The following is a 144,179-nucleotide window of genomic DNA, read 5'->3' on the forward strand; positions in this document are numbered from 1 at the left end:
GAGCCACCCAGGTGCCCCTCAACATACTTTTAAGTGTACAATACATTATGGGTGACTATAAGTACAACATTATACAGCAGAGTTCCAGAACTTATTCATCTTGCTTAACTCCAACTTTATGCTTATTAATTAGTAACTTCTCATTTTCCCCTCCCTTTAGCACCTGACAACCATCATTCCACTCTTTGATTCTATGGATTGAACTATTGTCAATACCTCATATAATTGGGATCATATAGTATGTGTCTTTCTATGGTTGGCTTATTCCACCTAACATAATGTCTTCAAGGTCCCTCCATGTTGCCTCTTACTGTAAAATTTCCTTCCTTCTAAGGCTGAAAAACATTCCATAATGTGCATGTACTAGCTATTCTTTACTCTTGCATTCATTGATGGGCATTTAGGTTGTTTCTACCTCTTAGCTATTTTGAATAGTGCTTCAATGAACATGGGGGTACAGATATCTCTATGAAATATTGATTTCGTTTCCTTGGATGTATATCCAGAGGTGGGATTTCAGGGTCATATGTACTTTTATTTTTAATTTTTAAAAGAACCTCCATACTGTTTCCATAATGGCTGTACCAATTACATTCCCATCAGCATGTGGAAGGGTTTCAATTTCTCTACATCCTCACCAACACTTAACTTTTGCCCTTAGCCATTCTGAAGTATGTGAGTTGATATCTCACTATGGTATGGATTTGTATTTGCCTGATCATTAGTGATGTTGAGGACCTTTTCATAGACCTGATGAATGTCTTCTTCTGAGAAATGGCTCCTTCTTGGTCTCTTGGAGGATGGGGCTGGTTGTACGACCATGGTCAAGTTGGACTGGAGCTGAGTCTAGAGGGGAATATGGATGCTTTGGGCCTGTAACTGGAATTACATGCAGCAAGCTTGCTACCAGGGTGTGGGCCTACCCTCTCAAAGCAGTTCTCCTTAATCTTGGACTTTGTTGGGATTTCAAACCTCCCACCTAGATCCCAATGTTCCCATAAAGGCACTTTTGTTTATGGATGACTATCAGATTGTTGTTTGGGTTGTGGATGTGAGCTGGGGACCTTTTATTTCATCACCTTTGCTGTTTTCACCCTCCCCCAGTGGCATTTTTTTACAGAGATAGGAAAAATAATTCTGCATTCATATGGATAACAAAAAAGACTACACATACCTAAATCAACCCTGTGTCTTAGTTTTAATAATGTCAACAAGATACCTAAAAGAAAAAAAGATGAAGACAGCAATAAACTAGAAGAATACATCTGCCATATCTAGGTCCACAAAGGAGATATGTATACACACATATATCCTACTAATCAATATAAAAATACTTACATATTTATTTATATATGTATATCAGTATGTATCTTACTAGTCAATAGAAAAAATTAAACATATCAGGGGTGCCTGGGTGAGGTGGCTCAGTCAGCTAAGCATCTGACTTTGACTCAGGTCATGATCTCATAGCTTGTGAGTTTGAGCCCCACATCGGGCTCTGTGCTGACAGCACAGAGCCTGGAGCCTGCTTCAGATTCTGTGTCTCCCTCTCACTCTACCTCTCCCCTGCTCATGTTCTGTCTCTCTCTCTTTCCCTCAAAAAAAATTAAAAAAAATTTTTTTAATTAACAAAAAAATTAAATATATCAATAGAAAAATGGAGGGAAAAGCAGAAACAGCCATGAATAGAGAAAAAAAAAAGACATATGGCTAATCAGTGTACTAAACCACATAAATGCTTTCAAGAAGAAAATCAAGCTGTAAAGATAAGCAGATCAAGACCACACAAGATACAATTTGATTCCATTTAATGGGTAAAGATAAAAAAGCTAAGCAATTCCAGAATAGATTAACAGGCTTCCTTAAACAGAGCTCATGCTTCAAACACCTTAGCATTATCTATTAGGATTGCATAGCTAATAAAGTTGCTACCCAAGTGCAACTCTTGCTCATGTGTTTAAGAGTCAGATTTTAGGGGTACCTGGGTGGCTCAGTTGCTTAAGTGTCCAACTGTGGCTCAGGTCACGATCTCATGGCATGGCTCCTGGATTGGAGTCTAGCCTTGGGTTCGGAGCCTAGAGCCTGCTTAGGATTCTGTGTTACATTCTGTCTCTGCCCCTCCCTACTCATGCTCTGTCTCTCTGTCTGTGTCTCTGTCGCTCTCTGTCAAAAAATAAAGAAACATTAAAAAAAAGTTTTTAAAAAAACACAGATTTCAAGGGAGTTATAGACATGAAATTTGGGAGAGGATAACCTTTGGGGAAAAGGAAGGATGATGAGACAGAAAAGGATCATATAAATAGATGCAAGTTATTGGTAAGGCTTTTGTTCTTGGAAAGTATACTAGGTTATAAGGTGCTCTTTACATTATTAAAAATAAAACAAAATAAATGAGGTCCTTGTACAAAAAAATGATACTGTGTTTCATAAACCAAGTATCATGACTCATTCAATTATAAGCATATAAGGTCAATAAAAATAAAGAAAAATAATCTTCAGGCTTTTGCAAATCAAAAGCTCTGGTTTCTGAAACAGATAAGATTTATTTTTAATAATAATATTATTATTATTAATGTTGTTGTTATTATTTACCACTCTTACCAGCTTTACTCCCCTAAGGCATTAGATGGATTCCATGGAGTAAAGTCATTACAGGGAGCAAAACAAATATTTGGTTAGTATATGAAAACAGTATGTCATTATTAATAAGATGGTTAGATTTACACTGTCAAGGGCTTTTGATTTAGGCAGAATTACAGAGTTTTTGTGAACCATCTTAAATATTAATACATTAACATATTCTATGTTTTTCAGAAAGTCTGAAACAAATCAACTTTGATTAGCTACTTTCTAGTCATTTATCTTGAGACAAAGCAATTATTCCCATCCATTTGTGGGACACAAATATGCACCAACTACTTAACTACCTAGTGGACATCCAAAGAGTAAGGGAATTTTCATTCTTTCAAAGAAAGCTGATGCGCTGTGAAAATAATAGTGAAAGAAAAACCTGATATAGCTAAACAACCTAAAAAACATACTTTAGAATAAAGGCTCTCCATAACACAGTACCTGGGTTAAAAAAAGTTTCCCATACTGAAGCATCATTAGGGGGTCCCATTGCAGTTCTTGTCCAACAACATGAAACACATCTTTAAAATATAAGTTAGTACTGGGATGCCTGTGTGGCTCAGTTGGTTAAGCAGCCAACTTCAGCTCAGTTCATGATCTCGTGGTCTGTGACTTAGAGCCCCACATAGGGTTCTGTGCTGACAGCTCAGAGCCTGGAGCCTGATTTGGATTCTGTTTTTCCCTAACTTTCTGCACCTCCCTTGCTTGCTCTCTCTCTCTCTCTCTCTCTCTCTCTCTCTCTCTCTTTCTCAAGAATAATAAACATTAGAAAAAAAAATTTTTTTTTAATTTTTTTTTCAACGTTTATTTATTTTTGGGACAGAGAGAGACAGAGCATGAACAGGGGAGGGGCAGAGAGAGAGAGAGGGAGACACAGAATCGGAAACAGGCTCCAGGCTCTGAGCCATCAGCCCAGAGCCCGACGCGGGGCTCGAACTCACGGACCGCGAGATCGTGACCTGGCTGAAGTCAGACGCTCAACCGACTGCACCACCCAGGCGCCCCGAAAAAAATTTTTTAAATAAGTTAGTACTTATAAAAAAGAATATTTTCTCTTTACATGTTTTTGAAGCATGAAAGCAATTTAATATTAGTTCTTCAATGTGGAAAATATATGAATTATAGAAAAAGAAATAGAGGAAATAGAACTAAAGGGAAAATTCTGACATCATAGTCCATTATCAACCATAATGAACATGGTTTTGAGATATACAAATAAACAATCATCCTTGGGGAGGAACCAAGGTGGCAGAACAGCATGGAATTTTTTTTGTGTCACATCCATGAAATAAAGCCAGATAAATGCTAAACCATCCTGCACACCTAGAAATCTGATTTGAGGATTAACACAACAATCTCCACAACCTGAAACACAGAACTCAGCAGGTACTCAGCATGGAGAGGTGAACTGAGGGAGACGCCATGTAGGGCAGGGGGCTATTTTTGTGTCCAGAGAAAGGACAGAGACTGAGGGGGTGATGGTAGGGAGAGTTTGGGAAAGCACCCCCCCCCAAAAAAAAAGCAGCTAGAAAGAAAGTGGAAAAGTGGAAACAGCCACAGGTACTGAACTAAAAAGGGAGAAAGGAGAAAGGAGAGGGTTTAAATTACATTAAGACTCTATAAACAGGGGGAGCACAGAGTCTGAAACTCCACAGCTCGATACCTGGCAGTACTCTAATGAGAAGGGTGAATCCCCAGGAACAAAGTGAAGTCCATGGGTCTTTGGGCCACATGGGGAGAGGTGGTTCCCCTGCTGGGAGGACATCTGGTAGAGACTGTGTGGCTCCCCCACAGGCAAAGGCCCCAGTGGACCCAGGAGAACAACCACATTCACTGGTGCTGGAACAAGGTCATTGGGGTAAAGCCTGGTACCAGAGGAATGTTGTGATTTGCCATAATCCCTGAAACGGTGCTGCTACACAATTGTGTGAACATTTTCTGGGGCAAACTGACACCCAGCCACAGTCTCTGGGCATCAGCAGCAGCACAGTACCACAAACATTCCTGGATGCAGCCGGCACCTGGCCATTGCTTGGTGAGACACTCCCACGGGGGCAGAAGGAGTCAAAGCCACAGTCCCTCAGAAGTAAGGCGTTGGGAAACACAGCTGCATCTTAGATAAAATTCAGCAGGACGGTGCTGCCTGGGGCTTGGTCACGGACAGTGTAAAAGCAGGGAGTGGACAGAAGGCAAACACAAAGGATGGGTGCATAATTACTGATCAGGGAGAACAGAGTTCTGATACTAGAGACTGGGTAGCTGGGTGACACCATTTTCACTGCTCCCTTGCGTAGGCATACACACCTACAAGCACCACAACAATCCACCCCAGTAAGCTAGGCAGCGCCATCTAATGGAGAAGGGAGCCATTATAAAGTCCCACCCAACTTGGCCAACTTTGATATTCAGGAACACAAGTCTCTCTGCCTGCTTAGTTTATGGACTCTAAAGTGCTTCATATTTTGACTTCAGGGGAAAACGAAGTAATTTGAATCGTATTTCAGACTGTTCACTGGTCCATATATACAATTTTCTTTTTTTTCCGTTTCTCTTTTTCATTTCTTTTCTTTTTCTTGAAGAAAGAGAAAAAAATATTTTTATTTTCAATTTTTATTACAAATATTTTATTCAATTTTTTCTACTATATGTTTTACTTTTTGTCAAATTTTCAAATTCTATTTTACTTTCATCATTTAATTTTATTCTACTTCAGTGTATTCATTGTTTCAATTTTCAAATGATTTCCTTTTATTTTTCTATCTTTCCCTTTTGCTCTAATCTCTCAAGCCCATTTCAACACTCAGGCAAAACACACCTAGGATATGGAATCATTTATTTGATTTTTTGTGTGTGTTCGTTGTTTTTAATTTTTTATTTAATTTTTTTATTTTAATTGTTTTTTTTACCTCATTAATTCCCTTTATCCCTTCAAAATTACAAAACAAAGGAATTTACCCCAAAAGAAAGAGCAGGCAAAAATGACAGCCAGGGATTTAACCAACACAGATACAAGCAAGATTTCTGAACCAGAATTTACAATCCAGATAATAAGAATACTAGCTGGAGTCAAAAACAGATTAGAATCCCTTTCTATGTAGATAAAAGAAGTAACATCTAGTCAGAACGGAATAAAAAAATTCTATAACTGAGCTGCAATCTTAAATGGAAGCCATGGTGGCAAGGATGGATGAGGAAGAGCAGAGGTTCAGCAATATAGAGGACAAACTTATGGAGAATAATGAAGCAGAAAAAAAAAAGAGGCAGACTAAGGCAAATGATCATGATTTAAGAATTAGAGAAATCAGTGACTCATTAAAAAGGAACAACATAAGAATCATAGGGGTCCCAGAAGATGAAGAGAGAGAAAAAGGGGTAGAGGGTTATGTGAGCAAATCATAGTGGAAAACTTTCCTAACCTGGGGAAAGACACAGACATCAAAATCCAGGAAGCACAAAGGACTCCCATTAGATTCAACAAAAACTTACAATCAACAAGGCATATCATAGTCAAATGCACAAAATACCCAGGCAAGGAGAGAATCATGAGAGCAGCAAGGGGAAAAAAAGTCCTTAACCTACAAGGGAAGACACATCAGGTTTGCAGCACACCTATCCACAGAAACTTGGCAGGCCAGAAAGGAGTGGCAGGATATATTCAATGTGCTGAATCAGAAAAATATGGATCCAACAATTCTTTATCCAGCAAGGCTGTCATTCAAAATAGAAGGAGAGATCAAAAGTTTCCCAGACACACAAAAATTAAAGAAGTCCGTGACCACTAAACCAGCCCTGCAAGAAATTTTAAGAGGGACTTTCTGAGGGGAGAAAAGAAAGACGAAATCATACATACATACATACCAAAAGCAACAAAGACTAGAAAGGACCAGAGAACACCACCAGAAACTCCAATTCTGCAAGCATCATAATGGCAATAAATTAATATTTTTTAGTACTCACTCTAAATGTCAATGGACTAAATTCTCCAATCAAAGGACATAGGGTAACAGAATGGATAAGAAAACAAGATCCATCTATATGCTGTTCACAAGAGACCCACTTTAGATTTAAAGACACCTTCATATGGAAAGTGAGATGATGGAGAACCATCTATCATGCTAATGGTCAACAAAAGAAAGCAAGAGTAGCCATACTTATATCAGAAAATCTAGAATTTAAAATAAAGACTGTAACAAGAGATAAAGAAGGGTATTATATCATAATTAAGGGGTCTATACACCAAGAAGACCTAATAATTGTAAAAATTTATGTGCCAAATGTATGAGCACCCAGATATATAAATCAATTAATCACAAACATAAAGAAACTCATTGATAGCAATAGCATAATAGTAGGAGACTTCAACACCCTGCTCACAGCAATGGACAGATCATCTAACCAAAAATCAACAAGGAAACAATGGCTTTGAATGACACACTGGACCAGATGGACTTAACAGATATATTCAGAACATTTCACCCTAACACAGTGAAATATACATTCTTCTCCAGTGGACATGGAATGATCTCCAGAATAGACCACACACTGGAACACAAATCAGCCTGCAACAAGTACAAAAAAAACAAGATCATATCATGAATATTTTCAGACCACAATGCTATGAAACTCGAAATCAACCACAGGAAAAATTTGGGTAGGTAACAAATACATGGAGACTAAAGAACATCCTATTAAAGGATGAATGGGCTAACTAAGAAGTTAAAGAGGAAAATAAAAAGTTCATGGAAGCCAATGAAAATAACACCACAACACAAAACCTCTGGGACACAGAAAAGGTGGTCATAAGAGGAAAGTATATAGCAAACCAGGCCTTCCTAAAGAAGGAAGAAAGATCTCAGATACACAATCTAAATTCATACCTTAAAGAGCTGGAAAAGGAACAGCAAATAAAACCCAAAACCAGCAAAAAACAAGAAATAATAAAGATTAGAGCAGAAATTAATGCTATCAAAACCAAAAAAAAAAACCACAACAAAAAAACAACAACAACAAAAAAACAGCAGAACAGATCAATGAAACAAGAAGCTTGTTCTTTGAAGGAATTAGCAAAATTGATAAACCACTAGCCAGTTTGATCAAAAAAAAGGAAAGGACCCAAATAAGTAATATCAAGAATGAAAGAGGAGAGATCACAACCAACACAACAGAAATAAAAACAATAATAAGAGAATATTATGAGCAATTATATGCCAATAAAATGGGCAATCTGGAAGAAATGGACAAATTCCTAGACACATATACACTACCAAAACTGAAACAGGAAGAAACAGAAAATTTGAACAAACTCATAACCAGTAAGGAAATCGAATTAGTAATCAAAAATCTGCCAAAAAACAAGACTCCAGGGCCAGATGGCTTTCTAGGGGAATTCTACCAAACATTTAACGAAGAGTTAACATTCTCTTGAAACTGTTCCAAAAAATGTAAATGGAAGGAAAACGTCCAGACTCTTTCTATGAAGCCAGCATTACCTTGATTCCAAAACCAGACAGAGACCCCACTAAAAAGGAGAACTATAGACCAATTTCCCTGATGAACATGGATGCAAAAATACTCAACAAGATATTAGTCAACCGGATCCAGCAATATGTTAAAAAAATTATTCACCACAACCAAGTGGGATTTAAACCTGGGATGCAGGGCTGGTTCAATAACCACAAACCAATCAATGTGATGTGATTGATCACATCAATAAAAGAAAGGACAAAAACCATATGATCCTCTCAATAGATGCAGAGAAACCATTTGACAAAATATAACATCCTTTCTTGATAAAAACCCTCAAGAAATTAGGGATAGAAGGATAATCATAAAAGCCATATAGGAGCAACCCAATGTTAATATCATCCTCAATGGGGAAAAACTGAGAGCGTTCCCCCTAAGGTCAGGAACAAGACAGGGATGTCCACTCTCGCCACTGTAATTCAACGTAGTATTGGATGTCAGCCTCAGACAACACAAAGAAATAAAAGGCATCCAAATCAGTCAGGAGGAGGTCAAAGTTTCACTCTTTGCAGAGGACATGATACTCTATATGGAAAACCCAAAAGATTCCACCAAAAAACTGCTAGAACTGATCCATGAATTCAGCAACGTGGCAGGATATAAAATCAATGCACAGAAATAAGTTGCATTCCTATATACCAACAATGAAGCAACAGAAAGAGAAATCAAAGAATAGATACCATTTACAATTGCACCAAAAACCATAAAATACCTAGGAATAAATCTAACCAAAGAGGTGAAAAATCTATACACTGAAAACTATAGAAAGCTTATGAAAGAAATTGAGGAAGACAAAAAAAAAAAAAAAAAAAAAAAAAAAAAGGAAAAAGATTCCATGCTCCTGGATAGGAAAAACAAATATTGTTAAAATGTCGATACTACCCAAAGCAATCTACATATTCAATGTAATCACTTTCAAAATAACACCAGCATTCTTCACAGAGATAGAACAAATAATCCTAAAATTTGTATGGAACCAGAAAAGACCCCAAAGAGCCAGAGCAATCTTGAAAAAGAAAACCAAAGCAGGAGGCATCACAATCCTGGACTTCAGGCTGTATTACAAAGCTGTAATAATCAAGCCAGTATGGTACTGGCACAAGACACTCAGATCAATGGAACAGAATAGAGAACCCAGAAATGGACCCACAAGCGTATGGCCAACTAATCTTTGCAAAGCAGGAAAGAATATTCAGAGGAATAAAGACAGTCTCTTCAGTAAGTGGTGCTGGGAAAACTGGACAGCGACATGCAGAAAAATTAACTTGTATCACTTTCTTACACCATACATAAAAAGAAACTCGAAATGGATGAGATACCGAAATGTAAGACAGGAAGCCATCAGAATCCTCGAGGATAAAGCAGTCAAAAACCTCTTTGACTTTGGCCACAGCAACTTCTTACTCAACACATATCCAGAGGCAAGGGAAATCAAAGCAAAAATGAAATATTGGGACCTCATCAAAATAAAAGGCTTCTGCACTGAAGGAAACAATCAGCAAAACTAAAAGGCAACAGACAGAATGGGAGAAGATATTTACAAATGACGTATCAGATACAGGGTTAGTATCCAAAATCTATAAAGAACTTATCAAACTCAACACCCAGAAAACAATGAATCCAGTTAAGAAATGGGCAAAAGACATGAATAGACACTTCTCCAAAGAAGACATCCAGATGGACAACTGACACATGAAAAAATGCTCAACATCACTCATCATCAGGGAAATACAAATCAAAACAACAATGAGATACCACCTTACACCCATCAGAATGGCTAACATTAACAACTCAGGCAGCAACAGATGTTGGCGAGGATGCAGAGAAAGAGAATCTCTTTTGTACTGCTGGTGGGAATGCAAACTGGTGCAGCCACTCTGGAAAACAGTATGGAGGTTCCTCAAAAAATTAAAAATAGAACTACCCTACAACCCAGCAATTGCACTATTAGGTATTTATCCAAGGGATACAGGTATGCCGTTTTGAAGAAGCACATGCCCCCCAATGTTTATAGCAGTGCTATCAACAATAGCCGAAGTATGGAAAGAGACTAAATACCCATCAATGGCTGAATAAAGATATATATATATATATATATATATATATATATATATACACACACACACACACACACACACACACACACACACACATACATACAATGGAGTATTACTCGGCAATCAAAAAGAATGAAACTTTGCCATTTGCAACTATATGCATGGAACTAGAGGGTATTATGCTAAGCGAAATTAGTCAGAAAAGACAAATATGACTTCAGTCATATGAGGACTTTAAGCCACAGAACAGATGAACACAAGTGAAAGGAAGCAAAAATAATATAAAAACAAGGAGAGGGACAAAACATAAGAGACTCTTAAATATGGAGAACAAATGGGGGCCGGGTTGTGGGAGGGGTGATGGGCTAAATGGGAATGGGGCATTAAGGAATCTACCCCTGAAATCATTGTTGCACTATATGCTAACTAACTTGGATGTAAATTTAAAAAATAAATTAAAAAAAAATCAACCTCAGTGATAAAGGCCTGATGATATTTATTTAAATTATAAAAGCTGATTATAGGTAACCTACCCTAATTAAAGTTAATAGACAAAAAGAAGCAATATAAATTCCTAAGTAAGTTAGGATTATTTTTAGATTTTATTTATTCATTTTAATGTTTACTTATTTATTTTGAGAGAGAGAGAGAGATTGAGAGAGAGAGAGCACAAGCAGGGGAGTGGCAGAGAAATGGAGAGACAGAGAGAATCCCAAGCAGGCTCCTCACTGTCAGCACAGAACCCTATGCAGGGTCTAACTCATGAACTGTGAGATACGACCTGAACTGAAATCAAGGGTCAGATGTGGGCACCTGGGTGGCCCAGTTGGTTGAGTATCTGACTCCAGCTCACGTCATGATCCTGTGATCTGTGAGTTTGAGCCCCAGGTCAGGCGCTATGCTGACAGCTCAGAGCCTGGAGCCTGTTTCAGATTCTGTGTCTTCCTCTCTCTCTTCCCCTCCCCCACTCACACTCTGTCTCTCTCTCAAAAATGAATAAACGTTAAAAGAAAAAAAAGAGTCAGATGTGTAACTGACTGAGCCACCTGTGTACCCCAAGATTTTATTTTTAAGTAATCTCTACCCCCAGTGTGGGGCTCGAACTCACAACTCTGAGATCAAGAGTTGTGTGTTCCACTTACTGAGCAAGCCAGGTGCCCCCTAAATAAGTTTTTAAAAGCAAATGGTTATTTGAGTAATAAAAACATATTATACTTAATATGCTTTAAATAAAGGCCCAGTTTGTGCTTTGTGGGATTTGACCTTTTTTTTAAATACCTATATTTATAATTTTCTAAGTAAGTTCTTTATATGAAAAGAAATTGCCTGTAGTTATGAGTAGCTTGCTTAAAAAATTAAGCATCCAATTGTTTGTATCATTATTTATAATATTAAATAAAATGAAAAACATATTCAACAACAGAGAATTATTTAACTTATGTTACACCATTAAAACAATGCAATTAAAATAATGACTTGCCTTAGCAGTACTTGTTTAAATCATTTTAAAGACATTAAAATTCACGTGTATAACAATTTATCTATATGAGAAAAAGCTTTTGACATGATATTAAGTTTAAAAACATATAAAACAATAAACAATTGATGACAATCAGGTACAGCTATGATTAGTGAAACAAAGATTGGAAGGCAAGTGCATCATGTTTCATTATTGCCGTGTTTTCATGTTGAAATAGCAGGTGGTACTACCAACATTTTTAATAAAAATTACAATGATTACCATAATAAACATTCTCGTGGGAAAATTTTTGTTCCTATCATTTGTAATTGCCTTACAACAAATCCCATAAATAGACATATTAGATCAAAGAATGTTTCCAAAACTTCTTATCTAGTGCCAATTGCTACTCAGAAATTTTTATACAAATGTACAGTCCATCAGGCAGTAAATAGGATGCCCCCTTGTAACTTTCATTTTTATTTAATTAATTTATTTCTGATTTATTTTTATTTACTTATTTTTTTTTTATTTTTAATGTTTACTTTTGGGAGAGAGAGAGAGGCAGAGGCAGAGAGAGAAAGAATCCCAAGCAAGCTCCGCACTGTCAGCTCAGAGCCTGACATGGGACTTGATCCTATGAACTGTGGGATCATGACCTGAGCTGAAATCAAGTGTCGGATGATTAACTGACTGAGCCACCCAGGTGACCCCCATTGTAATTTTTAAAAAGAAAAGAAAAATGAAGTAAACTATCAACATTTGAGCCTTTTTTTCCCAAATGGGGTTCTAAGATCCATTGTGTTTTATGATTACTATAGAAAATATGCAAAGAAGTTGAGAAGACATCATTGTCATGTACTGCTGCTTTTCAGCATAGTAACAAGTGTGTTTGGAAATTGCCTGTTTTCTCTGATTAGGAAGCTTTGTAGAGATCCACAGGAAATATATTTCCAGTAGTTTCTGTAGTCAAGGGGAAGGGAGCCATGACTGCTCTGAGTGAGACCATTCTGTAATTATCGCCCCTTGAAGACCACTTCCAATCTCTGTAAGCTAGGTAAAGTAATTTATGTCTGAATATTTCTCATTTTTAAGAACAGTTCTTACTTTCACTGAGTTCTGTTTGTCTGGTTTTCCCATGCTAATGTTTAAATACTTTATAGAATTTTGGCCAAGTCCTTATTTATATCTTTTAATATAACTGTAGGATTTTTAAAAATGTAATCACAATATAATCACTTTGCATTTAGTCCTTCAGTAAATCCTAGGAAAATGACAGAATACCTGTTCAAAATGAGATGTACAGCTTTAACTTTTTTGTTTGTTTGTTTCACCACAAATTGCCACACTTATCTTTGCTTTGGACACCGCTGCCTGAAATTTTCTGTAACTGAAACACAACGATAAAATGTAGAGTTTAAGGAGACATAATAACGTCTGGAACCAGGATACTTATATTTGACTTTTTCTCTTTATGAAGTTCCAGTTCCTTCATCTAACATGAGGATAATAATAGTAAGTGCCTCTAGGGATTTTATGACTTTCAACAAGATAATGTAAAACATACATTTCTACATATCACTAAGTGGGTGCCAGGTCTTGCTTCATTTATCATCATTATGATCACCACCATAACCAAACCTGTGGTGGATAAGCTTCTTAATCAGTAGGTCTCAGATACTGAAAAGTGGGTTTTGTTTTTGTATTTGTTTTGTTTGTTTGTTTTTTGAGAGAGAGAGTGCAAGTGAGCAATGGACAGAGAGCGAATCCCATGAGGGGCAGATAAAGAGAGAGAGAGAGAGAGAGAGAGAGAGAGAGAGAGAGAGAGAGAGAGAGAGAAGGAGAGAGAGAGAAGTGAGGCTCACTCAATGCAGGGCTCAAGCTCACCTGATGTGGAACTTCAACTCACGAACCATGAAATCATGACCTGAGTCTAAGTCAGATGCTTAATGAATGAGCTGCCCAGGTGCCCTGGAGAGGGGTTTCAAATGAAGATTCTTGGACCTCATGTCCAAAGATTCTGATTCAGCTTGTGGGGCTGGGCCCAGATAATTCTGATGTAAAAAGGTTCCACTGACTACATTTTGAAGTTCTGACTTACAGCTGGTCTAAGAATTAAAATGACATGAGACAGATTAACAGGAGGAAACAAAGTTTAATTTTGTAAATATGATGAATTCACACAGACATGAGGTTCCAAAGACAGGCAAAATGAAGGACATATGCCATCCTCATCCAAGAAGGGGATGGGGTATGGGACTTCAAAGAAAAGGAAAGCAATTCATGGGAAGATGAAAAAAGAGTAAATGTTTGACAAACAAATGTTCACTGACCCATACGGAAACAAGGGGACGAAGAAAGGAATTTTAACAAACAGACTTTGCTAAATTCCTCCCTGTCTACCTAATTCATATTTTACTGTAGTTATCTATGGTGATAGCTCCCTTCCTGGAACAGGTCCTTTATCTAAATTCTTTCAGGCAGTTAGGGGAAGGTCACAATTTCTTCCTGGGTCATTTGGACCTTGATTGTTTTCTGTGTGAAATATAATCTGCATGCCAAAGTGGCACACTGTGGAGCAACTTGCCCTCGGTCCCTACAAGGGTTAAGGTAAGGAGCTTAGCTCTCCTTTTTTTTTTTTTTTTTAAGTTCAATCACATGGAAGTAGAAAAAAACAGAAAAACTGTTTCAACAAGGCAACCTGTTTCCAAACTGATTATCCCATGTTAAATGTGAATAACTATTGATGATCTACCAAATAGTACACATGTTGGGAATAGAGAGCCCTCTTGCTTTCTTCCTGTTGCTTTCCTTCTGGGGAATTTTATTGTTCTGTGGGTGGTGGATCAGAACAGACAAAGGAGTGGACCCATAGCAGGATACCATCAGGAAGCACCCAAACAGTGGTCAAGATTGGAATACAGATGCTGCATGGCCTAGGTACATTCTTAAATCCCCTGTGGCTTAATCACTTAAATCCACTGTGCCCACTTTCTCATCTGTAAAATAGGGAACTAATACTATCTACCTTATAGCATTTTTGTAACAATTAAATGATGGGATTTTGAAATAGGATGACTAAAGTTGAAGTGCATTTTAATTAATCATCTTTGTTCAGCTGTCTTCCTCCCTAAAGGTTGGCAGTCATTGATCAAATAATGTATCCTATCTCTTCCTCTCCCCAGCCAAAGACGGTGCCTATGATACTGAATACAAATTATAAAAGGAAACATGGAACACTGGTCAAGCAAAATGTATTGCTCTGCCTGCAATTTCCCCTTCTCTACTCCAGATATTAAAAACTAATTCTCTCAGTTATTCATTGCTGGCAGAGATGATTAATTTAATCTTTATAGATAAAGTAAAATGTTTGGACAAAAGGAGCAAATACTCTGCTGAGGCTAATTGTAAGGCACATTCGGGTGAATAATTCATTGTGTGCAGTATAATGATATCATAGATGGTTAGCCAAGAACAAACATCAATTCTATAAAGAGAATTAAACTAAAACCAAGTCCATTTGGCAGCAGAAGATGAATATAGTCCTTACAGCCAATATGGATCTCGTTTTGGTAGATCCTACCAGGGCCCAGAAGGATTCAACTGTTAGCAATTTATGATAGTCTTCTATCATGATTGCCTTTATTTCTCAGTGCTGACTTTTCATATTCAGCAAAATATTTTGAGTATCACCTGGTGTTTAGAATTGTGCTAGTGTAAGAGGGACACTGGAAAGATCCCATACTGCTGCTATGCGTGGTGGCTGTGTATGTGACTTAATCTCGATGAGCTTTCAGTTTCTCACCAGAAAAATGGAGAAAGCAAACATAGGATTGCTATGAGGATAATATGAGATTTATTTAAACATCACTTAATATAGTGCTGAGACTGTAGCAAGTACTTGGTCAGGGAGAAAGATGGAGACATGTAATATGTGTACATGGGTATATCTATAAAAATATACATGCATATTATAAATAACATTTCTGTCTATCCTACCATCCAGCTATCTTCCCTTTTACCACCCAGCCTTATTCATTTTTCAAGGTATTTTCCTTTCTTCCACACATTTTATAATCCTCATCAACAAATACAAGAAGAAAACAGATGGAAAGATTCTTTTCCTCATTAGTAGTTAAAAATGCAAATTATAGCACCCTGGAAATGAGGATTTAAAAAAAAAAGATAACATGAGCTGATGTGGCTAAGATAAACTAGTTCCTTACTAACAATACTTTACAATCTTTTTGTAAAGCAATATTTCAAAAGTAAGAGCCGTAAATGTGCTCTTAGTCAGCATCCCTTCTCAAAAAGTGTATCCAAATGTGCCAGAAGCAAAAATTTAGTGACACAATTAATATCTTCATGGGTAAACCTAAGATGGAAAAAGTTTTAAAAAACAAACACCACAAATGGAAGACTATGTAATTTATGGCACAACCAAACAATGGAATGTAACAGAACAATTAAAAATGGTAATAACATATAAAACATGTAAAAACATGAAAAATATTTATGACAATGTAAATAAAAATGCTTAATAAGTTCTATATCAAGATTATGACTAGACTACGCATATGTGAAAGTTATAGCGAAAAAAAATATATGAGCTTTTAATGAGGTAAAATTAGCAATTTTTGTGATGACAATTTTTTGGAATTTTTAAAAATCTTGGCATTTTTCTTTATTGAAAAGTGAAGATCAAAGTCTTACCTACTGTGTGACAGCTTCTCACTGAACTGAAATTATATGTACTTTCTTCCCTTTTTAAAAATAATACAATGCCATTTAGTTGTACTTCTTATTCTGGACTTTCCATATATTATTTTTTATTACTTCCACTGACTTCCTGCTTGTTTATTTCTTCCCAGAAAGCCTTTAAATCCTTTAAGGGCAGAGGTTGGGTAATTTCCATTTTACAAATAGCTCACAATATCTTGCCCTGACCCGAAATTCAGTAAAGATAAGATAAACTGAAGAGAATTGGCAACAAATATGAATGAATCACAAAAGTATTACCAATAAATTTAGATAAAACTGATTTATCAATTTGGGAGCTGGTTAACCAAACCAAAATGCTTATTAGGCACCTTCATGCAGGATAAGGATAAGGAAAGGCACTTGGGGCTTTGTTCTCTTGATCCCTTCAAGGTTCACCTTAAGTCTGGTGTCACTAATGTACTGCCTCCTGCTGCTGTTCTTTCCATCCTGGATTCTTACAGATGTGTTTATTTCCTTGATTTTCCCCCAAACACCATTCAGATAAGCCATTTGCATCTATGTCAGACTCACTAAAGATTTGGCAAAATAGATACGCACACTCACACAATGGGAACTTTTGAAAATGGAAGGTTAGATACTCTTTGTATCAGTCACATTCTAGTCAGGAAAGCAGAAAGCACACTAAACATTTAAACAGAGAGGACTTAACAGGAAATTATCTGAACAGGCATCTGAGGTGAGCAACTGGGTATACAAATGAACAATGGCCTGGTATGTATTACAAAAGAACTCTGACCCTTGAGCTCTGTAGAAGTCAGCCCAGCACAGTCAAGACTTGACCAATGAACACTAGTTTCCCTATTTTCTTTATCCACTATCCACCCTTCCCCCAACTTTGGGGAGTATGTCCCAAACCAAATATGCTCTCCAAATCAATCCCATGATACCCTGCTTCTAACTAGCCTGCCTCCAAGATTCCTCATTCCAACAAGCCCCAGTCAGAGCACACCTGAAACCTTCCCCTTCTTTCACCATAAAGATTCTCTACTCTCAGTCTGCCTTGGAGTTGCTGCCAAGTGCACGTGATGGTGGTTGACTCCTTTGCTATGGAAAGCGTTGGATAAATAGCCTGTTTGTTCTCATTTTGGAGTTCTTTGTTTTTTGCCACAGTTTGGAATTTAAAAATGAGGTTACACTGAGGTAATACAAAGTTAATAAGCACTGCAAGTCACCACCACCCTTAGTGTTGGAGGAGAAAAAAGGAGATATTAGAGCCTAGAAGCTCAGACCCCACACAGTTGAGGAAGGGGTTACCATCTGGCTGATGATAGCAAATCAGGATCTTGGAGAGGGATCTTGGCTTATGGCTGGGTCTGAGCCCTCTGAGACAAGGATGCTGCCCCTCTTATCTGGTACATCTAAGAGGGTACAATGAGGCTGGTCCTGGAAATGCCAGAAGATAGACGCTGAAGCTGACTGATGCTATTTGAATGAAGTTCTTTGTCAGGTGGATGGTTATAGAAATAGCAAATGGCTCCAGTGACAAGAATAGCAAACAAAGGGGAAGGAGCAAGTTCCCAGCAAGTCCCCAGACTCATTGTGGCAAAAACTAACAAAGGCAGCTGACAAAAGAAAATGCTTAGATATATAGCATCTAAGCAACACCATAGCAAAGTAGAGTATAGAAAGGCAACAGAGGAGAAAGACAACCTCTTAATAATTAACACCCTCTGTCCTTAAAAGAAGTTTAGCCACCCACACTGCCCAAAGCCATTATTAGTTAGCTTTTTCTTCCTTTGTTTTCTTCTCATTCCTTTCTGAATCATCTTTATTTTCTCCAAACTCCCAAGAAACATGACTCTTTCTTTTTTTACATTGCATTCTTCTAAACTATGCCCTGGGAGACTCACTGTTTGTACCCTAAATCTGCCAAATGGAGGCATTTTGCTTTACAAAAACCTGTTGCTCTAGAGGAAAAAAAAAAAAAAATTATACTACTCCCTTGGGAGACAGAAGCAGCTGCCGCCAATTTGGACTTCTAAAAGCCTTTTTGTCCTTGTTTACTTTGTTATGCATGTTTCCATGATATCTGTGCATATGTGCTGGCAGATGCTAGGGTGACTGCAAACGTGAGGTTTCTAGGAAGTGGCATCTCACTGTGGGAAAATGCATGTTCACAAAGGTAAGGGCAAGAAGATTCAGTGGTGGGGGAGGGTAAAGGAATGCAGATATAGGGAATGAGGTCAAAGTTGGGAAGCTCTCAGAGTCCATACCTGCAGAAGAATGTTTTCTTCTGTTAACTTTTCAAAGTAATATAATTTGAAAAGATGATCCATGTTCATTGTAAACAACAAAACAGCATTGTTGGTATGTAAAGATGTGAAAATCCTCCCTCATCCTCCATTATTTCCACTTCCCAGGTATATCCACTTTTTATTGCTTGGTATGTATTCTTTTTTTCAATAGGTAGTCCCCTCCCACACTGCCTTGGGTTTAGCCACATGACTTGCTTTAGCCAATGAGATGATAGCAAATCTTATACAAGTAGGAGCTTGAAAAACGCTCCTGCATTAAGGTTTGCCCTGTCCTGCTGTTGGCAACCTTTCTACCTCATGTGAACAAGCCTAGGCTGGCTTCCTGAAGGGTGAGAGACCACATGGAGGAAGGCCTCAGTCACCCTAACCATCCCTGACTTTCCAGCAGAGGCCTGGGCATGTGAGTGAGGCCATTCTCGACCATCCATCCATCCTCAGCTAAGTGAGAACAACTTCCAAACCCATTCATTGACTCATGAGAATAGATGTTTTAAGTAACTGAGTTTTGAAATGGTTTGTTGCACATTGTAAGTTAGTTCATAAAGATGAAAAGATATAAATAGGTTTTTATTTCTGTGTATAAATATTACAGGTTTAAAAATATTTTTTATTTATAGCCACGTGAGTAACATATGGTTACATTCTTTAAAAATCGTAAGCATCCAGGGGTCCCTGGGTGGCTCAGTCGTTTAAGCATCTGACTCTTGATTTTGGCTCAGGTCATTATCTCACAGTTTGTGGGGCTCCTCTCTGACAATGCAGAGCATGTTTGGGATTCTCTCTTTCTCTCTCTTTTTTTTCTCTCTCTCTCTACCCTCCCCCCCCCGCCCTTCCCCTGCTCTCTCTCAAAATAAATAAACTTAAAAAAAGAAACAGAAAACATTCTCTCTCTCCCTTTGCCTCTCTCCCCTTCTCATGTGCATGCTCTCTCTCTTAAATAAAAAAAAATTAATTTAAAAAATCACAAGCCTACACATAAGGTGAAAGAATCCCTTTAATCAGTAGCCACCATCCAAGTCATCAGTGGGTATGTGTTCTTCTGGATCTATACCTGCTTTGTGAATTAGAAAACAGATTTTACTTTCTTCACTTTTTACTTTATTCACTCAACAGTATGGCTTGGAAATATCTCCATCTCAATGAACTTAAGTCTATTCCTACATGCATGCACACATGTACCTTACTGCTTTACTACCTAAATCTTTATAATATGAAATCTGTTAAATCAAGTTACTCTCAATTTATTCTTTTACAAAGCTGCCTTTACCTTCTTTCACATTTATTCTTTCACTTGAATTTAATATTCATCTAGTCAAGATAGATGAAATATCTTGTAGGGAATTCTGGGGGATTACACTGAATTTATTAAGTTTGAAAGACTTAAGTTTATCGTATTGCACCTCCCATTCACATATTATATTTCTCTTTTACTTAGGTCTTGTCATCACCTTCAGCAAAATTCTATAACTTTCTATATATTATTATACATTTATTTCTAGACTCCTTTATCGTTGGTTTATATATTGTGTTTCCATCAGAAGAAGGATCTTTATTTTGTTTAATGCTTATTTATGATTATTTTGACAGAGAGAGAGCAGGGGAGGGAGGGAGGGAGGGAGGGAGGGAGAGAGAGAGAGAGAGAGAGAGAGAGAAAATCCCAAGCAGGCTTCATGCTTAGCACAAGGCCTGATGTGGGGCTTGACCCTGTGAGATCATGACCTGAGCCAAATCAAGAGTCAGACACTTAACCAACTGAGCCACCAGGCACCCCAGAAGGATCTTTAAGTCTATTATGTTCCACTGGTACATAGGAGAGCCCTAGATTTTTTTGTTTTTTGCGTTATCTTTTATCAGGCCACAATACTGAACTTTCTTATTCATTCTAATAGGAAAACTAAGACAATCAACTGACAAACTCTAGAGGTAATCTTATTACTTGTAAATAATGATTAATTCTTCCTTTCACTATGTATATCTCATATAATTTTTTTTTATTTTATTAGATTAGAACTCTGGTGTAGAGTATTAAAGGTGTTAGTAGGCATCTTTAGCTTCTGACTTTGATGGGAATATTTCTAGTGATTCACTATTGATCATGATATTTGCTATGGGTTGCTGGTAGAAATTTTATATCAAATTAGAGTTGTTTCTTAGTTCTCATTTTCTTGGAGTGTTTTTTTTAAAATAAAGAATGGGTGCTGAATATCATCAGATGCTTTTTCACTATCTATTGAGATAGTGCTTTCCTTCTTATTTATGAGCTGAATTATCATAATAAATTCTATTATTAAACTACTCTTGCATTTCTGAAATAAATACTAGTTTTGTTGTATTATTTTCTAAAACACTACAATGCCTTTTTAGTAGTATTTTACTTTAGTAAAATACTGTTCACAAATGAACTTTTTCAATTTATTTTCAACTTATTTTTCAACTTATTTTCTTATTGTCTCCTTATCTACATTTAATAATAGATTATAGTTGACAAGAGGAACAAGAGGATTCTAACTGGAAGAGTCCATTTATATGTGGATTTTTTTTTGATACAGTGCTGTAAATGTATTTTCTCTTATTATCTTTTTTTAATGTTTATTTTAGTTTTGAGAGAGAGAGAAAGAGAGAGTGTGCACTCACAAGCAAGCCAGGGGAGAGGCAGAGAGAGGGACAGAGGATCCGAAGCAGGCTCTGCGCTGACAGCAGAGAGTGTGATGTGGGCTCAAACCCATGAACCATGAGATCATGACCCAAGCCAAAGTTGGGTGCTTAACCGACTGAGCTACCCAGGTTCCCCTCTTTCTTATTATCTTCTTAATAACATTTTATTTTCTCTAGCTTACTCTATTGTAAGAATACAGTATATAGCATAACAAAATATGTGTTAATTGACTATGTTATCTGTAAGGCTTCCTTCTGGTCAACAGTAGACTGTTCATGGTTAAAGTTTTGGACTTTCAGGGTGCCTGGGTGGCTCAGTCTGTTAAGCGCCCGACTTTGGCTCAGGTCATGATCTCGCCATTCATGAGTTTGAGCCCCCGGGTCGGGCTCTGTGCTGACAGCTTCAGATGCTGCTTCAGATGCTGTCTCCCTCTCTCTCTGCCCATCCCCCGCTCATGCTCTGTCTATGTCTCTCAAAAATAAATTTTCAGCTGCATGTGGGGTCGGCACCTGTAACCCTCATGTTGTTCAAGGGTCAGATGTAATTCAACTCCTTTATCCTTGATGGTGTAAGAGTGGCTTATAGTTATCTCTAGGTATAAGGTACTGTGTTTGTATGTCTGTTTGTATGTGTGTGTTTTGTTCTGCCAGTGACATATCTACATTAAATTCATGCAAATTCTTCTCTCCTCATCTATCTCTCTATCCACCATCTTTCTCACTCTCCCTGTCTCTATAAATCTATCAAGTATTCATCTATATATAAACTATTGCCTCCTCTGAGTAATTTTGATTTTCATCTTCTAAAATAGCTGCTGAAATTTTTATTTGTATCTTCAGTGCCTCCCTTTTTTCTTGTGTTTTTCTCAGATTTTTGAGATAGCATTTGAAAATGGTAGTGAATACTCACATAGCTCTTTATAGACAGGCACTGTTCTCAGTGTTTTTCATGTATTGACTCAATTCAATCTTCATAGCCACCTACTTCTGGTTGAACATGATAAACTGTATTAGTTGGGATTGATTTGGGAAAACAAAACACCCCAGATATTTCAGCAAAGAGTACTTAGGGGATTGGTTAAACAAGTTTGGAACACTGAAAAATCAACATGAGAACAGTGAAGTAACCTAGAGCCATATGGAAGTAATAGTGGCAAAAAGTGGCTGCCACCTATAAGTGTAGGGAAATTTATGAAAGAGTTTCAGAACCTAGAAACTCCATAGAATTGGAGGGCAGAATTCTGAGCAGGAGATGCCAGTGTAGGTCAGGTAGGCAGAGGAGGGGTCTCTTAGAGATGAGGCAGTGCCCACTGTATGGATATTGATGAGGGAGAGTGAAGAAGCTTGTTCTGGGATGCCAAAAGAAGGTAGAAGACTAGAACCAACTGCTATTTCCAGGATTACCTCCTATTGTTAGGACCCTGGTAACATTAACTACAAACAAACCAGAAAATTCCTACCCCTGCCTCTTAGTTGTGCTTTTTGTGCTCTCTGTGGGCATAACTTTATAGTTCATAAAATGACAAAGAGAAATAAGTTTACAAATTCATAGCTCCAGCTTCATAGAGAAAAATATTGTAGGATATACTTAGAGTTTAAAGAAAAAAGCTTAATAATGAGCACCAAAAATTTAAATAATTTTTCTAATGTCACACAGCCAGTAAGTATAGAGCTAGTATTCAAACCTAGACAGTCTGTTTCCAGCATCTGTGCTCTTAACCACCACACAATATTACCTCTACAACTGTTTAAATTCCAGAAAATTACTTAATACTATCTCACTAGTTTCTCTCGAACTATGGTCTTTCTTCTGTTCTGCCCAACTACTGGGTATTATTTCAATGATGAGAGTTTTGTTTATTTTTAAATTTTTAAAATTTTATAATGGTAAGAACACTTAACATGATGTTTATGCTCTTAAATTTCGAAGTGTACAATACAGTGTTGTTAACTATAGGCCTAATGTTTACAGTAGATCTCTAGAAGTTGTTCATTTTCTATTATTGAAACTTTATACTCACAGAATAGCAACTCCTCATTCCCCCCACCAGGCCCTGGCAACCACTATTCTACTCTCTTCTTCTCTGACTTAAACTATTCTAGGTAGCTTATATAAGTGGAATCATGAAGTGTTTGTCCTTCTGTGGCTGGATTATTCTACTAAGTATAATGTCCTCAAGGTCCATCCATGTAGTCACATATTCTTTTTTTAAGGCTAAATAATATTCCATTTTTTTTCTGTATAACACCCTTTCTTTACCCATTCATCCATCAATGGGCATTTAAGTTGTTTCCACATCTGGGCTATGTGTGAATAGTGCTGCAGTAAATATGGAAGTACTAATATCTCTCGATTCTTTTTGGATAAATACACAGAAATGGGATTGCTGGATCATATGCTAATTTTATTTAATTAATTATTTGTTTATTTGTTTAGTTACTTATCCTCAAGCTAGCTAACATATAGTGTAGTCTTGGCTTCAGGAGTAGAACCCAGTGATTCATCTCTTACGTATGACACCCCATGCTCTTCCTGAAGAGTACCCTCCTTAATGCCCGTCACCCATTTAACCCATCCCCATCAACCCTCAGGTTTTATGGTTTGCCTTTCTCTCTGTTTTCATCTTATTTTTTCCTTCCCTTCCCCTATGTTCATCTATTAAGTTTCTCCACATGTGAATGAAATCAGATGATATCTGTCTTTCTCTGACTTATTTCGCTTAGCATAATAGCCTCCAGTTCCATCCACATTGTTGAAAAGGCCAAGATTTCGTTGTTTTTTGTAAGAACTTCCATAATATTTTTCATAACAGCTACACTCTTATATTCTTATCAACAGTATTCAGAGGTTCCATTTTTCCCCATATTCTTGCCAATAATGATGACAGCTTTTCTTTATATATTAGGTTAATTTTATTATGGGTCAAATATCTTCTTACATTTCTGAGAATATAAATTATAGTTACCCTAAACTTCTTGTTATGATTATTCTTCTAAGTCTCTGTCCTCATGATTAAGTTACTCTTTTATTGAGGAACAACAAACTACTAGCTTTCCTCAAGTGGTCGATGACTTTTTTTAAGTAAGTCACTTTAATGTTTTTTGTTTTTTGTGTGTGTGGTTTTTTTCTACAGTAGAATAAATAGTTCTCTTGGTAATTGCAGACATATGAGGCTCTTGGGTAGTATTAAGAAACATCTCAGTAATGCTGGTTTTCCAGATTGGCGTGTAGTCTTCAATAATTGTCAGGAGTTACTTACCTGAAATTGATACCAAAATATAGGGCCACATTTATGCATCCATTATTTTCAAGATTGCTGGTAACCTGTGGGTATAATTTCCCCCAATACTTTGCCTTCTTGTGTCCCAAGGTCCAACCTGCTCATGTTCACCTCAATGACACTCCTTTGGTAATGATACCCAAAGTTGCATATAGTGGGGATAGGACATTCTTATTTATACCAAGTATTGATAGGCAAAAGGTGCTGTTCAGTTCAGGATGAGTTACGTGCACTTTTGAAACATAAATCCATTGGCTTAATGAGTCTTTCATATTTAGGTGGTTTTTGAGTAAAGCCATTTCCAACAAAGCAGACTTTAGTAAATATCCTCTTCCACATCTTCTCCTTTCTCCTTTCTGTTCAAATAACTTAATACTTCTGTTTCTTTCCAGACAGGAATTTGGGCAGAACTTTCCTCCTGTCATTTTTTGTTTTTGTTTAATCATATTAGAAAGTATTTTAGCTCAGGACTGTTCCCCTCTGTCCAGTGGATTTGCAGGTACTGCTCCTTGTGGAGTCTTTTTTTAATCATTAGTTTGTTTGGTGCTTCTCTTTTCTTGCATCTTGGTAGTTTTCATTTGTATTTTGTCAGCATGGCTCTATTTATGGTAGAGCTTAGCATTCAAACCAATCATCATTTTTGCCTTTGAACATTTATGAGCCTCTTGACCTTCCTTCTTTCTCCTTTTCTCATGCTAATCCAAATTCAATATGTTCCTTTTGTGGCATGGTGATAACTGCCAAGCAATCAGGTGCAAAGAAGCTCTCAATTTTGGGGTCTCAGAGATGTATGAGCTGACTCCACACCAGCCACCACAGGAAGGGGACAGTTATAAAATGACCAGTTCCAGAAAAAGCATGATGTAATTGGTAACTATTGGTGTGCTTTCATGTCTATAGCCAAAATACCTTGCTGGATTGACTGTCCACTATGGGGAGAGGTGAGATGAATTGCTGTGGCCTGGATTGAGCAGGTTTCTTTCAGAGTAGAGAGGCTTGGGTGCAATATGGCAGCCTTCAGCATTATCCCATTTCCTTGACCCCAAATTCTTACAGCCTAATACCCTCCTACCTCCATCTCACCTGAGTCTGAAACCTCTGTGGCTGTTCTCTGGACTAAGAAAGTGGGTTATGCAGAATCTGTCCTGCTTGGTTCTCTCTTCCGATAACCGTTTGGTTACTCTTAGTACCTCTCTTGAACCCAGAGTCCACTACACTTGGTTATGAAGCTCCTTTGGGACTGCTCCTAACTTTTCTAGAGGCAAAATATGTTCTATGTCTTGGGAACTTAAATTTTTTCTCACTTCATTCTTCTCATTTCCCGTTTTTCAAGAATTTTTCATGTGTTATGGTCCATTAAGAGTTTTCATTCTTGATTGACATGCCAGATGTGAATTTTAAAAAGACAATACATAATCATTTGTAGAGATATTTTATGACATGGAGTAGCTAAAGTAGTGCTAAGTCTGCCATCCAGAATGAAATTTTACATCTTTTTTTTAAATGGGTTTTTTACTCTTCATAATATTTTGGAACATTTTTAGTGAATCAATTAAACACACTTCCATGAAAGTAGGTACATGTTATTTTAAGGTTGCAATAGTGTTGTAGATATGACTATACCACATAGACATTCCCATTGATGACCATTTTCATTTCTTTCCAATTTTTACTGTTATAAACAATACTGAAATAGTGCATCACATACTTTTGAAGTTGTCTCTATAGAATCGATTTTTCAGTGCAGATTTATAAAGTCAAAAAGATATATTCATGGGATGTGGTTTTCAGAGAAAGAGATCATTCTTTCTTCTCCATGTTTTTGTTAACCCCATTTGCATTAGATCAAGGTGCTTATTGTTCTGGCTATTTCAGTCCAGGGAGTTGAGTGATGGCCCGTCATCTATAAGTATCCTCATTTAATCAGAGTAGTAGAACCAGGACAGAGATGGGTATTCAAACACACAGAGAAGCATGACGCAAAAAAAAAGCATCACCCATGGATTCCCAGAACATTAAAATGGGGCTACAATATCTGTTGATAAATAAATGACAGTGTTTTTCATTAAAATGTTTACTTAGAAATATGCAGAAAAATAACATGTCCTGGAGTCAAACAACTAATTTCTAAAAATTATCAGAAGCTTTACACACACCAAGAAACATTTAATCCTTTTCAGCAAAGAGATCTTTTCTTCACATCCTAAATCCTTTTTCTCAATAGACTCAAATCCCAACATCTGTTTTCATTCCTCTTTTAAACATCTTCTTACCCATTCTGGACTTCTTTCCAACAATTAACACTTTCAAGTTCTGTTCCTTTCTCTTATCCTCATGTATAAGCTCCAAAATGTCTGTGTCAGAACAAACATCTGATAAACCTACCAGAATAACCCTGGGTACAAAAGTTATTAATCTGAGATTAACTAATTCATAACAGACGACCAAAATATCACTAGAATTTGCTAGAAATGTGCTGTGTGTGACTTGTTATTTTTTCTAGAAACTATAAGAAAGCACAGGCAGGACATACAAACACACACACATACACACAGGAAAGAAGGAAAAAAAAAAAAACAATTGCTTTGGCAGATGGTGTTTCAAAAGCCATGTTTCCAGTTCTACAATTGCAGAACCTTGCCATTTCTCCCATCAGAAGGTAGAGTCTAATGTTCACTCCTTGAATGTAGGTCAACATTTGTGACTGCCCAATAAACAGAATGCAAAGGAAGAGATACTGTGTGACTTTTGAGGCTAGGACACAAAAGGTGATACAGCTTCCATCTGGCTCTTTCTCTGGGACACTCACTTTTGGACCTTAGCCACCAAATTTTGAGGAGTCCAAGGCTCCATGAAGAAGCCACCTGTAGGTGATCTGGTTGACAGTCCTAAATCAAGTCCCAGATGAAAGCTATTATCAATTGCCAGGCATGCAAGTGAATAGCCTCCAGATGATTCCAGTCCCTAGTCTTCCTTGGTAGTATCTTCCAGATGAGGCTTCATCAATATGGATCAGAGACAAGCCATCTTTCCTGTGCCCTATTCAAGTTCCTGACACATAGACAATCTGTAACAAATGGATGTTTTTGCCTTATTTGGGGAAATCATGGAAAAACAACTTTCACCCTTATAAAAATGGAATACTCACCTTGAGTTACTGAAATTAATAAATATTGAAGCATATATGTTTAAAACATCAGGTTTGAACAAGGCTGGACACATTCACACCCTTCCATCACCAATGCTGGTTCTAGTGTAGAATTAATTATTTTACTAGAGATATGAATCAATATCAATGGATCTCAGATGTTTCAGGTGGGCACTTCTTCCTGTCCTTTGGTATTTTCTCTCCTGTGTAGCTGAAAATGTTTAAAATTGCAATAGATTCTCCTAATGTTTAATTGAAAATTTCCCTTCCTATGTTTTAAGGCATTGTCTCTAAGGTTCCTATCTAATGTCAGCCTTGACCCTCCTATTGCATGCTGTATACTCTACTGAGATTCATTTCTCTTTCTTGGCACCTGCATTCTCTGTTAGGTTGGTAGAGTTGAATAAGAATTAATAATTTATTCATTTGGAAGAAATTGATAAGTTTATTATTTAGCAAGTATATTTCAGAATGCCTTAGGCTTATCTATTAAGGATTCCTATACTCCTTTAGATCATAAAAAAAAAAAAGCAGTAAGGTTTTACCCAAGACACCTATTAGGTCAGCCCTGCAAAAAAAAAAATCAAATTCGGTAAGACCTTGTTTTGTTTTAGTTTTAGTGAGCAAGACTCTTTGCTTGGACTCAAAGCTTGATGCAACAGTTAATGGGAAATTTTATCTCTTTCTGATGATGTGCAAATAGTCACACAGTTGAGTGTGAGTCTTATATTCAATCAAAGATTAAAGCCTACGTTCATTTATGGTGTCTCAGGTTCTGTTTTGGTAATGAAATTCAGTGTTTTAAAAAAATTCACTCTGCAGCTTGTTCTAACACAATTGCTATCTGACTACATTTATAACCTACACCATACCATTTATGGATAAAATAATGAAATTTCACAGAGAATTAATTCAATGTTCTCAGAGGAATTTTCCATATCTGTTTTTTTCTTTACTTACCAAAAATGGCTGTGTGAATAAGGGAGGGCAAAGACATGGGAAACTAGATTCTATTCCATTGCTGCGGTTTGATCTAAAGCAACTAAGAGACATTCTTTTTTCAGGTTCCTCAGATGGAAAATTTTCCACTCATGTTTGTCCTTTATCTTCCTAGGTGAGGTATAGATAATGAATGGGATACTGTTGCTGATTTGAAGATGAATATGTTAGAGAGGTGTTAGGATTAAATAATAATTTGCAATTTGTGGTATTAAATAGTCTAGTGTTACTTTTAAATCACTACCTCATAAATTAGAGTTGCCAAAAGTGATCTAAAATGGGAAATATGTAGGGGCATCTAGGTGGCTCAGTCGGTTAAGTGTCAGACCCTTGATTTCAGCTCAGGTCATGATCTCACAGTTTGTGAGATGAAGCCCCATGTCAGGCTCCATGCTGACTGCACAGAGCCTGCTTAGGATTCTCTCCCTCTCTCTCTCTGAAAGTAAATAAATAAACTCTAAATAAAATGAGAATATGTAGCATTAATACTCTATTCCTTGTGTCTTGAAAACCAGACATGTTTGCTGCTACAGCTACTTTATGATTCTTGGTGTACATGTATATATACATGTGTATGTTTACAAAATGAAACAAAGACCAGAGAAGTATATCCTTTGAGAGAAAGTGCATACAAATAGGAAAAGGTTTTTACCCTGAGGTTATTGATAACTTTCTCTCCAGTTCCTTTCAGGATTTTTCCTTCAGATAATCATGGAGCTGAGAGAGTAGAACAGAACTCACCCATACTGGATGTTACACTTGATGGATGTTTTCTACTCCTTTAGTGTAGCTTCTCATCTCAAGCAGGCTTCCTTTTTGGCAGTTCCCAATCATGACAGAACTATGTATGTAAGAGAACTCAGAACATAGACATAGCTAGAACATCTTCATTTGTTATGAGCTAAAATATAAGTGTGCTTATATGAAATGTGTCCTTGTGTTTGTTTTGGTTTAAAATAGGTTTCTCTGATTCTGGGTTGAGCTTCATATTCTAGCCCATGAAAATAATCTTCCAGATGGATTTATTAGGCAGTTAATTTAGTACTTTCTAGTCATGGCAATAGAATTTTGAAGTGGCCCTATTTTTTTCCCTCTTTTTGGACTACTGCAAAATATCCTCCACTCAGTCAACACGTAACTGTGAACTATGGTGTGTGACCAACTCTATTGGTGAAACTATCTATTCTTGCAAGAAATAAGGGCATGCGGATTTGGGAGGTTAGTTTGTGCTCCACAGTCACAATTCTTTTTCTTTTAATGAACTTAGGACATTATTCTCAAAGCATTCAGGGGGCAGGTCTTTCTGGCATTTTTTCTTATAATAGCCATAATCACCATTAGTACTACTGTCACTGCATTCTGTTTTGTGGATACCTACCAGATGTCAGACATTGCTCTCCATGTTCAATATGTTATCTTCTTAAACTTTGTGAAATAGATATAACCCCTTGTTTTACAAATGAGTAAGTCATAGTCACCAAAGCATAGTGGATATAGTAAAATTATTGGTGTCACAGAGACTTGAACTCAGTCTCTGCCACTTCAGAGATGTAATATTATTGCTTAAGGCATTGGATTTTTTTTTAATCTCAACGTCATAAAAGATTTAAAAAAATGTTTGGTTTGAGGGAACCATGAAGCAAAAAACAAATGAAAGAAAAACAAACAGCAAAAAAACAAAACAAGCAAACAAAACAGATAACCAGACTTTAAAGATTCTTTCCCCACCCCACCCCCCTTCAGGTGTCTAAACTGTTGTAAAAATGACCAACACCCATGTTGATCAGGTGAACTTGAACTTCTGATTAATTTCCCTTGAAGTTTAATAAATCAGTCATTCTTACTGATAAGCTGAAGTGTTTAAGTAACCAAGGAATTCATTTTATGTGTTTTTATATATGTATTTAATTTCTAAACTGCCTAAAAATATTATTTTTGTCCTAATTTTAAGCTACCATGAAGTTATGACTGAATCTCTGGTTAATCAAGAGTTTTTATCATTTCAGTTTAAATCATTCTCTTATAGAAGAAAACAAGTATTATTTTAAGTATTAACCAAAGTTGATTTTAAGTTATCATGTCTCTTGGCACCCTTTCTCTTCAAATGAAGTTCCGTTAGCTTTTTCACTTACACTTTAAACCAAGACATTTAAAATTTTTTTTAATGTTTATTCATTTTTGAAACAGAGAGAGACAGAGCATGAATGGGGGAAGGTCATAGAGAGAGGGAGACACAGAATCTGAAACAGGCTGCAGGCTCTGAACTGTCAGCACAGAGCCCGATGCAGGGCTCGAACTCACAGACCGCGAGATCATGACCTGAGCCAAAGTCGGACGCCCAACCGACTGAGCCACCCAGGTGCCCCTAAACCAAGACATTTAAACTGACAATAGCCAGAAAAATAAAGAGAGAGACACTATGGGGTTTTTTAAATCTCAGCTCTGGAAAACCAATATGCGTGTTCATTCTTCCAGGATTCATACTTAGTCTAGAAGACACAGTCCAGATGTGCAATGCTCTTTGGTGAGATTTAAAGTCTTCATCTGGCCCAGGGTATGTGGAATCTTTGAAGCTTCCTCTGAACAGAGGTATATGCAGTAAAATATCACCTCTGGTTGCCCACAAGAGGAGCTTCCTCACCTTCTAATTTGGCCAGATTTCTGTGATAGCCTTTGTTCAGAAAGGATGAGTTGTGTATTAATGGGTACTAAATACCTTATACTACCAAAGAGTGTTCCTTTTCATCTTCTGGTACCAGATGATCACAGTAATCTAGGGAGAACATTATTTTGTGCTGAGGTGACTTTTTCTTCTGAATACTTCAAAGTGAAACTATCATTAAACCTGAGTGGCAGTCATTATTTGCCTCTAAAACCCAAAGGAACAGATGAGTGGGGACTGTCTAAATGGCAAAGGGCATGACAACTGAGAGAATTCTAAACCTGATACTCAACCTATCCCTTGTCATGAGGACAATGATATGGAGATAGATTTTATACTATGGAGGGTCCACATAAGAGAGATATTCTCCAATTGTGGTCTGTCAATTAAAAAACACTCAACAAGAATTTGTTTAATGCCTACCATGTGCAGTGTTGTCCCTGAGCCACATCACTCTCTGGGAACTGTTCTTCAGAGCAAACAATAAGCCACACTCATGAGCAACTTCTTAACAGCTATGACCTTAAAGGATAGAAGTGTGGTTTCACATTAAAGTTTTCCAACTGGAATTAAATGCTGGAAAAGGCATGGGAGTCAGAGACACAGCTAATCCCACATCCTATAGACAGATACAGAAGACTTACTTAGAAAAGACTTTGCTAGAAACATGATTCACCCCAGTTTGAAATGTCTTAAAGGGAAATGTTCACAATTTTCCATGGAAGCTCAAATTCATGGTCTGTTAGAAGCTGGTATCCCCCTATTTCCTTGAATTTAAAGGAGAATATTTTTCTTTCTCTTTTTGAATTTTTCACCTCCTGTTATTTCCTTACAGTGTAATGCTTACCCTATTCCATTATCATTTCCGTGTAACTGTGGTTTGGAAGTTGATACCTAAGGATTTCTAAAGAGTTGGCCAAATATCCTTGGAAGGTACCTTGATGATTATCTCAGATCCACTAAGATATCTGCATTTTATATCGCATACAAATTAAAAATAAGTGCATTTTTGCTATAAAAAAGACTGAAAAATCCTATTTAAATAACCCTGTGTGGAACTCTTTTATAATCAATTCTTTAAATTATTCCCTTACTAAAATTTGAGGTAAATGAATGTAGCAAGGTTCTCTGGCACTTGGATCATTAAGTATCTGCCTTCCTTTACCATATCATAAAAGATAGTCTTTTGCCTTGGTTTTCCTTCCTTTGTCTATTTAAAGAATGCTTTGCCTGCATGCCTTTGACACATTGCATTTCATACCCTGCTTAGCCTTTGCTGGTCAAGAGAGCTTGGGTTTTCTTTTTTAGAAGGTCCATTTGCTTAGAGACAAATTATATGAAATGATATCAGTAAAGGTGGCCTTGGGTGATGAACATGTGCTCATATCATTCATGTGCATGCCCTTCAACCCAGTACAAATTAACTTTTAATATGTTAATTAAATCATTGGCTCCTTAAGAACAGAGAGCACATCTCTATCCTCCCTTCTCTCTCAGTCTTTCTGTCTTCTATCGTGCCTAGTAGGGTGTTGTATACTTTGTGATTGCACTGAGGAAAGGGTGCTGGCACACTTTGAAGACATAGTAATATAATAATAATAAAACCTTCTATTTTCTTTTCTAGTTTCCTAATCTAAACTCTGTATCTTTCTATCAATCACTCTTATGGTTCCCCTCAGCTTCCTTCATTTCAATTGTATTCTTCCCATAAGAAAATGAACAAACCAATGTCAATTTTCAGGTGGCAATCTCATGCATTTCCATGGCTTTATTTACTATGTATGCAGGTGACAGCCTGCTCATTCCATCAATCACAGAGGTAAATTCCCATGAGTCCCCGAGATGCCTCGATTTATTATCCCTGGACTATTCCCTTTGAGAGATTTATCAAAGAAAGGGTGTTTCAGAGAAACCTAACAATCTTTGCATTGAGGTTCACTCAATCATTCAGACAGTCTAAGGAATCACATTTGTGAAGCCTCTTGATGCATAAAATAATGCAAAGAGAGGAATAAAACTTACCCTGAACTTGCACTAGTGGGAAAGCCATGAATTGTAGTGATTAAAAACACAGACTTTGGATTCAGCCAGTCTGGATGCAAATCACAGCACACCAATTACTGGCTGTGTGATGAGGGCCAGTTCCTGAATCTCAGTTTCCTCATATGCGAAAAGAAGTAAGAATATCTACCTCATAGGACTGCTGAGAAAATTGAATGAGATAATGGTTGTAAATATGAAACCTAGTAAGATGTGCATTTTCCTACAACTGTAACTATAGTTATTCTTAAAGGCTGCAAAATGGCCAATCTCATTATGAGAAGGTTTCTTATTTCAGTTTCACAGATTCCTTTAGTTAAATCTCATTTTTCAAAATATCTCTATTGAACATGGTAGGGAGCACATATTATCAGACACCACCAGTCCTGTTTTGCCATCTGCAGCATTATCAAGGGGCAGGGGAGCCATCTCATCACATTACGAATTTGGCAGAAGGATTAAAGATGTATATAGTTTTGAATCATAGGCTATGTGTTAATTAGTATAAAAGCCAAAGGAGTACTTGATTTTAAGTTCAACTTGAAATTTTTAATTTATTTCTCAGTTCAGTGGGAGAGTAATATTAATAGCTAGCATTAATGGAGTGATTACTCTGTGCCAGGCACTAGATTCCCTAGCACAAATATTTCTCAATTTAGGGGAACATTCTGTAGGTCTCTGGGACAACAATCCTTGGGTAGGGAATAATTATTGTGCCTTCTCCTCAAGTGAATCAAAATTCAAATTCAGTTCTCCTTTGACTTTAGATATGCCAACATCTGGCATCTACTTTGACATCTATGTCTCACCAGGCCATTTATAACTCTCTGATTTTGTCTTCATTCTGAAGGCTGCTTTTTAATGAATTCCTCACCAATGTACAAAGGCCTTAAAATTCAGTGCATTTTCACAGTCAGAGGCATATTTTTAGGGATCAGCTGTGTTATCATGTTGGGTCATTTGCGACATCACTAGGATAGTCCTTATTGCCCAATTTTTATTTATTCAATGAAAAAGCAGAGGACAGTTAACACTAAATGACAAATCTGAAAAACTTATAAATGGGGTAACTAAGGGGCTACACTAGGCTGAAAGCAGTAATTTCATGGCAGGAAGAATGCCTAAAGGGCTTATTTCAAATTCTGATGATGCAGCAGATCTAGATGCTAGCATTTTATAGTAATGCCTGAACTGACAAACATTAACCAGAGATCATTGCCCATGATACAGGTGGCAATCTATCATGGTAAATGTCAGTCTGGGGAAGACTTTAAAAGCCAAAAAACAAAGAAGATCAGACACAAAGCTCATCCAATTGGACTTTGCTCCCTAGAGGACTTGTAAATTCAGATTATAATTGGGTGACCTCTGCTCTTTATAAGTTCTCAAAAAGTCCTCTCGCTCTGGGTGGTATTGTTTATTGCCCTACATGATTACATATCAGGAGAAGAGAGGCAATCTTTGCATGACACAAAGATTTCCAGGTTCTACATGACGGCCCATGTATTCCAAGCTACATTCAAGTCAATAAAATTTCAAAGTAGCACGAGTGATGGAGTTGGATCCATCCATGTGAATCAGTATTAATAAAATTTAACTCTCAAATTTATTTTTTTTTCAAATCAGAAAGCTAATCCAAAGATCCTAAGCAGAATATATCAGCTTCCCCTTTTAGATCTAATATCCTTATTTCAATCAATAGTATGGTAGAAATCTCCTATTAATATGTTTTTAAAACATAAAACTGAAATACAACACTCAACTGATGAAAAAATTCTAGGACTCTTGTTACAGAAATAAAGCCTAAATCACTAGCAGAATACAAAATCTTTCAAAATGACCTCAACTTAACTTTCCAATCTTTTTCCTACATTTCTACTCATCTCCAAAATTTATACCTAAACTATAGCTACATGGATCTGTTGCAGTTTCTCTAAAATGTCATGGACTTTTACCTGTTTCTTGCACTTAAATGACCCACTTCCCTTCTCTGTATGAACAATTCCAAATCAGTCTTCAAACTCCAGCTCAACTACAACTCACAGAGCTGGTTGCCTCCTCCACTATCTGTGCAGAGTCGATCTATCAGAGCCTCTGCCACATTGTGCTGGCCTCTGACCACATCACAGAGAGTGAAGAACTCTATTTTGCCTTTGTATTTGCAGTACTCAGAATTTCATTTAAGAGTCAGTGGACAATAAATAATATATATATTTTTTTCTGAATGAATCATTCCCAGGGATGTTGTGTATATCTGTGCAGGTTATGCATAACATAACTCTGAGAGCCCCAATTCAGAGAGATTATGATGTGAACAGGAGGCCTGCAGTTGTGAGGTGCACACCAGGAGCAACAACATGTGGCAGACTCAGTTATTCAAGATGAAAGTTCTATATTCCCTCATGCTGAATGTTAGTATTTTATGCTACTCAAGCCCTCTTCCATTGGTTGCCAAATCCTGATAAATCAGGATTAGCTAGGTTTTGCTGTAGTAACAAACAGTTCCAAAATCTCATTATTTAACCCAAGAAAAGTGACTCACTCGTCACACATGTACAATACAATTCTTCTCCAGATTGTCTTTCAGAGAACCAGACTGACATAGGTTACAGCTTGACATATGGTCATGATCCTTGAGATGTTAAAATCAGAATGTGGCAGATGATGTACTGGCTTTTTGAGCTTCTGTTTAGATGTGGCACATATCACTTCCAGTAACATCTCAGTGACCAAAGAAAAACATGTAGCCATGATACAAAGGTCAAAGAAAATGAAATTCTACCACATATTCTAAAGAAGGGGAAAATATTCATAAATAGGAGTATCTCCTATTTATATTCCATTTATCTGGTTTAATTCCTTCTTACTTTATCCTTGGACTATTACAATCACCTACATAGCCTCTCTGCCTCCCTTTTCTTTCTTCTATCTTGCCCTCATAACTTCTTTCCATCAATGGCAGACTCATCTTCTTAAAACACAACTCTTTCTTCTTTCAAAGAAGACATTTTTAATTAAACACCTTTAGTGATTATTCCACTGATTACCAAATTAAGCCTCAATTTGTTCATCAAATCCCTCCTTTCATTCATTCTACAATTTTTGTGTTCTTAATGGGAATCAGGCATTTAAGAAACAAAGAAAAGAGTTCCTGGATTTAACATAGCTTATAGCCAGGCATAAAGAGAAAATGAGGGCATTTCAGAGTGATGCTATAGTGGCATACTTCAGTGGTAAGATCAAGAAGTGAATAACTTTGATTGGAAGTCAGTAAAGGCATCTCCGAGGAGGTGATGCTTAAGGTGGTTCTTGGATTTTTAATATATGCTTTCTAGGCAAATATAGTTGAAAATGGGCAAACTAGGGAGGAGTGAAGGAAGAGGGAAGAGAGTAGATAAAGATAGATGGAGGCATGAAAATTGGTGTGGTGTAAGAAATGTAAATGGTGAGGAGTAGCCAAGATAGTGGAACAGCATGGATGTTTTTTGTGTGTTTCGTGTCCATGAAATACAGCAGACCAACACTAAACCATCCTACACATCTAGAAAACTGATTGGAGGATTAACACATCAATCTGCACAACCTGAACCACAGAATTCAGCACGTATGCAGTACAGAGAAGTGAATTTGGGGAGCAGGAAGCCGCAGAGGGTAGGGAGCCACTTTTGTGGGCAGAGAGAGGACAGAGACTGGGGAGGGGAGGAGCATATGGGAAAAGCACCCCTCCCCAAAAGCAGCTGAAGAGAAAGTGGAAAATTGGAAATAGCCGCAGGGAGTAAACTAAAAACGGAGAAAGGAGAGAGGAGAGGGTTTAAATTCCATTAAGACTGTAAACAAGGGGAGCGCAAAGGCTGCAACTCCACAGCTCCATAACTGGTGGTGCTCTGGTGGGAAGGGCAAATCCCCAGGAACAGAGTGGGGTCCGGGAGGTTCTTGGGCCACACAGGGAAAAGCGGTCCCACTGCTGGAAGGACACTTGGTAGAGACTGTTGAAGCCACCTGGTCCCAGCAGACCCTGGAAAACGGCCACATTCGCTGGTGTTGAAACAGGTTCGTAAGGGTGAAGCCTGGTGCCAGATGTGTGTTGTGATTTTCCATAATCCCTGAAACACCGCTGCTACACTATCTCATGAACTTTTTCTAGGGCAGGTTGGCACCTGGCCATAGTCTCAGGGACCAGCAGCAGCAGGGTCCAGCAAGTGTTCCTGGGTGCAGCCGATTGCTCAGTGAGACCCTCCCACAGAGGGGCGGAATGGGTCAAAGCCGCAGTCCTTCAGAAGGAAGGGGCCAGGGAAAACAGCCACATTTGAGACAAAACTCGGGGGAGATTTACTGCCTGGGGCCTGGTCATGGAGAGTGAAGAAGCGGGGAGTGGATGAAAGCTGTAGACAGAGGACTGGTGCGCAATTGGTGATCCCATAGAACAGACTGGGTAACTGAGTGGCACCATCTTCACCGCTCCCACGTATGTGCATACGCACCTACGAGCTTTGCAACAATTCACCCCAGTAGGCTAGCAGCACCATCTAGTGGAGAGCGGAGCTGTTACACTGAGCCCTGCCAAACTGGGCTGGCTTCGCTCTTCAAGAACACAAGTCTTACCGTGTGCTTAGTTTATGGACTATAAAGCGCTACATAAACAGACTTCTAAGGGAAAAGGAAGTAATTTCTGTCCTACTTCAATCTGTTAGCAGGTCCATCTATTCAATTTTCTCTCTTTTCTTTTTTTTTCAAGTTTAGACTTCTTTTCCTTTTCTTGAATACAGAAAGAGAAAAAATTCATTTCTATTTTCATTTTTTAAAAATATTTTTAATTTTTATTACTAAGTTTTTAACTTTTGTGTAATTTTTTCAAATTCTATTTTACTTCCATCATTTTATTTTAGTCTACTTCAGTGTATTCAATTTTTCAAAATCTCAAACGATTTCTTTTTTTCTCTCCCTCCCATTTTTTTCTCTAATCTGTCAAACCATTTTGAATACCCAGACCATAAGACACCTAGGATCTAGCATCATTTATTCAATTTGTTTGTGTGTGTGTGTGTGTGCTTAATTGTTTAAGTTTAATATTTTTTTAATTTATTTTTTTAATTTCAATTTTTCTACCTCATTAATTCCTTTTCTCCCTTCAAAATGACAAAATGAAGGAATTCATTCCAAAAGAAAGATCACGAAGAAACGACAGCCAGGATTTAACCAACACAGGTATAAGAAAGATGTCTGAATCAGAATTTAGAACCACGATAATAAGAATAATAGCTGGAGTTAAAAACAGATTAGAATCCCTTTCTGCAGAGATAAAAGAAATAAAAAATAGCCAGAATGAAATTAAAAATTCTATAAATGAGCTGTAATCACAGATGGATGCAGCGACAGCCAGGAAGGGTGAGACAGAACAGAGAATCAGCGATATAGAGGACACATTTATAGAGACTAATGAAGCAAAAAAAAAGAGGGAGATTGAGGCAAAAGAGCACGATTTAAGAATTAGAGAAATCAGTGACTCATTAAAAAGGAACATCAGAATCATAGGGGTCCAAGAAGAGGAAGAGAGAGAAAAGGGGGTATGTGAGCAAATCATAGTGGAAAACGTTCTAACCTGTGGAAAGACACAGACATCAATATCCAGGAAGCACAGAGGACCCCCATTATATTCAACAAAAACCAACCATCAACAAGGAATAGCATAGTCAAATTCAGAAAATACTCAGGCAAGGAGAGAATCATGAGAGCAGCAAAGGAAAAAAATTCCTTAACCTACAATGGAAGACAGATCAGGATTGCAGCAGACCTATCCACAGAAACTTGGCAGGCCAGAAAGGAGTGGCAGGATATACTCAGTGTGCTGAATCAGAAAAATATGTATCCAAGAATTCTTTAACCAGCAAGGCTGTCATTCAAAATAGAAGGAGAGATAAAAAGTTTCCCAGACAAAGAAAAATTAAAGGAGTCTGTGACCACTAAACCAGCTCTGCAAGAAATTTTAAGGGGGAACTCTCTGAGGGGAGAAAAGATGAAAAAAATATATATATACATATATGTGTAAATATATACATATATGTATATAAATATACGTATATATATGTTTATATATTTATATATATATTAAATATACGTAAATATATATACATATATGTATATATGTGTATAAATATATATATATTTACATATATAAATATAAACATATATGTATATATGTGTATAAATATATACATATATGTATATATGTGTATAAATATATATATTTACATATAAAAATATATACATATATTTATATATGTAAATATATATATAATGTGTATAACATATATATATTTATATATGTTATACACATTATAAATATATATATTTATATAAATATAAATACACACAAATATTTATATTTATATATAAATATTTATATATTTTTTATTTATATATAAAATATTTATATATATAAATATATATATAATATAAAATATTATAAATCTATAAATATAAATATATAAAATAAATATAATGAATATACAAATATATAAAAATATATAAATATTATAAATATATATAAATATATATAAATATATATTTTATTTATATATAAAATATTTATATATTTTTTTATTTATATATAAAATATATATATATATATAAATAAATGTATACACATACATGTATATATGTGTATAAATATATATATATTTACATATACAAATATATACATATATATATAAATATACATATATATATACATACATATATATAAATATACATATAAATATATATATAATGTGTATAACATATATATATTTATGTATTTATATACATAAATATATATATGTTATACAAATTATAAATATATATATTTATATAAATGTAAATATACACAAATATTTACATTTATATATATATAAATAAAAGCCAAAAGCAACAAAAGATTAGAAAGGACCAGAGAACACCACCAGAAACTCCAACTCTACAAACACCATAATGGCAATAAATTCATATCTTTCAGTACTCACTCTAAGCGTCAATGGACTCAATGCTCTGATCAAAAGACACAGGATAACAGAATGGATAAGAAAAAAAGATCCATCTATATGCTGTTTACAAGAGACCCACTTTAGACCTAAAGACACCTTCATATTGAAAATAAGGGGATGGGGGCGCCTGGGTGGCGCAGTCGGTTAAGCGTCCGACTTCAGCCAGGTCACGATCTCGCGGTCTGTGAGTTCGAGCCCCGCGTCGGGCTCTGGGCTGATGGCTCAGAGCCTGGAACCTGTTTCCGATTCTGTGTCTCCCTCTCTCTCTGCCCCTCCCCCATTCATGCTCTGTCTCTCTCTGTCCCAAAAATAAATAAACGTTGGGAAAAAAAAAAAAAAAAGAAAATAAGGGGATGGAGAACCATCTATCTTGCTAATGGTCAACAAAAGAAAGCCGGAGTAGCCACACTTATATCAGACAATCTAGACATTAAAATAAAGACTGTATTGGGGCACCTGGGTGGCTCAGTCAGTTGAGCGTCCGGCTTCGGCTCAGGTCATGATCTCATGGTTTGTGAGTTTAAGCCCTGCATCAGGCTCTGTGCTGACAGCTCAGAGCCTGGAGCCTGTTTCTGATTCTGTGTCTCCCTCTCTCTCTGCTCCTCCCCTGCTCATGCTCTTTCTCTTTCTCTCTCAAAAATAAATAAATAAACATTAAAAAAATACAAAAAATAAAATAAAGACTGTATCAAGAGATGAAGAAGGGCATTATATCATAACGAAGGGGTGTATCCACCAAGAAGACCTAAAAATTGTAAATATTTATGTGCCAGATGTGTGAGAACCCAAATATATAAATCAATTAATCACAAACATGAAGAAACTCATCGATAGTAATACCATAACTGTAGGAGACTTCAACACCCCACTCACAGCACTGGACAGATCATCTAATCAAAAAATCAACAAGGAAACAATGGCTTTGAATGGCATGCTGTACCAGATGGACTTAGATATGTTCAGGACATTTCATCCTAAAGCAGCAGAATATACATTCTTCTCCAGTGGACATGGAATGTTCTCCAGAACAGACCATATACTGGGACACAAACCAGCCCTAAGTAAATACAAAAGATCGAGATCATACCGTACATATTTTCAGACCACAATGCTATGAAACTCGAAATCAACCACATGAAAAAATTTGGAAAGGTAACAAATACTTGGAGACTGAAGAACATCCTACTGAAGAATGAATGGGCTAACCAAGAAGTTAAAGAGGAAATTAAAAAGTATATGGTGGTCAATGAAAATGATAACACTACAACCCAAAACCTCTGGGACACAGCAAAGGCGGTCCTAAGAGGAAAGTATATAGCAATCCAGGCATTCCTAGAGAAGGAAGAAAGGTCTCAGAAACACAACCTAACCTTACGCCTTAAGGAGCTGGAAAAAGAACAGCAAATAAAACCCCAAACCAGCAGAAGACAGGAAATAAAGATTAGAGCAGAAATTAATGCTATTGAAACCAAAAAAACCCCAGAAAAACAAAACAAAACAAAACAAAAAAAAAAACAGTAGAACAGATCAATGAAAGCAGAAGTTGGTTCTTTGAAAGAATTAACAAAATTGATAAACCACTAGTCAGTTTGATCAAGATGAAAAAGGAAAAGACCCAAATAAGTAATATCAAGAATGAAAGAGGAGAGATCACAACCAACACAACAGAAATAAAAACAATAATAAGAGAATATTTTGAGCAATTATATGCCAATAAAATGGGCAATCTGGAAGAAATGGACAAATTCCTAGACACATATACACTACCAAAACTGAAACAGGAAGAAACAGAAAATTTGAACAGACCCATAACCAGTAAGGAAATCGAATTAGTAATCAAAAATCTGCCAAAAAACAAGACTCCAGGGCCAGATGGCTTTCCAGGGGAATTCTACCAAACATTTAAAGAAGAGTTAACACCTATTCTCTTGAAACTGTTCCAAAAAATGTAAATGGAAGGACAACTTCCAAAGTCTTTCTATGAGGCCAGCTTTACTCTGATTCCAAAACCAGACAGAGACCCCACTAAAAAGGAGAACTATAGACCAATTTCCCTGATGAACATGGATGCAAAAATCCTCAACAAGATATTAGCCAACCGGCTCCACCAATACATTAAAAACACTATTCAACACGACCAAGTGGGATTTATACCTGGGATGCAGGGCTGTTTCAATATCCACAAAACAATTAACATGATTCATCACATCAATAAAAGAAAGGACAAAAACCATATGATCCTCTCAATAGATGCAGAGAAACCATTTGACAAAATACAACATCCTTTCTTGATAAAAACCCTCAAGAAAGTAGGGATAGAAGGACAATACCTCCAGATCATAAAAGCCATATATGAAAGACCCAACGCTAAATCATCCTCAATGTGGAAAAACTGACAGCTTTCCCCCTAAAGTCAGGAACAAGACAGGGATGTCCACTCTTGCCACTGTTATTCAACATAGTATCGGGAGTCTTAGCCTCTGCAGTCAGACAACACAAAGAAATAAAAGTCATCCAAGTCACACAGAAGGAGGCCAAACTTTCACTCTTCACAGATGACATGATACTCTATATGGAAAACCCAAAAGATTCCACTAAAAAACTTCTAGAACTGATCCATGAATTCAGTAAAGTAGCAGTATATAAAATCAACCCACAGAAAACAGTTTGAATCCTATACACCAATAATGAAGCATCAGAATGAGAAATCAAGGAATCCATCCCATTTATAATTGCACCCAAACCAGTAAAATAACTAGGAAGAAAACCTAACTGAAGGGATGAAAAATCTATACGCTGAAAACTATAGAAAGCTTATGAAAGAAATTGAAGAAGACACAAAGAAATGGAAAAACATTCCATGCTCATGAGAGAAAATATTGTTAAAATGTCTATAACTATCCAAAGCAATCTACCTATTCAATGCAATCCATAGCATTCTTCACAGAGCTAGAACAAATAATCCTAAAATTTGTATGGAACCAGAAAAGACCCTGAAGAGCCAGAGCAATCTTGAAAAAGAAAACCAAAACAGGAAGAATCACAATCCCGGACTTCGAGCTATACCACAAAGCTGTGGTCATCAAGATAGTATGGTATTGGCATAAGAACAGACACTCAGATCGATGGAACAGAATAGAGAACCCAGAAATGGACCCACAAACATATGGCCAACTAATCTTTGACAAAGCAGGAAAGAGTATTCAATGGAATAAAGACAATCTCTTCAGCAAGTGGTGCTGGGAAAACTGGACAGCGACATGCAGAGGAATGAACCTGGACCACTTTCTGACACCACAGACAAAAATAAACTCAAAATGGATGAAAGACCTCAATGTAAGACAGGAAGCCATCAAAATCCTCAAGGAGAAAGCAGGCAAAAACCTCTCTGATCTTGGCCGCAGCAACTTCTTACTCAACACGTCTCCGGAGGCAAGGGAAACAAAAGCAAAAATGAACTACTGGGACCTCATCAAAATAAAAAGCTTCTGCACAGAGAAGGAAACAATCAGCAAAACTAAAAGGCAACAGAGAGAATGGGAGAAGATATTTGCAAATGACATATCAGATAATATCAGACATATCCAAAATCTACAAAGAACTTATCAAACTCAACACCCAAAAAACAAAGAATCCAGTGAAGAAATGGGCAAAAGACATGAACAGACACTTCTCCAAAGAAGACATCTAGATGGCCAACCGACACATGAAAAAATGCTCAACATCACTCATCATCAGGGAAGTACAAATCAAAACCACAGTGAGATACCACCTTACACCTTCAGAATGGCTAACATTAACAACTCAGGCAACAACAGATGTTGGGGAGGATGCGGAGAAAGAGGATCTCTTTTGCGTTGTTGGTGGGAATGCAAGCTGGTGCAGCCACTCTGGAAAACAGTATGGAGGTTTCTCAAAAAACTAAAAATAGAACTACCCTATGACCCAGCAATTGCACCACTAGGCATTTATCCCAGGGATACAGGTGTGCTGTTTCGAAGGGACACATGCACCCCCATGTTTATAGCGGCACTCTCAACAATAGCCAAAGTATGGAAAGAGCCCAAATGTCCATTGATGTATGAATGATAAAGAAAATGTGGTATATATATATATATATATATATATATAATGGAGTATTACTTGGCAATCAAAAAGAATGAAATGTTGCCATTTGCAACTACATGGATGGAACTGGAGGGTATTATGCTAAGTGAAATTAGAGAAAAACAAAATCATATGACTTCACTCATATGAGGACTTTAAGAGACAAAACAGATGAACATAAGGGAAGGGAAACAAAAATAATATAAAACGAGGGAGGGGGACAACAGAGAAGAGACTCATAAATATGGAGAATAAACTGAGTGTTACTGGAGGAGTTGTGGGAGGGAGGATAGGCTAAATGGGTAAGGGGCACTAAGGAATCTACTCCTGAAATCATTGTTGCACTATATGCTAACTTGGATGTAAATTTTAAAAAATTTTAAAAAAATTAAAAAAAAGAAATGTAAATGGTTCTGTAGGCTGGAAGAGAAGGAGTTCATGTGGTAGATTGGATCAGTTCTGAGGAGTAGAAAGTACACTTGGAAATAGAGATTGAAGTCAGGTGAGAAATGGAGGAGGCTTACAGGTGGTTAAGGAGTTTGGCCTTTGTCCTTTGGGAAATGTAGAATAATTCAATAGTTTTAAGCAGGATATGATGTAATCTGATTTGCACTTAAGGTTTACCCTGGTGTTAGTATGAATGCTGAAGTGAAAGGCAGGGAAAATCTATTTTGGGGTGACTTTTACTGAGTGTGGTGGTGAATTTTATGTGTCAGGGCCATAGCGTGCCCATATATTTGGTCAAACATTGTTCTGGGTGTTTCTGTGAAGGTGTTTTGGATGAAAGTAATATTTAAATGGGTAGACTTTGAGTAAAGCAGATTGCTGTACCTAATGTGGCTGAGCTTCATCGGGTCAGTTGAAGATCTAAGTAGAATAAAAAGACTGTTCTCCCCTGAGGAAGAGAGAATTCTTCAGCAAACTGCCTTCAGACTTTATCTGCAACATCACTTTTTCCTGGTTCTAGAGCAGAGTACTCCTAGACTCAACTGGAACATTGGCTCTTCTGTGTCTCTAGCCCATGAGCCCACTCTGCAGATTTTTGACTTGTCAGCCTCCATATCAGTGTAAACCAAGACTTTATAATAAATCTCGCTCCCTCCCTTTCTCACCCCCTCCTCCTTTCTCTCTCCCTTCTCTCTGTCTCTCTTTTCTCTGTATCTCTCTTTTCTCTCTCTCTCTGTTGATTCTGTTTCTCTGGAGTATCCTGACTAGTATAAATTTTGGTACTGGGAGTGGTTCTGGAAGAACAGAATCTTAGGGATTAATTTTCTGAGTTCACAACAATGTGAATGTACTAACATTACTGAATTACACACTTACAAGTGGTGAAGATGATGAATTTTATTTTATGTGTTTTCATCACAGCTAAAAATAAAAAGTATTTTTTATTAGTAAAAAAAAAAAAAGAGAAGAAAGAATCTGGGTGGCCACATATATAATACTTTTGGATGTTTTTGTCAAAGTAACAATCTTAAATGGTTTAGCATTTGACAAGTCAGGAAATAGTCTAAGAAAACTTAATTGACTTGCCCAAGGCACCAAAGCTTAAAGTGGAGGAGGTATGTCTTGAACTTACATTTGCTGATGTAGTTTCCTATATTTTCACCCATTACTCCAAAACTGAAGGAAAACCTTGATTTCAGTCCAAGGACTTTACATTTGAATTACAATTTGCAGTTCTCTGGAAATAGCTCAGTACTTTCCAGGATGGCCACAATGTAGATGCTGACTAAGGATTTATTAACAATGGAGGTGGGCATGATCTGATGGGATTAATCAGGTATGGGTCACGCTGCCCCAGAAGTAATTTCCATAAACTACACAGAGAACCTAATTATGTAAATCACTTTAGAGATCCCCAACTGACCTTCCTGACAAGACCTAACCAGCAGTAATGAGTGGAAAAAGAAAATATTGAAAACTGGATCATTTCCTCAGACAAATCCAGAGTTGACTACAATGCTTCTTGAATTTGAGTGCTGTAGGTAGTTGCATACTGGGGACTACAATTGCTAATTCAAACTCCCTGAATGTGACATATAGATTCACTAGGAAGTAAACTAAAAGAAGAGCTGTTTTCTGTTTCTGAATGACCTAGCTTTATTAAAACTTGAAATGTTTCTCAAAGTGATGGTAAACAAACTTCTTGAACTGGCAAGGAAAAAAAAGTCACTCTGTATTTTCTAATCAAGGAGGATTAAAAGGCTGTGAAACTATATCCAATGCACAAATGTTGTAATTACGATAAATATTTGTCCTTTCTGTTTTCACTACAAACTCAAAAATCCTAGAGTCTGTGTTTGGCACATGCAGGAGATTACAGCCATCTGCTGAGAGACAAAGCTGTCAATTATAAAACAATCTGGCTTTCCATTTCATTCCATTTCCAGGTTAAATCTGGCCCAGCTGAGGTAGAATCATACTATTACTACTATTAAAATTGAGAAATTTGTGGTGCCCTCTGCCCTGTAAACCTATTCTCAGGATCCCAAGAAATTTGCAAATCTCTGAACTTGGACTTTCAAACTCAAGGTCAGCATGTCTTGTACAGGCCATTAAATAAGGGAAGACTATGAGCTTTATATCTAACTTGAATACAAAATGATGTTTTTATTCATTTAAAATGTACTTTAGGCTAAGGGGAGAAATTATGGCAAACAGAAACAACTAAATGGAGATAGGGTTGTTCTCTCTCAGCAGGACTGGTGAACATTTAAAACAGAGGCTTTGAGGTTAAAAAAGAATAATAAAACAATGAAACACAGGGGGCTCCTGGTTGTCTCAATTGGAAGAGATTGTGACTCTTGATCTTGGGATTGTGAATTTGAGCCCCACATTGGGTGGTAGAGATTACTAAATATACAAACAAACAAACAAACAAATAAATAATAAATAAACTTAAAAAAACCAATGACACATGAAAAGCAGAATGGTCAATTTAGTAACTTAGGATTGGCAACATTGAGGAGGGACAATTCAAAACCATAGCAGAGACATTTTAATGGAAGAGGCAGTAGTCCTAAAATTGTGGCCATTAAAGACGAAATGGAAGTGAGTTTGCCTTTGTTACAGCCAGATTCCATATTAGAAAATTCACTCTGCTTTCTGAATTTTTCCTGTAGTTTTACTGGAAACAGTTATCTTGTGTTTTGCCTTAGACAGTTAAATTACCTTTTAAAAGACTGCTCAGAAACTCTTCCATTCCTCAGCAGCAGTGGAGGAAGAATTGGCTTTTAGACAGACACCTCACAGTAGAGAATAAACATTTTCCCACCTACATCTGGGTGTGGGTCAGGCCTGAGGACACTTCCAAGTGGCCATTGAGAGACTAGATTAAGACTGTCTTTACATAATGCTAATCATAGTGTTTTCTGGAAGAGTTCTTCCTCAAGGCCATTAGTGACCAGACAGAAATGAAAGAGTTTGAATTTTCTCAAGTGCATGATTCCTCCCCTTAACTCAATTTAACAACCATACTTTGCATTTCATACCAATCTTGGGTCAATAATTTCACCTACTGACTCTTGAAATCAAAGCAAAAAAAAAAACCCACTCTATTTTTTTATAATTGAAAGGCCCACTGAAACATAATTCATAAAGTTGCTAATGCTTCTCAGTTAGCTATATAAATGCTTATCTAACAGGATTCAGTATAAAGCAAATTGGGTAACAATTAAGGCATCTGGCTCTAGCCTGCAGAAGCAAATTTGGCCTCCTGGTTCAGGGAGAAGGTTAAGTTGGATTTCAAAGTTACCTTCTACTTTCCAGCTGGCTCTGTCCTCCCATATGGTGACTGCTTATCCTAGCAGCATCCTCACTGTTACTATTTCATTTTCTCTTCTCTCTGTTTCGTACTCAACCATCAACACTGTGTGTACTGGATCTTATTCCATCCACCAGATTAAATGTTAACCCTATGATAAAAAACAGTTGACTAACCTTATTGTTTAGTGCAGCTGTTCTCAGCTTTCAGTGTCAATATATTCCCGGACCACAATCAACTGTGAAGTTTATTTATTTACTTTTTAAAAGTTTCATTATTTTTGACACAGAGTGCTAGTTGGAGAGGGGCAGAGAGAGAGAGAGAGAGAGAGGATCCAAAGTAGACTCTGAACTGACAGCAGAGAGCCCAATACAGGGCTTGAACTCATGACTTGCAAGATCATGACCTGAGTCAAAGTCGGATGCTTAACCAACTGAGCCATCCAGGCACCCCAATAAACTGTGAAGTTTACTATAATTCATTTGACACCTATACAGAGACTCCTCTACTTAAAGACTTTCAACTTCAGACTCTTTTAGACAAAAAATTTTCACTATAGAATCGTCAACTTTTCTTTCCTCAACAAATGATAATATATGGGGGATCCTGCAGATAGGTATTGAAGGATCAGATATACCACCTAAAAATATACCATCTTGACATAAGGATTACTTTGAGTTGAAGGCAAGTGAGAACTAACAGATGCAGAAAGTGTTCTCTGCCCTCCCCTTATCTGCCTAAAAGCAGAACATAAATTTCCCTTTGTGAAGGTGACCTCATTTTATCAGGAAGAGAAGAGTCACTGTCACCTGAGACAGAGAGCCAAGGTGAGTTTGCACAAACTTTACTAAAAAGCCCTTATCTCCCATCCATTGCCCCATATATTTCCTAGTCCCTTCCCCATAATTTATTGCCCTCTGAAGCTCAAACTTCCTTTCCTTTGTTAAAATGGTATACAAACCCCTGAGTCTAACCACTTTTTTGAGTGTCATTTTTCTATGAACTCTTATGTATGTAACTCTTAATAAAAATTCTGTGCCTTTTCCCCTCTTAATCTATCTTTTGCTAACTTCACAGACCACCCCTTCAAGACTGAATGTGAGAATTATGATATGGAAGAGTTTCAACACTGTGTGCCTAAGGTTGATACAGGAGAAGGACAGGAGTATGTTTGAGACTTAATTCCTACAGGTAGCAAAGTTACTGCTGACGGAAATTTTTCTGGGGACCATGATGTTGGTTCACACTCAAGACAATTTGCATCTGCACATCATTAAGGTTAACGGTAAGACAGAAAATAAACTTGTGAAGTTTATTAATGACATGTGGCTTCCACTACTTGTTAACCTACAATATCTGTTTTCCTATTTTTAATTCATAACTTGAATTTCTTATTCATAATGAATTTTTTTATTTATAACCCTTACTTCCTTATCAGCTCTGATTTCATTCCAAGTAGCAGTGATTCACTGTTTAGGCCAAAGAAAAGAACTTACCACCTTAGGCCTCCTTGAAACTAGAGGATTATATGGCCCAGTTGTGGCTAATGAGGGGAGGTCTCCAAGTGGAGATTTTGAGAATAATATTGTTTTCCTGTCAAAAGAGACAGACTCATTTGACATGAATCATATGAACCGTTTGCTGTTTATTTTTCTCTTTTCCTCTTGCTGGAATACAGATGCAATGTCTGAAGCACGGCCATCTTGCAATCATGAAGTTAAAACAAACAAGCTAAGACCAAGAGGAAGAAGGAGCCTTGCTTTTGATGACTTCCTAAAACAACTGTCCCAGTTTTGGACTGCCTGTCTCTGGAATTCTGGTCGTGTGAGAAAAGTCTCTGTTTGAGCCACACTTGAGGTTTCTGTGATATGAAGCCATTTGTAGTTCTGAGTGATACAAACTGCTCCAACAGATTTTAATATTGATAAAAAGTGGGCTATTTGGGGGGAAAATGCTTGGAAGGTCTTTTTTTAAGACTCTGAGGACTAGCTCAGACTTCTATGCAGGAAAGGGTACTGGTTCAGCAAGTTCAGTTTCTCTCTGAAACTACAGACTTACATAAAGGGAAGAAGAAAAACACAAACAAATTTTGGCTATTCTCTTTCTTTGCCAAGGGACTGGCATTAGTAAGTTATTTCTCTTTATGCAAATTAAAATGCATTGAATATTTTTCCCACAATAATGCCTCTTTCCCTCACTTGTCCATTGAAGTTCCCTACTAGTGATAGAAGGGAGGAACTTTAAGTAGCACTCCTGGAATCAAACACACCCTGGGAGTTTGTCCTCCAAGGGAATCTCCTATGCTATACTTGTCACAGGAACTATTTAAAAACTGCTGGAATAATACATGTAGCTATGATTAGTTTTCTAAATTCACATGCTGATTTTAATGATCCTTTCTTTAAACGCAAAGTCTTAACCCAACAGAATTCTGTAGAAGAATGAGAAGGTGGGTGTTTGGGGAACTGGTCCTTTCAGTATTCAAAATTGGTTCGCCTCCATGGGTAATCCTCTTTTAGAATATGAATGCTAGATGGAGGTAAGTTGGTGGAAAAGCGAAAGGGAGAGGAAAGAAGTGGCCTCCATCATAATACTTTGCATATGGCTCCCAAGCTTTCTCAGTAGGTTTATTTGCACAGTGATCATTCCTTAGGGCTCCCTGCACCAGGTAAAGATTCCATCATTAGGTTTGTGATTTGTAAAACTCCCTTGCTGCCTCACTCTCACTGGAAGGGACCAAATGAATCAATCCGCATCACTTTCCCAAGGCTCTGTTTGCAACCAAAAGGGCCAAAGGTTTTCTTGTTTATGATTAGCAAAACATCCTGCTAGAACGAGCTCCACAAGAAGGTTTGCCAGCATCACACATCCTCATCCCTACATCCAACTCATAAAGAATATACACTCTTTGTGGTGTATAGAATGGTGCTTAGCAGCTGTTTAACAGCACAGCAACTGTACACAGGACTAAAAAGCAAAGGAAAATACCAGATTTGATTGAACCTGCCGGGAAAATTTCAGGTGGCATAATGTAATTACCTGAGTTAGGATATTGAGGTTAAATAACACCTATGCTCTCTTACCTAAAAGTATCTAGGATCTATACCAGCCATAAATGACTTGGATCTTAGTTTTATAACCTGGTAGTGGAAAGGGAGGCAGTTCTCCAGCAGCACAGCAGTCTCTTGTTGGAAACCCTGTTTCTCATCCGGCACCACCTGTGTGTCCCCTTGGCTGCCCCCCAGCACAAGGCACTGATGCAGCCAAACCCACTGAGCCTGTGAGAGTGGCCAGAAACACAGCAGAAGGTGTTGGCTTCCTGGCCTCTCATTGAGGCCATCTGGACCCTCTAGCACACCTGTTTGGGAGGGTTTCCGTAGCTTCGTTTACAAATGTAAGTGCAGCTCAAAATGTTCCAGTCCAGTGCTGATCATTCGCCCTTACTTTTTGGGATGTTAATTATGCAACAAGATCATTTCTGTGCCCATTTTTCTCCTCCGTTATAAACTTTAGATGACAAAAATGTGCTTCTCAGTATGGTTTTTTTTTTTAGTAGAATGAACAGATGTAAAAGTGTTTTCAATTCCTTAATAAAGGTGACATTAGGCCAGATTTGATATTACACTAAGTCCCACATAACATTTAAAAATGGGTTTTTTCAACCATAAAATTACTAATTGATCTGTCTTGTAAAAAGATAAAGGAAATGAATGCCTATTTGAGTTTCATTTCTGTCAGGCTTCCGATTCCTTATTTTATGTAGTGCAAAATGAATTTTAATGAACCAGCCTCCAAATTTCAAAATACGCCATTACCCTTCCAAAGTAATTGGCATATTTGACTGCCTTTTCCTTTCTTAGAGTCTGTCTGACTTTCTAATCTTAAAGTCAATGTTCCATTCAACATGTTCTTCTGCATGCCATCTGAAAGAAGTAAATTAAAACAAGAGGAGAGACTATACCAGGAAGAATTCATTCATTGAGCCACTCAACAAATATTTATGGAATTCCTGCTGTAGGTCAGGCACTGTTCCAGGTGCTGCAGAATAAGGGGGACACATAAGTGAAAAATCCCTGTTTTCATGGAGTTTCCATGTCAGTGCAGTAAGTCAGTATAATAGACACACAAATATATAATATTCAGGTGATCAGAGCTACAGAGAAAAATAATGAATGTTGATGTATAGAAAGGCACAAGATGGAGAGTCTCAAGCAGAGACTCTCCAACTAAAGCAAAAGTGTGAGCTATTGGGGGGTTAGAATCAGCAGATAGAGTAGCCTTTCTTCTTCCTCCCATTTAAAAAACAATTGTTTAATGTTTTGTTTTGTTTTGTTTTTTTTTTGAGAGAGAGAGAGACAGAGACAGAGGGTGAGTGGGGGAGGGGGAGAGAGACAGACAGACAGACAGACAGACAGACAGAATCCAAGGCAGGCTCCAGGCTCTGAGCTGTCAGCACAGAGCCCAATGCAGGGCTTGAACTCATGAACTGTGAGATCATGACCTGAGCTGAAGTTGGACACTTAACCAACTGAGCCACCCAGGTGCCCCTCTGATCTCAGCTTTTTTGCCTACTTATACACATACAAAACATTTCTGGCTGCATTGTCTAATCTGGGAGGGAAGCTACAGAGGGCATGAGGAGAAAGGCAACTTTGATTGAGTACCTACTTGTGCCACAATATGTATATTTCCATTTTGTGAATCTGTGGGGCAACACTCTGGTCTGTTGATCTGATCCTTATTTTACAGCTGGGGAAGCAAAAGCTCAGGGACATCAGGTAGTTCGGTGGACAAATGTTCCGGTTATTTATTGTTGCCTTACAAACTCCTGAATTTTGTGGCTTAAAATAACAATTATTATTTATGTTGCTCATAAATATGCCATTTGGGCAAGACTCAAAAGGGAAGGCTTATGTCTGTCCCCTGTGGCATCATTTGGGGAGCACAATTTAGGGCTAAGGATCCATATCCAAGATGACTCATTCCCATGGCTGGCAAGTTAGTGTTATTTATACAATTTATCCAATGACTGTCGGAGGGCCTGTGGGCCTCCTTTTCTCTACATGCAGACTGGGCTTCCTCACAGCATAGTGACTGGGTTTCTAAAACAATGTTCTAAGAGAAGCATAAGATAGAAAAACATGGCATTATGATGGCGTAGTCTTGGAAGCCCATTATGCCCAGCTCTGCCTCTCACTAGTATTGGGTCCTTAGCAAACTGACATCACCCCAGAGGGAGGGCATTTTCCCAAATAACAGGTTTCTCTGCAACCATTTGTTTAGTCAACAAGCATTTCTGAGTGCCTCTAGCACAACAGAACTCTGCTCTGGAATCCAATTGCTTGACTTTGCATCCTAGCTCTCCCACTTGCTTGCTGACAAATTAGGAAGATTTACTCAATCTCTCTTTGCCTCAGTTTTATTAAATGTAAAGCATCAGGATTTAAGGAAAGTCCAGAGAACTTCTCATGTACCTAATAAGAGCACTAATTTCTACCCCTGCAATACCATCAGCTCAGCCCCAATGCCTTAAAAAATCAATCCTAAGAAGGAAGGTAAAATTAGAATTAATGGCCTACCTTCTCCAAAATTGCCATACATTTTATCTCCACAAGAATTCCAAGACTTATATGATATCTTTTACAAGAATTCCTATTCCCTTATGTTTTTATATAACCCTGAATCTAATGCAAGCTCTCGTCTACCATTACCACCATCACCCTTGCCCCAGCAGAGCACCAAACTCTTCCACTCGTCCTTTTGGAATTCATGGGCATTATAAGGGCAAAAACAAAAACAAGCAAAAACTTCTTTTCTAAGCAATCTCCTCACCTTCTTTAAGGGGAAATGGTTTCCTAAAGCTCTTCTCTGCAGTAGCTGTTTCTTCGTTTCTCTTGTTTCTGTTTGTTTGTTTGTTTTATTTTGTTTTGTTTTGTTTTGTTTTTTACCACATCACCCCATGTGGTGAAGGGCTTTGTGGTAGGATAATCATCTTTCTTGATTTTTCTTACTGTGTCTAAATAATTTCTTTTCTCACATCCCCAAATCCAATGTTCTTCAAAGCAAATGCCATAAGACTATATTGCCTGCCATCACTACACAACACAATCATCCATGGATACCATGCTTTTTCCTTACCATTCACTTGGGACTTTAGCACCTGCCTCAGTCAATAAGTTTTTCTCTGCTACTGCATCAGTCACTATGTTATCTGGTTTTACCACATGTATAGATAATCCACCCATTATCCTGGCCTCTAACAATAAATTGTCCTTCCCTCTTCTAAAAGTCTTGTCTTTTATCCCATCTCTACCATGCACTTTTACAGCCATATTTTGGATCCTATCTTTTCAGCTTAGCACTGGTTCCAATAATTCTTTAGTTCATCAAGAATTTTAATCCACTTTTTTTCAACATTCCTCTCTTCCTTCTTCTTCCTCCTTACCTTGCTATGTAGGTAGGATTCTACAGTCTACTACTAATGACCAATCCTTTTCATAGTCCATCAATGACTTGACCTTTATTTCCTATGCAAACACAGTGGTTTGAAACACCACTCATTTGTTTATTTCACAGTTCTATAGGTCAATGTCTTGTGGGTTCTTACCTGGAGACTCTGAGGAATTATCCACTTCTAAGCTCATTCAGATGTTGGCCAAACAATTCCATACAATTGTAGGACTGAGGTCCCATTTCTTTGCAGGCTGTTGGCTGGGAGCCACCCTTAGTCCCTAGAGGCCACTGTCTGGCCCTTGCATGTAGACCACATCACATTTCAAAGCCAACAAGTTCCATTGAATCTTTCTCATACTTAGAATATCTCTAATCTCTTCTTCTGCCTCTCTGCTTTTAATGTTTCATGTGTCTACATTGGGCCCACCTGGATTATGCAAGATAATCTCCTTATCTTAAATTCAGCTGATTAATAACCTTACATCTTCAAAGTTCCTTTATAGCAGGAGCTAGATTAATGCCTGATGGAATAACCAGGGGATAGGATCCTGGAGAGTCATCTTTAAAATTTTGCCTACCACCATCCATGTAACTTTTACATGACAAACTCTAGCTCTGTTTAAACCTGGTTCTTGACCACTTTGCAGCTACTCCATAGCATCTCAGTATGGCTGAAGAAAAACATTCAATATTCTTACAGGGACATTTGTGATGGCAAACCTCAAGCAGGACTCAGCACAGTCCAACATCATTCTGTGCTTCCCTAGGGACACCAGCATATAGAAGATGTTTAAGACATTGGGACTAATGAGCTCAACAATAGAGAGAATGTTGATAGAGAACAGAAGAGAGCTGATGATTGAGCTCCGAGGAGGTCCAATATTTAGAAGTCAGGAAGAAGGAGAATCAAACAAAAGGAACTGAAGGAAAAAAAGCAGCCACAAGTACAAGGAGAGTACAGTGATCTAGACAATAAATAAAGAAGGTGTCTTAGGAACTGGGGATTCATCAACTGTGTCAGATGTTGCCAAGAATTGGGAATTGTTCATTGGGTTTGGCATAATGTAGGTCCACAGTGACCCTGAGAAGTGGAATATTAGTAAATGGTAGGGGCAAAGTCTGACTGGAATGAGTTGAAGAGAAAATAGCTATTAGGGAAGTAAAGAGAGCAAGAGTGGACAACTTTCTAAGGAGTTTTGCTATAAAAATGAGCACAGAAATGGGGGCAGTGCTGTAGGGTTTTACGGGATTTAAGAGCAAAGAAAGATTGGTGTGAAAGCAGAGGGGGGTGTTTGTATTGACTACTAGTTGGTGTGAAAACCCAAAAGAATCCACTTAGAAAATTTTAATTTCAGCTTTTCACTGTTAATATTTTCAAATTACTGAACATTGAATGTGTGGATACTTGCTTAGATCTTTATGCATTACTGGACAAGTTCTAGCACAGTGTAGAATAAGAAGGCCATAACACATTACACTGTACCCAGGAGCCATATATCTTTTCCATGACAAAGTCCAGGGAGGATTTTTTTTTTTAATGGGAGAAATTTCTGTATTTTGTATTGTGAGGTTAGCAATGCAGCAAAGAGAGAAAAAGGATGCAGAACAGAAAGTACAATTGTAATTGGAAAGTCATAGAATAGGCAAGAGGGGATGAGATTGAGTGCATCCTGGGAGGTTGATATTAAATTAAAGCAAGGAGTTAAATAGGAGCAGGGAAGATGAATATTTGCATAAAAATGCAACATATGACAAGATTTGATAATGGGAAAATACTATAGATTTCGTCTGATTGCTTTGACTCTTCCTCCCAGTGAAATAGAAGTTGAAGCCATCATCTGGATATATAATATGAATAGAGTATTGAAGATTAGAAAAACATGTGAAATGCCATGTGGGGCAGTGGAAGCATCCCATCTCAATCAGGCTTTGCCCCTACCATTTACTGATATTCCACTTCTCAGGGTCACTGTGGACCTCCACAATGCCAAACCCAATGAACAATTCCCAATTCTTGGCAGCATCTGACACAGTTGATGAATCGCCTGTTCTTAAGACACCTTCTTTATTTATCTTCTAGATCACTATAATCTCCTGGGTTTTCTTGTACTTGTACTCTTGGCTGTTCTTTTTTAGTTCCTTATGCTTGGTTCTCCTTCTTCCTGACCTCTAAATATTGGACTTCCTCGGGGCTTAGTCGTCAGCTCTCTTCCATTCTCTATCAACATTCTCTCTATAGATGAGCTCATTAGTTCCAGTGTTTTAAACATCTTCTATATGCTGATGGCTCCCAGTTTTAGATTTCTAGTTCTGACATATCCTCTGAGCATTAAACTCATTTCCCAATTGCTTACGCAACATCTCCACATGGTTGTCTAATAAGGTTCTCAAAATTAGCATGTCTAATATAACACTCATGCTCCTCTCCATTTGCTCTCTCCCCTCCCCACCACAAGTCAGTTCTCTGCCTGTTTCATCTTCATCAATGTTACAATTCACCTATCTGCTCAGATCAAAACTGTGTTAGTCAGGGTTCTCCATAAGGCAGAACCAATTAGATGTGTAAACATGTAGAAAGAGAGATGTCTTTTAAAGAATTATTAGCTCAGGCAATTGTTGAGGGATAGCTAGCCTGAAATCTGTAGGGAAGGCCAATAGGCTAGAAACTTGGGGAGGAGTTGAGGTTGCAGCGTAAGTCCAAACACAGTCAGGAAGCAGAATTCCTTCTTCCTTGGGGAACCATAGTCTTTGCACTTAAGGCCTTCAACGATTAAAGGGTACTGCCTCACATTATGAAGGGTAATCTACTTTACTCAGTAGTTAATGTTAATCACATTAATCATGTTAATATTTATCTAAATGAAACTTAAATTTAAATGTTAATTTAAAAAGTATCTTCACATCAGCATCTAGCCAAGCTGACATAAAATTAACCATCACCGTCCACCCCTTATCAACTTGACGTCCATATGCACCTTCTTAAATCATATTTAATCTCCAAACAAAGGCCATAAGGTCATACTTCTGCTTAACATGATAGAGATATCCTATGTACAACCAAAACACACTCACAGTTTTCCTAGAAAAGGATGCAAAGTCCTTAGGTGACATTCACTTTTCTTCTTTATATATTGTACTTAAATACTGTAATGTAAAATCTGTACATCTTATCTTATGTGATATGATAAAGAGAGAAAAGGGAAAAAACAAATATATTATATATATTATTTATGTTTATTATATATATTAATATATATTTATTAAATATTATGTATATGTAATATTTTTGGTGTCAATGCAGAGCTTGTGTCCAATAATCTTAAACGGTCGCTATTTTTAGTTCTCCCTTGTAGGAGGCCCATAGGCAGAACTATAGCACCCATTCAGAATGACATGATCCTGAAGCGTGACTTCCACAAGGACAGGCCAGGGCACTTGGCCATGTGGTTCAACCAGCTGGTGCAGAGGATCCACAAATACAAGACCTGAGAAGCCAAGGCATGCCACAATGCCCCATGCCCTGCATGTGGGCCCATCCAGCCCACTGTGAGGTGCCCTATGGTGAGGTATCACACCAAAGTGCAAGCTGGCAGGGGCTTCAGCTTGGAAGAGTTAAATGGTGGAAGGGTGGCTGGCATTCACAAGAAAGTGGCACATGCCATTGGGATCAGTAGATCCAAGAAGGTGGAACAAGTCCACTAAACCTCTGCAGGCCAATGTGCAGCAGCTGAAGGAATACCACTCCAAGCTCATCCTCTCCCCCTAGGAAGCCCTCAGCCTCCAAGAAAGAAGACAACTCTTCTGAAGAACTCAGATTGGCTACCCAGCTGACAAGACTGGTCATGCCTATAGGGAATGCCTATAAGAAGGAGAAAGCCAGAGTCATTATAAAGGAGAAGAACTTCAAGACCTTTGCCAGTGTTAGCATGACCCATGCCAATGCCAGGCTCTTTGGCTTCCAGGCAAAAAAGACCAAGGAAGCTACAGAACAGGATGTTGAAAAGAAAAAGTGCCACTGACAAGTTGTGGAAAAAAAGGGCATTATTTTATTTTCCTCAGTACATAGTCACCTTGATAAAAGGCCATATATCCCTTTGGAATACACTGAGAGAAATATTAACAGTATACATTTTTGACAGTGTGGTGAGGTCCTTCCACAAGGGGAACTGTCCTCTCTTTCCTTCAATTCAAGGGGTTCTTAGTCTCTATAAACTGGCTCGAGTTTAGGAATTATGGGTCTGTGATTCTGCTTTTATAATTCAAATTTGTCTCTTGTTCCTGTGACCTAGATCTCTCTGCTTATACAAATCAAGTAAGAATTTAGTAGACTTACCATGTGTTTTACTCCTAGAAATACCATGATCAACTAGCCAATACTGTAGGTCTCTGAAAGTCATAATATTCTGAATGCTGCTTTGATTCTGCTGTCCATTATAGTAACCATGCCCACCTTGCCTTTGGTGATTAAATAGCACCACTTGGCCTCTGACATCTTGGGATTCAATTACTTCCATTGCATTTAGGTTTTCCAATTCAGTGACAGATGTTCCCACTATAATTTCTAACTTAGAAAATCAGGGGCACCTGGGTGGCTCAGTAAGTTAGGCATCTGATTTCAGCTCAGGTCATGGTCTCACAGTTCTTAAGTTTGAGCCGCACGTCAGGCTCTGTGCTGACAGCTTGGAGCCTGCTTCAAATTCTGCCTCTCTCTCTCTTTCTCTCTCTCTCTGCCTCTACCACTCACACACACTCTCTCTCTCTCTCTCAAAAATAAATATTAGGAAAAAAAAAAAGAAAATCACAGAGCTCCTCAAGAATGTTGGGGCTCCCCTCACAAACTTGTTGTTCATAGTCATAGTGAAAATTATGTCCTTTGTACCCTCCTAGGGTAGATGAGCATATCTTAAATGATAAACCCACTCTAACATTCCAGTCTCTCTAAGCTTTTCAATCTCCTCCTTTCTAGTTTATCAAGGCAGTTCTGGCATTTCAGTTCATTTAGTGTCAGTCACCTGTTGGTTTGTGTTTCAGGTAGCCAACCAACCAACCAGTTAGAGCTTTTTCCAACCCTCTAAGTTGCAGCATTAAATCCAGATCTCTGCTTAGTGGGCCTAAATAAATTCTGCCTGATCCAATTTTATGGTCTTTCTACCACTATGCCGCACCTTTAATATTTACTCCTACCCACATTTCTTGGATTTCTCTTTATATAAATTGGAAAAATCAAGTAGTTCTTGTGGAGTGTACTCCACCTATTTATGGGTTACACTTTGTACCTCACCATTAGGGGCCTACAGGAACTTGAGTCCAGTGATAAATCTAGAAGCAAAGAGGAGTGGTGGGGGTAGGTTCTGAGGAGAATCAGCAGTGTCTTGTAAGGCAACTACCTTAGGGGAGGCCATTACAATTTGTTCAGGCAGAGGAGGGTTAAACTCCTCAGATAAGGATGGAGTGGTTGCTTCTACTGGCAAAGAAGACTCATGGGAGTTTAAGGGTTCAATGTCCCCAGCTTTATCAGGATCTTCCCATATGTCCCCAATCAAATTTTCAGGATCTCATTCCTTCCCAATCTATGCCCTCACTTTAATAGCAGACACCCTGTGAGGTTGAAAATTCAATTTGCATTGTAATTCAACCACTTGCAGGATGAGACTCTGAGTTTAGTTTTCAGCAATCTCAGCTCTTTGGCTACAGGTGATAAGGGTTTCTTTCAGGACAGACAGAGATACTTTTAGGTCATTTATGCAGCACATGATCTGGGAATTTTTTATCCTTTTATTTCATTTCCTCATCCTTTTATTTCCTCACTTTGTCCAGTGCAATTAGGAGCAACTAGCCAATCTCATACTCATTATTTTGATAAAAATGTTCTAAAATATTTAAAAAATGGTCACTCAGAAACTTGTCTAAGAGTTTGATTAGGAGTATCCAATGGCGATACTTCATGAACCTCTATTGTCACATCACACCACAGACTATCCATGCTCTGTTTACTAATTGAGTAGTCATCAGTGCCTTCGATTTAGTAATATTAGAGAACCAATTCCAAAAGCTGGGCACCATGCTCCAGCTAACTTGACGTATAAAATTAAGCATTATAAAAACCTACAATCCTTAACGTTTTTCATTCTTACCACATTTGATCCATCAACTCCACTTTCAGAGTATACCCTGCCTCTCATCATTTATCACATTCAACATTGTTGCCATCCTCATCCAAACCATCATCATCTCTCACCTACACTCTTAAAATAGTCTTTTTGCTTTCTTCTTTCACTCTGCCTTCTATCCCACTGGTCCTACATACACTCTGAGTCTGTAATTTATGCAACAACCAAAATCGTTTATTTAAGATCTAAATTTAATCATTTCACTCATCAGCTCCAAAACTCCAGTGGCCCTATCAAATGCAAAAGTAAAACTCAAACTTCTTATTGTTTACAACTCTCTGCAGTCTGACCCTGCCTCTTTCTCTGATTTTACTTCCATATTCACCAACATTTTTATTAACTTCCTAATTTCCAACTATAGGTGTTTTTTTTTTTTAATGTTTCTTAATGTTTATTTGTTTTTGAGAGAGGGAGACACAGAATCTGAACCAGTGAGCAGAGCCCGATGCGGGGCTAGGACTCACAGACCACGTGATTATGACCTAAGCTGAAGCCAGATGCTTAACTGACTGAGTCACTCAGGCACCCATCAAATGAAGGTGTTTTTGTTCCTTTTGCTTGGAAACCTCCTCTCCCAGATGTTTATATGGCTCCATTCAGATCCTTGCTCAGAAGTCACCTCTTCAAAGTCCTTTCAGGGTCACTCCATTAAAATTAAACATTATACACTATTCTCCTACCCTGATTAACATTTCTTCACTACCCTTATCACTGTTTAGCATATTATATGTGTATTTGTTTGATGTCTCCCTTACCAACTAGAATAAAACCTCCAAGGGGACAAGGGCTTGCATGCTTTGTGTCCTGCCAAATCCCAAAGCCCTAGAACTATATCTAATGTACAGTAATGCACAATCATATTCATCAAATAAATGAATGGTAGTAATAACAGTACCCTAAGGTTAGTACTTATAAGGTTGGGTTAAATTTGATAATACACATATGCCAAAGACTGCTAATTATCTTCTAATGTCAATTCTTCTTTCCTTCTTTCCTAATAGAATCCCCAATTTTTATTTAGTCATATGGTTTCAGTCACTCTGAACTAGTCCCATGCCTGGAATCAGACTGCAACCACTGTTGCACCCACCACCTCATGTTGCCTCTGGACCATGGACCCCACAGTGAACAAGCTTCGGGCCTTGGTGAAAATGTGCAGGCAGGATCTGAGTATTCTGCACACTGAGGAAATGCACTTCCTGCATGAGTGGGTAGAGAGCATGGGGGTAAAATACCACCTGCTATTTATAAAACTAAATCAGAAGACAATATCAAAGAAGAAAAAACAGTAAGAAGGAGGAGGAAAACAAAGACAGACGAATCATAAAGTGAGGAAAGTGGTCTAAAAGTTTACAGTGAAGTGTGATTGAACCAGATACTTATGCCCCTCAAGAAATGGGAGATGAAAATGTAGAGGTGACTGAGGAAATGATGGATATGGCAAATGATAAAAACGTAGCTTCCAATGATGCCCTAAGTGATGGTGAACTACAGAAAGCCATTGACTTGTTCACAGATGCTATTAAGCTGAATGCTTGCTTGGGCACTCTGTATGCCAAGAGAGACAGTGTCTTCATCAAATTACAGAAGCCAAATAAATACTGCCACCCAAGACTGTGACAGAGCTATAGAAATAAATCCTGATTCAGCTCAACCTTACAAGCAACAAGGGAAAGCATACAGACTTCTAGGCCATTGGGAAGAAGCAGCACATGATCTTGCCCTTGCTTGTAAACTGGATTATAATGAAGATGCTAGTGTAATGAGGAGAGAAATTCAACCGAGGATCCAGAAAACTGCTGGACATCAGAGAAAGTAGGAGAGAAAATATGAAAAGTGAGAGATCAAAGAAAAAGTAGAAAGGGTTAAGAAGTCTTGGAAAGAACATGAGAGAGCCTAGAAGAAAGAAGAAGCCAGAGGACTATCAGGAGCTCAGGATGGCTCTTTCCCAGGTGGCTTTCCTGGGGGGGATGCCTGAAATGACAGGAGGCAAGCCTGGAATGTCAGGAATGCCTGGGCTCAGTGAAATTCTTAGTGATCCAGAGGTTCTTGCAGGAATGCAGGATCCAGAAGTTATCATGGCCTTCCAGCATGTGGCCCAGAACCCAGCAAATATATAAAAATATCAGAGCAACCCAAAGTTTATGAATCTCATCAGTAAATTGTCAGCCAAATTTGGAGGTCAAGAATAATGCCCTTCTGACAAATAAAGCTCTTGCTGAAGGATAAGCAACTTAGATCACCTAATGGACATCACAATAACACAAACCAGCGTACCTCTGGCCTTCTCATGGAGAAAGCTGGGGTGCTGTGAAGATAATCCCTACCCCTCTGCCCAATATGCAACTGAGACATTTTACAGTGGTTTCCCATTGGGGTATTCATTCAGATAATATTTTCCTACTAGGAATGACAAACTTTAAACACTTCTTAAGTCTTAAAAATATTTGAAAACCATTTAAGAGGGTGTGTTAATCCCTACATTTTTCCTTACTAATCATTTCAGTTTTTTTTTTTTTCCTCTTTGGCTTAATTGGGCAAGGAAGATATTTCAGTATGGGAGATGTATTGCTTAGTCTGAGTTAAATAAAGGTTTCTTAGCAGGGGGCAAATCTCACATTTAAACACATAAAGTTTAAGTTGGTTACTGAGGCATTTTGACTTCTTTTTAAATGCTTTATTTTTAAAACATGATTTATTTGATAAAATCACTGGGACCACCAGTATTGCAGTAGGACCTGGGTAAGGTCCAGAAGTACTTGACAAGGCAGCAGAAACCTTACTCCTTTTATAGAGCATGCATCCTTGTGCAGATGCATTGAAATATTGCACTGTGGTTAAGGGATGGTTTTTATGGTGCTGCAGTAGAGTTGGATTACTTAGCTGTGTTCTTGTCTGATATAGAAAATGAACATTTCACATCATTTGCACACAAAAAAGACTCCATTTCCCACCATACCTTTCAGTTAGGAATGCTCATGTGACTAGTTTCAGCCAATATGGCATAAGCAAAGTTCCACATGAAACTTCTGAGAAGAGATCTTAAAAGAAGTAGGTGAAGAGGAGGAGTTTGTCCCCCTTCTCTTTCTTGGCTGACAGCAATTAGGCATGATGGCCGGATCTCCAGAAGCTCTAACATCCATCTTGAAGCATAAGATGACCTTCAGAATAGAATTCTACCATGGAGGATCATAAGATACAAAGAGCCTGGGGTTTTGCTACCACAGAGTGACATATTATGTCTAGCCTCTGAACTTCTTGACTGTGAGGAAAAAAGTAGACTTCTTTCATTCTTAATTCATTATTTTGAGATTTTCTGTTTCTTTCAAACAAGAAACAATTTTAACATGTAAGTGACCAAGACAAACTTTGGACTATAAAACCTTAGTAAGTATTGTCTTTTAGTTGGTATTACTGTCATTATTTAAAAAAAATTTTTTTAATGTTTATTTACTTTTGAGAGAGAGACAGAGAGTGAGTGGGTAGGGGGAGAGAGAGAGGGAGACACAGGATCTGAAGCAGACTCCAGGCTCCGAGCTGCCAGCACAGAGCCCGATGTGGGGCTCGAACTCACGTACCATGAGATCATGACCTGAATCAAAGTCAGACGCTTAACCGACTGAACCACCCAGGCACCCCTACTGTCATTATTTTTTTTTCTGTTTCTGTATCTCCTTGTTAGCATTGTTGTTATTTTTATATGCTGTATACTGTACCAAATTTTAGGAATATGGGCAAGAATAAAATAGAGCTTTGATTTAAAGGACATTGTGTTTTGGGAAGGGTGGAGATAAAATGACAGTACAATGTGAAATGTGCTTTAATGCTTTAATAAAAACATGCTATGGGAACACATAGGAAGGAAAGCATAAGTCTTCCGGGAGGAGTAGAGGCAGATTCATTGCAGAAGACATAAATCTTGAAACAAGATGTAAATATGTATAGCAAACTATCATGAGGACAGAAGGTTGGGGAGGGCAGAAAGAAAAGCAAAAGAAATGACTGCATATGGGCTTCCCTATCTGGTGAGCAGGAGTAATTTGGACCTTACCAAAAAAAGTAAAGCTGAGACTCTAAGCTTTATTGACTCTAAGAAAGCTGAGACTCTTATCTTACCCAATATTTCATTGCAAATGTGAAGTCACTGTATTAAACAAACAAACAAACATTAGCATCAGTTTGCTTGATTACAAGATGGGTTGGTATCTTAGAAAGCAAAGAGGTGATTTCCAGATGGAATGTATATAATCAGGTCTATTAAAAGAAATGACATATCTTTGTTGGGCTTTTTGGGGGATAGAGGTGGAGGAAAGAGGTGGGGAGGTAGCAGGAGAGAATATATAAATGTATAAAATTAGAAAGTTCTTCCAAGGGAAGGATAGCCACTTAAGGTTCTTAAGGCAACAATTTTTAAAGTAGTTTCTAAAAATTAAACTGTAAGTACTCCCTAGTCTGTTCTTTATATTGACAAGCAATAAGGAGATTAGGATAGTATTCATTTGACTTTATTTTTCAAGGCAATTTTTTAAATAAATTTAAAAATCCTCATCCTAACCTCCACTGTATGTTTTTGTAGTGCAAGTCAGAGGGTAAAGGAAGGAGAACTAAGACAGGAAAACAAGGATAAACAGTTGGGGATTTCTTCCTTAAGACATCTTTACTGCTGCAACCTCAGTGCTTCTGCTGATTCCTAATTTGGACCCTAAGGATTCTTGACATTGTCTGTTTAACCTCCTGAAACTAAGCTGACCTTAAATTTTCTCCTGGAATTTCCTTTTACCTCTAACACTAGATTTAGCATTTATTCACAGCTTCTCTAATACCCACTCTTGATTTTTTATCTTGATACCCTGTCCCACTAGCAAATTATTTTAAAAGTAATTTTTAATATGTCTCAGAGCCAAGTGTACTCTGAAAATGCAATGGAAATCTCTTGAAAACTATTAGTTGATCTATAAAAGTCTGATTTACAGATACTAAATTTTAAGAATGACTGTATAATAAAAACAAAACAAAGTAAACAAAACAAACAAAAATACTCCATAAGGCAACTGTTAAAGGAATTGATTTCTGGGACTGAAGGGAAGGGAAAATAACATTTGCTTAATATTAACCTATTATAATGTATTCTTCACCTCAGCTTCTCTTTGCCACATTTTAAAGCCGCAACCCTTTTTACTGACCATATAATTCAAATCTTTCTTTGGAGAAATATGCAATAGTTGGTAATTGCATGCATTCTAAAGCATCTCATTTTATGCCCCCCAAATGCATGATTTACTCTGAATGATAAAAATGGCTATGAAATGGAGTGTTTCCGCCATTCACAGATCAAATGTAACTAGGGAGAAATAACTCAGATGCATCCTGATGTTTTATATTTTCATGCACTAATATTTGCTTCACACCATATGTCACAGTAACACAAGAATGTGATAAAGTAGAACAGCCCAGTGGTTCTCTCTTCCAACATCTGGTCTTCTGAGGAAGTCTAGCACTTTAGAGATTCATGTTTAAATCCCCAGATAGGTGGGATAATCAAATGCCTTGGTGAGAGGAAGCAAAGGGAGTACTGGAAAATCTTCTTCCTATTATCAAATTAGCATCAGTGAATACTGTAGTAATCTCAATCGAATTAAAGAAACAGACCTAGTAGTCCAGTGGACGCTCCCTGAAAAGCCACACACAATGTCCATTCCCAGAGCAGTAAAGGAAACCAGATGTTAGCTTTTAAAATAGTGGCCATTTGTCAAGCCTTCTGACTCTGTTTTGTTCAAAGCAGCCGACTCTGGAGGGACCACAGCTACCTAAGGAACAATGGCAAAATCATCTTCTTAATGCTGGCATGGCCAGTCTCCACAGAAAAATATCAAGATCACATCAGCAAAATTGATAGGATTTGCAACACATACTTATCTCTCCAATCCTTTATAAAAAAGGGGGGGGATATGCTTTCATATTTCCTACTCCCTTTCAGGAGTAAATTAACTATATTTGTTCTCTTCATTTCCTCATATGCTCCTTGTTCTTCATGTGGGCACAATATGGCTACCATCCCTACCATTTCATAGAAGCTACCCACTGAGTTCCCAAATGGCGACCATATAAGTGAAATTTCACATACCCTTTCATTCTTTATTTTCTATCACTACAACATTTAATATTGTTGGCTGCTCTCTCCTTCTTGGAATATTGTTTACTTCATGAAATGCCAACTCTCTGCTTTTGTAATCACTCTCTTTAAGTCTTTTTATTATTATTATTATTATTTACTTTTTCTAGATACACACATTTTGGTGTTTGGCAAACCTTGATCTTAGGCCTGTTTGTCTGCATCTCGTCCTGGATGATCTATTTCTCTCCCGAAATTCCAGGCCCTAATCATTTGTGTGCTGCGTGTGCTGGTATCCTCATTTGCTCCTCCAGGTCTATTGTCCACTCTTCTCTACCCTGTTCTATGCTGTGGGAAACTGACCTCTTACGATGTGCATCATCAGTTCTTTGGTTGGTGGTTTACTTTTGTCAAGGAAAATACCAGTAGGAAAGTAGATAGTAGGAGGGGAGAGGTAAGATATTAACATTTTTCTGGCTCCTTCCCTGCCAGGCTCTGGGTTACCAGTGGTTGCATGGCTGTACCAGAGACCATTCCTGTTAGGCAACTTTCTCCTACAGCTATAGCTCTTGTAGTTTCCAGTAGCTTCTCCTTTCTCTTTCCCCTCAAGCCTAGAGGTGGTAGCAGCTTTCAGTTGTTGCTCATTCCAGAGTACCTCCTCACTCTTGCTGTGTTCCTGAACCCAGCCAATAACTTTGTAGAAAGTTCATTAAGGGCTTTTCTAGTGACCTCTTTCCAATACACCATCTATTTGGCTGTCAAAACTCTGACCCACCCTATGAAATTACCTTACTCTCTATCTCAAGTTCATCTTTCTTGCCTGAGATCAAGATCCATAACACTGACTACCATGACTACTAACAAGCCCATCTGAATTTTACGGAATATTTAAATACTAACATGAACAGCAATGAACACATCAGCTTCTCCTGCTCTTTGTATATTTCCCTACTCAGCAAATGACATTGCTATTTTCAAAGCTCAGTTTTTCAAGCCAGAACATGGAAGTCACCTTTAACCCCCTCTCTTTCCTTCACTTCTATTTTTCCAGTGAAATACTAAGTTTTACTGAGTCTGCTCTAAATATTTCTTGAACCCAGTCATTTCCCTCATTCTCATTGCTTTTTTGCTAAACTGGACTACCTTCAACTTTTGTCTGCTTGTCCCTACGATACATTTTCCACAGGGAAGCAAGATCTTTCCAAAAGTCAACTTTCATTATGTCGAAATTCTATTTAAAAAGTCCTTAAAATGGACTTTTCCTTTGGATAAAATCTGGGCTCCTTACCACGGTTATGTGCTCACCCACTACCTGATCTATGCAGTGGTATACCATTTATTATACTTTATTGTAATTTATTTAAATGTCACCTGCCTCCATTTAGAGTGAAAGTCCATAGGTTAGGTATTAGGATTGAATTGTATTCCTCTAAAATTTGTATGTTGAACTTCTAATTCCCAGTACCTCAGAATGTGACTTTATTTGGAAATAGGGTCATTGAATATATAATTAGTTAAAATGAGGTCATACTGGAGTAGGGTAGGTTTCTAATCCAATATGACTGGTTTCCTTAGAAAAAGAGGAATTTGGGGGATCCTGGGTGGCTCAGCTGGTTAATCTGACTCTTGATTTGGCTCAGGTCATGATCTCACAGTTAGTGAGTTCAAGCCCCACATCAGTCTCTGCCCTTACAGTGTGAAGCTTCCTTGGGATTCTCTCTCTCCCTCTCTCTCTCTCTGCCCCTCCCCATTCATGTACACACTCTCTCACTCTCTCTCTCAAAATAAATAAATGAACTTTAAAAAACAAAAGGCAAATTTGGACACAAACATAGACACATGTACAGGGAAGTTGATATAAAGAGACAGGGGGAGATGTCCATCTACAAGCCCAGAAAGGAAGCCTGGAACAGATCCTTCCCTCACAACCATTAGAAGGAATTAATGTGTCAACACCTTTATTTTAGACTTCTAGCCTCCAAAAGTATGAGTCTATAAATTTCTTTTGTTTAAGCCACCTAGTTGTGATACTTCTCTAGCAAACTGATATAGCCAGGAACATGTCTGTCTTGATTATTGTGGTACCCTAGTCTCTGACAGTGTCTCAAACATGCACAGTAGGTATTCTATAAATATTTATTGAATAATTTAATGAATTCCTGTAATTACTGTAAAGTAAAATTATATATTGGGCAGGTAGAATAGACCAATTTGATGGAGCTTAATTATTGAAGTATCAAGAATATCTCATTAAAACCTGAACCCAAATTAAAAATTTAAGGACAATGCTTTAGTCAAACCTCATCACATTCAATATTAATTAATCAAGCAGGAAAATACAGTAAATTTTCCATCAGAAAAAATGATAAGGACCATTACTCAGCTAGAATAATAATTTATTTTTAAAATACCATATCAAAAAATAAAACAATAAAATACCATATCAGCTTTCCCTTATTCCATTCATAAGCTGTTTAGATTTTACTTAACTAAATAATAGAATCATTATTGTCATTTAGGGACTTACACATAGAGGGTGGAAGACTTTGAATGGGTCCTTTGTCATTTTTACTTATATCTGAGGCACCAGGCTAGAAGGGTTATTTAGTTGCTACTTTTTGAGTTTATCTTTTCCTAAGTCAAAGCTGAGAGTTTCAACACCCCCAACAGAGTATTTATGGGCTGCATTTCGGAAACCCTGTTAAAATTTCATGAATCTGAATCGAATATATTGGTTCATTCAGCTTTCCTTACTGCTCCTAAGGTTCAGATGGTTCAGCTGAGACATGGCCTGTGGATTTCTTAATGAATAGTGAATACTGTAAGTTTGTGTATACTCCCCCAAAATCACATCGCTTAACACAATATCACATGTTAAACTTAGCTAATATCTTGAAAATCAGAGCCTCCGTGCCCTTTGGAGTACCACAGGTCAACATGTCACAAATGAAATAATCCTCTTTACTTAAATAAAGACTAGTCATGGTGATAAGTGGTCAATATAATTTGAATTAAATTATATCCTAAATAGTTAAGTCTAGAAAAATCAGCAGCCTAATAAAACTCATTAGTATTGACTTTGTACTTGATGACATCAATGATCTTTCAATTTTTATTCTTCAGGTGTAAAATCACATACATGACATTCATGTATGTCTTATGAAATGTCATCAAGCTTTTTCCTTCAAAGAATGGAGAGTACTTAAATTTAGCCTCTTAATTTTTTTTATCTTTATTTTTGAGAGAGAGAGAGAGAGAGAGAGAGAGAGAGAGCGAGCACATGAGCAGGGACAAGGGAGAGAAAGAGAGAATCCCAAGCAGCGTGGAGCCCAATTAGGGTCTTGATCCCACAACCGGATCATGACCTGAGCCAAAATCAAGAGTTGGAAGCTCAACTGACTAAGCCACTCAGACACCCTGAATTTAGACACTTTAAATAGCATTTCTTTCTTATTAACTACTATTTTATATATCCACAGCACAAGTCAAGCCGTTAAGTGCATTTGATATTTACCATGTCATACTAAGATAATTCTATAACCCTAGTCAAGTCTTCCATGAAGAGAAACTAAATGATCAGAATCTGGCACTTTCTTTAGATAATGAATCTGTTTGCACCATGTGGCTAGCTCTCAAGCAGAGAAGTCCTCACTTGCTGGCATATTCTTGGCCTATATCCAACTCTGTCTCATCTGAAATGGAATTCTTTTTCTTAAAATGTTATTTGAATCATCATTTTCTTGAGTACCCCAGGCCCTTTCTCTGATGAGTGACCATGCTTTTTTGCCATCAAATTTGGCTACTATACCCAGCTATGCACATGACCCCTCATATGGTATCACTCTTCCTCTAGCCATGCAGATTTCACTCTTAACTTGAGCAATTCAGATCCCTATACCTTATCACACCATCAGTGTGTAGGCAGAGATTTATGTAGTCCAGGAAATGGGAAATAAGATAATAATGAAAGAAGTATAGTTTGCTTTTGTTACTAATCTTGGGCTCCCTTCTCTACATCCATGGACCCTTAGGATCCGGGTTCACAAATTCATGGATATATGTTGATGCCATAATGGTTTCTCCATGGACTCCTACCTGAGTCAGAGTATATAATTTTAAAAAGTTTGTAAGTGTTATAGAATGCTTCTTCCATCAAAAAATATTTTATAATCTTCTCCCTCTTTTAGCCTTCTATCATCATAGCAATTAGAAGACTGATTAGTACACTGCTGCCTGGGACACAAATTGGGAGATAATTGTCCTTGAAAATCTTCTAGCTTAATCCTTGTTGGAGCCATTAGAAATTTGGTTTTCTATTACTTGCAAATAAATGATTTCTAGAAAGTCATCTAATTCAGTCTTTAATATCAAAGAAACTCTAATCCTATTTTAAGATTTTAAGAGTTAGGGGAAGGAGACAAAGACAGGCAAAGGAGAAAAGCAGAAAAGGAATCTGAATGACTAATTGACAATTTCTTGTGTCTTTGAAACACCAGGGCCAGTTTAACATTTTGCAATATTGTCACATTAAGTATCTTGGTCTCCTCATGATTCAACTGGTGTTTTCAGGTAGCTTATCAAGGTATCCATGAAGTGATCACTAAATCATTGCATCTAATCAGCATGAAATAAAATTATTGTTTTTAAACATCCTTAAATATTCTTAATTCTGAGCATTTGGAGCTTAAAAAAATACATCCAAAGAATACATTGTTTTTGAGTTTTGATATGAATTAGCAGAAAACAGATTCTGACACTGACCTAAGCTATTAACAAAAAGATTTAAGTATCAATGAATAAAAGTGGAGGATAGATAAGGATGTTTATTATATCTTTTAAAAGAAACACCTTCATCCAGTGAAGAAATGGGCAGAAAACATGAATAGACCCTTCTCTAAAGAAGACATCCAGATGGCCAACAGGTACATGAAAAGATGCTCAACATCACTCCTCATCAGGGAAATTCAAATCAAAACCACATTCAGATATCACCTCACGCCAGTCAGAGTGGCTAAAATGAACAAATCAGGAGACTACAGATGCTGGAGAGGATGTGGAGAAATGGGAACCCTCTTGCACTGTTGGTGGGAATGCAAACTGGTGCAGGCGCTCTGGAAACAGTGTGGAGGTTCCTCAAAATATTAAAAATAGACCTACCCTATGACCCAGCAATAACACTGCTAGGAATTTACCCAAGGGATACAGGAGTGCTGATGCATAGGGGCACTTGTACCCCAATGTTTATAGCAGCACTCTCAACAATAGCCAAATTATGGAAAGAGCCTAAATGTCCATCAACTGACGAATGGATAAAGAAATTGTGCTTTATATATAAAATGGAATACACGGGGCAATGAGAATGTATGAAATATGGCCTTTTGTAGCAACGTGGATAGAACTGGAGAGTGTTATGCTAAGTGAAATAAGTCATACAGAGAAAGACAGATACCATATGTTTTCACTATTATGTGGATCCTGAGAAACTTAACAGAAGTCCATGGGGGAGGGGAAGAAAAAAAAAAAGAGAATAGAGAGGGAGAGAGCCAAAGCGTAAGAGACTCTTAAAAACTGAGAACAAACTGAGAGTAGATGGGGGGTGGGAGAGAGGGAAGGGTGGGTGATGGGTATTGAGGAGGGCACCTTTTGGGATGAGCACTGGGTGTTGTATGGAAACCAATTTGACAATAATTTTCATATTAAAAAAACACCCTCAGCTTATTAATCTTCTAATCAAAAATATTCATAATTATATCTAAGAGAAAGGATAAGTTATTAATAATCATACATTTAGAAGACTTTGAAAAAAAAGGGAAACATTTTCTAGTGGAGCAAATTCTTCAAAATGCAGGTAAATGTGATCTAGCAAAAACATCGCGAACTCAGGCCTTTTATAAATACATACATATAATTTCATATTTACCTTTTAATAAAACATTGGAAGGTCAGAATGACAAAATGTTCCAGAACAACAGTTCATATTTAGAGGAATAATGATCGTATCTTTCCATGCTTCTTTTAGATTGACATTGGAATAATTATACAACAGTCCACAAATCGATAATACACTATATACATATGCCTTGTTAGAATATCAAACCCTAAAAGTCTGTTCATACTTTGGTTGGTCAACATTACCCTTAATTTTCTTGAAAAAGCCACACACACACACACACACACACACACACACACATACACACACAAGCCAAAACAACAACAACAAAAAAACAAAAACAAGCAATTTTCTCCCTTCCATGTTGGCTTCCCAAATAATGTCTGCATGGAGCCTGCAGGGAAACTTAGGAATTGGAACTCTTTTTCAATTAGTAAAGGAAAATCAAAGAGAATTTCCAGTAGTGACTCAATTAATCCAAGCACAGCAGGGAGTAACATCCTAATAGTTGGAATAAGAAATGGTGGGAGGATGCCTAAAATATATTTCTAATTCCAAAGCTTGAAAACTGAGTGGCCTAAGGCAATTTTACCTGCCTACCAGTCCTTCATGTTTCCCCATTGTCAAAATAAAAAACTGAAATTTAATTTAGTTTCATCATGTAGCAAGTGTTCAGAATATTTACATGCTCTACTAACGGGGTTCATAGAGCACCACAAAGAAGGGGCCGAGAAACTGACAAGACTATTAATTGGTAGTTATGTCCTAAGTTAAGTTTGTACACCTCAGGTCTTCATTGATGTCAAGAATATTTTCACATCTGTCTTCAATTCTCAGATATTTCTACTTTTCAGGATGGGGAGATAGTTATCAATGTACCCGAGACAGTTTTGATAGCATAAGTTTCAGTTTTAAACCTCTCTTGAGAGGCTCTCACATTTTGCAGGTTCACCTAGGCTGATTCCAAGGAAGTCTCTTGAGTAACTATCCTCGGGCCATCTGCATGCATTTTAGCTTCTAGCTGAGATTCCACTGAGTTAACAGTTTGTTAAAATTGTTTTTAGAAATATGTTCCTGAGTGGCAAAGCTCCAAATAACATCTAAATTATCATTTGTGAGGCGTGAAGGGGAGTGTGGCTGTCTCCACCACGTCCCCCACAGGCCAAGGTCCACCCTGACAAAACACGGTGAAACTCTCATCACACAGGAAATACACAATACCTACAGCAGCTTCAACTCAGAGGCAATGTGACAGCAGAGCTACAGGGTAAACACAGTTCATTAGGACAGTGGAATTTTGCTTGCTTCCTCTTCCCATCTTTTCATTTTCCAATCAAAATGCAGATTAAATTTCATCATACACTACAGGTGCTTTGAAAGTTCAAACTGGTCCCAATAGAACCTACTGAGTAATATTATTTTACGTTTATTGCTATGTGGAAAGAGTCATGCTAATTTTCTGTTTTTGACTCTTCACACATATTCTTTCTTCTGTTTGGAATGTCTTTCCTCTTCTCAACTTGGGTAAAGTCCAATCCTAAAGGAAGAAAGTCTTCCTTGGGAACCTTGTGCCTTCCCCAGGTAATTTGAGTACCCATCTATGGACACCCAGGCCCTCCTTTGGCTCCTATTTCATAGCACTTTTCCCACAATGTTTGGGTCACTCTCTGGATCACTAGATTGTAACCTCCCTGAAGTAGAGAACAGATGGCATTACCTTAGTGTCTACAGGGTCTTTAGCACAATTCCTAACACGGAAGTATATACTAAAATAAGCATGTTTATTGAATTAATATACCTAGCATTATCCAGCAATAAATGTTGTCAGTGACTAACAGGATTTAGATTCATATATTATATGTAATTACTTCAGCATTTTCAACACATACACTAGCATGTAGATAATAGATTATCTTTAAACTCATCCTTTTCTTAGATTGTCCTCTGACTCAAATGTGCTTTCTTGTAGCCATAATGTATTCTCATTTATCTTTTTTATTAGACTTTGAAAAAAGGGACTGTGCCCTGATTCCTATGGCTATCAGGGTGCAAAAATAAATATTTTTGGAATGAATAACAAAACAAATCTGAAAAGATAATTGTTGATGCCCATGCCTAGGAAGAGGGCATGGCTACTGTGGATTGACTCAACAGATACACAGCTAATCAGAGGTGATAACTGGAGTTAAGAAGGGAGAGTAGGGTTGGAACCGGGATAAGGAGTTTAGGAAATTCATAATAAAAACCCTTCCACAGACTAAATAACACTAGCCACAGTCAAGATAAAAGAAATTATCTCCTATATAAAGATGTTGCCATAGTAATAGGGGGTGTGAGGAGGAGCCAAGATGGCAGAAAGGCATGGAAGCTTTTTGTGTGTCTTGCGTCCATGAAATACAGCCAGACCAACACTAAACCATCCTACACACCTAGAAAACCGACTGTAAGATTAACCCAACAATCTGCACAACCTGAACCACAGAATTCAGCAGGTACGCGACACGAAGAACTGAACTTGGGGAGCAAGAAGCCTCGAAAGTAGGGAACCCCTTTTGTGGGTGGAGAGAGGATGGAGACTGGGGAGGGGGGAGCATATGGGAAAAGCACCCCTCCCCGAAAGCAGCTGAAGAGAAAGTGGAAAATTGGAAACAGCCGCAGGGACTAAACTAAAAAGGGAGAAAGGAGAGAGGAGAGGGTTTAAATCCCATTAAGACTGTAAACAAGGGGAGAGCAAAGGCTGCAACTCCGCAGCTCCATACCTGGCGGTGCTCTGGTGGGAAGGGCGAATCCCCAGGAACAGAGTGGGGTCCGGGAGGTTCTCAGGCCACACAGGGAAAAGCCGTCCCACTGCTGGAAGGACACTTGGTAGAGACTGTTGAAGCCACCTGGTCCCAGCAGACCCCGGAAGGCAGCCACTTTCGCTGGTGCTGGGGCAAGGTTGTTGAGGGTGAAGCCTGGTGCCAGATGTGTGTTGTGATTTTCCATGGTCCCAGAAACGCTGAGGCTACACTGTCTCATGATTTTTTGGGGGGCGGGCTGGCACCTGGCTGTAGTCTCAGGGCACTAGCAACAGCAGGGTCCAGCGGGCGTTCCTGGATGCAGCTGGCATTCCTCCATTGCTCAGTGAGACCGTCCCGCAGAGGAGTGGAGCGGGTCATAGCCACAGTCCTTCGGAAGTAAGGGGCCGGGGAAAACAGCTACATCTGACACAAAACTTAGGAAAGAGGTACCGCCTGCGGCCTGATCACGGAGAGTGGAAAAGCGGGGAGTGGACGGAAACTGAAGACGAAGGACCGGTGGGCGATTGCTGATCCGGGAGAACAGACTGGGTGGACGGGGGGAGCCATTTTTCACCGCTCCCGCGCATGCGCATGCGCACTGAGGAGCACCGCAACAATCCACCCCAGTAGGCTAGCAGCGCCATCTAGGGGAGAGCGGAGATGTTACACCAAGCCCTGCCCAACTGGGCCAACTTCACTCTTCAAAAACACAAACCTCACCGCCGGCTTAATTTATGGCCTACAAAGAGCTAAATGGACTGACCTCTAGGGGAAAACGAAGTAATTTCAGTCCTACTTCAATCTGTTAGCAGGTTCATCTATTCAATTTTTTTCCTCTCTTTTTCCTTTTTCTCTTTTACAATTCTTTTCTTTTTCTTGAATACAGAAAAACACTAATTTTCATTAAAAATATCTGTCTTTAATTTTTATTACTATATTTTTGAATTTTGTGAAAAATTTTTCAAATTATACTTCACTTCCATCATTTTATTTTAGTCTACTTCAGTGTACTCACCTTTTCAAATTTTCAATTTCCTTTTTTCTTTCTTTTTCTTTTTTCTCTTTTTCATTTTTTTTCTTTTTCTTGAATGCAGAAAGAGAAAAACTTTATTTTTACTTTCAATGTCTTTTAAAAATAGTTTTATATAATTTTTACTCTATGTTGCTGCTTTTATGTAAATTTTTTCAAATTCTATCTTACTCCCATCATTTTATTTCAGTCTACTGCAGTGTATTCACTTTTTCAAATTTTCAAATGATTTCTTTGTCTTTTCTTTTTCTTTTTTTAATCTTTTGTCTCTTTTTCATTTCTTTTCTTTTTTCTTAAATACAGAAAATGAAAAATTCATATTTTTTTCTTTTTAATTTTTATTAAAAATATTTTTCTATAATTTTTTTTACTATATTCTCTACTTTTGTGTATTTTAGTCTACTTTAGTGTATTCATTTTCTCAAATTCTCAAATGATTTCCTTTTGTTTTTCCTCTCACCCCCCCCCTTTTTTTTTTGTTTCTCTAACCTGTCAAACCACTTTCTACACCCAGACCAAAACACACCTAGGATATAGCATCAACTATTCGATTTTTGTGTCTGTGTGTTTTTAATTTTTAGTTTTAATGTTTTTTTAAATTTTTTTTCATTTCAATTTTTCTACCTCATTAATTCTTTTTCTCCCTTCAAAATGACAAAATGAAGGAATTCACCCCCAAAGAAAGAGCACAAAGAAACGACAGCCAGTATTTAACCAACACAGACACAAGCAAGATGTCTGAACCAGAATTTAGAATCACGATAATAAGAATACTAGCTGGAGTTGAAAATAGATTAGAATCCCTTTCTGCAGAGATAAAAGAAGTAAAAAATAGCCAGAATGAAATTAAAAATGTTATAACTGAGCTGCAATCATGGATGGACACAGCGGCGGCAAGGATGGATGAGGCAGAACAGAGAATCAGTGATATAGAACACAAACTTATAGAGAATAATGAAGCAGAAAAAAAGAGGGAGATTAAGGCAAAAGAGCACAATTTAAGAATTAGAGAAATCAGTGACTCATTAAAAAGGAACGACATCAGAATCATAGGGGTCCCAGAGGAGGAAGAGAGCGAAATAGGGGTAGAAGGGTTATTTGAGCAAATCATAGTGGAAAATGTTCCAAACCCAGGGAAAGACACAGACATCAAAATCCAGGAAGCACAGAGAACTCCCAGTAGATTCAATAAAAACCAACCATCAACAAGGCATATCATAGTCAAATTCACAAAATACCCAGGCAAGGAGAGAATCATGAAAGCAGCAAGGTGAAAAAAAAGTCCTTAACCTACAAGAGAAGACAGATCAAGTTTGCAGCAGACCTATCCACAGAAACTTGGCAGGCCAGAAAGGAGTGGCAGGATATATTCAGTGTGCTGTATCAGAAAAATATGCAGCCAATAATTCTTTATCCAGCAAGGCTGTCATTCAAAATAGAAGGAGAGATAAAAAGTTTCCCTGACAAACAAAAATTAAAGGAGTCTGTGTCCACTAAACCAGCTCTGCAAGAAATTTTAAGGGGGACTTTCTGAGGGGAGAAAGGATTATATATATATATATATATATATATATATATATATATATATACCAAAAGCAACAAAAGATTAGAAAGGACCAGAGAACACCACCTAAAACTCCAACTCTACAAGCATCATAATGGCAATAAATTCATATCTTTCAGCACTCACTCTAAACGTCAATGGACTCAATGCTCCAATCAAAAGACGTAGGGTAACAGAATGGATAAGAAAACAAGATCCATCTATATGCTGCTTACAAGAGACCCTCTTTAGACCTAAAAACACCTTCATATTGAAAATAAGGGGATGGAGAACCATCTATTATGCTAATGGTCAACTAAAGAAAGCCGGAGTAGCCATACTTATATCAGACAATCTAGACTTTAAAATAAAGACTGTATCAAGAGATGGAGAAGGGCATTATATCATAATCAAGGGGTCTATAGACCAAGAAGACCTAACAATTGTAACCATTTATGCACCAAATGTGTGAGAACTCAAATATATAAATCAATCACAAACATAAAGAAACTCATCAATAGTAATATCATAATAGTAGGAGACTTCAACACCCCACTCACAGCAATGGACAGATCATCTAATCAAAATCTCAACAGGAAACAATGGCTTTGAATGACACATTGGACCAGATGGACTTAACAGATGTATTCAGAACATTTCATCCTAAAGCAGCCTAATATACATTCTTCTCTAGTGCACATGGAATGTTCTCCAGAATAGACCATATACTGGGACACAAATCAGCCCCAGGTAAGTATAAAAATATTGAGATCATACCATGCATGTTTCAGACCACAATGCTATGAAACTCGAAATCAACCACAAGAAAAAATTTGGAAAGGTAACAAATACTTGGAGATTGAAAAACATTCTACTAAAGAATGAATGGGCTAACCAAGCAGTTAAAGAAGAAATTAAAAAGTATATGGAAGTCAATGAAAATGATAGCACCACAACTCAAAACCTCTGGGATGCAACAAAGACGGTTATAAGAGGAAAGTATATAGAAATCCAGGCCTTCCTAAAGAAGCAAGAAAGGTCTCAGATCCACAACCTAACCTTATGCTTTAAGGATCTGGAAAAAGAACAGCAAATAACCCAAAACCAGCAGAAGACAGGAAATAATAAAGATTAGAGCAGAAATTAATGCTATCGAAACCAAAAACAGATCAATGAAAGCAGAAGCTGGTTCTTTGAAAGAATTAACAAAATTGATAAACTACTAGCCAGTTGGATCAAGAGGAAAAAGGAAAGGACCCAAATAAGTAAAATCAACAATGAAAGAGGAGAGATCACAACCAACACAACAGAAATAAAAACAATAATAAGAGAATATTATGAGCAATTATATGCCAATAAAATGGGCAATCTGGAAGAAATGGACAAATTCCTAGACACATATACACTACCAAAACTGAAACAGGAAGAAACAGAAAATTTGAACAGACCCATAACCAGTAAGGAAATCGAATTAGTAATCAAAAATCTGCCAAAAAACAAGATTCCAGGGCCAGATGGCTTTCCAGGGGAATTCTACCAAACATTTAAAGAAGAGTTAACACCTATTCTCTTGAAACTGTTCCAAAAAATGTAAATGGAAGGACAACTTCCAAAGTCTTTCTATGAGGCCAGCTTTACTCTGATTCCAAAACCAGACAGAGACCCCACTAAAAAGGAGAACTATAGACCAATTTCCCTGATAAACATGGATGCAAAAATCCTCAACAAGATATTAGCCAACCAGCTCCACCAATACATTAAAAACACTATTCAACACGGCCAAGTGGGATTTATACCTGGGATGCAGGGCTGTTTCAATATCCACAAAACAATTAACATGATTCATCACATCAATAAAAGAAAGGACAAAAACCACATGATCCTCTCAATAGATGCAGAGAAAGCATTTGACAAAATACAGCCTCCTTTCTTGATAAAAACCCTCAAGAAAGTAGGGATAGAAGGAGCATACCTCCAGATGATAAAAGCCATATACGAGTACCCCAACGCTAATATTATCCTCAATGGGGAAAAACAGAGCTTTCCCCCTAAGGTCAGGAACAAGACAGGGATGTCTAGTCTTGCCACTGTTATTCAACATAGTATTGGGAATCTTAGCCTCTGCAGTCAGACAACACAAAGAAATAAAAGTCATCCAAGTCACACAGAAGGAGGCCAAACTTTCACTCTTCGCAGATGACGTGATACTCTATTTGGAAAACCCAAAAGATTCCACTAAAAAACTGCTAGAACTGATTCATGAATTCAGCAAAGTTCCAGGATATAAAATCAATGCACAGAAATCAGTTGCATTCCTATACACCAACAATGAAGCGACAGGAAGAGAAATCAAGGATTCGATCCCATTTACAGTTGCACCAAAACCCATAAAATACCTAGGAATAAATCTAACCAAAGAGGTGAAAAATCTATACACTGAAAACTATAGAAAGCTTATGAAAGAAATTGAAGAAGACACAAAGAAATGGAAAAACATTCCATGATCCTGGATAGGAAGAACAAATACTGTTAAAATGTTGATACTACCCAAAGCAATCTACATATTCAACGTGATCCCTATCAAAGTAACACCAACATTCTTCACAGAGCTAGAACAAATAATCCTAAAATTTGTATGGAACCAGAAAAGACCCCGAAGAGCCAGAGCAATCTTGAAAAAGAAAACCAAAGCAGGAGGAATCACAATCCCAGACTTCAAGCTATACTACAAAGCTGTAATCATCAAGACAGTATGATACTGGCACAAGAACAGACACTCAGATCAATGGAATAGAACAGAGAACCCAGAAATGGACCCATAAACGTATGGCCAACTAATCTTTGACAAAGCAGGAAAGAATATCCAATGGAATAAAGACAATCTCTTCAGCAAGTGGTGCTGGGAAAACTGGACAGCGACATGCAGAGGAATGAACCTGGACCACTTTCTGACACCATAGACAAAAATAAACTCAAAATGGATGAAAGACCTCAATGTAAGACAGGAAGCCATCAAAATCCTCAAGGAGAAAGCAGGCAAAAACCTCTCTGATCTTGGCCGCAGCAACTTCTTACTCAACACGTCTCCAGAGGCAAGGGAAACAAAAGCAAAAATGAACTACTGGAACCTCATCAAAATAAAAAGCTTCTGCACAGAGAAGGAAACAATCAGCAAAACTAAAAGGTAACAGACAGAATAGGAGAAGATATTTGCAAATGACATATCAGATAATATCAGACATATCCAAAATCTACAAAGAACTTATCAAACTCAACACCCAAAAAACAAAGAATCCAGTGAAGAAATGGGCAAAAGACATGACTAGACACTTCTCCAAAGAAGACATCCAGAGGGCCAACTGACACATGAAAAAATGCTCAATATCACTCATCATCAGGGAAATACAAATCAAAACCTCAATGAGATACTACCTTACACCTTCAGAATGGCTAACATTAACAACTCAGGCAACAACAGATGTTGGGGAGGATGCGGAGAAAGAGGATCTCTTTTGCGTTGTTGGTGGGAATGCAAGCTGGTGCAGCCACTCTGGAAAACAGTATGGAGGTTTCTCAAAAAACTAAAAATAGAACTACCCTATGACCCAGCAATTGCACCACTAGGCATTTATCCCAGGGATACAGGTGTGCTGTTTTGAAGGACACATGCACCCCCATGTTTATAGCAGCACTCTCAACAATAGCCAAAGTATGGAAAGAGCCCAAATGTCCATTGATGGATGAATGGATAAAGAAAATGTGGTATATATGTATATATATATGTGTATACACACACACACACACACACAATGGAGTATTACTCGGCAATCAAAAAGAATGAAATGTTGCCATTTGCAACTATGTGGATGGAACTGGAGGTATTATGCTAAGTGACATTATTCACTCAGAGAATGACAAAAATCATATGACTTCACTCACATGAGGACTTTAAGAGACAAAACAGATGAACATAAGGGAAGGGAAACAAAAATAATATAAAAACAGGGAGGGGGACAAAACAAAAGAGACTCAAAAATATGGAGAACAACCTGAGGGTTGCAGAAGTAGAAAACATTTTTCAGAATTACTGCAATATACTGCCTGCTCATTGGAGGTGCTTACAGTGAGGGTTGCTGGAGGGGTTGTGGGTGGGGGTGGGCTAAATGGTAAGGGGCATTAAGGAATCTTCTCCTGAAATCATTGCTTCACTATATACTACTTTGGATGTAAATTTTCAGAAATAAAAAATAAAGTTAAATTAAAAAAAAAAGAGAAATAGGGGTATGATCCTATAGTGCAGTAGGGTTAAAACTGTTTATTGATGAAAAAGATTTTTATCAAGCTTAGAATTAGAAAAACAAACTTGAGTTATCCCAATGGAGGGAATGGAAGACAGCTAGTTTGTAGTACAGATCTGTAATAGGCAGTTTTCCAAGGGAAAGGACATGTTGCTTGGACATGGGGCTAAAGGGAAGACATGGATGGGGGCATGATCAATTCCATCCATAGACAGCTACTTGAGAATTACAGGGAAATAAGGCTGGAAAATCCCTTTTAACCAATCAGGTATGTTCATTTCCAAGTGACTTGGCTTCTTTTTTAAATCCTGGCCCATTGCCTATTAGAATAAAGAATCATTTCAGAGGCCTGATGCACCCAGCCCAGATGCTTTGACAGTTCTGGCATGCTTCGTTATTGCATCAAAGCACCCAGACATCAGAGCATTGTATTGCACCAACTGGAGACCAGCCTTTTATCTTGATGCTTATGTGTTTTTAGGGTACACAAACACTTGGAAATCACTTAGGGGAATTATCAGCCAAGGTACCACATCATGTAGCCAGCCATGATTACTAACAGAGCCCTACTAACACCAGTGCCTGTTCTGTTAAGAAAAATTAATAAGTTACTCAGCTGTGCAAGTCAATTCCCATTCAATTGTTGCTAGCCCCAAAGTGCAGTTACGTAGATCCAAGCTAGCAGTAACACACACACACATACATCCTTCAGTAAAAACTCAGGAATCATAGGATTTGGCATTGAGCCTGGCAAATAACTAGAAATGTTTTTTCTTTCTGCCCCTTCTTCCAGTTGGCCAACAGGTATAACAAGCTGACGAGTCTGCAATCAGCTCCATTAGAGTGTGGATAAAAGAGCAAAAGCAGAAAAATTTTCTGTATATAGTCTACCTAGCATCCCCTGGGAAATCTGCAGAAGTAGAAAACATTTTTCAGAATTACTGCAATATACTACCTGCTCATTGGAGGTGCTTACAGTGATTGAAATGTACTAATTAAGTCTCCTATCCACCTTGGGGATTTGGACTGTAAAGGTCATTAAAGCAGGTGTGTAAAAGATAAAGTGTCTCTTACCTATGCCAATACTGACCCAAGACTCATGTATAGGGCCCTTGTATCACCATATTTTTTTTCTCTATAGTCTGTATAGCCAGAGAGAAGTCAAGCCAGGCCTATGTTCAAGGCACCTGACTCTGCTCATTTAAAATTTCAGGGATATGGTAAAGCCTATTGTGTGTGGAGGGGGAGGGTGTGTAAGAGGACATGAAATGGCAAAAAGAGAGCATGAAAACTGAGGAGGAATAGTATAGTGGAGGAAACTCATGGCTTTTCTTACTGACTGGTTTTTAGTAATGATGGCAATAAATGAACTACCCTGGAGTAGTGTACTCCAGTATTCTTAATGAAGAGATTAATTAATATGGCCCATTCTTAATAGGTATTTAAGAAAACCGCCAGATTTCAGGAAGTCAAAATGTTTGTTAGTCTTTTTGCTGTCTTAAGAATCATCTCTAAATGGATGATTTCCTTGTGTGTGTCTCAATTTAGTCTCAATAATTTCATATGGGCCTTGCCTGTTGAAATACTTCCTTGCTCTCTGATGGATGCTGGAGATAGTTAATAGAAGAGATGGTCCTCCTCTCCATGAGTCCCTCTGGCCTGTTTTTGAGCGTCCCTGCCACATTATGTATGCCCTTTTCATTCTTCCAGGACATTTCATTCTACAGGACTGTGCTCCTGCTTGAGATCCCACTGGGCAGTTGCTCTTGCTGGCCCTGACGTGACCTCACTCTGGGACAGACTCCTCATCTACAGGAAGGAAGGGAGAGTTTCCTGAGGGAGAAAAAGGGAAGAGCTCTGGCATTAAAGTTTTTTTTTTTTTTTTAATTTCCTTGACTGTGGTCCAGATTGTTTAACCAATTTTGGTGATTATTTATTTCTGCAGTGTGCCGTCCTTGTAGGCCTCCTACCATTTGTATCACCAAACTACATTTCTGACTACCAGAGCATAGGTTCTGGTGCCAGACAGCCTGGATTGAATTTAGCTCTAATCCTTTAATGACCTTTAATGACCTTGGATAAATCATTTAATCTCTCTCTCTCTCTCTCTCTCTCTCCCTCCCTCTCTCAGTTTCCCACCTATAAAATGGAGTTAAGAAGCTATTTTTACTTCATGGAGCTGGTATGAGAGTTAGGCTTTCTGAGTTTTTCACAAGCCCCACGTCCCTTTTGCCATAGGCCCAAATGCTTCCTTTATTATATGCCTGGTCCCTAAAGGTATTTGAATTTACAGTTAAATATCTTTAGACTCCTCAATGCCTACTATAAACCTATATCTAAGAAAGAAGCACTGTCATAGGAAACATTAATATTAAATAGATAACTGGTAGAAATATTTTTTAAAACTAGAGATTCTTCTCTCTATTTTCATTATGAGACAGAGCCAGCCCCAGGGGAACTTATAAGTCAATTACTCCAATTAGTAATTGATGTATTTAATGGCCATAAAGACTAGTTGATTCAAAACAAATTTATATTCAACTGTATGAATATTGGGAGTTCAAACTGAGGAGGGCCAGTAGGAGCTGCAGCTGACAAGCAAGTCTCATGGCCTTACTCAAGTTCAACAGGAAAGAAGGCAGGAAGACAGAGTGCTTTCATCTGGACAAGTATGAGGAGGTCAAGGGCAGCATAAAGAACTGTGCAAATTTTTGGTCTAGTTAAATAAACTTTTGCTTTGTAAAAACTTAAAAAAAATTTTTTTACAGTTTATTTATCCTGAGAGAGACAGAAAAAGCATGAGTGGGGAAGGGGCAGAGAGAGAGGGAGACAGAAAATCCCTAGAAGGCTTCAGTCTACCAGCTCAGAACCCAATGTGGGGCTCAAACTCGAAAAATTATAAGATATGACCTGAGCCGATATCAAAAGTTGGACGCTTAATTGGCTGAGCCACCCAGGTTCCCCTGCTTTGTAAAAAACTTTTTAATGCCTGTCTGCTCTAAACTTAAATTTGGAGAACTGAAACACACACACATACACACCACACATTTTAGTTCTTGCTGACATATCCATCAAATATTATTACAAAAAAACAAACAATAAGAACCCCTAAAATCAAAAGGCTCCACTAACGACTGGAGGCAAATCTATCTTCAGGGCTATGATAGGCTAGAACTTTTTGGTTTTGTTAACTGGCTGATGCTTTATAGGGTTCATGTATAATTTGCTTCTGCCTGGTGTCTCTGGTGTTTCTGCTTTCAGAGTATTTCTACCTCTTATAGGTTGAACACTAGACCTCTCTTCCTTTAGTGTTTATTTTGCAAGCTAAGAAGACTTCATCTCAAACACCTGTCAATCTTCTTGCAATAAAACCATTTAATAATCTAGTAACTAATGGAGTTGATCTTGATTGCCCCCCAATGAGTGTACCACTTTCCTTGGCCCGTTTGCCATCCCACACTCTGCCATAGGTTGCTATTACCAATGATTTTTTAACTCTATCAAAAATTTTTTTGTTTGATCCATATGCTCATATATTTACAGAGTAGATATTATTTTGAAATTGCCTTGTAAAGACTGAAGAGAGGGAGAAAACCAGGGAAAGCTTTTTATTGTTAGATGAGAAGAAGTTGGAAGATTAATTCCTTAGGGTGTATACCAACATAGAAGACAATATAGCTTTGTGAATGCCCACTAGGCATTATTTTGTAAAACATGGCCCTGAAACATACAGGAAGTATATATTTTTGCTGAATTCCTTGCTACTTTCTCTCCTCCCTCTTTCCATATTCTCTTCCTTTTCATTCTTTAAAAAAATTTTTTTTAATGTTTATTTATTTTTGAAACAATGCGAGAACAGAGTGCAAGCAGCGGAGGGGCAGAGGGAGACACAGAATCTTAAGTGGGCTCCAGGCTCTGAGCTGTCAGCCCAGAGCCCAACGTGGGTCTCAAACTCATGAACCGTGAGATCATAACCTGAGCCAAAGTCAGATGCTTAACCAACTGAGCCATTCAAGTGCCCCTCTTCCTTCCCATTCTTTGTCTGACTAAAATTCTCGAAACCTGGAACTCCGCTTGGAAGAGACATTCATGATATATTTTGTGGATTTATAGAAGTGTCTATTTCTTTTTTAATTTAAAATTTCTTTTTAAAGTTTATTTACGTATTCTTGAGACAGCACAAGCAGGGGAGGGGCAGAGAGAGAGAGACGGAGACACAAAATCTGAAGCAGGCTCTAGGCTCTGCATTGTCCATGCAGAACCCATCCTGGGGTTTGAACCCACTAACTGAAAGATCATGACCTAAGCCAAAGTCCAACACTTAACCAACTGAGCCATCCAGACGCCCCAAAGTGTCTATTTTTTGTATCATCTACAGATATCTCCTATTTCTCAAAAGTTAGCATCACACCACTTTGTTCTCAAGTGGTTACATGTCTTTGTTAATACATGTTTTCACTAACCAAAAGAAATCTGAAGCTCACTTTTGCCTTTATGAAAAATCCTGTTACCACAGGAATGCAAAAAGTGGGGATACTCTGCTTTATGCCAACATTTCACAGAAAAGCTTACTTTTGAATAGCAGGGGAAAGCTGGTATTCATTGAATTTTGAAATTTAACATAAATTATGTAACATCACATGGGTAGTATTACACTAAGTGGTTCTGCCACCACTGGGCAAACTGATTTGGCAAGCTACTGAAAACATGGGGAAAAATACCAAGCAGCCAATAGCTAAACCAAATAAATGTGCTTTGCATTGGAACCCTGTAAAGGTGGGTTTCAGTGGAAACTGTGGAGGTAAAGCTTTTGTAAAGTTTTGTTATAAGTACCACTGTTACGGGTAAGAGAGTCTGCATTTTGTGAATGGAGGTCTTGGTTTTTATTTATTTATTTATTTATTTATTAATATGAAATTTATTGTCAAATTGGCTTCCATAAATACCCAGTGCTCATCCCAAAAGTACCCTCCTCAATACCCAAGGTCTTGGTTTTTAGATTTCCCAGGAGAAGATGTACATGGGGATTCAGGCTAGAAAACAGACAGCAAGGAGGAAAGCAGCAAGCACAAAGAAGTTTATTAAAGTGAAGGTACACTCACAAGGTGGGAGAGCGGGCAGGTTGTGTGCAGTGAAAATGGACCCCAGGTTGTCTTGGGCGTGGATATTATTGGGTCTGTCTGGTCTGGAAGAAGCCTAGACTCACAGTGGGGTGGTCTCTAAATGGAGACAGCTTTCAATCATTTGGGGGACTCCTCCCACAGGTTGGGAGGGAAGTTTTTGATGCTACAATGTTTGTACTGGAACTATCAACATGGCCTTCACTCCAAGGGGGTGGGGGGGACAACGTCTGCAACACAAATGAATTGTAATGAGTCTAGGGGTTACCTTGGGGCAGAGGTGAAAGAGGACAGCACCTTTGTGCACCTGTGGCTCTTTGGTCTGTCAGCCCCAAGTGCTTGGAAGTCACAAGGTCAAGATATTGTGCTCCTGGGGCTTTTAATGTGTAGCTTACTTATCACTGTTCTTGCCTCCAACTCATATCTCTATCATTCTCCTTGAAAGACTTGGGACTCTGCCTTGGGAGTTCCTTCCACTGCTCACATCTAGCTTCTACTTAACACCACAACCCCTTTTAAATGGCAGTAGACATTTTAATTCCTAGGATAACTTAAGTAAGATAAATATCTGTGTCTCTCAGAAACATAAGGAATTGTAACAATCACATGTTTTACACCATATGGAGAGAAGAGCACTGTCTAGTTCATTGCAGGTACAAAAGGCAAACTTTACAGAAGAATATATGGAGACTTTGGCTTCCCAGCCAGGTAGGAGTAAGTGTGATAAGATTTGCTCTCTGATGTAAACAACTGGAAAATAAGTAAAATCTATAAAACAACTGCTTCAGACACTGGACCACAGGCAGCACAGGACTGTGATTCCTGAGGGAAGGAAAACAAATCAGGCTTTCTGCTTAGAATCACCTTCCAAATGTTGATGGAGAACCAAGGAACCCAAACAGACAGATCACAGTGTTTTTATTGCATTGCAGAGATGGAGGTCAGAGCACAGGGAAGCTGCGTAGCTGGAATTGTGGATGGATACCAGAGAGAAGAGAACTGCATGGAGACAAACTTCAGAAATCTGCACGAGGAACCTTGGAAGCAGCTGCCATTGGATACTTTGCTACACATGCATAAAGTGAAAATCTATAAACCAGACAAAGAATTCTCAGGGAGAACAATACCTAGAGTTCAAACAAGGCTGCAGGACATTTGAATTTCAATCAGCCAGAGTGGGGCATTCAGCAGTAGGGTAATACTTGCCCAATAGTAAAAACCACAGTAGACTATTAATAATAATGTTTCAATGGTAGGGTTAATCTTTAAGTAACTTTAAAGCCTTTCAGAACATTTTTCAACACTCTTTGTAGGAAGACCACAAAAAAGTAAAAAACCTAAATAACATAAACTTTATAGTGTCTAACATCCAAACAAAAAATTACTACCCATGAAAAATGAAGGACAATTTGACCAAGAATCAGGCAAAAAATAGGTCAATAGAAACAGACCAAAGATATGACAGAAATTAAAAAAAAACTGTGAGAAAAAGTCTTTAAAACTGCTGTTGTGAATATGTTCACCATGTTTTAGAGTTAAAGATTATGAATATAATGTGAAGGGAAAGTAAAGATCAGAAGGTTCCAAGTGGAAATTTTAACAATGAAAAATACAATACCTGAAGTGAAAAATTCAGTGAATGGGAATAACAGCTGATTAGATTAATGCAGAAATAAAGACCAATGAACTTGAAGATGCTGTAATAGAAACAATCCAAACTGAAACATAGAGAAAAGATTTAACAATACAGCCTTAGTGATCAATAAGATAATGCCAAGTGATCTAGAATATGTATATATGAAGTCCCAGAAGGATAGGAAAAGTGTGGGGGGTAAAGAAATAATGCCCCCAAATTTTCTAAATGTGACCCAAACCAAATCTACAGATCCAGGGAGTTCACTGGACCCCAACCAGGATATACTTACATAAACACACACACACACACACACACACACACACACACAGAGGCATGACCAGACGACCAAGATGCATCATAAATAAATTCCTGAAAACCATGATAATGAAATTTTAAATCTTCCAGAAGAAAAAAGACATAGCACATACAGAGGAATGAAGAAAGTAATTACTACAGACATCTCAGAAGAAATAGGATAAACCAAAAGAAAATGAAAAACCACCTTCAAAGTGGTGGAAAAATATTTACCAAATTAGCATTCTAAATCTAGCAAAAAAATCTTTAAACATGAAGGCATAATGAAGACATATTCAGACCAATAAAAGCTGAGAGAAATTTGTTGCCAGTAGTCCTGGATGGTAAGAAATGATAAGCAAGTTTTTTGAGCTGAAGGAAAGGTATTCCAAACGGGAACCTGGATCTAAAAACAGGAACAAAACGTACCAGAAATGACAAATATATGTCAAATATGTAAGGCTTTTTACCTCATGTTCAACTTTATTTAAAAGTTATTGATTTTGGAGATTTTAAGGAAGATGGTAGCGTAGGAGAATGCTGGGCTCACCACGTCCTGCTGACCACTTAGATTCTACCCACATCTGCCTAAATAACCCAGAAAACCACCAGAAGACTAGCAGAAAGGACTCTCCGGAGCCAAGCATAGACAAGAGGCCCAAAGAAGAGGGTAGGAAAGGTGGAGAGGCAGTGTGCGCTACACGGACTGGCAGGAGGGAGCCAGGGAGGTGAAGGGCCAACCAGCCCACCTGGCAAGGCAGAGCCCCCAAGTCTGGCTTGCAAAAGCAGAGGGGCCAGATGGAGTGTGTTCTGACAGCCAGCGGGACTTAACATCTGGAATGTTATAAGTCAACAGCTCTGCTCGGAGAGCGGGAGGGCTAGAGGAGAGCGGGAGGGCTAGAGGACAACAGGAGGGAGAGGTGTTGAGCCCAGGAAGATAGAGCTCAGCTTGGCAGAGAACAAAGGTGTTGGGAAGCGCCATCTCCCTCGCCCATCCCCCAGCCAAAATCCCAAAGGGAGCCAATTCCCATCATGGAACTTGCTTGTACTGCGCAAACAATGCTGTGCTTCTGTGGATCCATCCCTCTGATGGGTCTGCCTCCCTCCCGGTGCCACAGGGCCCCTCCCAAAGTGGACCACTGAAGGTAAAGCGAGCTGAGTCTGCCCCTCCTGACCCTGTGCACCTTCTGGATCCACCCTGGCTAATACACCAGATTCCATAGAAGCAGCACCACAAGCCTGGCAGTGTGCAAGTATCCCAGACAGGGGTCACACCAGTCCACAGTGAGTCCTGCCCCTGGGAGAGGGGAAGATAAGGTACACAAGTCTGACTGTGGCCCCAGTGGTAGGCTGGAGGCAGACATCAGGTCTGACTGCAGCCCCGCCCACAATGCAAGTTACTCCAGACAGCACATAGGAAGAGCCCTGCAGTTCTGCGCCACTCTAGGGACTATCCAAAATGACGAAACGGAAGAATTCTCCTCAAAAGAAACTCCAGGAAGTAGCGACAGCTAACAAACTGATCAAAAACGATTTAAGCAATGTAACAGAAAATGAATTTAAAATAATAGTCATAAAATTAATCATTGGGCTTGAAAACAGTATAGAGGACAGCAGAGAATCTATTACAACAGAGATCAAGGGACTAAGAAACAGCCAGGAAGCGCTAAAAAAATGCTATAAATAAGCTGCAAAATAAAATGGAGGTGACTATAGCTCGGATTGAAGAGGCAGAGGAGAGACTAGGTGAATTAGAAGATAAAATTATGGAAAAAGAGGAAGCTGAGAAAAAGAGAGATAAAAAATCCAGGAGTGTGAGGGGAAAATTAGAGAACTAAGTGACACAATTAAATGTAATAATATACGCATAATTGGGATTCCAGAGGAAGAAGAGAGAGGGAAAGATGCTGAAGGTGTACTTGAAGAAATCATAGCTGAGAACTTCCCTGATCTGGGGAAGGAAAAAGGCATTGAAATCCAAGAGGCACAGAGAACTCCCTTCAGACGTAACTTGAATCGATCTTCTGTATGACATATCATAGTGAAACTGGCAAAATACAAGGATAAAGAGAAAATTCTGAAAGCAGTTAGGGATAAACATGTTCTAACATATAAAGGGAGACTGATAAGACTCGTGACGGATCTCTCTACTGAAAATTGGCAGGCCAGAAAGGAATGGCAGGAAATCTTCAATGTGATGAACAGAAAAAATATGCAGCTGAGAATCCTTTATCCAGCAAGTCTGTCATTTAGAGTAGAAGGAGAGATAAAGGTCTTCCCAAACAAACAAAAACTGAAGGAATTCATCACCACTAAACCAGCCCTACAAGAGACCCTAAGGGAGATCCTGTGAGACAAGGTACCAGAGACATCACTACAGGCATGACCTACAGACATCACAATGACTCTAAACCTATATCTTTCTATAATAACACTGAATGTAAATGGACTAAATGCTCCAACCAAAAGACATAGGGTATCAGAATGGATAAAAAAACAAGACCCATCTATTTGCTGTCTACAAGAGACTCATTTTAGACCTGAGGACACCTTCAGATTGAAAGTGAGGGGATGGAGATCTATCTATCATGCTACTGGAAGTCAAAAGAAAGCTGGAGTATCCATACTTACATCAGACAAACTAGACTTTAAATTAAAGGCTGTATCAAGAGATGAAGAAGGGCATTATATAATAATTACAGGGTCTACCCATCAGGAAGAGCTAACAATTATAAATGTCTATGCGCTGAATATGGGAGCCCCCAAATATATAAAACAATCACAAACATAAGCAAACTTAATGATAAGAATGTAGTAATTGCAGGGGACTTTAATACTTCACTGACAACAATTGATAAAGCATCTAGACATTGGATCAATAAAGAAACAAGGGCCCTGAATGATACATTGGATCAGATGAACTTGACAGATATACTTAGAACTCTGCATCCCAAAGCAACAGAATATACTTTCTTCTCAAGTGCACATGGAACATTCTCCAAGATAGATCACATACTGGGTCACAAAACAGCCCTTCATAAGTATATAAGAATTGAGATCATACCATGCATACTTTCAGACCACAATGCTAGGTAGCTTGAAATCAGTCACAGGAAAATGTCTGGAAAACCTCCAAAAGCATGGAGGTTAAAGAACACCCTACTAAAGAATGAATGGGTCAACCAGGCAATTAGAGAAGAAAATAAGAAATGTATGGAAACAAATGAAAATGAAAATACAACAATCCAAACGCTTTGGGATGCAGCAAAGGCTGTCCTGAGAGGAAAATACATTGCAAACCAGGTCTATCTCAAGAAACAAGAAAAATCCCAAATACAAAATCTAACAGCACACCTAAAGGAAATAGAAGCACAACAGCAAAAATACCCCAAAACCAGCAGAAGAAGAGAAATAATAAAGATCAGAGCAGAAATAAACAATATAGAATCTAAAAAAACTGTAGAGCAGATCAATAAAACCAAGAGTTGGATTTTTGAAAAAATGAACAAAATTGATAAACCTGTAGGCAGGCTTCTCAAAAAGAAAAGGGAGATGACCCAAATAGATAAAATCATGAATGAAAATGGAATTACTACAACCAATCCCTCAGAAATACAAGCAATTATCAGGGAATACTACGAAAAATTATATGCCAACAAACTGGACAACCTGGAAGAAATGGACAAATTCCTAAACACCCACACACTTATAAACTCAAACAGGAAGAAATAGAAAGCTTGAACAGACCCATAACCAGCGAAGAAATTGAATCAGTCATCAAAAATTTCCCAACAAATAAGAGTCCAGGACCAGATGGCTTTCCAGGGGAATTCTACCAGACATTTAAAGCAGAGATAATACCTATCCTTCTCAAGCTATTCCAAGAAATAGAAAGGGAAGGAAAACTTCCAGACTCATTCTATGAAGCCAGCATTACTTTGATTCCTAACCCAGCCAGAGACCCAGTAAAAAAAGAGAACTACAGGCCAATATCCCTGATGAATATGGATGCAAAAATTCTCAATAAGATACTAGCAAATCGAATTCAACAGCATATAAAAAGAATTATTCACCATGATCAAGTGGGATTCATTCCTGGGATGCAGGGCTGGTTCAACATTCGCAAATCAATCAATGTGATGCATCACATTAATAAAAGAAAAGATAAGAACTACATGATTCTGTCAATCGATGCAGAAAAAGCATTTGAAAAAATTCAGCATCCTTGCTTAATAAAAACCCTCGAGAAAGTCAGGATAGAAGAAACATATTTAAACATCATAAAAGCCATTTATGAAAATCCCACAGCTAATATCATCCTCAATGGGGAAAAACTGAGAGCTTTCCCCCTGAGATCAGGAACACGACAGGGATGCCCACTCTCACCGCTGTTGTTTAACATAGTGTTGGAAGTTCCAGCATCAGCAATCAGACAACAAAAGGAAGTGAAAGGCATCAAAATTGACAAAGATGAAGTCAAGCTTTCACTTTTTGCAGATGACATGATATTATACATGGAAAATCCGATGGATTCCACCAAAAGTCTGCTAGGACTGATACATGAATTTAGCAAAGTTGCAGGATACAAAATCAATGTACAGAATCAGTTACATTCTTATACACTAATAATGAAGCAACAGAAAGACAAATAAAGAAACTGATCCCATTCACACTTGCACCAGGAAGCATAAAATGCCTAGGAATAAACCTAACCAAAGATGTTAAAGATCTGTATGCTGAAAACTATAGAAAGCTTATGAAGGAAATTGAAGAAGATTTAAAGAAATGGAAAGACATTCCCTGCTCATGGATTGGAAAAATAAATATTGTCAAAATGTCAATACTACCCAAAGCTATCTACACATTCAATGCAATCCCAATCAAAAGTGCACCAACATTCTTCTCGAAACTAGAACAAGCAATCTTAAAATTTGTATGGAACCACAAAAGGCCCCGAATAGCCAAAGTAATTTTGAAGAAGAAGACCAAAGCAGGAGGCATCACAATCCCAGACTTTAGCCTCTAACACAAGGCTGTAATCATTAAGACAGCATGGTATTGGCACAAAAACAGACACATAGACCAATGGAATAGAATAGAAACCCCAGAACTAGACCCACAAAAGTATGGCCAACTAATCTTTGACAAAGCAGGAAAGAATATCCAATGGAAAAAAGACAGTCTTTTTAACAAATGGTGCTGGGAGAACTGGACAGCAACATGCAGAAAGATGAAACTAGGCCACTTTCTTACACCATTCACAAAAACAAACTCAAAATGGATAAAGGACCTGAATGTGAGAGGGAACCATCAAAACCCTACAGGAGAAAGCAGGAAAAAAACCTCTCTGACATCAGCTGCAGCAATTTCTTACTTGCCACATCTCCAAAGGCAAGGGAATTAAAAGCAAAAATGAACTATTGGGACCTCATGAAGATAAAAAGCTTCTGCACAGCAAAGGAAACAATCAACAAAACTAAAAGGCAACCAACGGAATGGGAAAAGATATTTGCAAATGACATATCGGACAAAGGGCTAGTATCTAAAATCTATAAAGAGCTCACCAAACTCCACACCTGAAAAACAAATAACCCAGTGAAGAAATGGGCAGAAAACATGAATAGACACTTCTCTAAAGAAGACATCCAGGGGCGCCTGGGGGCTTGGTCGGTTGGGCGTCTGACTTCGGCTCAGGTCATGATCTCACGGTCCGTGAGTTCGAGCCCCGTGTCGGGCTCTGTGCTGACAGCTCAGAGCCTGGAGCCTGTTTCAGATTCTGTGTCTCCCTCGCTCTCTGCCCCTCCCCGTTCATGCTCTGTCTCTCTCTGTCTCAAAAATAAATAAATGTTAAAAAAAATTTAAAAAAAAGAAGACATCCAGATGGCCAACAGGCACATGAAAAGATGCTCAACATCGCTCCATCAGGGAAATTCAAATCAAAACCATACTCAGATATCACCTCACGCCAGTCAGAGTGGCTAAAATGAACAAATCAGGAGACTATAGATGCTGGAGAGGATGTGGAGAAACGGGAACCCTCTTGCACTGTTGGTGGGAATGCAAACTGGTGCAGGCGCTCTGGAAACAGTGTGGAGGTTCCTCAAAATATTAAAAATAGACCTACCCTATGACCCAGCAATAACACTGCTAGGAATTTACCCAAGGGATACAGGAGTGCTGATGCATAGGGGCACTTGTACCCCAATGTTTATAGCAGCACTCTCAACAATAGCCAAATCATGGAAAGAGCCTAAATGTCCATCAACTGACGAATGGATAAAGAAATTGTGCTTTATATACACAATGGAATACTATGTGGCAATGAGGAAGAATGAAATATGGCCTTTTGTAGCAACGTGGATGGAACTGGAGAGTGTTATGGTTAGTGAAATAAGCCATACAGAGAAATACAGATACCATATGTTTTCACTCTTATGTGGATCCTGAGAAACTTAACAGAAGCCCATGGGGGAGGGAAAGAAAAAAAAAGAGAATAGAGAGGGAGAGAGCCAAAGCATAAGAGACTCTTAAAACCTGAGAACAAACTGAGGGTAGATGGGGGGTGGGAGGGAGGGAAGGGTGGGTGATGGGTATTGAGCAGGGCACCTTTTGGGATGAGCATTGGGTATTGTATGGAAACCAATTTGACAATAAATTTCATATTAAAAAATAAAAACAACCAATACAAAAAAAGTTATTGATTTTGGGGCATCTGGGTGGCTCAGTTGGGTAAGCAACTGACTTGGGCTTAGGTTTGTGAGTTCAAGCCCCTCATCGGGTTCTGTGCTGACAGCTCAAAGCCTGGAGCCCATTTCAGATTCTGTGTCTCCCTCTCTCTGTGCTCCTCCTCTGCTTGCACTCTGTCTCTCTCTCTCTCTCTCTCTCAAGAAATGAATAAACATTAAAATTTTTTTGTTATTGATTTTTTACAACAAAAATGAGAACAAAAGGTAGGGTTTATAAATGTAGAACTAAAATGCTTCACAACACTCGTATAAGTAATGGGGAGGGGGAATGAAAATACACTGTTGTAAGGTCCTTATGTTATACGTGAAGTGGCATTATGTTATTTCAAAGTAGACAGAGGTTAAGTTAAAGATACATATTACAAGCCCTGGAACAATCGCTAAAAAGAAGCACACAAATCCAAACAAAACAGGGATGTATCTAATGAATGAACAAAGGACAAACACTATCAGTTCATTCTCTCTGTGGAATCAATTCTTCAGATCATATGAGCTTTTTTCCTCTTGACATTGGCTTAAGTAGTAGAAATCCCCCTGTGGGTTAAGACCCAGTGTGATCGGAAGTGAGACAGCCAATGGCTTTCAGATTGAAAAGCCATGATGTTTGAGACACTAAATCATTTGGAAATAGAAATTTTCATTAAGTATCAGCCTAACAAAGTAAGTGAAATCTCTTTTTTTCTTTTCTTACTTATACAGAAGCTGTTGCAACAAAATAATTTAAACACACACACACACACACACACACACACACACATTTCTCATTGCATTCCTACCTACCCTCCAGAGCCCTCACCCAACTTTTCTCATGGCCTTTTAGCCCCTTCATCCAGAAACTGGGTGCTTTATGCTGTCACTGATGTAGTGCATTAACTTCATTGAATGAAGTCTGTGAGGTTCCACTGTTTACCATACAGGGTTCTTACAGGGTCCTTTTTCTTTTCTGTAATATATTCACTTTGCATTGATTCCTCAAGCTCAATTTCAAATGTGCTCTACCTTCTTCCTCGATCACAAGAATCCTCCCCTAAAAAAAAATCTGCTTCTCCTCAGGTCCATAATCTGTTGTCTCTTTCTCACAGCACCTCACTATCCACTCTGTTGTAGCAGTATGTATCCACATCTCTATCTTACTCATTGAGCTGTAACTTGTCCATATTTGTACTTGACAGAGCCCTGCACATAGAGGAGACTTTATAAATGTAGGAGAGGAAGGAAACAGGCTTTTGAGGTTATTTGAGCTATCATTTTGCCTTTTGGTTACTGGGAAGGCACAAATGTCTGAGGATCAAGAAAAAAGGATTTTACCAGTTCACTTGCCAATATAAAGACAAAGATCTATTTCCACATTTGATAATAAAACCTCATGTAAGAAACTCAAGCACAATACATACCCACTTATATAGAAAAACCAAAAGCCAGAATGAACCATGTTAGGGAAGTGAAGGGTTTGAACCCTCTCTTAGAGAGCTTTGATAGTCCAAAGTAAAATTGTTGAAGGAAGTCATGTAAAATCACGTGCAATGCTCAGAGAGGTAGATCAGGAGATTTCAGTTCATCTTGGTCCAGTCTCATGAATGGAGAGGATTTAAAAACAGAAACTGCAACTTGCCCACTTTGAGTCACATGGATGAAGAAGTAAAAGAAAAGGAAAATGGGGGGGGGGGGCGGGGGAGCCAATTTTGAAGAGATATAATCAAGCAGTCGTGACCAAGAATCAGCAATTAGAGAAAGAGTATTCTTTAAGATGGTTTCCCATTCGCTGGTCCCAGTACTCAAAAACAGTTGGCTGAATGTCTGCAGCATGACTCACAAATCACAAATGAATCTTTTTTTAATTTTTAAATTTTTTGTTTTGAAATATTTTAAGACTCATAAGAAGTTGCAAAAATAGTACAGGATTTCCCTTTTCACTGTGTCCACCCAAAGGTAACATCTTACATAACTACAATACATTATTGAAATTAGAAAACTGACATTGGTATAATATTGTTAACTACAAACTTTATTTTTACCTACATTCATTTTGTGTTTGCTTATAGTACAATGACATTTTATCTCACATATAGATGCACAGTATCATGTAACCACCACTGCAATCAGGATACAAAACTGTTCCATCACCACAAAGGAACCTTCTCATGCTTTCCCCTTAATGGTCAGACTTTCCCCCAAACCCTAACCTGGCAACCACTGACTTGTCTCTATCTCCATAGCTGTACCATTTAATACTGTTATATAAATAGAGTTATAAGGTATGAAATCTTTTGCAATTGGCTTTTTTTGCTCAGCATAATACTCCTGAGGTCTGTCGAAGATTTTGCATGTGTCAATAGTCTGTTCCTTTTTGTTGCTATGTAGTACCCCATTATACGAATGCATCAGTTTGTGGATTCACACATTGAGGGACATCTGGTTTTGGCTATCATAAACAATGCTGCAATGACCATTAATGTGAATGTATGAACACAAGTTTCATTTCCCTGGGATAAATACCAAATAGTGCTGTTGTTGAGTTCTTCAGCATATATGAAATTTTAAAATGCATCTTTCCTTTAACTTTCCTGTTCTTCAGTTGTCTTCTTTCTTACAAACCAAGTTTCCTGAATAATACCATGTCTGTATTCCCCACCAGAAGAGGAGTCTTCCAAGACAGGGGTCCTTCCTTAATTATCATTTCATAGGCAGTGATCATGTCTACCACAGAGTACATATGAAGTGATGTTGCTTGGTTTTTCTCTCAAAATATTCAAGGCTGCTTGGAGTAATTTCTGATGGATCAATCACTCATATTTACACAGTAATCAATCACTCACCTTTTAAAGAAATTCTGAAGTGCAAGGAGGCTATGTGGTATCATTCTGAGCAGCAATTATCTGAGACTAGAATCCCATGTTTCAAAAGAAGTCCCCTCTGCTCATCGTAATCACCATCCTGATTATCTCTTCAATCTTTTTATACCTATCAAGGGTAGCCGCAAGTACCCCAACTTGGGGGTGGTTAGTTGATTTTGAACTTTTTTATTGTAAAAAGCAAGTCTGTATGATAAAATCTCAAGGGAAGTTGAGGATATGGTGTATTAGAGAAGAATTGAAAGGACATTTAAGACATGAGGAACAGGGTAAGCACAATGGAAAACAATCTTAACAGGAATAAAAAGGTTTACAGAGAATGTGACTCCTTAAAACAGCACCAATTTAATGAATTATGTTAATAACAAAGCCAACTAATGATTTAATCTTTCTCTTGACTTTTCACTAGCTAAATAGATATGATTTTTCTTAAAATATCAAAGCATATCCGTTGCTTTTGTTACCTATGATGTTCCCTTGATATCCTTCTGTCTTTGCCAAATTAGGAATTATATAGATGGGCATCCCCATTCCCATTCCCTAATTTGAGCACAAGTATTCGGGTGTTTGCAAGAGTTTCTCATGATGCTTGATGTGATATGTATCAGAGGGCCATCAGCACATGTTACAGGCATCAAGAGTCCCTACAGTGGCTGCCTTATGGCCAGGAAAAAGCTACATGTGTCAAATGAGTTAATCTTGGAAATACTGACAACTTAGTAGCCATTAAAATTCCAGTATCTTCCATGCATTTTCCCTGTGTAGGGACTTGGGAAATAAAGTAGGTGGAGGAATCTAGGGAAAGGACAGAATGGGTAGGGACAGTGCTTGGAATCAGCAGTTTGCTATCCTTTCATAGAAGAAAATGCTGCTCTTTCTTTCTCTCTTTTTCTCTGAAATTGCATGTCACATTTCAGTGATTTTCCACTTGAAATGGGTATTAGGGAAGTGATGCTATTGTCAAAAAGTCATAGAAAGGCAGTTTCAACTAGATTAAATGGAAAGCAAACAAAAAAACTGAAAGTGAACTCAAATCTTTTTATTTATGAAAGTGATAATTTTCTTTCGATGTGTGAGTTGTGTTGATCCAGAGTTAGAAAACCAACGACTTAAATTTCAACTGAAATAAGAGTCTTGTTCCCTAATACTTGGAGGATTACTCATCCAATAGTCCTCCCAGTTTAGGCATGGTGTTATAAAAGACCAGTTTTGGCTACAAGTGAATAAGATGCTCAAATAACAGCAGCTTCAAATGTTATATAATAACAAATAAGAGAGCTTCAAATTGCTCTCAGATACAAATGAATTCTGAAGATAAGCATTTCAGAGCTTCTATAGTAGCTCTGTGATTATTAGACACCCAGCCTCCTTATATTTTATTGTTCTATCATCTTCAACATGTGGCTTTCACCATGTGGTCCAAGATGACTTCCCAAGTGCCATGATGTCCACAGAGTCTAAAGCAGGATGGAGAAAAATCTGTGAAAGTTCTTAGCCCCACCTATAAGCTTTTCCTAGAAGCTGCACATGACACTTCTATTTATATCTCATTGAGGGAGATTAGTTACTTAGTCATATCTAGCCTCAAAGAAGGCTAGGAAATGTAGTTTCTGTTTTTGTTGGTCATAAACACAGCTAACATTCAGAGGTTCTATTATTAAAGATGAGGGATAAATGAATCTTGAGAAATCAATAGCAGTTTCTGTCATAGGTTTTGCACAGTAGGATCTGTTATTTATGGCTTCCCCGAATTTTTTGACCATGTTGTCTGTTTTTTTGGGGGGAGGGTATGTTATTTGTTTGTTTTCATCATTTCAAGTCCCTAGTGAGAGCAGTTGAGAGGTCAGAAATGAGGCTGGAGAGAGTCCAGAGGATCAATCATGGAGGGACTCATTCATTCTGTCAAAGAGTTTAGATTTCATAGGGATTGGATATAGATTTATCTGGAAGTTAGATACAATAGATGATAGACAGAGAAACAGACATATATATAGAAATACAATGCTTTTGATTACCAGCTGTGTTTAAAGCTATTTTAGCGTGGAGGTTGTAACAAAACTAAAATTGACACTCCTTGCTCTTCAGGAGTTTATAATTCTGTAGAGAAAATATATCCATAACTAAAATCCAATTCAAAGTTATAAAAGGTTATAGCCCCTTTTAATTTACAGAGAACTTCTACATCAATGATTGAGTAAATGATTAAAGCAAAGAAATGGAGTCTGAAAAGGAAAGGATATTTTGGGCAAATGAGTAGTTTGTTTTGACTGAATGGGAATACATATAAGAAATAGTGGGAAGAGCCAAACAAAACAAATTAAGAATAGATTGAGAAATAAATTAAGTATATGTTCCATGTTTCTGAACATTTAAAAATAAGAATAGAAGACCTAAGGATTCCTGAATACATATATTCAGATTTGTTTGAACTTACTCAGTCTTTACTAAACCAGATACTATATCAGACACCAAGAAGTCCAAGCCTCAAAAAACCCACTGAGCCCCAGGCATGTAAGTATTATTGGTGATTCATCATCAACTCCATAAGGTCAACTATGTGAGGTCATAGAAAACTCTGACTTGACTGCTCTGACCATTCCACTGGCTGAGACGGTGGCCTGGGATATTTATACCCTGTCTCCAAAAATCCCTACTGTTTCTGTTATGTATCACTGTGTAACAAACCACTCCTAGAGTTATTTATTTTTTGCACAAGATTTCTTTCTTTTCTTCTCTTTTCTTTTTCCTTTCCTTTCCTTTCCTTTTCTTTCTTTCTTTCTTTCTTTCTTTCTTTCTTTCTTTCTTATTGCACAAGATTCTCTAGGTACTTCTGATTCACATGGTGTCAGCTGGGGTTGTAGGGAAGGTAGAAGGTCCAAAATTATTTCAGTTACGTTGTTGGGAGTTGGTATTGATTGCTGACTGGGAGCTCATCTGGTGCCACCAGCTAGGAGGCTCAAGCATCTCCTTGGGGCTGCTTAGGCTTTCTCACAGAGTAGGAGTGAAGATCTAAGGAGTGTTCCAAGTGGCAAAGGTGGAAACTGTGCATGTTTAAGGACCAGCCTCAGAAGTAACACAGCATAATATCTGTTTATTCTTTTGTTCAAAAAAGATCACAGGATCAAGCCAAATATAAGGAGAGGGAAAAAATACTCCATAGCTTGATAGGGGAGCAGAAAGGTTATATTGCAAAGATATGTGGAATGGGAGATATTTTTGCAATCATCTTTGCAAAAAACAATATACCAATATCCTCTGTCCATAACAATTTGTATGCCTCCCACATGAAAAATATTCTCACCCTATTACCCCAAATTTATCTCATTTTAACACCAGGTTCAGACTCAAGGTCAAAGATTTTTTTCATCTAAATTAGGTCCAGTTAAGAATGAGTCTTCTTGGGGGCGCCTGGGTGGCTCAGTCGGCTAAGCGGCCGACTTCAGCTCAGGTCATGATCTCACGGTCCATGGATTCGAGCCCCGCATCGGGCTCTGTGCTGACAGCTCAGAGCCTGGAGCCTGTTTCAGATTCTGTGTCTCCCTCTCTCTGACCCTCCCCCGTTCATGCTCTGTCTCTCTCTGTCTCAAAAATAAATAAATGTTAAAAAAAAATTAAAAAAAAAAAAGAATGAGTCTTCTTGGATTCAGAAACCTCTGAAATATCTGCCCCATTCCTACACCCAACAAACAGTGGAAAAATGGATATAGGATAATCATAATACACATTCCAACTCAGAAATGGGAATAGGTAGTACCCAGCAGTCACTTGTTTATGGAAATTCTAATATCCATCCAGGCACATATTGCTAATCCTTCCTACTCCAGTGCTGGGAAATGTACATTGATTAGGATCCAGTTCTGCTCCCTCTGAGTGATTCTCCTTGATTTTTGGCTCTACCTTCTGAATTATAGGCTTTTCCCATTGAATTATCCTTCCTTTTCCATAATAAATAGCCCACTTTTGTAGTTGAGAAGTTTTCTCATTCTGCTTCTTGACGATAGAATGTTAGGGGTCCAGAAACCATGATTAATTTTGAACTATCTCAGTTCCTTTTAGTCTAAATAGGCAGTGCTTCCTTTTGATATTTCTCTTAGAAACTTTGAAGGTTTCCTATGACTCTTATTGGAGTAAGCATTCTTGGATGGGAGCCACACACATTTTTGTGGGATTAGCATCTGCAAACCAAAGCCGTATTCACTCTTAAAGATAGGGTCCTTCCAATTTGGGGGTGAGGTTTGGCTGTGGAACACTTCCCCTAAAATTTTTACAAGTTCTTTTTCCACCTGCAGTGTCTATTAAGCATACCCTTAAAATTTTTAGAAGATTTTTTCTTGTAAATCTAACTGACAGTGTAAGAGACATGGGTTTTAATTTTTATGAGGTCTTAATAATCTTACAGACACATCCTTGACTTGGCTTTGACCTGAGACCACATTATATTAGCTTCACCCTGGGCTTGATTTTTTTCCCAGAGTCATTTCTTACTTTGCCAACTTTTTGCCATCTGGAGAGGCTTGGAATGAGAAACAGTTTTATTTTCCAACCTTGAAACTTTTGGATTAGAAAATCTTCTGTAAATTTTGCTTGAAATCCAAATTGTTTCTTTGGATCTTCTTTCTCTTTCATCATTCCATTATCAGCAGTTAAAATAAGACAACTGACATGTTCACCACTCTTCCTGGAAATCACTCTTGCCAAATCCACAAGTTCATTAGTTATAGTTTCTATCATCCATGTGACAGCAGGTGACAGTGATGTTAAATCTTCCATCACTACCTAAGATGAGTTGCCTTTCCTTCAGTCCCCAGTATTATTCTCCTCATTGCCTTTTTAGCCTCTACTGAGTCTTCTGACCCCTCTTCATTCCTCCCCACAGTCCAATCTCAAAATCAATACCATGTGTTTTAGGTTTTATATTACAGCTATACCCTACCTCTATACTTCTCGAAAACTTAGTTACTTAAAGCAATAACAGTTTATGATATATCAAGACTCTGTCAATTGACAAGGTGTTTTTTTCTGTTTCCTGTGGTGTTGGCTGGAGTGTCAGGGTGAATGGGAAGTCCAAAATGACCTCACTTACATAGCTGGCAGCCGGTTCTGGCTGCTGATTGATAGCTCATCTAGTGGTATTAGCTGGAGGTCTTGGTTATCCTCAATGTGGGCCCCTCCACATATCTGTTTTGACTTCCTGGCATTTCATCACATTTATCACACTTAATTTATTTCTTATGTTAGCATTGTAATGTAGATATTACCATCCTCAATCATTCAGCAAATAGCACCAATGATTAGTAGCAATATGCCAGGAGCCATGGTTGATTTAGGAGAATAAAAAGCCAAGTAAGACACAATTCCTGTCTTAGAGGAGTTTATATCTAATGGAGGAGTTAATCAATGATTATGATGAAAATCATATATGGGGAAACAGAAGTTCAGAAAGGTTAAGTATATTGCTTTTCATCTAAAAGCTGATGACTCAAGATATGAACCTAGATCTTCCTGATTTCAAAATTATGCTTTCTCTTCAGTAGCATTTAGCAAGTTAATATAAGTGTCCATACCAATGGTAATGAAGATTCAGAAGTTATAAATGAAAGCAGGGTAAAATGCAAAATATTTTTCAGGTAGAAGAGACAGGACTTAATGACTGCTTGCATGAGGTAGATAAGGTCAACAGAAGAATCAAAGGTAAGTCCCATGGGACAGAAACTGGGAAATCAAAAGGAAGGATGGTGGTTTAAAATGATTCTATTTTTTTTAACTTTGAAGGACTTTGAAGGACTACCCAAATATACGGATATAATCCAGCAAGCAGGATAAAGACAGAGAACTTGTACTCATTTATTCAAATTTTTTGAGCATCTACTGTGTGTCAGGTACAGGGCAGGTGAATAAGAAACCGTACCCCTAACTTCAGTGATCCAATAGTCAAGGTCTTACAGTCTTACAGGAAGATGATTACACTTTGATATGATTACAGCCACAGTAAAGGTAATTACACTAGTAGGTACAAAGGAACAAAGAAGAAAGTAAAGATGATACTAGGGAAATTAACTGTACATGGATGGCCATTACACCAGGATATGGATGCAACTGCTAAGAGGGAAAAAAGGAAGAAAATGGCTAAGGACACTTATTCAGATGAGGATTCAAAGGAGGTAGGAGGAATGTCCAAGGAGTAGGAAAAGAATCAGCTACTGAAGTCCAGGGAAGAGAAAATTTCTACAAAGTCACCCTAATAGTGCAAGAGTCAGGGGCAACCCAGTGGAATGAGATGTGGTCAGGAACTTTAATATGCAATTGATGTAGGGAAGTCAAAGAGGATTAAGACCAAGAAGAAAATTCTTTATTGGGATTGAATTCAGTTCTGTCTGTTTATATGGAAGTCAGATAAGCTATGATAATTCAATCTTTCAAAGACATTAAAATGACTTCCAGATAAACAAGTATATTGGTTATATAGCTCTATCATAATGACTCATATCCCAGGAAGGGATAAATGAACTATAAGCTGAATGAGAAAGAAACACTTAGCTGAGATAATTAAGTTAGCTAGGCTTAATTGAGGGTTCAGAAGCTCTAAGATTTGGAATGAAAATGGTAGAGGATAAGCTTATTTTCAAATATGGAAGAATAATTTCAGTTTAAAAACTGAAGAGGCCTAAGCATTTAGTATCTGAGCTGTCCCATTTCGGCTTCTTGCTCTCTCTGAAGAAAATTTCATTGTAAAAGCAGAAATAGCTATTTATTTGGGGAAAAAAAGGACAAGTATTCATTTAAAAAATTTTTATTCCCTATAAGAAACTTTTAACTACAACATAAAAGTATTAATAACAGGATGTTAAAATGGGGTTTTCCTATCTCAGTTTCATCTAAGATCACAAAGAATGAGAACAAAACAATAGGTGCCAAATACCCCCACAATCTAAAATGAGAAGCTAGGCCATATATGCAAGACTTGCAAAAGAAGTATTCTGGAAATTTGTTTTGGCAACCCTTAGCATAATGACTGCCTCAAGGATATTTAAAATATTGGAGAGGCCAATAAATAGGACTATTTTTAGAGAGAATTTTTTTAGAAAGAGTTGTTGGAATGCTATGGAATTCACTACTAATCCTGACTCAAAAACATATACCTCACCACCATGAGGGAAGAGAGAGGTGTCCTTACCCCTTGCCTCAAGCCAAGTAAGTGGAGATGAAGGAAAGTACTCAGAGCTTCACCTTTGTCCCTAAAAGTCTGCAAAATACATAGACAGATCCTATATCCATTTCAAAAAAAGTCCAAATGTGGGAAATGGTGGAGGCTGCATTGGTAAATAGCAGCATGCAACCACACATTTCCCAGTGATTAATTGTAGAGCTCAAATTGGGACCCAGCATGGATACCACCCAAGACAGCTTCCTGGAGGGAAGATGGGACTCAACAGAATAGATCACTGGATGTCCATGATCCAAGGAGAAATTTTAAGCAGACACGTTGAAAAGAAGCATTGCCTTAACATCAGAAATGTATTCGGAGCTTCCCAGTGGGGAAATCATTAAGAAACACATGAAAGCTCCCCAAGAGATAATGAGTCAGCTTTGGATATCTGCCAAGCTGAGAAATCAACAAAGTGAGATCATGACTGTATGACAGTACTAGCAATGTTAAACCTTTCCTGCCTCCTGCCCCTCATGGATCTTCTTTCTCTCACTCTTCCCCTCCTGCCATCCCTTCCCAAACTGCTCTCAAGTTGGACAAGTCAGAGACAACTTATGGTAGTAAGGTGAGTTAAAAACTTTAACCTCAAATAAAGCTTTAAGTCTTGATTATTACCATGGACTAGCCATTTTAATTCTGAAGTGAGATTGCTATTGCACTTAGAAGTAAAAGATTTGTTTTACTTTTGTTTTGTTTTGTTTTGTTTTGTTTTGTAGTAGCTTAGGGCCACAAGATCTGCCTAAGATTTTATTGAAGGCCAGGAAAGAAACAGTTTACACAGACATTTTAAGGGGCAATGTGTTTTTGCTTTCTTCCCATACTCTAAGGAGTCTCAGTGGTTCATTGTAATGTTTACACCTAGGTAGTATTCTTTGTACTACAGTATAACATGATGACTAAAGGTGCCACTTGTGGAGTAAGACCAAATACAAATGTCAACTCCACCACCCATACACTGTGTGAACTTGGGCAACTAACCGAGTCATTACAAGCTTTCTCTCCTGGAGGATGGGGATAATAATTATACCTACATGATAGGACTGATATGAGGGCTAAGTAAAATTATGTACATAAATCATTTAAGTACAGCACCTGCCATAGTTTGTACTCTATAGATAGTAGCTATTGTTATCATTTACCAAATAGTTGCAAGTAACCTCTTTTTCCTTGTTCTCAAGAGCTTATTGGTTGATGTTTGTCTAAACAGACTATTCCTAATTTCCCCACCATTCATTAAACTTAACCTTTTAGATACCTATTTCTAGCCCCTCTCTGAAGCAAAGGTTTGCAGTCATTCCAAGCAGCCCAGCAACACTGTAGGATGGGGAATGGAAAGTATAACCAATTGAAAACTGCAGGCAGAACTTGAGCAAGCGGAAAGTGATTACTTTGTCTGGCATCTCCCCAGTTCCCTGCAGAGCAAAAAATCCTCTGTACCCTTGCTAGGAGTGGTATAGGATTTTGGAAGACTTCTTAGCCATCACAGCGATTTTCCGCCACTTTTTAGAAAATCATTTCACTGAAATTCTAGTTGCATGGGACACATGGCATTTTGATACTTTCAAATATTTCAACTTATTTCATAAGGATGGTTGTCAGATTCCTTCCTTATGAGTGGGGAAAGAATCAACATAATTTAAGATAAACATTCTTGAAAATTAGAGCATGCAACTCTCAATCTCAGAGTCATGAGTTCAAGCCCCATGTTTAGCATGGAGCCTACTTACCTAAATAAATAAACAAGAAACTAACTAACTAACTAACTAAATATTTAACAGTGTACATCGAAGCTAAAATATATGGTAGATAATACAGAGAATAACTTCATGGCTTTAGGGTGGAAAATAATCTCCTAATCAAAAGTAAAAAGTGTGAACCATGAAGAATACAATTAATAAAGTAAAATTAAGAACTTAATCTCATTTAAAAAGTGGAAATAGCAAGACACAATTAGGAAGAGAAACTTGGAAGCATATGATTGACAAAGGATTAGAATCAATCTAGGCTATATAAAGAATTCCTACAAACTGAAAAACAAATGAGCAAAAAACCCAAAAAATTGCAAAGGCACTTTATAGAGGCAGTAACTGGGAGTGGCCAACAAACATATGAAGAGAGGAAAACTTTGCAGGTAATCATGAGAGTGAAATTTCAAACCATAGTGGTTTCCACTTGAACCAACTGCCAAAAATTAAAAGGTCTAATGAATTTGATTAGGACATGAAGCAAATGAAACTGTATCTATACTAGAACACTACCTATATCATAGAAACCAAGATGGTGCACAGTGTAGAGGTAAAACATTCTCTTTTTTTCTTAAGGTAAGAAAACAATAGACATAAAATTTAGGTGGTGGCTATCTCTCTTGGGTGAGGGGATAGGGGTGATATCAGAGGGAGTTACCCAGGGAACTTTAAATATTATAGCAATGTTTTGTTTCTTTAACAGGATAGTGGGTACACAGGCATTTACTGCATTATTATTTTTTATAACCTGCCTGTATCAGCTTCCTCCAGCTGCTATAACAAAGTACCGCAAAGTGGGTAGCTTAAAATAATAGAATTTTTTTTATCTCACAGTCCTATAGAAGCCTGAAACCAAATGCTGTTGGATACGGAGAGCACACAAATATAATACAACAGATGCTTCCTGATATTGTCCTTGTTCATTCTGGGGTGCCAAAGCAAGCAGGATGTATTCAGCTGCAGAGCATGCCATCTTCCCCTTTCCCCAGCTGACACTAGGGGAAAACCCTTCCTTTTGCCTCTTCTGAGCTTCTAGCGGCTTCTGGCCTCACAACTCCAATCTCTGCCTTTGTCTTCTCATGACTGTCTCCCTGTGTGTATCGTTCTGCCCTCTCCTCTTCTTGTAAAGACAACACCAGTCATTGATTTAAGACTCTTGCCCTATCAGGGCTGTACCTCTATTTAGGGCTCACCCTAATCCAGTGTGACTTCATCCTAACTAATTACACCTGTAATGACTCCATTTTCAAATAAAGTCACATTCTGAGCTTCTGAGTGGAAATGAATTTTGAAAGGACGCTATTCAGCTCACTATAACTGCATATATTTTATTATTATTCATTTGTATCTACTCATATTTAGCTTTACAAAAAGAATGCATTATGGATCTCAGTGACATGTCATTAGGGACCATGTCCAGCTTGATGCTTAAATGCTGTTGACTACAAAGAGGACACAAATATATCACAATGGATCCTTCCTGATTATTGACTTGGTTCATTCCGGTGTGCTACAGTAAGCAGGACATATTCAGCCCCCAAGGAGGCCATCCCTCATTTCCCTCCTCCTCCTGCTTGCTAAATGTAAATATGGATGATTTTAAATAATTATATATATATATGTGTGTGTGTGTGTGTGTGTGTGTGTGTGTGTGTTTAGAAACTGAGAGCACACATGAGCATGGGAGGGGCAAAGGGAGAAAGAGAATCCTAAGCAGGCTCCACACTGTCAGCACAGAGCCTGATGTGGGGCTCAATCTCATAAACCACGAGATCATGACCTGAGTCAAAATTAAGAGTCAGGGGCTTAACCAACTGAGCCACCAGGTGCCCCTGATTTTAAATTATTTTAAATGGATGATTTCATCATGCATTCTCCAGTTCACCTTGTATAGCACAGTACAGTGGTTCTCAAAGTGTGGTCCCAGGACCAGCAGCACCAGCATCACCTGGAACTTGTTATAAATGCAAATTTTCAGGTTCCACCACAGACCTATTGAACCAGAAACTCCAGAAATGAGGACCAGAAGTCTGTTTCAACAGCCCTTTTGATGATGCTGATGCATGCTCCATTTGAGAAGCACTGGAATAGTGGAGAGGGCACAGACTCTGTAGTCAAAATGTTAAGGTTTGAGTCCTAACAAGTTTGTCACTTCTTAGCTATCCTACCTTGGACCAATCATTTACTTTTTTTGTTTTCTCTTCTGTAAGAGAAGAAATGTGGTTTCCTGTTGTGTGGATAATAGCACATTTCTAAAATGGTTCTTATGAGGATTAAAATAGTTAAATCCATGTAGAATGTTTAGAACAGAGCTTGGCACACAAGTACTATATAAATGTTACCTAATTAAATGTTTGCTCCTGTGGAAAGGGAAGGGGAAGGGAAGGGAGTGGAGAGGATGAGAGGGGAAAGGTAGGGGGAAGGGACGGGGAAGGAAAAGATCTGCCTGCTTCATTGATGTGCATTATCTTCCCAGCTCCTAAAAACAAACAAATTAGCATTGCTGGTCTAAAATTCCTTGAAGATACTTTGTCCCCCTTTGGAAATTTTTTTTTTAATTTCTTAGCCTTCTACCTGCCATTCCTACCATTTCATCAAGTAAAGGTAAGCTGGTAGTTCTATAATTGCATCTGCAAGTTCTATATGCTGAAACGTAAATCAGTTGAGTAAAGGGTACTTCTCCTGGGCTTGGAAATTAAAATTAATTTAAACCATGAGGAATTCTCTTACCAAATACTCACCCATTCCAGGTTTCATTTTTCTCCTAATGATATTTGTTTCTCTCCAATTTGAATATCCTCCTCTTTAATAGGGAATGCAAAAGAAAAAAGTTCTTTCTTTTTTATAATCCAGTCATTTGAATTTTCCCTAATGATAGGCCTCTTACTTCATTGATCTTATTATGAATGGTACTTAGTTAAATTGCATTTAGTCACTTATTCAACAAGTATTTTTTGTACACTTACTATACGCAAGCAGTGATTTGTATGTTACGAATATAGCAGTGAACAGAATACACAAAAATCTTTGTCATGAATCTAATCTCTAGTTATAGTATATAGATAATATAAATAAATATATTAATAAATAAAGTATTTATTAGGTCAAAAATAAATGGCATTGGGAAAACACATTAAGGTAAGGGGGATTGATAATTTTGGGGGGTAGTATTTTAAATAAGGTGTTCAGGATTGACCATTTTTATGGACTTAACTATTTTATTTCATTATGGTTTCTCCTCTTAGAAACAGAAAGCTAGGAATAAGACTTGATTCCCTGGCTTTGAGCTTTCTAGGATATCTGTTCCATTTAGGATTCAGTGAAGGTGGTTTCCAGGATGTGGTCTTCATAGGATGGTATATTTTTTTCCCAGGGCTCCTAGAACAAATTACCAAAAACTGGGTATCTTAAACCAATTGAAATTTATTCTCATACAGTTCTGGAGACTAGAGTCCCAAATCAAGGAGTTGATAGGGTTGGTTCCTTCTGGTAGGGTTGGTTGCTTCCTTCTAGGGAGGTTCTGAAGGAGAATCTGCTCCTTACCTCTCTGTTGGCATCAGGTAGATGTCAGTACTCATTAACTGTCATTCTTTAACTTGTGGGATCCTCACAAAAATCCCTGCCCCTATCTTCCCATCACTTCTTATCTGGGTCTGTGTGTCTTCTCCTTTCCTTATAAGGTATTTGTCTTTGGATTGAGGCTCCACCTAGATAATCCATGATGATTGTTTTTTTATATTTATTTTTTTTGAGAGAGAGAGACAGACAGAGACAGAGACAGAGATAGAGACGGAGTATGAGCAGAGAAAGGGCAGAGAGAGAGAGGGAGACACAGACTCTGAAACAGGCTTCAGACTGTACACTGTCAGCACAGAGCCCATCCCAAGGCTTGAACCCACGAACCACTAGATCATGACCTGAGTCGAAGTGGGGTGCTTAACCAACTGAGCCACCCAGGCACCCCCTAGATGATCTTGTTTAGAGACCCTTAACTTATTCACATCCGCAAAGATCTTTTTTCCAAATAAGGTCACATTCACATATTTCAGGTGGGCATATCTTTTATCCAAGTAGGTAAGATCAGAGAGTTTAGTTATTGTGGTGAGTGTTTCCTGCCCGTAATAATAGATACTGTAGTCAATAGTTGTAGCTAATTTGAGGACAAAATTAGATTCAAGAGCAGGTTCTCTCCATTGTAAAATTTAGGCCAATTCAGCACCAACCTGTAACTCAAGTCATCTACTGTCCAAAAGCTATTATTTATCTGTGTCAGAAATTGAGAGTAGGCTTTTAGAACCTTCTATAACAATTTGACAATGTCTATTGAAGTTAATAATAAATTTTGAGGCTTATGTTTCATGTTTATTAAAACCTACTTTCTAGTAATTAATTGTTACTGTATTTCTAAAAATATTAGCCAGTGATTAAATTAAAAACATGGATTATTTGAGGAACACTTATAGGCTTTGTTGGTAACACAATTTAGACAATAATTTCTTTCCACAATTATGTCTGTCCACAGGACTAAAAACATTTCAGTGTCAGGAATGGAGGGGATATGTGTCACAGACAATGTGCCTTATAACACGAATAACAATTTCTAATTATTCTCTTGAGGTATCTCAGCATCTAGCTTTAATTTTGTCACTATTATGGTACCGACTCATCCAAGGCTGGTGCAGTAAACTCTTAAAATATCTATGTGTCAGGAGAATTGAATAAAGTTCTGGCTCAGAAGTTGCCATCCACATGGCTACAGACCACTTTCTTTGCCTCTCTGGTCAAGTTTTCTCACCTATAAAATATATTTCTTTTGGCTTTGAAGTCCTATCCAGGATTACCACCACCACTATCAAAAATAAAGTGTATGACAACACAGGGACTATCACCTAGGGATTAGCTGGAGAAATGGCATTTTTTTTTTCAAAAAAGTTTTCAAACATACAGCAAAGTCGAGCAAAGTTGAACAAAGTTTGCATTGGAAAAGTTCTAGAACGAATTCCAATGCGGGGAGTGGAGGAGAAGTTCCTCACACATCCAAACAAGCAATGCTCCAACACCAGCTGGGGGTCCTATGATTCAACCCAATTCTGATGCTATCTACCCAGAGCAAGCACCACAATGTTAAGGGCTCAGTTCTGCAGGACTGGCCTCTGCTTCACATACCAATCACAAGCCCAGGTTGTTGCCTGTGCTCCTGACTGACCAGGTGCAGATTGCAGGTTCCTATACCCCTTTCTTGGACTTCAGAAGCCAGCCACAAGTCTAGATTGTTACCTGTACTTCTGACTGACTAGCTATCAGAAGTTCCCACAACAGCATTCTTGAGTTGGATTAATTTGCTAGAGTAGCTCACAGAATTCAGGAAATCTATTTACTCCTAGATTATTGATTTATGACAAAGGATATTAAAAGATACGAATCAACAGCCAGATGAAGAGCTATATTGGGTGGGTTCCTGAACAAAGTTGCTTCTGTCCTCATGGAGTTTGGGGCTTGTCATTGTGACACATGGAAGGGTTCTGGTTCCCCAATCTGGAAGCTCTCCAAACTCCCTCCTTTTGAGTTTTTTATGGAGGTTTAATTACATAGGCACGATTGATTAAATCATTGGTCATTGGTAATTGATTTGATCTCAAGGCCCTTTTCCCTCTCAGGAAAACAGGGGGTGGGACTGGAAGTTCCTACCTTATATTCAAGATTGGTTCTCCTATCAACCAGCCTCCATCCTTAGGTGCTTTCCAAAAGTCACCTCATTAACATAAACTCAGTTGTGGAGAAACAGGTCTGGTTATAAATAAGATGACACACCTTTCACATTTACGGTTCTGAAGTGATTTCAGGGACTGAGCATAAGAGACCAACTATAATAATAGGTGGTCCCATTGTTCTTATCACTCAGGAAATTCCAAAGGCCTGGGCAGTTGTAAGTCAGGAACCTTTGCCTAGACCAAATATATATGAGAAATATAATTTAGTGTTGTGAGTGGCCAAATACATATCTTTATAAATCACAATATTGCAGCAAGGAATACCCATATAACTACAACCTAGATTTTACCATTACTATTTTCTCATACATGTTTATCACCTATCTGATTCTCTCTGTAATCACTAATGCATACATTTTTCCATTCTGGGTTGTATTTTTTAATTTATTTCTAAGATAATAGCAGACATCACTGCACTTCTACTTAAATACTGTAACAAGATTATCATTAACCAGAGCTCAATATTTGACTAGTTCTCTTTTGATATAAAATTTGTATATGAAGAAATGAGCAAATATTAAGAGTATATTCACTGAGATTTGACAAATGCATACATTTAAGTAATCCTACCCCCACCAAGATTTTCAATATTACCATCAATCCAGAGACAACCTAGTCCTGAGTATTCTACCTCAAATTAAATTTTTCTATTCTAGAACTTCATTCACATGAAATGTTCTTTTTTTATGTGATACATTTTTTACACAGCATGATGGTTCTAAGACTCATCTACAGTGTTGCACATATTATTTCCATTGTTTTAAATATGAAATTTATTGTCAAATTGGTTTCCATACAACACCCAGTGCTCATCCCAATAGGTGCCCTCCTCAATGCCCATCACCCACTTTACCCTCCCTCCCACCCTCCCTATCAACCCTCAGTTTATTCTCAGTTTTTAAGAGTCTCTTATGGTTTGGATCCCTCCCTCTCTAACTTTTTCTTTTTTCTTCCTTCCCCTCCCCCATGGTCTTCTGTTAAGTTTTTCAGGATCCAGGTAAGAATGAAAATGTATGGTATCTGTGTTTCTCTGTATGACTTATTTCACTTACCATAACACTCTCCAGTTCCATCCATGTTGCTACAAAAGGCCGTATTTCATTCTTTCTCATTGCCACATAGTATTCCATTGTGTATATAAACCACAATTTCTTTATCCATTCATCAGTTAATGGACATTTAGGCTCTTTCCATAATTTGGCTATTGTTAAAAGTGCTTCTATAAACATTGGGGTACAAGTGCCCCTATGCATCAGCACCCCTGTATCCCTTAGGTAAATTCTTAGCAGTGTTATTGCTGGGTCACAGGGTAGGTCTATTTTTAATTTTTTGAGGAAGCTCCACACTGTTTTCCAGAGTAGCTGCACCAGTTTGCAATCCCACAAACAGTGCAAGAGGGTTCCCATTTCTCCACATCCTCTCCAGCATCTATAGTCTCCTGATTTGTTCATTTTGGCCACTCTGACTGGCGTGAGGTGATATCTGAGTGTGGTTTTGCTTTGTATTTCCCTGATGAGGAGCGATGTTGAGCATCTTTTCATGTGCCTGTTGGCCATCCGGATGTCTTAATTTTTTTTTTCAACGTTTATTTATTTATTTTTGGGACAGAGAGAGACAGAGCATGAACGGGGGAGGGGCAGAGAGAGAGGGAGACACAGAATCGGAAACAGGCTCCAGGCTCTGAGCCATCAGCCCAGAGCCTGACGCAGGGCTCGAACTCACAGACCGCAAGATCGTGACCTGGCTGAAGTCGGACGCTTAACCGACTGCGCCACCCAGGCGCCCCCCGGATGTCTTCTTTAGAGAAGTGTCTATTCATGTTTTCTGCCCATTTCTTCACTGGGCTATTTGTTTTTCGGGTGTGGAGTTTGGTGAGCTCTTTATAGATTTTGGATACTAGCCCTTTGTCCGATATGTCATTTGCAAATATCTTTTCCCATTCCGTTGGTTGCCTTTTAGTTTTGTTGATTGTTTCCTTTGGAGTGCAAAAGCTTTTTATCTTCATGAGGTGTCAATAGTTCATTTTTGCTTTTAATTCCCTTGCCTTTGGAGATGTGTCAAGTAAGAAATTGCTGCGGCTGAGGTCAAAGAGGTTTTTTCCTGCTTTTTCCTCTAGGGTTTTGATGGTTTCCTGTCTCATGTTATTTCCATTTTGCTGAGCAGTATTCCATTTTATGAACATGGATGAGTATACCACAATTTTGTATTCATTCTTCTATTGATGGACAACTCAATTCTTTCCGTATTTGGGCTATTATGAATAAAATTCCTATGAACATTTTTATATAAATCTTTTTGTGAACATATATTCTCATTTTTCTTGATTAATTTGTGCTTCTATGCTTATACATGTGATTTCTTTTGAATTAATTTTTTTGTATGGTACAAAGTAAGGGTAGAGACTCATTCTTTACACAGATATGTAGTTTCTCAGCACTAATTTTTGAAAAGACTACCCTTCCCCCTCCTTTCTCCATTGAATTATCCTAGTACCTTGTTGAAATTTAATTGACCATAAGCATGTGTTTCTTTCCAGGCCTTCTATTCTGTTCCCTTGATTTATATGACTATTCTTACCACAATATCAATACTACACTGTCTTGATTACTCTAGCATTATGGTAGGTCCTACAGCTTTGTTCTTGTTTCAAAATGGCTTTTTTACTTTTCAAGATCCTGTACCTTTCTGAATAAATTTTATAATCAGATTATCAATTTCTGCCAATAAGAGCCTCTTCATTTCAATCTATAGGTACATCTGGGGAGAAATGATGTCTTTACTAACATTGAGTTTCCATTTTGCAATTAAGGTCATTCAGTGATTATGAAATTTCCAATATTAGGTTTTCCAATTCTAGACTTTCCATTTGATTCTTTTCTTGAAATTTTATTTTCATTCACTTTTTCATTCCCTGTGAGCATATTGCCCTTTATTTTATAGAGCACAGCTTTAAGGGATATTTGAAAATACTTTTCAGCTACTTTTAATATCTGTGTCAGTCATCTTGAGGTTATCCATTCACATTTTCTGGTGTCTTCTGGTGCCAAGTAGTTTTGGATTTTATCCTGTACATTATGGAAGTAACATTGTAGATGCTCTGGATTTTATGTTCCTCTAAAATGAGTTGATAGTTTTCTTTGTTTTCTTTTTATAGGTGACAAACTTCGCTAAATTGTAAAGACTGTCCTTTGGATGCCAATTCAAATTCAGTTCAGTTCTTTTATTCTTAGTTGCTTCTCTTGGAGTCTGGCTCATCCATCCATCGTTCAGGTGTCAGTGAGATCTTCAAGCAATGTTTATACACAGAATGGGCAGCTTCTCTTCTCCGTGATCTTTCTGGGATTCCCCCGCCACCCCCCCACCCCACATTTGCTTTTCAGAGGTTGTCATTCCCAACCTCTGTCCTCTGTTTTTTAGGCCAGAAAGACTGGGTTTTCTGTTAGACTTTCACCTGCCCTAAGCTAAAAGTTGGTAAAAAGGAAGAAGGAGGTGGTGGTGGTGGTGGAGGAGAGGGAGGAGGAGAAAGAATACAGAGTTGAAATATGGTCAGTGTCTTTTACTTCTCCTAAGTGTTGGCTCCCCTTTAGAATCAATTTATGTTAATTCTCCAGTGCTTTCAGGTACTTTGTTGTATTTTTCCCAGAGTTTATTTATTTTTTTTTTTAATTTTTTTTTTTCAATGTTTATTTATTTTTGGGACAGAGAGAGACAGAGCATGAACGGGGGAGGGGCAGAGAGAGAGGGAGACACAGAATCAGAAACAGGCTCCAGGCTCTGAGCCATCAGCCCAGAGCCCGACGCGGGGCTCGAACTCACGGACCGCGAGATGGTGACCTGGCTGAAGTCGGACGCTTAACCGACTGCGCCACCCAGGCGCCCCTTTCCCAGAGTTTAGAGTTATTATCTGTGGGAAATCACATTGGGTGATCTTGGCCTTACTAGAAGCAGTGAAAAATAGAATATTTAAAAGATGCTTGTAATTAGAGCCTATTGATAAAAAGAGGACTGCATTTCTCTTAAAGAAAACACTCTCAGGAAACACTTTAATGGTTCTCTTGCTTATATAAATATTAAGCCCAGGGCTAGAGGGATAAGAGATATTAAAAACAGATGGGATGCAAAAATTGATGTGCATAATAAAATATAGGAATATACAGGAATATGGTTCCCTGAGGATGGTTCTGAAATAAAGAGGAAAAGATAGAAAAGAAGGGTGACACAGAAGTATCAGCAGAACTTTGCTGGAGTCAGAGTACTAAGAGATGAAACAACTAAGAAAATAAAGGAACCTCCTTTATTTTAGAAATATTTTCTATATGTAGAAAAAATGTGGTCCAGACTGTCTGATATTCAAGTTTAAGTTGTATCTCTGTTTTTATTTTAAGCCTTCTCCTTATCCCAAACTGATAGTATATCCCACTAATTGTAAAAGAAAAAAAAAATGGGAGCATATTCTCCTTTTCACCTGATTACTTTCCTGTATTGATTACATACTACTTCCCTAGCAGGTATATTATTTGAAAAAAGTCATCACTAAATTAACTTGAAGACAACAGCCTCCTAGAAAGATTAATGATATATAATTTACCTTTATGAAAGAAGCAAGCATCCAATAAATTAGAAAATGCATACCATCACCCAAGTAAATTGTTAAATATCCCAAGTGCTTACCTTATTGAGTATTTGACAAATGGATTTCACATTCATTCAATTACATCAGTGCTATTTTCATGTCACTTGCTCTATTGTTCACATAAATGTATGTCTTTTTACTAACGATGTTATGTGTATTTAATTCCATTCATTCTGTGTCAGGGAGGGATATTCAGCAAGGATAATCATGTGTCATAGGTACTACTACTCAGATTCCTAGGTTTCAATGATAGTCTTATTCTATCTATAGGGGATGCCAAAAGTTTAAGTTTTTATACAAGAGGTTCCTTTATTATTTTTTACACATCCCCGTGATTCCATGTTTGGAAATATTCTTTTCCAAACAATAATTTTCCTCCTTATTTAAGTAGTGAAAAAAGGTGCAATTGTCCAGCAGAATTTACACTTGGGTAAGAACAATAACTGGGTTAAAACAATTTCTTCTAAACACAAAATCTCTGTGTTTTAGTTAGTCTAGTAGTGTTTTCATAACTAAGTATACAGCATTTGTTTTATTTTAAAAATAATAAACATGATTTGCAAAGCCTATACCAAGATATTTGTTTTAATGTCCCCCTCCCCCAACTTCCATTCTTCTTTTGATAACCATACATTTCTTTTCCTTTGATAAACAACCTCTCCACCTTTACTTGCTTCCAAGGGTGGCCACAATAAAGTACCACCAAATAGATGGCTTAAAACAACAAAAATGTACTATCTCACAGTTCTGGAGGCTAGGAGTCCAAAACCAAGGTGTCAGCAGGGTCATGGTCCTTCTGAAACCTAAAGAGGAGAATCCTTTTTTTTTTTTTTCCCTCTTCCTATCTTCTGGTGATTTACTGGCAATCTCTGGTGTTTTGTGGCTTGTGCTGCATAATTCCAGTCTCTGCCTCCATCACATTGCTTCTTATAAGGACATCAGCCATGTTTGATTAAGGACTCACCCTATTTTGGTATGATCTCATATTAATTACTTACATCTACAATCACCCTATTTCCAGATAAGATCACATTTTGAGATGGGGTTTAGGATTTCAATATATATTTTTGAAGGGCACAATGAAACCATAAAACCACCATTCTCAGTCGTCTGGATGGATCTGACTCTACATTTGGCTCAAGAGATGGGCATATGGCTCAAGTCTAGTCAATCAGAGCATATTCCCCTGCCCAAGCTGCTGTATTTCAGGTCTGTGCACATGTATAAATCAGAGTAGACAAAATATAATGGGTATTTTGCTGTAATTTTAAAAGATAAGATACTCTTATTTAGTTTTGTTTAATTTGGGGGGCTGTATAAAGCCTGGACTCACTACTAGCAGTTCTCTTGCCATGAATGGGTACTGCTGCATAGAGAATGTGGAAGAGAGAGAGGGAGAGGGAAAGGAATAAGAAGAGGAAGAGGGGGAGATTAAGCAGGATTTTCCTAAGAACCAAGAATTTGATTCATGCAATTAGGAAGGTTGAGAAGTCCCAAGATGTGCAGTCAGCAAGCTGGAGACCCAAGATGCACCCAAGATGTGCAGTCAGAGAGCTGGTGGTATATTTCCAGTATGAATCTGAACACCTGAAAACTGGGAGAACTGATGGTATAAGTTCCCATCCAAATGCTGGCAGGCTTTAGACTCAAGAGATTCTATTTTTAAGTTCCTGTCAGAAGGCAAGAAAAGACTGATATCACAGCTCAAGTAGCCTTTATGTTCCATTCAGGCCTTCAACTGATTGCCTAAGTCCCACCCACACAGGAGAGAGCAATCTGCTTTACTCAAGCTACTCATTCAAATGTTAATCTCATTCAAAAACACCTTCCCAGAAACGCCTGAAATAATATTTTCCCATATATGTGGGCAGCCTGTGACCCAGTCAAATAGGTACATAAAATTAATCATTACAGAGACAGAGAGACCACTTTCTTTGCCATGGCTTGAGCTCCTAAATTCATCCAGCCATTCATGAAGCTCTACCTTTTGAAATAATGATCAATATATTCAACTATTTCTTTTTAAAAATTTTTAATGTTTATTTTTGAGAGAGAGAAAGAGACAGAGCATGAGCGGGGGTGGGGGTGGGGGGGGCAGAGAGAGGGAGATAGAATCTGAAGCAGGCTCCAGGCTCTGAGCTGTCAGCACAGAACCTGATGTGGGGCTTGAACCCACAAGCTGTGAGATCATGACCTGAGCTGAAGTCGGACACTTAACCGACTGAGCCACCCAGGTGCCCCTATATTCCCTTATTTCTTAAGTCATTTCAGTTGTCTTCTCTAATTTAAATATCCATTACGGGGGGTCTGGTGGCTTAGTTGGTTGAGCATCTGACTCTTGATTTTAGCTCAGGTCATTGTCTCACAGTTTGTGGGATTGAGCCCCATATCAGGCTCTGCACTGAAGTGTGAAGTCTGCTTGGAATTCTTTCTCTCTGTCTGTGTCTCTCCTCCGCTAGTGTACTCTCAAAAATAAATAAATAAACTTAAAAAAATAAATATCCATTATTATCTTCATAATATTCTAGGCCCCATTGGCTCCAAGAGGAAATCATTGGTAAATATCACAGCTGAGATTATATTCTTTATCTGTCATCATCCTCAGGCCTTTGGGAGCAAACTATAGCTCTATGCTCCACTTGGCTATAGGTCAATAACTTGAACCATGGTCACCTATTCTTTAAACAATGGAAATAACATACTGTAGTGTTACTTTTTGCCTCACTAAGGAAATAAACTCTTTGGGCTAGAATATGTTTGCTATTTATGCTTTTTTGGAACTTTTCTATCTATTATTCATAGTTGTGTCCCCAGACCAAAATATCTCATTGAAATATTAAAAACAGAATCAGCTAATAGTCCAGGAGAGCAGATAACTTTATGTCTTAGCATAGTGATTAGAGGATTTATACAACCCCAGCAGAGATTCAAAATTCTCCACAATTTCATGCAGTCTATAAGTTGACATTTTCCTAGCCCTTGAGATGTCTGCATTTATGACTCTATAGAGAGAGAACTCAATCAACCAAGCAATACAATCAGTCTGCTTTCTTTAACACTTGCTTTCTGTAAAGTTTTTTGATTGCAATGACACACAAAACATAGAAAAAAAATTGCTCTCCACAAGACAGAAACTATACCAACTCAAGAATAAAATAAATCATCTAGAGGAAGTAAGAGTGCCAAGTGTTGCTAAAAAGATTTCACTTTACTCAGTGGTATCTAAAAGTTTGCCCCACCATGTTTGACTTCACCTGGGGTCCTGCTTCTGTACTTGCAAGTTAATTTCAGTAGTCAATAATGGGGTTGGGTTCCTGTATCATATGATCATGGCCCAGCCAGCCATATGTAGATGTTTCTGGAAAGTTTCTTAGATGCTGAATCATGTCATAAATCTGCTAGAGGAAATTGCTATCTAAAAGAACTATATAAGAGAATTTTTTCTGAAAGAAAAGCATCTATTTGGTAAAATAAAATGTCCTCAGACTTTATGTTTATGTATAAGATTTGTTTTTTTCTTATTTTGGACTTGCTTTAAGCAAGTTTAGAATTCTCTTTTATGAAACCAAAATGAAACAGTTCACACACCAAATGAAACAGTTTTCAGACTACTCTAAAGCAAGCAAGAGCAGAGGAGGTTGGACCTAATTAACTGAGGACTGTGCATAAGTGAAATTAGTGTCTTTCCCTATTCTTCCTTTGAGGCTGATTTTAAACATTTAGATTGAAATATACATATATTTCACACACATTATACTTTTATTTGGTAATCAAGCTTATTTTATAAAGTTATAGAAAGGGAGAATATAAATCTTACCTAGAGAGTTTTGGACTCACTCTATTGCAAGTGACAGAAACCCAATTCAAACCAGCTTGAGGAAAAAAAAAAGCAATTTACCAACTCATTGGATTCTTAGTAGGATAGGAATATCTGGTTCCTCAAAGCCTTGCTGATAGTAAGAACTGCCAACTTTTTATCAAAAATTTTAATGTTTATTTATTTTTGAGAGAGAGAGAGAGAGAGAGAGAGCAATCAGTGGAGGGGAAGAGAGAGAAAGGGAGACAGAGGATCTGAAGTGGGCTCCACACTGGCAGCAGAGAGTCTGATGCTGGCTCTAACTCAGGAACCATGAGATCATTATCTGAGTCAAAAGAGAGAGTCAGATGCTTAACTGACTGAGCCACCCAGGCACCCCCATCAATTTTTGAAACATAAAAAAGATATCACATTAAAGAATTTCTTCCCCTTGATTATTAGTGATACTGATTTTTTCATGTTTTTTAGCTATTTGACTCATATTCTTTCATCAGTTGCCTGTAAGTTCATTTTAATTGAAATATTTCAAGAGTGGCAATATTGATCCTTTTGTTATCAAAGTTTGTATACGTTTTCCTATTGTCTTTTGACGTTCAGTATGGATTTTATTTTGCTTGCCATTAAAATTTTTACACAGAAAACTCTGCCAATCTTTTCCTATGTAGAATTATTGGTTACTCAACACACTTAGAACAACCTACTTTTGAAAAGCCTTCAAAATTATTTTCTTCTTTTTTAAGGTTTTTTCTCCATTTAAATAATTTATCTGGAGTTTTGATGTAGGAGGTATCCATCTGGCAAAGTTTTCATATTTCACATCTTTGGTGCGGCAACTGATCCTACAAAGTGAAGTGGGAACAGAGACAAAGAGATGGCAAATTTGACCTGGCACAAAAAATGATGAATTTGCTTATTTTGTTTTAGTTTTATTATCTAGTAGGGTTCTTGTAAGGTAATTACCTGTTGCTATGTAAAAAACAAAACCAAAACCAAAAAATTACTCCTTATAACACAATGACTTAAAATAAAAGTAAACTTTTTCTATCCTCCCAGTTTCTTTGGGTCATGAATTTTGACATATCTGAGTGGTTCTGCTTCAGGGTCTCTCACAAACTGTAGTCAAGATGTGTGTGGGAGTTGCAATCATCTAAAAGTTTTAGCTACAGATTCTGGTCCCAAGGTAAGTCACTCAAATGGCTGGCAAGGTGCTGCCGATGAAGGCTCAGTTCCACCCTAACTGGGGCTTCTCTGCAGGACTATTTGAGTGTCCTCATGAATGGTACTGGTTTTCCCCAGACCTAGTGATCCAAAAGAGAGCAAGCTAAGTGAAAGATATCCTTTCTATAACCTGACCAAAAATGTCAAATTGCATCACTTCTGCCATATTCAATCTATTAGATGAAAGCTACTAAGGAGTCAAGTAAAGTTGTCAGGATTGAGCATCATCTCCAAGCTCAGCTTTCTATGTTGATTTTAGTCCCAGACAGGCCTTTTCATGGGCTGTAAGATGATGCCAGCTTTGGTGACCACATTCTATCATCTTGATATGTTGATCTTCTTAGCTCTGGCTCACATATTCCACCACTAAAGCTGCTGGTGAAGTCAGATCCATGCCACATAAATTAAGAGTGAAGGAAAAATACACTCCTACACAGAAAACAGATAGTTATGGAAGAAGGTGGAATGATGCTAGTAAGCTAAAACAAACAAATAAACAAACAAAAAGCATGTATCTACCATCTATCCAGATATACACACACTTGAAAGTCATATTAGTATGTTTTAGATTATAATTCCTATAAGGCAGAAATTATACTTCTCAAATTTACTTTATAGAGTGCTAATTACCGTATCATACAAAAGATATACCTACCCAATGTTTTTGGATGATTATTGCTGAATGATTTCAGATTATTTGAGCATAGATGTTTCTAGCCAGGAGTCATATAGAAGTATAGAATATCAGCATGCAGGGCATGGATAAAGGCAGCCTGTGTTTAATGAGTATTGAAACAAGAACTGGACATTGCTAGGAGATCTTCATGGCAGCAGTTGAAACAGCACAATTCAATGGGTGACAAAGCCTAGTTCTTGTTGTCCCTATAACCACTGAAATGTCAGATGTCATCATGAACACATGCCTATTTTAAAAAATTGAAAATACATGATTAACTATGCCTTTTTAAAAATTTTTATTTATTTGAGAGAGCTCACACAAGTAGGGGAGGGGCAGAGAAATAGAGAATCCCAAGCACACTTCACACTCAGCGCGGAGCCCAACATGGGGTTCTATCCGACGACCCTGAAATCATGACCTGAGCTGAAATCACGAGTTAGATGCTGAGCCAACTGAGATACCCAGGTGCCCCAATTCATGAGCCACCTTAACATGTCACAAACTTACACTACAATTTCCACCAGAGTTGACAAATATTATAGAGATTTGCTAACATTATGCTAAAATTCCTCTCTGCTGTAGAAGACTCTTGACAAGCATACTCCAGAGATTTCTTACTTCACACTATGGTTCAAAGCATCTATTTAGCTGAATGGCTGGGAAGAAACAGAGGTGAAGGACCACACATAGAAAAGAGGAAGTACTACTTTAGTTTCCCACAGACATTACTGTACAGGAAGTGCCTGTGTCAACAGCAGCTCCCGCAGAAAGGTAAAGTTACCCTAGGGTATCCAACAATTAGTAAAATTCATGTTAATTCACACCGTTTCTTTTTAAACAAATTTATTTGATGTAGCTGCATATTCTCAGGCTTGACACAACTGATTTTGTGTTCAGCCACATTGTTGGCATAACTTGAGGGGTTCCAAAGCCAATTCTGTTCCCCAGATGCCCCCTTAACTCTACACAAAGGCTGAAATCCCATAAGGGTGATGCCTTCAGTTAAGTTTTTTTGTCACAATGCTTAGTAAAACAGAAAGTAAATAGTTCCAGAATGGGTTCTTAAACACACATCAATGTCCAGGAAATGAGCTTACTGATTTCCTTCTAAGCTGCTTCCAAAGAAAAGAGGCAGCCTCGTGGCATTTTAAATTTCTGCGTGGTGCCATGATGGACACATAAGGATACATGGCCCTTTGCATGGGAGAATAAAGATGATGGTATAGAAGAGGACATAAAAGGGAGAGATGGATGGGATTGAGGACAAACTTTATTTGCTTCAGTAATTTGGCCGGGGGGAGGGGGGCCCTACTCATTTGTTGGGAGGTAGGAATTGCAGCATTAGCCTATAACATCATATTGGTTAGTCAGCTGTGGCCTTTGATTCCATCTTCACTATATTAGTTGTTTCTCTGGAGAAATAGAACTATATGGTGTATATGTGTGTGTAGAGAGACGATAGAGATGGTAGACACACAATTTCTTTTAATCGCTCATACAGCTGTGGAAGCTGGCAAGTCTAAGATCTGAAGGATATGCTAGAGATCTAGGAAAGAACTGCATGTTTTAGTCTGCTGGCAAAATTCCTCTTCCTAGGGGGGAGGTCAGTCTTTCTTTTCTATTAAGGCCTTCAACTAATTGGATGAAGCCCACCTACATTACTGAGGGAAATCTACTTTATTAAAGTTATGATTTAAATGCTAATTTCATCTAAAAATAACTTCACAGAAACATCTAAATAATGTTGGACCAAATATCTGGGTGCTGTGGCTTAGCCAGCTTGACACATAACATTAACTATCACATTCTTTGCAGCCACTTATGGAGAAAAAAAATGGTTTTAGGACCATATCTTCTAACTATGTCTTGCCTAACAAACAAAGGGCTTTTTGGATAAAGTTTTCAATCACAGTTCTCAAAAGCTATGGTCACAGAAATGTGTCATGCAATGAAGATTTGGCAAAATTAATGGCATTTGTCTTATTCAGGGCAGTTCACTGAGCCACATAATTCGAAGACATAAACTATATTGCCCCATGTCAAAGGTAATGCAGTTCCATAGATGCCAATTTTCAGCTACTGGGGCACGATAATTAATCTTCAATGATCTGTTGACAGGCCACACCTTATATATTATCTGGAGAAAATTATTACTTTATGTAGTCTTTTTTTGTTTGTTTGCTTACTCATTTTGTAAAAATATTTAATGCCTATAATGTGCTAGTATGTGAGTTATATGCTAAATATATGGAATAACTTGAAAATCCATTTCTTCATAATTAAAATAAAGAGGCAGATTAATATGGGCCCATTCCTCCCCTCAAAAAGAAAATGATAAGTGTTTTGAAGGTCCTAATTTGCTCCAGAGGAGTTAGGTAAAGGAATGATTCTCTGAAGTGATTCTTGAAATGAGACTTAACTGCTAAGTAATAATAATAATAATAGAAAAATAGTAAAGATTCCTTGAGCACTTTTTTACATACCAGGCATAGTTATAAACACTTTACAGATATTCATTTATTTAATGAGTAATACTTTATCAGATGACTTGGGGTTGGCTAGCATTCTAGGTAAAAGATACAGCATGTACAAACATGGTGGGCTAAGAGAGGTGGACCCACTCAAAGAACTAAGTAACTTAGTAGTGGAATACAAGGCTACTATGCAGAGTATCAGCAAATAAGACTGAAGATCTTGCCTCCTGGATATCCTGTTAACAGCAGGCATTGTCCCGCTTAGCCTCCAGATCCAGCACCCACACTCAGTGCTTTAGAGTATGCAGTAGTTCACCCACCGATTCAGGTACTCTGAATATAGTTATCCATTTATTTATGGTGTCAATTGTCTCAGGGTCTTGACATGTTTCCTTTGTTACCTGAGTCAACTAGGAGCACTCAGAATCATTGCCACCACTACAGCTGCCCTCACCTTTGGTGCATTTGGGTTATGGATTGTTACAACCTTTTCTCTTTGTCAAATAGATTTTATATAATCTATCATCTATCTATCTATCTATCTATCTATATATCATCTATCTATATACATATACATATAATTCGTATCAAAGTCTTTGGGATAACTGGAGACATCAATACATGCTCATTCTACCATTATGATAATTTTGTCTACTGGGTCAATGACTCAATCATCTGCATTTTTTTTTCAGGTTTTCTGATGATTTTGGTGGCACTGGACTCATGGTGAATATTGAAACCTTCCTGACCTTGGAACCAGTGACTCCATTTGTTTCCTCATCTAAAGACTCAAGAGGCTGTTTATTCTGTCTCTGTACTTTGAGAGCAGAGAGAGACAGACAGTATCTGAATCTGCTGACTGTCCCCCAAGGATCATAAATCTTCTTTCTTGATGGTCTTTGTCTAGTGTCCTTTCAAAGACTCTCCATTAGTCCCCTGCTGAGGATCAAAGGATATAACAGAATGGCTTAATATGCAAACATGGTAGCTTATAAACTGCCGACATCCCAGGCGAGAGGCCCTTTGGGTACTTTAGCTTTCCTTTTCATATTCTTACTGTGTTCTCTGTGCCTCATGTCTTTGTCAGGGTCTGGGTGGTGGCGGGGCCAAAGCTGTGCAAGAGCTCAGGGACTCAGATAGAGCTTAGAAAATAGAGGAAATTCTAAAGTCAGAGTGAGGTTCATAACAGAAGTCCCAAAAGTTGGGGAAAAAAACCCCTAAGTACATTCATCTCTAAGGTCAATTATTAAAGGAAAAAAGGTCAAGATATTTGAAGTAGACAAATGCCTTGTAGGATATGGCGACAAAGCAGAGTATCAGCTCAAAGGGTCTCAGATATTTTTCTTAGGTTATCTGGGTTTTCTATCAGAATTTCTACTATTTTGCCTGAAAGTAGTCCTTTGGGGTTACTGAGGGACCCAGGTTTCATCTTGACCCTCTCCTCAGTTTAAATGCCTTGCTCTGCTTCCAGCTTATTGTTTAAAATGGAATTTTCTTTCCAAATTGTAGAAATGTTGCTCAGCATCATTTCCTCCATTTGCTCTGTCTTACTACTCTAGTAAAACTCTATGGTTCGAATCCTCCATGACTGATTTAAAAACAAAAATTGCACTCTGTTTCCAATAGCATTTTTTAAATAAAAATCTGATTGATACAGAATTTATTTACCATAAAAGTAAGGCTTTTAAAGCATACAATAATTATATTTTAAAGTATACAGTAATTATATTCATAGGGTTGTCCAACTATTACCACTGTCTAATCTCAGGACACTTTCATCACCCCCAAAACAAATCACATACCCACTAGCAGTCACTCCCCATTTCCCTCATTCCCTCAGCCTCTAGCAACCCTGAGTCTATTTTCTATTTTTATGGATTTGCTCACTCTGGATATTTCATATAAATGAGATTATACATTATGTAGCTCATTTTGTGATGGGCTTGTTTCACTTACCATAATATTTTCATGGTTTATCCATGTTGTAGCAGGTGTCAGTACTTTGTTCCTTTTCATTGCTGGGTAATATTCCATTGTAGAAATATACCACATTTTGTTTACTTGCTCTTTGGTTAATGTAGATATGAGTTCTTCCCATCTTTTGACTATAATGAGTAATGCTGCTATGACCATTTGTGTATAGATTTTATTGTAGACATAGATTTTTAGTTGTCTTGAGTATATACCTACTAGAGGAATTATTGGGTTATATAAGTCTGTTTAACCTTTTCAAGAACCGTCAGACCATTTTCCAAGGAAGCTGCTCTGTTTTCATGTCAACCAGCAGTATATAGATTTCCAGTTTTCCACACTTTTGTCGAGAATTCTTATATGTCTTTCTGCTTATAGCTATCCTACTGGGTAGGAAGTGGTATCTCATTGCAGTTTTGATTTGCAATTCCTTTCTGGATAATGACATTGAGCATCTCTTCATGTGCTTATTGGCCATTTGTGTACCTTCATTGGAGAAGTCTTACCCAAAGACTTTGATCATTTTTTATTGCTGAGTTGTAAGAATTCTTTATATATTCCAGATGTAAGTTCTTTGTCAGATACATTATTTGCAAATCTTTTCTTCCATTCTGTGAGGTTTTTGTTTTTTTTTGTTTGTTTGTTTTTTTTACTTTCTCCTTGGTGTCCTTTGAAGCACAAGTTTTTAGAGAAAACCGCCAGAAGACTAGCAGAATGGATTCTGTAGCACAGACGAGAGGCCCACAGAAGAGGGGCTCCTCCTGAAGCGGATCACCGAAGGATAAGCGAGCTGAGCCTGCCCCTCCCACCCCCGTACACCTTGCCAATCCACCCCAGCTAATACGCCAGACCCCCAGCACCACAAGCTTGGCAGTGTGCAAGTAGCCCAGACAGGCCATGCCACCCCACAGTGAATCCTGCCCCTAGGAGAAGGGAAGGGAAGGCACACACCAGTCTGACTGTGGCCCCAGCAGTGGGCTGGGGACAGACATCAGGTCTGACTGCGGCCCCGCCCACCAACGCAAGTTATTCAAGACAGCACAGGGGAAGTGCCCTGCAGTCCCGCACCACTCCAGGGACTATCCAAAATGACGAAGGGGAAGAATTCCCCTCAAAAGAATCTCCAGGAAATAACAACAGCTAACAAACTGATCAAAAAGGATTTAAACAATATAACAGAAAGTGAATTTAGAATAATAGTCATAAAATTAATTGCTGGGCTTGAAGCACAAGTTTTTAATTTCTATGAAGTTCAGCTTATCCATTTTCTTTTGTCACTTGTGCTTCATATTTGGTTCTTGATATGCCTAAGGAATTGTTAGAATTTAGAAAAACTCTGCTCTCTATCCACAGTCTGTTTTTTTTAATGTTTATTTATTTATTTTGAGATAAAGAGAGCACATGATCAGGGGAGGGACAGAGAGAGAGAGAGAGAGAGAGACAGACAGATATGGAGGGAGAAATCCCAAGTAGGCTCTATGCTGTCAGTGCAGAGTCTGATGCGGGGCTCAATCTCACCAATTGTGAGATCATGACCTGAACCAAAATCAAGAGTCAGACAATCAATGGACAGAGCCACCCAGGCACTCCCACACAGTCCGGTTTTAAAGATTGTTATCTCACTATGGACTTAAGAAAGTTCAAACTCAAGGCTAAAAAATGACCTCTTTGTACTAGACAAAGATGCAGTAATTCTTTATGGAAGGTTTCCTTTTGGGTTTAAGAGATTGCTTTTTGTTGAGGTAGACAAAAGGCATATCAAAGACATTTTTTTCAACTTAGGGTTTAGATGGAGAAAGATGTATAATCACTAGGGTATCACAGACCTATAGAAAAGATGCAAAGTTGAAAGGGCTAGTTGAAATCTGAGTCAGAGCAGGGAATGTGTGATGAAGCATTGAATATCAAGGCAAGGATGAATGATATTCTCTCAGGAATGAACCATTAGATATTTTGAAGGGAAAGGTAGGAACATGATTCCTTTGGGGATTTATGAATATTAATGAGATTACAGTCTAAAGAAATGATTCCAAAAAGATGGCATAGAGGGAAGAAAACCAACAGAGAACCTATCACAATAGATTAGGTGAGTTAGTGTAAACAGGAGGCTTTCTGGTAACAGTGGGGCAAGAGGAAGGATGACGCAGACACTGGGGTGGTGGCTCTGTCAAGTCCCTGGCAGCTGCTGGTGTGCAAAGTGGGGACTGATGACAGGAGCAAGAAAACAGTCTGGTTTAAACAAGAAAAATCTTCTTGATTAAATAGATAAAGAGCCATTTTGAAGTAATCGTGGTGCATTGTTCTGCTGTTCCAAAGGGTTTGGAGCTTCCTTAATCAAAAATAATCTGAATTATATTGTTTTTGAAAAATATTCCTGTAAAGATTTTTTCAGCCCCCAGGACAAAATACTTTTGAAAAGGGGAATTTATTTGTTTTGCATTTTGACTCTAGCTGTAAGTGGAGAAAGGAGCCTAAACTCTATTTTCAGCTCCTCATGGAAACATCTTAAAATTCTCATTTCTCTATGCAAATTAAATGCAACTTAAATGGCAGTATGTGTTTCCCTCTTCAAGAAAGAAAAAAAAAAGTTGTATATATGTGACTGCAATAGGATATGAATAGTGTTCTTCAGTATATATTTTTGTACTTATACATTGCTCCACTGTAGGCCTTGGGGGTTTCTAACAGACATTAAATTTGTATGGCAGGTCTACAGGAGTGATCTGACTTTCTTTCTTTCTGGCTTTTCTTCCCATAAGCTCAAGAAAAGATAATCAATATTATATCTATATCTGCACAGATATTGATCGATCAATCGATCTATCTATCATCTATCTATCCACCCAGCCGACAATCTATCTATATCCATCCATCCATCTATCCATATTTATGTCTAACCATCTATCCATATCTATATCCATATCTTTAAAAAAATCTTTTTAATGTTTATTTATTTTGGAGACAAAGAGAGACAGAGCATGAATGGGGGAGGATCAGAGAAAGAGGGAAAAACAGAATCTGAAGCAGGCTCCAGGATCTGAGCTGTCAGCAGAGAGCCTGACATGGGGTTCGAACTCACTGATGGTGAGATCATGACCTGAGCCGAAGTCAGACGCTTAACCAACTGAGCCACCTAGGCGCCCCTCTATATCCGTATCTATATCTATGTCTATATCTATCATTTGTGTGTCTATCTACCTACATACCTACCTATCTACTTATCTTGAATTAGACCTTATTTACCATATTTCCCACACAGCCGTATGATGAAATCACCTTTGGGACTAATTCTAATTGTGTTTCAGTGGTAGTTTTTTGTTTATATGCTTGTTTTGTGTTGATCAAGTTTTGTCAGAGCAACTTTCAGAAACATCATGAATGCTGCGGTCCCTTTCCCAGGGAACACACTATATTTTGCATATACTTTTAGGGGGCATGCAGATTTCCTTAAAGCCCAGTCTCACTCTGTGAAGAGGCCTCTCACAGCATCATGCTCAAATGTTGCGGACACTCTAAGATCAAGATGGTTACATTGGCATGACTGCCCAAAAACCATGAGTACAAATTACATTAAAAAATAAAAGAATTAGGGCACCTGTGTGGCTCAGTTAAATGTCTGCCTCTTGATTTCAGCTCATGTCCTGATCTCACATGGTTCATGAGATCAAGCCCTGCGTTGGACTCTGTGCTGGCAATGTGGAGTCTGCTTGGAATTCTCTCTCTCCCTCTCCCTCTGCCCCTCCCGCACACACCCTCTTTCTCACTCTCTCAAAATAAACAAACAAACAAACAAACATACATACATACATTTAAAAATAAAAAATAAAGGGGCGCCTGGGTGTCTAAGTTGGTTAAGTGTCTGACTTCGACTCAGGTCATGATCTCCTGGTTTATGAGTTTGAGCCCCGCGTTGGGCTTTGAGCTGACAGCTTGGAGCCTGGAGCCTGCTTCACATTCTGTGTCTCCATCTATCTCTGCCCCTCCCCAACTTGTGCACTGGTCTGTCTCTCTCTCTCAAATATAAACATTTAAAAATTAAAAACAAATAAAAAATAAAAACTCATGGGGCGCCTGGGTGGCTCAGTCACTTAAGTGTCAACTCGATTTCAGCTCAGGTCATGATCTTAAGTTTCATGAGTTCAAGCCATGTGTTGGGCTCTGTGCTGACAGCTCAGAGCTTGTTTGGAATTCTCTCCCTCTCTCTCTCTGCACCCCCCCCACCCCCGCTGGTGCACATGTTCTCTCTCTCTCTCATAAATAAACAAACATACATTTTTAAAAAATAAAAACTCATATCTTGTATATCTTAACAAGGTGAGGTGTTAATAAGAGACTGGATAACTTGTGATATTTTAATCACTTAACAAAAATCATAGTGCAGTAAACTACTTATTATTCCCAAATAATATAAGTTATATAATAGGACATAAATCAAGAAGATGTGGAGATGTGATGAGCTACCCTATCCCATTTGTCTACTCAGAACTAGGTTGGTACAAGATATATACCCAAATCAGTATCTACTGAGCATGAGTTATTTTCAAAATTTTACCTGTTCTTTACTTGGTGGAATTAAGTGCTTTAATTTAAGAGCACTTTTACTAGACTGCAGATAGAAGTAACGTAAAGGTGCTGGTCCTACAGGCCTATAATAAAATTGGAGTTTACTTGATTAGGCCTTAAACATTCACTCTGGCAACAAGGCAACCAGTGATGGTTGTTAGTGTCCATTGGGAGCAGTCTCTGTCCTAGGATCTAGTCTGGATGGATGAGCCTAAAATTGGAGATAACAATACTGGCTCCACATGGCCTCTGATATGAAAGGGATCCAGAAGCGCTCCATTCCCTTCCAAAGTGGAGAGGTCTAGGAAGATTCAGTGGGTCAGCAAACACCTGGCTTTGAGCTACAGAGAGAACAGAAGAGGGCAGCTTTGTAAGAGGCAATGCTGATGGCAGGACCTCCATGAACGATAATACAGATTGGCCCTGTGCCAAGGAGCTCACTGAAGGTGTGCCCAGCTACAGTCTGGTCCATGTTCTGCCTGCAGAATCATGCCCTCTGGTATGCCCTCTGTGTCTAGCGGCAGGAGGAATTTTTCTCTGATTCTGAAAAATGCCCTGTGTAGGCTAGTGATGGCCCTGATTCAAGGGCACTGGCAGGAACTGCGGTCCTCTCAAAGTCAGTGGAACAGGCTGCATCACCACCAAAATCAGCATTGAAAGAAACTGAGTCTCAGAGAGAAGAGGAAGACAACATGGAAATAGGCCAACCCCAACGACTCGAGGTCAGCTCCATTTTGCAACCAGATGCCACCTTAGGAGTAAAAAGTGGAGGGGAGGGTCAGCCCTGGCAGGAATCCAAGCTTGAACTGCCTGAAGATTTACCCAAATGAGATTTTTCAACCTGAAAGAAACGGAAGGAAATCAGAGTCTGCCATAACTCAAATGGTTTGTGTCCCTATTTCCTCCTCAGCAGACACACCCAGCCTTTGAAACTTGTTAGGATGGGTTTCACGTAGGAGGTGATGATACAAAAAACAAAGAACTCTCATTTTGCATGACTAAATGTAGTGGTAACTTTTTGATGTGTTTGTTGTATCTGTTCTCCCCTGCAGTCTATAAGTCTCTCTCCACACATTTGTGGTATTTACTCATGTCTTCCCTGAAGCTCTCAAAATGCTTTGTACGTAGAAGATGCTCAATAGATTTGCATAGGGAGTGTTTCATTAATGACTTAGAATGTGATGGGGCACATTTAGCTCTGCCACAAAAACTGGCTGCCTTTGCAGACTCCAAATAACTTATGTCTTTGTTTTCATCACATTTTATGTCTTTGTTGTCAGTGTCTTGGTTTTTGGCAGGAGAAGAGAGGAGGCAAACCTGTTAGTTATATATGTGCAATACATACACTCAAATGTTTGCATATCCACTAGCTAAGCCTGATAAAAATCTGTTCAACAATCTTACTAAATTAGTTCTTTAATCCTATGAAAGGAGAAAAATACTAGGAGATGAATAGAAGTCTTGGAAGATGCTGGCTTAGCAATTCTGAAAGCTAATTCTGAAGATTTCTCTAATTAAGTTGGAAATAGTAAGGCACATTTCTCCCTAGCGTTCCTATTTCCAAAGCAATACTGCACTCCACATCCTTGGCAGAAGTATGTGATCTCTTAAGAGGGTGACATTACTACCTTCTATTTAGTTTGTGAATGGTACCTATGACACACTCAGACAGAAGAAGCTAGACTAGGCACCAACAGGAAAGGCTGCATCTACTGTCTGCCTAGAGTATACAACAGACCTTGACCATGTAACAGTTTACTCTGTTACAATACCTTTGGATATTTATTGATTTTTTTAAAAGATTAGTGATAATTTGAGATAACTTTCCTTTCTAAAATACAAATCTTGGGGTGCCTGGGTGACTCAGTCAGTTGAGCATCCAACTCTTGATTTCAGCTCAGGTCATGATCTCATGGTTCTTGGGTTTAAGCCCCACGTCTGTCTTTGAGCTGATAGCAGGAAACGTGCTTGGGGTTCTCTCTCTTTCCCTCTTTCTCTGTCCCTCCTCCACTCTCTCTCTCTCTCAAAATAAATAAATGTAAAAAAAATGAAAATCTTTATCTTCAGTAGCTTTCTTTGATGAATCCCCAATACTTGTATATTACTTTTTAATAATTAATTCTATAAATACTATACTGATTTTTGCTAAATGCTTTTTTCACTGTGTATATAGCACACATAGATTGACTGCATGGTTTTTAAAGCATGTATATTATCACACTGTACAGTCCCAATATAAGTATTTATCAATAGAAAATGGGTTAATACAGTATTTATTTTTAATATTTTTACAGTTAATGCTGTCATAAGCATCTTAAACACATATTTTTGTGCATTTTCCAGTAAATTTCTCTGGGCTTCTAGAAATATAAGTGTCAAGTCTAATTGTATGTGCCTTTAAACTGTTGATTTGTATTGCCAAGCCAATCTGGTATAATTGTATTACTGTAGACACTAACCTGGTACTTTGTGTCCTTTATTAAATCATGACACATAGAGGAAATGAGCGTACTGAGTTGTCTTAAAGTAAAGCAGAGGCATGTGTTCTCAGCCAGATCAACCAGCTCCAGCTACCTTTAAGGTTGAAGTATCAGGGGGCGCCTGGGTGGCTTAGTCAATTGGGCAACCAACTTCGCTCAGGTCATGATCTAACAGATCATGAGTTCGAGCCCCAGGTCGGGCTCTGTGCTGACATCTCAGAGCTTGGAGCCTGCTTCAGATTCTGTGTCTCCCTCTCTCTCTGCCCCTCCCCCACTCACATTCTATCTCTCTCCTTCAAGAGTAAAAAAACATTGAAAACATTTTTTTAAACGTTTAAAGTATCAGTATACTCATAGCCCATTTTTGAACCACCATTCAGGAAGTGCTGTTCTAACAAACAACAGTATGTCCATGTTTATTATATTTTTAAAAATCTCCAGTCTAATTCGCAAAAAAAAAATCCTCATTTCTAATTTTGTATTTCCTTGATAATCAGTGATGTTGAGCAGCTTTTTTCCTGTACAGATTGCTATATTTTTCTGAGAATTAGCTCTACACAGGCTTTGCCACCAGGATATTGCTAACCTCCACACTTCTGAAACTCCTTCTGCTGGCCAGTCTCTCTCCCCACAACCATTCATGAAACATAGTTTCTGAGGATTCGGCACATGGTGGGGTTGATTATGTTCATTGGGTCAACCTCTGTGGCTGCTGTCCTGTTGAGCACCTGTGTCCCCACTCTGGAGACCTCTCTTTTACAGTTCCAAACACAGTGTTAACATAAGTCTGTTTTGAGTTTAGAAAACCTGGAGAGAATAGGGGCTTACCTCATGGAATAGCCAATAAACTAAAACTAAGTATCAGACTTCACTGTTCCGAAGGTTCTTGCCCTTGTCAACTGGGGGAGACCCTTAGCTGTCCCGCATCTGCTCTGCTCTTGCCCAAGCCTCTCCTCACATCATGGGCCCTTCTTTCTCCCTGTCTCTGCCCTTCTCAAAGTTCCAGATCTTATAACCTCTCCACAAACCCTAAAGTTCTGGTCATTGAAATTCAAGGCAATCTCAATCTCATACCTAAACTTTTCAATTAGGCTAAACCCAAAGAGATTTTTTTCTTAGACGATGAAGTCCATCAAGGTGTTTCCTGAACAAAAAGCCCACTCTCTTCTGTGATAATGATAAAAGCACTGCAAGTTTTTTGCTCATTTTTGTTGTCTTTTTGCAGGAGCTCTCCTCCCAATTTTCCTAGTGGGGCCTTTGTTTTTTCCTTTTAATTTGGACAATCAGTTTAATTTATTCTGTGAAAATTCTGGCGTGAGTGTTTTCCTTTATGGTTTCTGGCTTTAACATCAGGCTAAGACTGTCTCCACTCCAAGTGAATCTTTAAAAATTCATTTGTACTTTTATATGGACTGTTAAATTATTATTCAACCTGTAAATATTTGTTAAAAGTGCCAGAGAGGGAATATAGCACCCTTACTCCCCCAAATACTATTTTTTATATCCTCAGATATTATAAAGAGGTTCTTTAAATTCCATGTTTAATAAAGACAACAAAATATTCACCTTAGAATGACTGGAATTTTTTATCCCATAGCATGGGTTGAAATAACCCAAAATTATAAACCTCAGTCTGTGGGTTCTTACTTTAACTCCTAGACCTTCCTCATGAAGGTGTTTGTGAAAATGAGCCAGGTTGGCTGGAAGAAATACCCTCACTTGGAGTTTCTCCTCTTCTTTCTTCCTGTTTAGCATGATCCTCACCTAACTTAGGGCTCCACAATCTTGGTGTGAATTTAGGGCAATTGTAGCAGCAAGACTTAAATTCCTTGATATTAATATAGAATCCTTGATACAAGGGGGTAACTATTCCACGCAGACCAAATACGACGCTTCCTCAAACTGCTCATAAACATGTGTCTCTGATCCTGCTGGCTATCATAGATCCTGTGGTAGTGAAACCTAAGGAGATCTATTTTGTGCTAAACTCAGCCACACTTCTGCTGTGGCTGCCAGTAACTCGGTAGCAGCTTCTGTTTCTCCGTACTCGATGTCTCCCAATTGCGTGGAAAGAAGTAGTAGAAGGAAACAACTTCTAAGTGGGCTCCTGCTACTCTACCCAACCCTACAGGGGTCCATGACACTTTCTGGATCATATTATCACATACTCCCCTGCTAGACTTAAAGCTCAGGTTTTGCTCTGAAACTATTTTATGCCCACCAGGGCTAGATTACACTCTCCTGTGTGGGGTCATGTGGGGAAAACTGGCTGTACAAATTCATACTCCAATGAATCCAGCCCTAAGTGTAGGCAGCGTGAGCAAGTGTGGAACAGAGAGATGAAAAATCACTCTTGAACAGGTGGTTACAGAGCCTAGGACTTCATTAACAACCTTTATAAAGGTGGCCTTCTTGAGAATACAAGTGTTTGTGTTTAAATTAAATCAGGTATAACCATTTTTTTAATTGTAAATCAGAAAACTTAGTTCATCTAGTAAATCAGGGCCCATGAAAGCACTAAATCAGAAGAAAATAATAGGGAAGTGACCACAGGGAGGAGACCGGGTTTAAAGGTGAGGAAAGACAAGTTGTAAAAGTGTCATTGAAAGACTCCTGGGTTGTAGTCAGAACTCTCATGTTCATTCATTCATACAACAAATATTTAATGACCACTTAGTATGTGCTGGACAATGAGCCTGCCACTAAATACACAAAACTGGCTGTCAGGGAGTTTATATATTGATGGGGAAGACTGATAAGATATATAATTACAGGGGCGCCTGGATGGCTCAGTCTGTTAGGTGTCTGACTCTTGATCTCAGGTCAGATCATGATCTCATGGCTTATGAGTTCGTGTCCCCTCATCAGGCTCCACCTGCTTGAGATTCCCTTTCTCTCTCTCTCTGTCCCTTCCTTGCTCATGCATGCTCTCTCTTTCTCTCTCAAAATAAATAAATAAACTTTAAAGAAAAAAGATATATAATTATAAATGGTGATACCTACCATGGGGTCAAATGAGCAAGGTACAGGGATGAGAGCACACTTCACAGGTTGGGGGTTTTTATTAGGTACATGGGTCAAGGAAGGTCTCTTTCAGGAGACTTAAAATTGAAAATCCAAAGGACGATCAGGCGCCATTATGCAGAAGACAGAGAAAAAGTCGTGTGCAAAGACTCAGAGAGGTGAAGAGTTTAGTGAGTTTGAGGAATTAATGGGACTGATTGGATGGCAAAGCATTGGAAACAGCAGAGAGAGACATAAGGTGAGGCTGCACAGTGCACAGGGGTCACACCATGAAGGACCTTACTAGCCATCGTAAGGGCTTTGGGTCTATTTGAAGTGCAACGGGGTCACAGGTAGGCTTTAAGCAAGCAAGGATGGGATAGGATTCATGCTGTAGGATTATTCTCTAGCTGCCGTATGGAGAATAGACTTTTATCTCCCTTAACTTGCTATTACAGCCACATTTGCAGATGTAAATGTTCTCTAACTTCCCTTTGAGTTGTGAAACTGTAGACTTTTATTAATGCTAATAAAGAGCTACAATGGAAAAGGTGGAAGGAAGAGAGTGTGTTGCTGGTGGTGGGGATTTGGAGAGGACAGTACATATAATTTAGTGAATAGTTATGCATAAATGTAAAAAATACATGTTAGTAGGACTATAGTATTGTATCTTCATCCCAATTCTTGGGATTCTCACCAACTGCAATTTGATCTTTTTGTGCTAAAGATCTTCACCGGTCTTTTGTTAAAATGCAAATATTTTTGAGACTCTCAGCCAGCTATTAGCATTTATGTACTTCCTATAATTAGGTTTGCCTGAGTGGTACCTCAGAGGTAGTAGAGATCTGGGCAGGTATGGAATACAGCAGAGGTAAATTTTGATAAGCATATAGGAAACAGTGTGGGGAAAATAGTCTTAAAGCAAGGGAGGGGGGATGCCTGGAAAAGGTTGGGGACAGCCTTTTGTGGAGCCCTTGTAATTAGAAGAATAACATGAAGGCTTTGGGCATCTGATGTAGGGAGAAAAAGAGAAGTATGGAGGAAGGAAGAAGTTCTACAAAGGTGGGTAGTAGTTTCCAGCTTTCAGTTCATTTCTTCATGGTCTTAGATATGACATTTTCATTTCATCAGTGATCCTAGTTCAGTATGTATTCTAGAAAGGCTCTTAGCCTCTCTGGTCTCTATCTCTTGTCTCATGATGATTAGACCAGATGACATGACAAGTTGCTTTCTTCTCAAACATTCCATGAACTCCCTCACCATTGTGGAAGGTGAAGGCAAAGACAAAACTTCTTCATTCCATAAAAATACACAGGTACACAAAGGGCTGGGCCAACTGTCCACAGTAGAATTCGTACAAACTGCACAGAATCTAGAGTATCACAGCTAAGGTTGGGACACATCATGGAATAATATTATTCTTTTCAAACATCATCTCAGGGTGCCTGGGTGGCTCAGTCAGTTAAGTATCTGACCTTTGGTTTCAGCTCAGGTCATGATCTCATAGTTCGTGAGTTCAAGCCCTATATCGGGCTCTGTGCTGACAGAGTGGACCTCTTGGGATTCTCTCTCTCTCTCTCTCTCTCTCTCTCTGCCCCTCCCCTGCTCAAGCTCTCTCTCTCAAAATAAATAAACTTAAAAAAATTTTTTTTTTAAAATCACCTCAATTAAAATGGAAAGTTGCCAGGGGCAACATGGAAAGAGCTGCAGGTAAATATTTTTGTTTGTTTGGAGAATGTTTGCTAAATTCCTTAGCTGAATTCTTATCATATATGGTACAGGATGTGGTGAAAACAAAGGCACTCTTGAGATACTCTGAATGAGAAAAACTTCCGGGGAACATCATGGAGTCAGGGGTCACCCTTCATCCATCCTATAAAACCAATCTATTATAATTGTTTCATGATATTTATATCACCAGGAAAATGTGCTTACTCTAGAAATGTGTTATACAGACATATTGGGAAGATAAGGGGAAAAAGGAATTGTATCTCTAATTAATACTGACATCCTCATTCTCAATTTTTTTTATGGAAATTTGACAACTACAGAAGACAACAATTCTTAAGGCTATGAAAACTTTGCTTAGAGGAGCCACCAACACTTACTTTTAATTCAACTTCTTCATTTGCACTTGAAACTCACTTTAAACCTCGTTAGGCAACAGAAGGGCTTTTTTGTACCTTTGTCTCCATTTACAGAAGCACGTGTCACACAGGAATGAATGCTGCAGCACCAGGACAGTCTCTCTTTTGAGAACAGCGATGATGAGGTTCCCTCTATTGCAGAAACCACTGGTTCCACAGTTTTCTCAGGTCAGCTCCAGAAACACCTTTTATTTAAGGAAAGGAGAATCAACTCTTCGAAGTGGCTTCTTGGCTAAATTACGGTCTTAAAAATAATAAGTGAAAAGACTTCCTACTTTGTTATTTGTTTTTAAATAAACTCAAAGTAAAAGGAAGTTGATAACCTATTTGTAGGAAAAAAACCAGTTTATCTGTACACGCTAGCCTTTTATTTTTGGGAGAGACTTTGAGAAAAAGTTACTGGGTGCTTCGATGCCTCATTTTCTTATCACTTGCAATGGAAGCAGAATGTTCTCTTTCTCCTCCTCTACCTCTCTCAGGTCCAAAATTGCTAATGTGCCTAACACGTGAGGTTGTTGAGAAAGCACTGGAATGATGAGAGTGTAGGCTCTTGAATCAGAGATATCTTGATTAGATTGTTGGTGGTTCCACCACATAGTTGTGTCGTGACCACTTGTAGACCCAGAGAAGAGGGCTCTGTCCTGTCCTGGGCTCTGTGGATTAAGAGACCTTGTATATCCAAAACATGCAACTACCTTTATTAAATAACCCCAGGTGGCTTCTGTCCCTGGGGATCCTGTGCTCATCACGGGCACATAACCCTCAAATCCGTTTTCATGGTTAACACAGTTCAGGACCCAAAGAAATGCTTTTCCACACTTCCTGCCCTAAGTCTTCAAAGGAATGTCCCTTCCTCTCAAACACCAGGAAGGCTTGCTGGTTGTGCCGCTGGGGACAACAAAGAAGAACACTGCTTTGGAGTGCAGGGAGGATTGGAGCTGCAGCAGAGGCGTTTAGATAAAAGACAAATTAATTAACTTGTCAAAACTTCCTCTCAGATAGCATAAATGCAATACATTCTTACATAATGAAGTGTCATTTCCAAGTTGTACTGAAACAAATGGCTGCAAAGGCATCCACTAATTAGCACAGTTTCTGCCACACTTGTACATGGTGTCTGAGGAACATTCTGTCCTGCTAAACATTCAACAACTCGTATACATTCCACTTGTACATATAGGTGTGTATGTGGAGATGTAAGAAGCACGAAGCCGTCTCTTTACATCAGTATTTGGGTAGATAGGAACACTAGAAGTGAGAATGGTTTTATTTCTATAAAAACATTTTATTAAATTTCAAGAACTAAAATGTTCAGCTTTCTTTAAATTGTTTTGATATTCTTTAAATATACAACATACTTTGGGAGGGGGGTGCCTGGGTGGCTCAGTCGCTTAAGCATCCGACTTAGCCTCAGGTCATAATCTCATGTTCCGTGAGTTCAAGCCCTGAATCGGGCTGACAGCTCAGAGCCTGGAGCCTGCTCAGATTCTGTGTCTCCCTCTCTCTTTGCCCCTCATCCACTCGTGCTCTGTCTCTTTTTCTTTCTGTCTATCAAAAATAAATAAACATTAAAAGATTTAACCATATTTTGTATTTGGCTCTTTAAAATATTTTAGAAGAAAATAAATTTAAAATAACTGTGAAGCAATGTTTTGATCTTTTATATTTACTTTAATTTACAGTTTTGATAAAACATATTTGATGCTTGGTATGTGAGCTTTGATAAAACACGTTCATATGTTGCATACTCTCAATACAATGATACTTTCCTTTTTAATCTTTCAGATTACTATAACTGATTGAATCCAAATCATGTGAAAAATCTTGTTTAGAACAGGGTATTATACAGAAATGAACAGAAAACTAAGGAAAATATATATAACAATGCTCATTTTCTCATGTTATTATTAAAATATTTTTAGTTCAGAGATAGAATACCCAAATGTATACAAAAATAATTAAATTTAATCATCTTTAACATTTTGTCAACTTTCAGAAATACAAAAAAGATAGCCTTCCACTTATTTTTTCAATTTGTTTTATGAAAGTATGTGTGTTGAGGCAGAAAAATGGGATATACTTATTTATGACTCTGATAGTTTAAATTATAACTATTAAGTATGCCACCATGAAGCACAAAATACTATATCCTTGCCCAGATCCTACAATTTCTATGAATGGGGCTGAGTGAATGATCATCAGCATTAAACTTCTTGGTGCTTTAATTTCCTCATCTGTAAAATCAGAATGCTAACACTTCCCGAGATGATGAGAAAGATAGTATGAAATAACACCATAAAGCCTTTAGCACAGTGAGAGATGGTAAGACTCCAGTCGTGGTGTTTATAATCTCCTTACATGAAGTAACATCTCACTCGCTTCTGACATAGCACCGTCTGATTAAATCGTTATTTTTTTTTTTCCTTTTTTTATTTATTTTATTTTATTATTTTTTTTTTATTTATTTTTTTTTTTATGAAATTTATTGACAAATTGGTTTCCATACAACACCCAGTGCTCATCCCAAAAGGTGCCCTCCTCAATACCCATCACCCACCCTCTCCTCCCTCCCACCCCCCATCAACCCTCAGTTTGTTCTCAGTTTTTAAGTCTCTTATGCTTTGGCTCTCTCCCATTCTAACCTCTTTTTTTTTTTTTTCCTTCCCCTCCCCCATGGGTTCCTGTGAAGTTTCTCAGGATCCACATAAGAGTGAAACCATATGGTATCTGTCTTTCTCTGTATGGCTTATTTCACTTAGCATCACACTCTCCAGTTCCATCCACGTTGCTACGAAAGGCCATATTTCATTTTTTCTCATTGCCACGTAATATTCCATTGTGTATATAAACCACAATTTCTTTATCCATTCATCAGTTGATGGACATTTAGGCTCTTTCCATAATTTGGCTATTGTTGAGAGTGCTGCTATGAACATTGGGGTACACGTGGCCCTATGCATCAGCGCTCCTGTATCCCTTGGATAAATTCCTAGCAGTGCTATTGCTGGGTCATAGGGTAGGTCTATTTTTAATTTTCTGAGGAACCTCCCACTGCTTTCCAGAGCGGCTGCACCAATTTGCATTTCCACCAACAGTGCAAGAGGGTTCCCGTTTCTCCACATCCTCTCCAGCATCTATAGTCTCCGGATTTGTTCATTTTGGC

General features: G+C 38.1%; 3 pseudogenes; 2 read left to right on the forward strand and 1 right to left on the reverse strand.

Moving 5' to 3' along the window:
- Positions 1–12,978: 12,978 nt before the first annotated feature.
- Positions 12,979–30,182, reverse strand: LOC125168137 (ribosome biogenesis protein NSA2 homolog; annotated as a pseudogene).
- A 19,432-nt stretch (positions 30,183–49,614) lies between these two features.
- LOC125168138 (60S ribosomal protein L13-like) lies at positions 49,615–58,856 on the forward strand (annotated as a pseudogene).
- A 3,263-nt stretch (positions 58,857–62,119) lies between these two features.
- On the forward strand, positions 62,120–63,199 carry LOC125168139 (hsc70-interacting protein-like; annotated as a pseudogene).
- Positions 63,200–144,179: the final 80,980 nt, after the last annotated feature.

The sequence above is a fragment of the Prionailurus viverrinus genome, chromosome B3, assembly GCF_022837055.1.
Source record: "Prionailurus viverrinus isolate Anna chromosome B3, UM_Priviv_1.0, whole genome shotgun sequence".
Taxonomy (NCBI): domain Eukaryota; kingdom Metazoa; phylum Chordata; class Mammalia; order Carnivora; family Felidae; genus Prionailurus; species Prionailurus viverrinus.